Source organism: Ostrea edulis, chromosome 2 (genome assembly GCF_947568905.1).
Source record: "Ostrea edulis chromosome 2, xbOstEdul1.1, whole genome shotgun sequence".
Classification (NCBI taxonomy): Eukaryota; Metazoa; Mollusca; class Bivalvia; order Ostreida; family Ostreidae; genus Ostrea; species Ostrea edulis.
In genome coordinates this window covers 28,241,417-28,385,595 of record NC_079165.1, presented here as the reverse complement: position 1 = coordinate 28,385,595, position 144,179 = coordinate 28,241,417, and the positions used below count along the sequence as shown (strand labels likewise).

Sequence of the window (144,179 nt, the reverse complement as noted above, 5' to 3'; positions counted from 1 at the left end):
CATATCCTCAGTCTCATCTTCTCCCAACTGTATTCAGTTGTAGACCTGCTATCGAAGTCTGATTCTAAAATATTTTCACATTCTTTCACAAACAATGTGTGAAAACAATGTGTGCGTTCCATTGACATATTGAAGAATTCTATGTGCAAGGCAATGATCTTATTTCACAAAACATACACTGCCATTGAAACTATATTCAGTTGCGTATGAGCTAGGGTGGTAGTGAAGCGGTGAATCCGCTAGACGGACTTGATGCCAAGGAGTAGCTCGTTACGCGAGTCGACTCGAAAATCAAAGTGTTCTGTTTTTCAAGAATGGTCGAACAAACTTGAATGGAAATATTTTTCCCATTTATTTTAGTGGAAAAATTTAAACTCCATTTATGGTCTCGCCTTGACCCTAGAGGTCATCATTCGAACAAACTCAATCTACACTACATGAGGATACTTGCATACGAATCATACAAAATGTTGTTTTGTTCCTGACGGTTATTTTACTAATGTATTACTAAATTCAATGTTAAACCACAGTTGTGGGCCCACCCACGCCCCAGGGGCCATGTCCCAACAACGCCCCAAAGGTCATAGTGGGAAATTGTTTTTATCAGATAAGGAAATTCTAGCTTTTCTGGTAGAGTATTCTTGTAAAGAGCTTTTCTTGAACACCCCCAGGCCACTTTAATTTCACTACTTCCAAATTATTATCCCTTGGTATGAAGCACTGTCCTGTCATTTCAACAAACTTGAATTTCCTTCATGCAAGAATACTGTGTGCCAAGTTTGGTTGAAATTGGCTACGTGTTTCTAAAGAATCAACTAATGTGAAATGTTTAAACGACAATGACGACAAGAATTACGAAGTGAGAGGGCTAAAATAGGATGTGCCTGCTGTCCAATCCCATTCATTTTGTGAATAAAATATTGTTAAAATAAGAATTACGAAGCACAACTTAAACTTCTGATCAAAATATCCCACGACGGCAACAGGTGTTTGTTATAAATATATATAATAAAAGTATTGTCTTTCTGTAAACAAACTATTCATAGTTTGTTTGCAGAAAGACAATTTTTTATCATATACATGTATATTTAAAACGTCAAGCACCTGTTACTACAGCTCAGGGGAGCTAATGACACGAAATTCCACTCTGGGAAATCATATGGCAAATATGAATTATAGGAGTTTCCTACATATACTTTTGAGAATAACTCTCTCTCTCTCTCTCTCTCTCTCTCTCTCTCTCTCTCTCTCTCTCTCTCTCTCTCTCTCCTTGAAGCTCCATTCACCATTTTCTGTCTGAGTATTGCTTGTTTAAGCCCTTCAGTGCTGAAGGATTTCTAAACCTGGAAAGTATTTTTTTTTTAAAGAATGTCCCACATCTGCTCAAATCTGGAGATTGAACTGGCCAATCCATGCGAACGCCACTTTCTTGTTGGAGATAGTCAGTGACAACTCTTGGCCTGAAGAGCCTTGCTCTGTCGTCCATCAGTATGAACTGGTCGCCTAAGTCACCTGCAGATTGTCTTACAGTTTGATCTCAAATCTCGCCTTGGTATCTGAATACAGGAAGCGTTCCATTCCTGAAGACATGCGGTTCCGTAGCCCAATAACAGACTCTTTCTGACACACAGGGTTGTAAATCATTAGTTTTTTCTTTAACAGTCGTCATGGAAATGAAGACAAATTATGGGACCTGAGAAAATAACGGAGAAGACAAAAGCCCACACCCCTCCCACGCTCAATGTAGGGTCCCTTGGAAGTCATATATTCCAATATGTTATGGTTAAATTAGTTGAATTGAACAAATATTATTGTATATAATACAAATGGATTGGATACAAGTTCTTTCAACATAAAAATCATCTCCATTATACAATGCGATCTATATATCAAAAGATTGTCATCCAAACACACATTGTTCAAACTCAGTCATAAAAAAATATCCTAATATAATACACTAAACTGTTGATTCAAAACCTCAATGAGTACCTGATGAAGTTTTTGTACAGCAGTCAAAATTGTTAGTTGCACTGGCGTTTACTGGCGTTACCGTCTGCAGCCGGAAGACGGCTTCTAAACATGTATGCACCGGTATGTCAGTCTTGAAAAGTCCCCCGTGTTAATTTTGCTGCCGGCGTTGTATAGTAAAGCCTTTCCCCCATAGCCATTGGGGGGGGGGGGGGGGGGGGGGGGGGGGGGGGGCTACTATATAACAATTTCTCTGAGGAGAAAGATGACTAGGGGGAAAGGCTACTGCCTTATTGTTTTATTATAAAATAGACACTACTGTACAACACCGGTTCCGTGTGTTTTCTTTTGACCAAGAGCAGTATTTGCCTGTTGTGTTGTGCAGGTGCGCCGTGTGGTTGGCTAGATTGTTGTCTTCTTAGCACGCTGTTGGTGATTTTACAAGACGAAGGTTAGCAAAACCCACTTCCTATCGGATAAGTGGTATTCTAGCGAAATAAAATTTGTGTGATATTCTCCAAAAATTATAAGTATATATATTTAGCGAGACTAAGTTTAGCGACTTTGTAATTCCAAGAAAGATGGGTATTACCTCCGATATGGAATGAATTGTTAGCGATATTCAATTCTAGCGATCTCAACACTGTCGCTAATAATGTCAACGTTTAATCCTCGCTAAAAATTCTTCTTATATGGTATTTCTGTAGATTGGCGAATAAATATTAAGCATAACATGTAATAACCAGATTTGTGAAAAATCATGTTTCTCAAAATAAAACTGTTGATATAATGAATCAGTTAAGTATTTTCTATGAAAATTTATATTCATTACAAATAATATCAACAAATAAAATGCCTTCTATCAGTTTGATAAGGAGCTAATGCGGCACTTTAAACAAAAATCAATCAATCTGGTAGTGACTAATTTTTAATTTGGAAGCAAAATTAATGAATACTTTTTTCCTGCTTTGAACAGTTCGCATGCAGATAAAAAGCTACCTTTAACAAAATTATACAATTTAGAAAGCTATCGTCTCATTAATGAAAGGTGAAGATAAGGAACAGTGATCAATCTCATAACTCCTATAAGCAATACAAAATAGAGAGTTAGGCATACCCGGACTCCTGGATATACATGTACCAGAGGTTGGGTCAGGTGCCTAGCAGGAGTAACCATCCCCTGTCGACCGGTCACACCCGCCATGAGCCCTATATCTTGATCTGGTAAACGGAGTTATCCGTAGTCAAAATTAGTGTGCCAAGAACGGCCTAACAATCGGTATGAAAGAAGTCAGACAGCATTTGACCCAATGACAGGTTGTATTGCAAACTAGATTGTTATAACGACCATAAAATCTGCGAAATGCTGACTTTAAACGAGACTGTTGAAATCCCTGTGCCTTCAACTTGTTTGTCAGTAGCCTGCCTCGATTTAAAAACTGATCATACGCAGAACGACCTCTTGCGTATCGAATCAGTTGAGATATATAAACATCATATTCAGGCGATTATAGAATATTGCTACAAAAATATGGGAAGTTGAATTGACGATGGAGAAGCTGAAATCGTCCCGTTTATCATAAGGTTGAGTTGTTAGTTTGCAGCTAATATCTATTTTTTTGATAAAATATCTAAGTATGAAGCAGAAGTGGACGACTCTGTGGTGTCTTTTATTTCAAGCTCCAAGGATATATCGAATCGACATATGAATGAAAGTTATTATTGTTAATAGACAAAACGTCGTCGATATATCTAAATGTCGCATTGAATGCCACAGCAAGATATTTTTTTTAGTGGAAGTTTTTGAATAAATTCTGCTTCATATGAAAATAAAAACACATCAGCTAACAAGGAGCACAATGCATGCACATGATCAAACAAAACGATACATTGGTAAAAGCACTTACACGACGAGTGTATTATGAAAATTTTCTAATGTTGTGAGTAAGGAATTGTACTTTTTGTTGATTTTTAGAATCCTTTAGTACTGTTGAATAGAAGTGGTTTTTAAGACATAAATAGAATTAAATTTTACATTAAAGTTTGTCATTTGGATTATGATTTTATATATCAATTTATTCTACCGTATTACATGTAATATATATATAAGAATATCATAAGAATAACCCTTGGTTTTCTAGAAGAGGAAAAATGGAAATAGAAATAGACATTAGACAATGTTGACCTGTATCTGCCGTATTATTTCTGTTTGTTAGATATGGACATTGTAAATCACAAGATAAACAGTGTTCCTCCTGCGTACAGTTAGAAAATGTGGAAAAAGAAATAAACTGCTTTCAGCATGCTGATATTATAGTACATTTCCTTTAAAAGATTTCCTTCTAAATATCATAGTAAAAAAAATCAAAAACTTTGGAAAAACGTCTTTGAATTAATTTGGCATCTATGTGATACGCATGTTCACCTAAGATGTTGTTATCAAAGGCTGCAAACCGTTTGAGTTGTCTTTCATTGCTCTCCAATTACTTCCCTTGGGCATATATAAATTAAATCAACCCTTTCCATTTATAACTGCTACACACAGGTTGGTGTTCCCCCATTTCATAAGAATTTGTATTTAATTTCTGGGCGGAGACCCAACTGAAAGGGCTTTGGTGCAAAGCTCTTGCAGTGGAGTCTTTTGGCCCAACGAGCGGCTTATTATGTACATGTGAAAAATATGACATTTGATTTGAAAATTCGGCCTTGATTTCTGCTCCTCCCAGGCTTAAGGCCATGTTTGTTTGATGTGTTGGAATCTCGACCTTGACCTCTGCATCTCCCAGGATCAAAGTCATATGTTGAATTTGGGCTTTTTAAAAATTTGACCTTGACCTCTGCATCTCCCAGGATCAAGGTCATCCCTAATTGATGTTGACTTTGATATGATGCTTTTGGGGCTTGCCATTTGTGTGAGGCAGCCCACAATTTGAACTTGATTTGTTTGCTTTTGATACTTTAAGCAGCCGTGCCCTTTATCGCCAAATAAAATACATAAACACGTATTGCTTGTGTCTGTTTGCACTTTCTGAGATAATTTGATTTATTTTAAACTTTTTGATGTATGGTATTAGGAAAAAAATATAGAAAAGATATAACACACATTCTTGAAGTTAAAATAAATGTAAACTATGAATTACATAGGCTTATTCATAGGCACAAAAACTACCCTGCCACAAAAAAAAAAAACCCACACAACCAAAAAACAACAGATTCTTATAGAAAGAGAGAATTCACTAGATTTAGCAAGTGTTGTTCAAACATTTTATGGTAGTATATTTGATTGTCTTTATCTTGATAAAATGATATCCTCTTCTCTGAGGTAAAAGAGAACGGGTGTAGCTTAATAAAAGACTCACGGCGGGTGTGACCGGTCAACAGGCGATGCTTACTCCTCCTAGGCACTCAATCGCACCTCTGGTATGTCGAGGGATTAATTTTGTGTTTACCCCTCTCTTAATTTTGTATCTTTTATAGGATTTATGAGATTGATCACTGTTCATTATCTTCACTTGTTCATTAGTAGTATAAATAATGAAGGCATATGAATTACTGATTAAGAAACGGAGATTAAGGCTATTAAAGTCATTAAATTTTTTAAAAAGTTTAAGCTGTGTGTTACATGCTTTTGTTAACAAATATGATAGGGACATTCCTTCCTTGTGACATTTTAGTACGCTTAACACTGAGAGCTTTTTTTCATCGCCATATATCGTCAAATTCCTCCCCAAAGTACATTTGTAGGGATCACGTGGTGTTTAAAACATCACGTGGTACATGTATAGATTTTTTAATATATATTTTGTAGGGACACTATGGGGTAATATTCTGAACATCTTTTTCATTCTAAAAGACCGCAAAAGCGCCTTTTCTGCTTAATTATGGTCCATTATCACATCTGTCAAAATTGTGATCAGTCAAAGGTGTACAAATTCGATTTCACGGTTTCATGGTTACAAAAAATCTACAGTGAAAAACAATGTTATATAAAACTCTAAACCGCTAAATTAATATTTGCTGAAGCTGTGGTGTCTGGCTTTGTTTTGTTTGTTGTTGGGTTGGGTTTTTGCGTTGTTTTGTTTTGTTTTATTATTTTTTAGGGGGATGGTTTTTGTTGTGTGTTTTTGTGTGTGTGTGTGTGTGTGTGTGTGTGTGTGTGTGTGTGTGTTTTTCTAACAATATTTGGGGTTTGGTTTTGACTTAACTTGTATGATAATACATGATATCATCAATATTTTTCTTTTTCAGTTTCCTATTTTATTATGCCAATCTTTCATACATAAATGTATTCAATGTTTTGCTTTTTACTCTTGTATAACCATTGAAGTTCTCAACGAAATCTGCCTGTAATATATGCATGTGGGGAAAAAACACCTCTCTTCTTTTCCGACAAATTGATTCTTTATATCATATCCACTCTACAATACGTTATGCTCAGGGGGGCATCGGGTTATTCTTACATGCATAAATTACCCGACATTCTTAACTTTGAGTGGATCTAGTATTTCCCATGATAAGAAGGCCTCGTGTAACATATTTACTAAAAACTCTGTACAACAATCGGAGAACATGATGCAATTTATAGCGCCATAAAAAGATCAAAATTTCTAAAAATCGCACGATGCGGAGGAGCAACAGTCCGGCGCGTGGTGGCATGAATGAGGGGGGTTTGGCCTGCGCTGGCCTCTGGTCTCTTATCGGGGGGACTGAAGAGATCATAAAGTTGGGGGATTCCGAATTCAAGCACCCTCATCACATCATAAAACCATAAATTTCTTCCTCCTGACCCAGCAGACTTATCGGGACATGAATATTACACAAATATTATCACAGTTACCGGGTTGAATCTGAAAACAGAATTGTAAAATTGAAATTGAACATACATAAATTGCTATGGTGCTGTGTTTTAAAATAACAATGTTGAATATTTTGTTTAACATTTGCTACTAACAAACTTTTTTTTTTTAATTATGAAAATGAACACTGAATTTATATTTATAAAAGTACATCTAAAATGAATACATTTCACTGATTGGAATCTTTTTTTCCCTTCCATTTCTCAATCATGTTTAAAAAGATTTCGTAGTTACATGTATATAGGGAAGGGATACATATCACAACAGGAAATTTATAAGTTACTTAAATTTTAGGAATTTGATAATTGTATTATTTACAGCCAGAAGATACAAAGAAATATGCCGAGTATTAACCCATGCATCGATTTATCGTTATTTGTATCATTCAATTTATCTATTGACATCACCATGTTGGCATACAGTCAAAATAACAAAACAAATGACAGATAACAAAAAGAAAAGAAGAGAAGAGAAAAACAATTATGACACAATGACTATAGCATATAAGACATATTCATATAGTTCTTTGAATTCCATGAATTTGTTTTCTCTGCATAAAGCGTCTATTTAAATATTTACACAAACGTTTTGAAATATTATAATCACATGGGTTAGCAATTTCACAATTTCTTTAAATATTATTTCTATTTATTTATTTATTTAGTAACAAGTGTTCTTGGTGAAGGAGAGAGAATGATTTATCTATTTATTTTGTTTGTTTTTTATCATTATTATTATATAATTATTATCATTATTTGGTCACTGTTCACTCCAGCCGTTATTTCCCCCTCTGTCTCAATGGGCTGTCATCAAATCAATAGCTGAGAAATCTACATTGTGTTTAATTCAAATTAGCCATGAAAGTATGGTATATACATTTATATCTAAACATTGTAAACTATATATATTTTTCTGATTTCCGACGAAATAAATTGTTCATTGAAGAATAACGAAAGAGCTTAGAAAACATAAAATCAGTGTTTTTTGGTGAAAATGCACTTTATTAAAAGAAAAATCAAGTATTTTTCAATTATACCAATTCCCAAATTAAACAAACCGATATATAAATTTTCTTGATTTCCTCCTTTTTATACAATAAATTGCAATTCATATATTTGTATTTCTCTGTGAGAGAGCGTGCACTCCTATAGAACTTTGAATTAAAACTCGAGTAAGTTATCAGTTTTAAACAGCATTATTAAAACTCTCATGCACGCTTGCTCTCTCCGTTACAACAAATTGGCTCAATGCAATTGAATGTATTTTATTATGTACATTCTTGCAATTTATTCAACGGTTTCAATAAATATATCCCTTAGTATGTAAATCACAAAAAATACCTTACAGAAATAAAAAGAGTTTTACATGCGTATTAGTACATAGTACATCAAATGTCAATAAATTTATAATACATACAAATGTATCAACATGTTCTGAGTATTCAGTCACTCAAAATGGCCACTGGTTTGTTCAACGTTCACAAATTTCAAATCGCACGCACAAACTTTACACGTTGACCGTATTCCCAACCAGTGGGCCACGTGACGCATGTACATTCTGTGGAGGGGTATCGGTGCATGACGTCACATATATTGTAGCACGTTAGGTGGTCAGATGAATTAGGATTGAGATACCAACTCCTGTGGGTCCATTTTGATCACAGAGACTGGAGCAGACGATTGCATGATGGGATTGATGTTGGAGGTCACAGGTGAAGGCGTTTGATGGAATTCTGGGGAATGATGGGGGTGAATTATGCCTTCCTTGTGCTCTTGCATTTGTGGCGACATCTGGTGGCCATAGTCATCCATGGGGTCTTGTTTGATGATTGGTTGAGCGGTGTTGTGTACCGGAAGCGAAAGTTGCTGCACGACGCCGGAGTTGTCCGCATGGATGGGCATTTCTGGGTTGGGGGTATTGATGTCGTCACGCTTCTTATTCTGTTTTCTCTCCTTGGCGCGGCGGTTCTGGAACCAGATTTTCACCTGTCTCTCGGAGAGCGCGAGAGTTTGAGCTAACTCGGCCTTCCGGCGGATGGTGATGTATCGACTGTAGTGGAACTCTTTCTCTAGTTCCAGACGCTGGTGGTCGCTATAAACTACTCTGTATTTGTCCTTAGTGCGAGTTTTACCTGTAAATATAAACAAGTAAAAGAATGCTAGGAAAAAGGTAGTTTACCTGTAAAATTAAAAGAATGAATGGATAAAAAAAAATTAACCTGCGAAAATAAACAGGTAAAAAAATGATTGGATAATAAATGTAAAACCTGTGAAAATAAATGAGAAAAAAATGAATAGATAAGCATAGTTTTACTTGTAAAAATAAACAAATGAAATAATGCATAAAAAGAGTTTCACTTGTAACAATAAACAAATATTTTTTAAAAAATGAATTGATAAAAAGAGTTTTACTTGTGAAAATAAAAAAGTACGAGAATATATGGATAAAAATTGAATGTATAAATAAGCATGATTCAGGTGAAAATCTAAAAGAAGTAACCCAACGATAGACAAAAATATTGTTTTTCTCTCTCAGTTTATTGATTATTGTCAGATGAAGGAACGCATTAATTATATAGCTGCAGTCTGCTCCTGGGTGAGATGTTCTTGTTTCAGAAGTTATAAAATATTAAACACGGTACTCCCGGAGCGGGCCAGAGACTGCAATTATCACCCGTATTCCCAGCGCCCAATTTAGGCCTTATATTCATTAGTTATCTCCAGTTCCCTTTTTTCTTCGTATGCGCAAATTATCCCTCTATAGCATGCTAATGTTCATTACTTACGAGTGTATGATTTCCTTCGCTGACTTTCACGGGGAATGGGGGTGGGGGTAATTTACAACGAAAATATATTTATAAGAATTAAAGATTCAGTTGTGTCTGAAATTTTATGTACATCAAAGATAATATCCCGAACAAAATATTTTAATCGAATTGTGAATAAAACGTTAAATGATGATAATTTAGATTTTGCTTTGGTGCTAGTCGCGTCCAGTTTATGAGAGGATGTCAATGATGTGCTAACTGACTTCATTTGAACACGTGTCAATAACTGTTGATTTTATTAGTGCAATAACGATAATAAGTTTATGTTTCTGCTCATGAATTTACGACTCCTAACTGTAATTCCTGACAGGTGAAAAGAGTTGGCATATATAAGGCAAATTGTGGGACGTTTTCTAAGGGAGAGAACCCTTCATAGCCGGAACAATCCCGAAAAGCGCCGAAACGTTACGTCACTCTTTTTTCAAACCTTGCAAAATTTCATTTTCTACGATCAATTATCACAGACCTGACAGATAGCGGGGACGTTTTATCTTAGGTGTGAAATAGTCTGTCCCACATCGATACAGCTGAATCAAGCTCGGGTGTTAATCTTTGCTCAATTACATAGATAGAAAGATCATTGAACGAGACCAATTTGTAACACAAAGAATAGTCTTGCTTCCACAGCGAGGTTTCTAAACACACGAAGGGTGGTCCTCCAGAATCTTTTGATCTTAAGTCTTCCAATTGTCCAGTTCTGTGTTTTCTAAATTTAAAATTGGCTAAAAGCGAGCTTTTTTTGATTGTTTTCAGGGTTCATCTTCCCGTAACTGGGTTTGTTTGTACTTCATGTTTGTCGAATCATAAAATTATGTTATTTAATGGTGAAAAGGGTTTTAAGAGACACCAATATCATGGCTCAATGTGGTGCGCGCAGGACCCAATCCCAGCTTCCTGTTTGCTTTTACTACATGGCGTCACGAACTGAAGTTTGATGTGAATTTCATGAGGTTGAAAAGTTTTCACATCATTAACAAAATCACAAAAATTTCCTTAACATGTGGGTTAGCAAGTATTTAACACTGTCATTAATGCCCTCTTCTGTAGAAACACAAATCGCCCCCAACCCACTGGTTAATACTAGAGTATCGCTCAGGAAATTGATTTTTACCCTAGTTCAACATATGTCTGTATTTGTTCTATATTAAAACTTTGGGCGTAAATATTACCAAAGTGCTACAACATTTCGATGATTTACATGAAAGTGTTTTGGCATACAATGACAAACCATGAAAAGGATGTAGGTAAATTATTGTTTCTGAATTAAACAATATTGAAAAATATTGGATTTATGTCCGTCCCCTGCTGGCAGTTTGGTCTACAAGGACCATTTTCTGATCTGGGATTTTTTCTTTTTGATCCTGAGAGGCAGCTCGTTAGATACACTCTTATCAAAGATGACCAGAGACTCCCTCCATACCGTAAAAAAACATCAAATAATATTTCTGTCTTTACTTTGACGTGGGGTTTAGTGTGGTGATAAGCGGCTTGAAATTAAAATGAAAAATTCACACTCTTAAAACCCTTTTCGCAATTTTCTATGATGTATTCAACAGGCTTGATCTTTCTGAAAATATTGCAAAGCTGGGATAGTTCGGCACGGAATATTCCGAACAACTATTTAGTCAAGTCTTTCTCCAAAATTACATAAATCTTCTTTATTATTTATTTAGGTTTATCTGTGTGCAAGACGAACGAGTCTCGTTAGTTTCCCAATTTGAATAGAATCCACCCGTTAAAAGCCAATTCCCAATCTCTGTCCAAAGCCTTGCTTTGATGGATTTCAAATTAATTTAAGCATCTATGTCATTCTTATCAATATAAAACCGATCTTTTGAAAACATGGATGTTATTTGAAAACACGTTCACTGATTAGAGACCCGTGAAACGGGGTGTGATTCGGAAGCGCTAGTCGGGGGGATTCGATTTTCCCTAGGAACCTATTAGAGCGCCATCAGGCCAATTGATCCTTAGCTACAGCCGTTTGACAAATTTCAGTTCGATATTGGAATCGGGTCGATTTATGAGACAGGAATTAAGTCGAGACATAAAATGACTTTTTACTGATTTATTTTCTGTCGCGGAAGTCCATAAAAATGTTTAGGAAAAATTGAAATTTCGTTTGTATGGTTATAATAATGAAGGACATAATTCAACCCCATTTTTATCCTTTAATCCTGCAACTTTAATCTGTATTAAATTATTCAATAAATATTTCCAAGAAATTACTTTTTTGGGGGTAAAGTTTTTCGTAAAGCAATTTACATTTAAAAAGAAGAAGAAGTTTTCGGACATGGCTTTGATGTATTCAAATTAAAGGTAACGAAACTTCCAAACAAATAGAAAAATACATAATCCTGTTGTTAAACATTGAAATAGTTTGTTATATTCGGTGTTAAATTTTCACTTTGACAAGATACCTATAGAGGTTGGATAAAGGGATTAGATGGACAGTTTGACGTGTAGCTTACTCACTAGTCGGTTTAATTAAGCGGACAATCGAAGGTGTAAGGGGCCCTATGACCTATTAACACCTCTGAGATTGGATTTCACGTGTCCCCGGGCTAGTTACGGTACACCGTCAAGGTTTGGGTGGTAAACAAATTGCTCGTGTGTTCAACAAATCAAAAGTCTTAAAAATACACTGCTACATGTAATAGTATTTGTGATGATATATTTGATACTGAAATTAAAATCGTTCACAAAATATGAAAAATAATTTTTATTTATTTAACTATATGTAGTTATTTGTGCATATATATTTTTGTAAATTAGAAATTATATGTCATAATAAACGTTAATTGTATATGAGCAGTAATTATTTTTTTTATATACATGTATATAATCATATCATAAATTATTTAAATCGTACACGGAGTCTGTTTATAAATTTTAATTTTATTGCTTTACAACAATTGTAATATTCTTTAATTTTTGTCACATGCAGCAACCTCGCGAGTTAAAACTTGCCCTATATAATGCAACAAATTCTGTCCAATCTTGAAATGGAAAACAAATCCATTGTTACATGTGTATCTATTAATTTCATATGTTGAAAATAAATTAATTGTTGTTCATCTATATACGGATTTGCACATTTTGAAAAATAATTCTTGATATTTTGACCATTCAATAAAAATTAAAGACATGCATATATTCACAGTAAGAACTCTTAACATTTTGTGAATTAATTCCACGTACCAGGAAGGGGGCCACTGGGAGCATATGAGGTCTTCTTCATCCAATCGTAGGGGGGTCGGAGCTGTTTGTTGGAGGGGGACCCCGGGCTACCGCTGGAACTAGTAGAGGCGGTTGGGGAACACACGGGTTGAGGGGAACTCCCTAGCACCGAGAGATTTTGGCTTACCCCGGAAGTCTGGGGGAGCTGTTGCTGTGTGTAATCGACCCCCATAGGAGGGCCAGGCCGGTAGGAGTAACCGTGGGGGCTCACCGTTCCCGCCGTGTTCTGCATCCCGTAGCCGTTGACCCATTCCTCCACGGGGCGGGATCCGTAAGTCATGTAGCAGGGGGTCTGCTGGAAAGTCGCCGGATCCATCTGGTACTGACCATAGTCATGGTTCTGTCCCGTGGGGTTGGGGTACTGAGTACTCTGAGGAATATATCCGGAGAAATGGCTGAAGTTGTAGCCGCTTGCCGGTGGAGAATGACGGGCTTGAAACATGTTGGTGTTTTCCTGACACAAAACCATTCTTATAGAATATCACACACACAAAATCATAGAATATCCACTTAAAGTTGTCCTCTGTTTTGAAAAAGTAAATCAGTTGTGCAATATTTCACAATTTTACAGTACTGCAATAATAATCCAGCAGGGGTCAATCCGAGATATAACCTTGCAGAGACGATTTTTACAACTCTATAAATCGCCGTGTTGCTAACAATTTATAGTCTCAAAGGTATCTTCCAATTTCCGTATACTTTCAATCATTGATAGGTATCGATGCCAAATGGTTTGGAATCAATGTGTTTTATGAGTACCTAATCTTCCATATAAGGCAATGGCTCCGCCCATATATCCCTCTCGTCAAAATTCCTGCGTTCTGATTGGATAATCTGGCGCCGAGACGAGGCAATTTCTTTCTCACCTCTATGTATTGCGGTCGGGTTGTCTTTGATGGTTTCGATAACCTTTTCTATCTCGTGCTTCAGGTGTTAGATTTACAGTTGCACCGACTGTTTTCTTATTGCGCGGTAATTAAAGTATTATAGTCGACATTATGGGATTAATGGGTGAATATGGTTCGCTCTGCAGCATACTGTCCCGTAATTTACGGGGATTTATTTCTGTCATTTTTGGTCTTTTACTGTAATTATTAATTCTAATTTTAGGATTAGGTATAGGATATTCAAACACACCGACAAATTCAGTTGTGATTTGTAGATATATCTTTTTTAAATAAATAACGTGAAAAATAAATTTGAAATTTCAATTTGGATGATTTTCAAAAATATGCTTGTCTCTAATATTATTTAGTCTATTCCCGATTAAAATTAACCGGTATTTGATTAATTTTTAGAACTGAAGATTGTTTTATTCAACGATAAATAAAGAAATAGATAGGATTAGAATATTTTTTTTTTTTAAAAATTGGAATATAGCCTTTCAACGAATATTTCGACTCCGCCCGGAAATTAAAATCTATCTGTGTATGGAGCGACGGCGAGCGTTCTGTGTAGATTCTGTGACTAAATATTTGACAATCCTCGGACCCTCACTTTGAACTCTCTTCTTCATGCAATAAAGATACGCGAATGGTCAAGAGCACGGAGTTTTATCAGACTCAGAGTTACGTATGAAGAACTTTATTGGAGAGCCATTCAGATAGAGAAACAACGTTTGTTCAAGATCAAATTTCCCCAACAACTAGATACCTTACGTATGTGTTACGAATGCACTGGGGATGTAAACACTGCTTGACCAAAATCGAAAAATAAACTAATTTTATTCCGTATCTTGATTAGGAATTATCTTTGATCATGGTTCAAATTTTCAAAAACAATTCTTTTAATAAATAGACTATAGCATATTGTTACATCATAGAATTTGATTGGTGAAATTTTTGAGGAATTCTAGTGAAACATTATAAATTTTTGTATTTCAACACTTTAATCTAAACGATAGAATTTAAAAACCTAATACCGTACGTAGTTATTTTTCACAAAATTTAGTATTTTTCTGCTGGAACTTTGATAAATTCTGTCTTTTCTGCTACCTAGCAATCTATGGTTCCTGGTTGCCAACGAGGCACGAGCGGTTTGCCGCAGTGGTCAGGGCTAGATAAAAATCCTCCATAAATTTGATAAGGTTCTAATTAAACTGATATTTTCTTTGTTTTTACTCCTATCTTTCGCTTATTACAAACCCGACCGGTCGTTTGATCCTAAATGTACGCTGGTTCGACATTTCATTCACAAAGTAGAAATCAAAGAAAACGCACACAGTGTCAATACAATACTGGATTTTCTCGCTTTTGATTTTTTTTAATCTCAGAAATCCTTCATTCCAGAGACGTTACGTCGGTAGGAGTATTGGGTGAAACGGAAGTTGTTATACATTAATATAAACAACATTTTATTTACAAATAAGTCCATGGGATCGGGCAGCAGGCATAGTCTATTTTAGCCCTCCTCCTACATCAAATTGTGTTATACATGCAGACCGTATGATACGCCTGCTTTCATTAATTCGGATTCTGATAATTTGTGACAATAAATTAAGAGCCAAACATTCGCCAAGACACGCGAGGTGTTAACCAGATGCTATGGGTATTTATTTATTTAAAAACAAAGGATTGACCTTTTTGTAGCTCAATTTATTATATACGCCACATTTTATTCGCCTTTCGATTGATAATGTAGTCGAACACAGCAAGGCGTTAACACGATCATTAGCACAGGTATATTTTTATAATCTTTCCCTCAAATTCATTAAACATGAAAAATTATGCATTTCTTTTACGGATGCATAAAATAAAAAAGTATTAAGTAATTACATGTAAGTAAAATTGATAATTGTAAATAATTGTTTATTTGTTTTTATTTATTCTTAAAAAGCAAAGAAAAGTTGTTCCCTTTCTATTGTCATTTGTTTAATACTTTCAAATGTCGAATTTGGCTGCCGTTTTTTGGTTGTATATTTCAGGTGAGTTGTATATCACCTGACTTGGACGCCGAACACATAAACCTGCCAGGTGTTATCAGGTGACAGGCTGACAGCCACAGAGGGGGGACTTCTCGCTTACCTGTGTTAATTAATCAGGAAAAGTATGTCTTACCTGTGTTAATTAATTAGGACATGTATTGTCATGATAAGGTATTGTCAAGCAATACCCTGACAGGTATCATAATCGTACTTGATTATAAATATAGATAGGCCTATACTGGGTATATATATTTCATTTTTTCTTTAAATGTCCCGAGTTCGGTCATCATAGATTTAATCTAGTTTCATCTATCAATGAAATGCAACTTGCAGTTCCTATATCACTGGATTTACTTTAATATGTTGAAAATATCTAAGTTTTAAAGACAATGATTTTTTTTTTATTGTTCAAAAGTATATTTTAGATACTAAAAGGCTCTTATAAGTGTCTTATTCTATCCAGTTATATGCACTTGCCAATTATGCAATTAAAAAAAAATTACAAGGCTACCTAATTCTATTTATCTATACTGTAAGAAATTACAAAGTTACTTAATTTTATTTATCTATATTGTAAAATCTTTCAAGGTTACTATTTGTTCTGCAGCCATATTTTCTTCTTCAAATTCATGTTTGCTACATGTAAATTTCTTTTGTCAAATCCGGAATTAAAGACTATGAACTACAGGATTAACAGAAAATGTATGTGATCAAACTTAACAAAATATACAATCTCATCACACCCGTTAGAAATTGAAACTGGCAGATATTCGAAAAAATTTATGCCGATAGATTCTCAAATATTGTCATTTTTTTTGCAAAACTGTGGTAGAGGAGGAATTCCGTTTTATCTGTGACTGCTACATGTGTAATAAAGATATCATCTGTACAATTCTAGTCTGTGAAAACAGGTAACATTTGTACCTGTAGCTCAATATTTCAGTGCAAGAATACAGCACCTTAGTAATTAGCGCTTGTAATTCTTACATTTTCTTGTAAACTTATCAGTCTGATTCTGCATATCTTTCATGTAATTTTGTGCCTGGTGTGATTGCATGCCAATATGTTTGGTGAAATCAACTCATTGTAAAAATTACTAGCATACTACAGCTTGCTAACTTATATAACAAAAATTCAGGTTGCTGAATTTCATTCATCATGTACCTATATTTAGAATAAAATTTACATAAATTTATATAGTTGGTGTTGTTTTTTCTTCATGAGAGGGGAAGGAGGCTTTAAAATATGGATGTAGTTTTATGCTCTCTTTATTGTAATGCCGTGAGTGTGAATTTAACAATAAGGATTAATCATAAATTGAATTCTCTCTAGCCCTCAAGTCCGTGTTTATCTATTCTCTCAAAACCATTTATAATACATGGTATATGAGGACAACAAGTCATTTTAAAATATACATACAAGTTCAAAGGTTGAAAATAAGGGGGGAAAAAGATTTCAGCACAAAATCACTTAGGACAGGCTAAATCACACCTATTTCTTAATGACAAACATGCACATAATTTTCAGCTGAAGATTTTCCACGTTAGGCTGAAGCTTTCTACCGTGCCGCGATGAGGATGGAATTGTTCTCTGTCAGAGGTGTCCAGTGCGCGGTTCCTGGAGCGTGATAAATTCCCGTTATAAACTCTTTCTTCTACCGACAATGAATCCCTCGTTAGTCCGACCTGTGAGGAAATGTTAATCTTCCCAACACTGATCACATTTTGATGATTTTATTGTGGATTAAAGAGGTAGACAAGAATGTTACATCACAATCGAATTTACTCTCAGAATCTGAGAACGTTTCCGTAAATCAAATTGTCGCGGTCCGTTATCCAAGGTTTGGTTCCCCTTGTCTACTTTCTAATGAGCTGATAAAGCTCATTTTGGTGAATATTTTTCTCACCCCAAACCATCTTATTCCTTTCTAGTATATATATATATATATATATATATATATATATATATATATATATAAAGATAAATTAATGTTATTCATCAACTTACAAATGATTGTGTTCGTCATCTAAAACATCTAAAACAACTCCCTGCTTTTTTCACGTGTACCTTGCATATAATATATTCTATTTGTAAATATTGTATATATTGTACCTCATGTACCATAATATGGTGTGAGTGAATAAAGTAAACTGAAACTGTCAAAAGTTACACTAGGAGCCCACTTATATAGCAGATTGAATTTTTGTCCAGGAAACAAAAATTCAGGGGACGTATTTTTTGAAGATTTATAATCGTTTTAAACTTAGAGATATAGAACAGAAAATGACTTCAATAGGAGTCATTTAGACTCATCTTAATTCTTAAAAAAAAAAAAACATTTCTTTAGCAAAACGAACTTCACTCTCCCTTTAATGATCTATATCTAAATTTGATATGTACACACAAATGTTCGGTAAATTAAAACATATATATTCAAAATCTAGGTTCTCACATTCACCCGAAAAAAATCTCTTATTTTTTTTCATTTTGAATACTGTAAATGAAAGTAGAGTAGATTCAACTGTGTTTTGTTTGATTCAGACAAAGAGAGGACACTTCGCGATTGCTTTCGGATAATTGGGATGGGGGTGAAAATGACAAGGAATATCGAACCACTTTTGTCTTCATTAGCCCAAAAGGTTCATTTTGCACTCTTTAATCTGTCCAAAAGGACCTGAGAAATTATATAATTAAGATCAATACGTAAATAAAACATTAGCATATATTGATAATATGTTTTCTTATCAGATTTAACGGTAGATAATTCTGCTGGAGACAATTTCAGCGTCTAGGGACGGCGACTTGAAGGTGAACGTCGATACGGATCTGTGGGCTTTTAGATTATCAGAACTATTAGAAAAATTAATTATCATGAAATAAAAAAAAAATTGAGATCCTTTTGCTTAAATATAATGGAACTTGAATCAGAACCAATATGTATATTAATAGATTTTTCAAAAAAGTATAATGTGATTCAAATATTATTCAAATTTTAGATTTACTTCGTGTCTTACAAAACTGTTATAGTATATCACATTAGATCAGAATGAAAATTTTCAAGTTTGACTTCGACAGATAAAAATATCTTAAAAGTTTTAATACAAGGGCCAAAAATTTAAAGATTTCACATTAAACAAATTTTAACGGGATATTCAAAATTAGATTTAATGTTCTTAGGTAAAACAAAGTAAGTAAGTTTTATTTAGAGTTGGCACTATAATACATTCAACAAATCAACATAAACTCCACAGAACATTTTAACCGAATATCACATATATCAGAGAAAAACGACACATATACCATGTATGAATACAAATAAACATTGTATTGTCTTTCTGTCATATTTTTATTTGTAATAAAAATCTACAGTATGCAGAATTTTATTATAAAATAAATATATAACAGAAAAACAATATCACTGATTAACCAAAAAAATAAATAGATAATAACAACAAATAGTTCACATAAAAAGGCATAAAATCAAAAGGGGAAAAACAAAAGATAATTTAAAAAAACCGAAAGTGATGTATTATATCATATCAGGTTCAGGAACTAGTAGGCCTGTATAGACCTTTCTCCTGATCGAGGCACTGTTAACTTAAGCTAATTTCTTCGACTACACTTATCAAAGTGACTTTGCAACGAGGTGGGCGGAGTAGTAATTTACAGATAACAGCAGCAAATTTATAACAATCGCTCAAACAGGATTATAATCGCAAAAAGCGAAGCACTATTTCAAACAAAATTTCATTTAGATTCAAAACGTAATTTTTAAAATGAGTCCAATGTATTGCACGCCATTCATAGATGATACGACCACTTGCATGGTCCATTTCAGTGTCTGGCCCTGCTAATATCAAAACATCATTACATATTATCACAATGTGAATTTTATCTGATTTAACTAGAGATAACTGGGTATGCTACAAATTACATCGTCTGGGGCGGGATCTTGAAGGTGGTCATCGATACAGATCGATAGCTAATATCGATTAGTAGTATTAATTAGGGGGGACCGTTTGATATACGTTTTACAGGATTTCCATACTGATCATTGTAAAGCATATTCAATTTATTCACCTGAGGACACTTGATAACAAAAAACAAAAGAAAAGGATGCATGGTTTGAAATATATTTTTGGCTTAGTTTGGATGTGATAATTGCCTATGGTACAAATATGAAAGTCCAAAACAAAAACAAACATTAAAAAAAAAAAAAAGAAGACAGGACTTGCTAATTTTATATGATGTTCAAAAGTTGAAATATATCACACCTCCCTATATGACTCTATACAAAAAAAAAAAAAAAAAAAAAAAAAAAAAAAAAAATTACCTCCCCCACTGTTTCGGACATAATTGAGAAATTACGAGAATGAATTGCATGCCATACGGTCACACTGAATTCATTTTAATTATGAAAATTCATTTTCATAATTTTTGAAAAAAAATATTTGTTTTTAGCAAGTGTCGTAAAACCCCCCAAAATAGCCGGCACGTTCATAGATTACAAGACTTAGAACAAATTTACACTTATACAATGTAATACACTCACATAGAATACAAGACTTAGAACAGATTTACACTTATACAATTTAATACTATCGTTCCATTACCAGCTTGTCTCTTCGCTTGATCCAACAAGCAAATTCTAGGGTGATGCTTCTCGTAGATTTCAATGAACCAGGTTTTACTTTTGTTCTAAGTGACCAATCACGTAAAAAGAATGGCGTTGGGAGGTCATCCAAACTCACTTTATTAAAACCAAGTGGGCGAAATTTTCAAAAGTCAATTCGTGGAACAATAAAAAAGGGCCAAAAGATAATTTGAATAGAATGATTCACAAAACTGAATGGTGTTTAGTTTTCAAATAATCTTTGGATGAATTACATAAGGGAAGTATACAGTGTATAACATATTCATAAACAGCCTCTGATAACTTTGTGAATTTTGTTTTAAAAAAATAGCTATTTTGGTTTTTAAACTTCATAATTTCGTTTTCTATACCCATTCATTTCGTTTGTCCTATTGTTAAAATATTTTTTTTGCACTTACGGTTTTCCGTACTTATACGAGTTATGAGATTGTTCGCTGTTCGTTACCTTCACCTTTCATACCACAGGGGCTAAGACCGTTTGGGAACTCTGTGATACTATGTTTATGGTACCACAGAGTTCGGGCCAAAACGGGCTTAGCCCCTGTGTTTCATACATGTACATTGTACCAATGTGACTAAAAGAATAGAATATGATAGAATCTTTTCCCTCAACACTGAACTAAAGTATGACGCATTTAGACGCTGAAATTTTACGACTAATCGTCTCCGCACTTTACAATGAAGATATTTCTGTACTGTATGAACAAAGGAAATATGAAGTAATAAATCATGTATATTTACTTTTTAAAAAGTAATGCTTAAAGTGTAAGGGGGTCGCTAAACTAAAAAAAATCATCTTGGGGAAAAAATTACGTCTTCTTGTTGAGTGTATGTTTTTCTATAGAAATAGATGCTAAAAGGGGAAGCGACTCTGTAAAGCTATGCTAAATTGTACAAAAGCAGATCTCTTCCACATATCTCAATTAAATTCTTTAGGAAATGTTGAAAATAGTTTCTGACTTTTTAGAATATTCTAGAATTTTATTAAACGCAACTGGGAGAATGATTGCTTTCAATACATTCACTCCGATTTCATTCAGATGCAAAAACTCAGCATAATCGGCAAGAGTTGCGCCCCTTATTACTGCCGTCGATTTATACGAGACATTTGGCAACTTCTGTCAAAATACAACCTGTTAAACTTCTTACAGAGCGGAAGAAAATTGTGCGTGAATAAATTCGTTACTATCAGAACTTATCATGGACAATCAAAAATAAATAAATAAATAAATAAAACGAACAGAGGCTTTACATTGTACAATATTTTCACAAAAATCTTAAGACTTAAATAATTTTTTTACTCTCTGCTTGATACTCAACTGAATGTAACTACGCCCTGAGTAAGAATGCCAGTTTTATCACTTGTGTATATGCTTAGTTTTACTCATTCAGAAATGTATGAGTGAAGAATTGTAAAAGAATTACGGTGTTCATCTTAATCGTAACATTGTTTGTGAAAAGGGCCACCTTCAACTTTCCAACAAACACGCAATCTCCGCATGTTGTAAAGCATGTGACGACGCTGCATCATGGTGCTCTGCGACAGAGACCATCAGAAAACCCAGTGAACATTTGATGTTACATGTAATATGTAGAATTAACTCAACTGAGTGACTATGATCAGTATCAAACTTTGCTTCGTGACCTCCAAACCAAAACAACAAATAAAAAGAAAAAAGAAATAGACGCTGTCTATGTACGAATTTTCTTTGTGAAGCCTTTACCCCCTCCCCCTTTATTCAGCTGAGCTACATCTTAACTTTCCCATTATAACTGCATGTATATGTATTAAAGTGTACGTACATAATGAATGAATAAAAATTAATTATGAAAATGAGAGCAATGTGTTCATTATAACATTTTTTTTTCAACAGAAAATTTAAAGCTATTAAAAAAAAAATCACATCAAATTTGATATACAAAAAAAGTCTTTGTGTGTTACATATTTATGTACCATTATGTAAAATAAGATAAAATCATATTGTCTTTAACATTGGGTAAAAATTGTTTAAAGCAACTGTGGTAAAAAAGACAGCTAAGGGGCGTTACTCTTGCTGATTATGCTAAACTTCTGCAAAATATGTTTTGCATTTGAATGAAATCGGAGGGAATGCGTTGAAAACATTCATTCTGCCAGTTGCATTTAATAAATTTCTAAACTAATCTAAAAAAAAAAAAAAATTAATTAGAAACTGCTTTCAACATTTTCCTAAATAATTCAATTGAAATCTGTTTCTAAATTTTCAAATATAGAAAAACATACATGTATATACATTCAATAGGAAGACGTGACTATTTTTCATGATGGTTAATATCATTTTGTCCTACAATCTTATTATAAAATTACATAGGAATATTAATGTTTTCCATTAAATCTGTGGTCATTGCAAGAATCAAATGTTTTCTTTTCGTTAGCTAGACTATATTGGGTGGTAGATACTGAAATTAATATATTACGACTAGAAAAAGTCCCCCGCCCCCTTACAACCCAGGCATCACTTTACTTTAAGTAAATATACATGATTCATTACTTCCTCTTTCCTTTGTTCATACAGTACAGAAAGTATCTTCATCGTGAAGTGCGGAGACGATTAGTCGTAAGATTCAGCGTCTAAATGCGTCATACTTTAGTTCAGTGTTTAGGGGAAAGATGTCTATTCTATTTTATTTTATTCTGTTCTATTTTATTCTTTTAGTCACATTGGTACATGTAGGTAAGTGTTGCAAAAACCGAGGTCCCGTGTCACAGCAAATGTGGCAAGATAAAGATCCCTCCCTGCTCAAAGGCCGTAAGCGCCGAGCATAGGCCTACATTTTTACAGTCCTTCACCGCCAATGGTGACGTCTTCATATGAGTGAAAAATTCTCGAGTTGGGCGTTAAATAATATACAATCAATCAATCAATCAAGGTGTTTAGAAAAAGAAAGTTCGAAAAACAGGCCGTAAAAGCAATTTTTCTATGTTAAAAGGGCAATACTCCATCAAACATCCACATACCGGAACAAAACTGGAACTGGAACTTATCAATAATATACACCTGCATACAAAAATCAATCCAATATCTCAAGGCATTTAGATAAAAGTCCGGAAAACTGGGTGTCGCGGAAGGACGGGTGTATGGAAGGACGGTCAAGGGTAAAACTAAGTCCCGACCACTTTGCGGCGGGGGCATAAAAACGTTGAAAACACCGAATTTGGAAAGTGGGAAACGTTACTATTCTCTTTTGATAATCTGTTGGCTCATTATCTCCCTTCCTCATGTAAATAGAACGTTGTCACAAGAGCAAAAAATGTGGGCCAGTTGGGCTGTTCAGCATTCGCTGAATTTCTTATATATACCTGATACCCCGTCACAATCCCTCCTCATATTCAACATACCAAGGTGAATTTAAACCACAAGCCCTTCTACCTCCAGTTATAGTATTGGCCCATAGATCGAACAAGAAAGATATTGTGACGTAACGTACCCGGAACCAAAGAAGGGCACTTTTATCGACGCAACATTACAATACCACAAGAGTAAAAATCCGGACCAGCTGAGATGGTCAGCAAACATTTCTGATACCCTGTCTCACTCCTCCTTCCCCAGAATCAACCTTCCCAGGTGAATCTTAACCCAAGTCCAATATTGGTTCACGAAATTCTTTTATTACTAGTTTTATCAGAAAACATTATACATGAATTAAAATCTGAACTGCTAAATATAAGCCGAAATTATTGAATAAATGAAAGAATTGATGGATTTTAAATTGCTAAATAAAAATCGAAATTATTGAATAAATTTGAAAATTGATGAATAAAAAAAAGCCACGAAATTATTAAATAAAATGCAAAATTGATGAATTCAGAACATAATGGTTGAATAAAATACGGATTGATGAATAAACGAAATTTAGATATTTTAGTCGAGAATAGTGTGGCACAATGTATCGAACCCAGGTCATCAGACCCGACGTCAGGAATGCTACGAAATCATTAAAAAAAAATTAGGTTAATAATTTTGTTTTTATTCAAAATTTTGAGTTGTTTTTTTTAAATTTCATTTTTTCCCTTTAATAATTTGGTTTTTTATCTGATATAGTAACATTTCTTTTTTATTTAGCAATTTCGTTTTTCATTTAATGATTTTGCCTTCTTCCTTTTTCTTTTCATGATTGGTTTGTCCTCATGATATGGTCTCCATAAAGATGGTTTGATGATTTCGTCTTCTTCCGGTTCCTTTTTAATGTTTAGTTTGCCCTCATGGTTTCCGTGAAAATAAATATTCACATAATGCATAATAAAGTGTAAGTTAACACAGGAAGAACAAACGACTGTGAAGTCGGTATTCACGGCACTGCAATCAATGTCATGGAATTAACTGTAGCGTGTAAACCAGCCCTAGGAATTAAATGTATCTCGATAACTATGGATATTGCTGTCGGTAATTTATGTATGTTGAAGGGTGAATGAGCTCACCGAGTATCTTTTTTAAAAATTGAAGGGGGAGGGGGGCAGTTGGAAAAGTTGGTAATATACTTGTCTATGTTTTCTTCACAGGCCGAATTCTAAAAAAAAAAAAGGGGGGGGGGGTTCCGATCTTCAAAATTCCAACTCGTGGGGGTGGGGTATGTTGATGTCTCTGTTTAATTTCATCGCCCAGGTTTAGTTGATGTGAAAGGTGATTTTTAGTCCTGAATCTGACGTAAGCTATTCAGTTTAAAATTCCTTCTCATTAATACACATACTAATAAAGTAAAAAATTAAAAAGAATCATACCTTTATCAAATATAGAAACTGACCGATTACTCGGAATATCTAATTTATTCCAAACAACTTCAAACAAATTGTTTACAGGGTTTGCTCTGATAAATGCGTCTTTTCTCTATTAATGTTTATCTTCGGATATTTAACACCTACAGGTAAAAATGTATCCATACGCGAATTTTCTCTTTCTGACATAGGGTAGCTCATACAAGACAATATTTGTTTTATTTTTTAAAATACGAAGTCTCCAATTACAAAATAACATGTACAGTACCTGGTCATAAGTGAGTCGCCATTTCACTTTTTCACTATATATTTCATTGAAAAAAAAATTAAAAAATTTTAAAGAAAATTTATTGTGAGGTCAATTTAGTCGAAATTTGTATGATTTTTTTCAATTATTATGTAAAATCGTTCAAATTTTCTTTTCCTATGACGCTAAGCAAATTGTGATACCATGATCATTGAGAATAGTTTATGAAATCATCAAGGCAAAATTTTTAACCTCAAAATACTGCGCCGTAAAATTTCCATTTTGCATTTGACGTGTGATTTCACCGCAACACCTACAGATAAAATTGTTTTTGAAACTATGTGAAGAAACTACAAACAATTATGTATTTTATGATATCATATCCATAAAAATGATCTACAAGTAATGCTACAATATGACATTTTCCAATGAAATATATGGTGAAAAAATAAAATGATGACTCACTTATGGCCAGGTACTGTACACTAATGATTATTACTTGATTCTGGCAATTAACACTGTGCATATGGAGTCGAGAGCTCGTCACGTACAGTGGGACAATTGGTGATGTCTCCCCGGTGTGCGGGCCACTGTGTTTCAAAAGATTAAGAGGCACAAGCGAAATAACTCCGACATATTCAATATTCAACCCGAGTTGTTGAATAGTTATTTCCCTTTGTTGAACTCTTACGAGCATGCGTAAAAGCCTGAATAGGTCGGGAGTGGGAGTAGTGACATGAATTAAAATCGCGCTAATATTTGATATATTTTCATTCGGTAAAGCTTCCGCACATCTGTGGTGCCAGTACTATTAGAATATATAAAAAATATTTGAAATAAGGTATATTCATAAATCTTGTCGGAATGGACCGAGCTCGAAAAAATACTAATCTAAACTGAGGGAATAGACTCGTTTGATTGGCAATATCTCCTAAATTACTTAAGTATTTTCATTCCGTAAAGTTTCCATCCATCTACAGATCCAGACCTTTTAGAAGATATAAAACGTTTGGGGACGCATTGTAGATGAATATGAGAAAATCCTACCGGAATGAGGAAAGTTGAGCAAATTTTAACAAGAATTCTGAGCAGTCCTTCTCGTGTAAACTACAATATCTGTGTGAAAAACGATGTCTACAGGGACTGACACTTGGAGATAATTTCCATAAACAAAAATAACCATACCATATAAAATCAACAAAGCACGGTTATACATCTCTTATTCACGATCATGCTCCGGTCAAATCCATTCTTTACAATCATCAGGCACCCTTGCACATTTACAATGTTTCCATAAATTGCATTGCTTTTTACCTACTTTAAAATCCCATTTATCATTTCATCAACCCAGTTCGGAAAGTTACAAGAACAATGTTACAACCAATTTTCATCGTTTCATATTTTAAACTTGAAGGAAGTATTCTTTATGATTTCTTTTTGAAATTTAATAATTTGACAATTTTCTATGCAATTGATTAGATGTTCCGCAGTTCGTTTAGAAGAAACTCGGTTTTAAATTCAAATATCGCATCGTCAAAACAAAACCCTTCTGAGTTGGCAATGGCGAATAAACCGCAATCATAACCATTGTTTTGTTGTTGGTTTTCTAAAACTTTAAACTGCACCGACGGTTTATTGTTTCCATGAATTAAAGACATTTGAATTTCGAAAGATTGTTAATGGCATGGATTTAGTGCTGCTTAATTTGAAATGACAAAACCCAGTGATCACGACCTGTGTGGTAAATATGTGCAGATGGCAAAGAAGGCTGGAATTCCTTTTTACATTTCCACGAGTTCAAATCTTTATCAAATACGGGACCACGATTTGTTAGTTGGAAACCGATTATATTTTTTACTTGTTTCGAAATCATTTCCAAAGACTTATTCATAATATCTAAACATAACCAACCACGGGAATCCAATATATTAGATTTATTACTTAAATTTAACCCCGATATCCTTTTATCATTTTCTTTTGGTGGGAAATTTTTTTCTTCAAGTTTTATCTTTTTTGGATGAAAACATATCGTCTTCCTCGTCTGAAACAATGGCAGAATCGGGTGCGGATATTACTCCCTTATTATAATCGTTCGGTCGCGGTTTTTTCAACCAGATTTTTTTTCGTTACGTTTCAAATTATTTTTGGATAATTGTTTCAAATTAAGAACATTTCTAGTGTCTGAAATATTACCCCCCATTTTTAACCGCGCTGCTAAAATATGATAACAAGTACCGGCAGCTGGGCATTGACAAGTTTCTTTAGGAAATAAAGTAACTGCGTATTTTTTTATTGTTACTACAGTTTATTATAAATGCTTTCTGGTCGTCAACAAATGTAACACCGTTATTTTCAACAGTTGATTTAGCTAAACACGCTTGTGGCAAATTCTGTTTTGTTTCATCTCGAACTGGTTCCGGAATTGGTTTTTATTATTTATAAGTACTCGGAAGAACAATTTGAATTTCTAGAATTACTAGGAATATCATTTCTGCAGCACAAACAGGGTTTAAGTTTTTTAAAGTGCCTTTAACATATTCTACAATCTTACTTGGTTCTATCAATTTGTTGGGAATTTTAATTTCTAAAACCTAAACACTGACATAAGATGATTAAAAATAATATGACATATTCTCATACAGTACTATATCATGTATGCCTTAGATTTTGACGTAACGGAGTTTTATAAATATTTCTTATCACAACATGATGGTATTATTTGGTAGATGTAAATTAATGTTTCTTCTGTTTACATGATGGTATTCTTTGGTAGATGTGGGGTAATGTTTCATCTGTTTACATGATGGTATTCTTTGGTAGATGTAGAGTAATGTTTCTTCTGTTTACATGGTGGTATTCTTTGGTAGATGTAAGATAATGTTTCTTCTGTTTACATGATGGTATTCTTTGGTAAATGTAATGTTTCTTCTGTGTACATGATGGTATTCTTTGGTAGATGTAGGGTAATGTTTCTTCTGTTTATATGATGGTATTCTTTGGTAGATGTAGGATAATGTTTCTTCTGTTTACATGATGGTATTCTTTGGTAGATGTAGGGTAATGTTTCTTTTGTTTACATCAAGGTATTCTTTGGTTGATGTAGGATAATGTTTCGTTTGTTTACATGATGGTATTCTTTGGTAGATGTAATGTTTCTTCTGTTTAGATGATGGTATTCTTTGGTAGATGTAGGGTAATGTTTCTTTTGTTTACATCATTGTATTCTTTGGTAGATGTAAATTAATGTTTCTTTTGTTTACATCATGGTATTCTTTGGCAGATGTAAATTAATGTTTCTTTTGTTTACATCATGGTATTCTTTGGTACATGTAAATTAATGTCTCTTTCGTTTACATCATGGTATTCTTTGGTAGATGTAAATTAATGTTTCTTCTGTTTACATGATGGTATTCTTTGGTATATGTAGGATAATGTTTCTTCTGTTTACATGATGGTATTCTTTGGTAGATGTAGGATAATGTTTCTTTTGTTTACATGATGGTATTCTTTGGTAAATGTAGGGTAATGTTTTTCCAGTTTACCTGATCGTATATTCTTTGGTAGATGTAATGTTTCTTCTGTTTACATAATGGTATTCTTTGGTAGATGTAGGGTAATGTTTCTTTTGTTTACATCATGATATTCTTTGGTAGATGTAAATTAATGTTTCTTTTGTTTACATCATGGTATTATTTGGTAGATGTAGGGTAATGTTTCTCCTGTTTACATGATGTTTATATATCTCAACTGATTTGATATGCAAGAGCTTGTTCTGTGTATAGTCAGTTTTTAAATCGAGGTAAGCTACTGACAAACAAGTTGATGGTACAGGGATATCAACAGTCTCGATTGAAGTCAGCATTTCGCACATTCTATGGTCGTTATAACGATCTACTTCGTCAGTACAACCTCGCATTGGGTCAGATACTGTCTGACGTGTTTCATACCGATTGTTAAGCCGTTATTGGCACACTGAGTTTGACTGCGGATAACTCCGTTTACCTGATCAGAATATAGGGCTCACGCCGGGTGTCACCGGTCAACAGGGGATGCTTACTCCTCCTAGGCACCTGATCCCACCTCTGGTGTGTTCAGGGGTCCGTGTTTGCCCAACTATCTATTTTGTATTGCTTATAGGAGTTATGAGATTGATCACTGTTCGTTATCTTTACCTTGCATGATGGTATTCTTTGGTAGATGTAGGATAATGATTCTTCTGTTTACACGATGGTATTCTTTGGTAGATGTAGAGTAATGTTTCTTCTGTTTACACGATGGTATTCTTTGGTAGATGTAGAGTAATGTTTCTTCTGTTTACATGATGGTATTATTTGGTAGATGTAGAGTAATGTTTCTTCTGTTTACATGATGGTATTCTTTGGTAGATGTAGGATAATGTTTCTTTTGTTTACATCATGGTGTTCTTTGGTTGATGTAAGATAATGTTTCTTTTGTTTACATGATGGTATTCTTTGGTAGATGTAGGATAATGTTTCTTTTGTTTACATGATGGTATTCTTTGGTAGATGTAATGTTTCTTCTGTTTACATGATGGTATTCTTTGGTAAATGTAGGCTAATATTTCTTCTGTTTAAATGATGGTATTCTTTGCATCTTCGTCGGCAATGACTTAATTGTTTACAAAATTCTTTTATTAGTTATAGCATAAATGTTTATTAGTTATAACTAAAATATACGTTCACCAAATATTATTTTAGCACTATTAATTCAACTAATGTTTACCACCATAACTAAAGGGTCCTTTCATCGTTCAAATGTTTATAAATCCGTCAATTACAGTTTAACATTATAAATTTATACACAATCTTTTTAGCACTGTAACGTTAACAAATATTTACTACCATAAACAAAAAGGTTCTTATCGTATATGCTTTCATCGTTCAAATGTTTATACTAAATCCGTCAATTACAGTTTAACATTATATTTTATACGCAATCTTTAGCACTGTAACGTTAACAAATATTTACTACCATAGCTAAAAGTTTCTTAACGTATATGCTTACAAACCCTTACAACATCTAAATTTACAAACATCAATAATTATTATATTAAACTTAATTTTACAGCATTATAATAAACTTTTGGCCTTATGGTCTCCGTGGCCGAGTGGTTAGAGCGTCGGGCTCATAATCACACGGTGTAACGGCGCGAGTAACAACAATGTCTTGATTGCGCAAATAAAAAAATTTAACAAAATTTTTTCTCCCTCTCTTTCTTTCTTTCCCTCCTTTTTCTCTCTATATGAATATGGATATGGATTACAATTATTATTATATTATATGTATATATCTGTGCATATGTAAATGTATGTTTATGTGTTTATATGTAAAATAGTATGCTGTAATATCACGGGTATATATCATTTTAAAATCAATTATTATAGCCATTAATATAGTCATTAATTTAATCTATGTCATACTAATTTGTTATATGAACTAACTCACTAACCTTTTTACTTTATTATTTTATTACGATATACATCTTTAGTTTACATACATAATACATACTATCGAATAAGAGTTGGGGAGCCATGTCGTGCTATAAGCTGGATCTAGCTACAGAAACATGGTACAGGGTATGAGGTGTAGCACCTGATGACGACCTCAAAATTCTTGCCTAATGACGATCTCAAAATTGTTGTATGGCAAAATTTATAATTAATAACTAATAACTAGTAGCACTCTATTATCAAAATTTTCTTTGGCGACCCTACCCTAATTCTTTTCTGTATATATTTTAGTTATTTCACATGTATATGCATACCTACATGTACATCCCTATTACTATTACCTGTTACTAATATTACTAATTATTACTAATTATTACCTTCTATTAAAATCCAAATCCAAATAAATATTAAATATTCTGTTCTTTATAAAAAATTATAATATATTGAACATAAATTATTATTAAAATTATTAAATAAATAAATTATTATTAAAATTATTAAATAAATCAAATCAAATAAAAATTATTATATTAAATTTTCTTTATCAATTTTATTAATCATTTATAAGTTACTTCTTTATTTCATTATGATCTATGACATATGACCACATGTATGTGTCCGGCCATCAAAAGACAGTACCACAGTCATTAGACGCGTTGGTACACGATGGTCCTTATTTATTTATATTTATTTATTTTTAAACCATGGGACAACCCATACGTCCCATACGGAGCATATGTATGTTACTACAACACACTTCAACTTCACTATGTTGGTGCATTTGGGAGGTGTTGGAGGGTGAGGCTGGATCGCAATGAGATGGATAGTATTATGGCAGATAATACAGTCACCATTCGGTTAACGATATATAGTTAACCAATCCTACGAATATCAAACAAACAAATAATGATATTCTTTGGTAGATGTAATGTTTCTTCTGTTTACATGATGGCATTCTTTGGTAGATGTAGGATAATGTTTCTTCTGTTTAAATGATGGTATTCTTTGGTAGATGTAGAGTAATGTTTCTTCTGTTTACACGATGGTATTCTTTGGTAGATGTAGGCTAATATTTCTTCTGTTTAAATGATGTTATTCTTTGGTAGATGTAGGATAATGTTTCTTCTGTTTACATGATGGTATTCTTTGGTACATGTGGGGTAATGTTTCTTCTGTTTACATGATGGTATTCTTTGGTAAATGTAATGTTTCTTCTGTTTACATCATGGTATTCTTTGGTAGATGTAGAGTAATGTTTCTTCTGTTTACATGATGGTATTCTTTGGTAGATGTAGGGGAATGTTTCTTCTGTTTACATGATGGTATTCTTTGGTAGATGTAAAGTAATGTTTCTTCTGTTTACATGATGGTATTCTTTGGTAAATGTAATGTTTCTTCTGTTTACAGGATAGTATTCTTTGGTAGATGTAGGATAATGTTTCTTTTGTTTACATGATGGTATTCTTTGGTACATGTGGGGTAATGTTTCTTCTGTTTACATGATGGTATTCTTTGGTAGATGTAGGATAATGTTTCTTTTGTTTACATGATGGTATTCTTTGGTAGATGTAGAGTAATGTTTCTTTTGTTTACATGATGGTATTCTTTGGTACATGTGGGGTAATGTTTCTTCTGTTTACATGATGGTATTCTTTGGTAGATGTAGGGTAATGTTTCTCCTGTTTAGATGATGGTATTCTTTGGTAGATGTAGGATAATGTTTTTGTTTACATGATGGTATTCTTTGGTAGATGTAGAGTAATGTTTCTTCTGTTTACATAATGGTATTCTCTGGTAGATGTAGGTTATTGTTTCTTCTGTTTACATGATGGTATTCTTTGGTACATGTAAAGTAATTGTTCTTCTGTTTACATGATGGTATTCTTTGGTAGATGTAATGTAATGTTTCTTCTGTTTACATGATGGTATTCTTTGGTACATGTAAAGTAATTGTTCTTCTGTTTACATCATGGTATTCTTTGGTAGATGTAATGTAATGGTTCTTCTGTTTACATGATGGTATTTTTTGGTAGATGTAGAGTAATGTTTCTTCTTTTACATAACGGTATTCTCTGGTAGATGTAGGTTAATGTTTCTTCTGTTTACGAGATGATGTCCTTTGGTAGATTTAGTGTAATGTTTCTTCTGTTTACATGATGGTGTCCTTTAGTAGATATGGAGTATTGGGTCTTCTGTTTACATGACGGTATTATTTGATAGATGTATGGTAATGTTTCTTCTGTTTATATCATTGTATTCTTTTGTAGATGTAGAGTAAAGTTTCTTCTGTTTACATGATGGTATTCTTTGGTAGATGTAGACTAATTTTTTCCCCGTTTACTTTATGTTATTCTTTGGTAGATGTAGGGTAATGTTTCTTCTGTTTACATGATGGTATTCTTTGGTAGATTTAAGGTAATGTTTCTTCTGTTTACATGATGGTATTCTTTGGTAGATGTAAATTAATATTTCTTTTGTTTATATGATGGTATTCTTTGGTAGATGTAGAGTAATGTTTCTTCTGTTTACATGATGGTATCCTTTGGTAGATGTGGGGTAATGTTTCATCTGTTTACATGATTGTATTCTTTGGTAGATGTGGGGTAATGTTTCTTCTGTTTACATCATGGTATTCTTTGGTAGATGTAGGGTAATGTTTCTTCTGTTAACATGATGGTATTCTTTGGTAGATGTGGGGTAATGTTTCTTCTGTTTACATCATGGTATTCTTTGGTAGATGTAGGGTAATGTTTCTTCTGTTTACATGATGGTATACTTTGGTAGATTTAGAGTAATGTTTCTTCTGTTTACATGATGGTATACTTTGGTAAATGTTGGGTAAGGTGTCATTCAGACCGATTCCCAATGAAAGTTCTGTCTTTTAGACCTAAGTTGGAACTTGGAACTTAAATAATTTTCTGATGCGTTTTAGGAAAAGAAAAGTTTCCTTTCAATATGAAAAACTGTGCCATTCAGTCAGGCCATGGTTCCTTTCCGTGTCCCCTTCTGCAAATGGTATTAGTCTAGTTTATACGGGGATGGCGTGCAGCCCAACCAATATTTTTCCAATTCTCTTATTGCAATAATATAATAACATCTTTGGCATTTTGAATTTAAATGTCTTTTGATTTCAATATTTTATAGATGGTTGCTAAATCTACTAATGAATAATCCATGGAAATTATGAACTTTTTACTTTACAACAATTATTAGAATTATGATATGACAGAACACTTTCACATAGCAATAGGCACACGTGTTTCTGCTTCACAAATCAGTTTTACAGCAAAGCAATTTTCTTCAAATCTAAAAGGAATCATGTATAATGGTTGTTATGGTAACAAAATAATCATTGGTATTGCTAATTTGAGCAATTATTTTTACATAAATTCATATGTTCAAGATGATATGACAATTAGATACAGTTTTCGCAGTAATATGCAGACCTGTATGCTTTCCGATAACAAAATCTGTTGAAATTATGTAATAAATTTTATGTTATAAATACTGAAAATGGTTGCTATGGTAACTAAAATATTTCTTAAACATGAGAGTACATTATATTTATCATTTATCATTGTTTATGGCGAAATTGATAGATTATGGATATCATATCAATGAATTGTAGAAATTCAGATTGCAAAATGATTTTTACATTGTCATAACAACCAAATTATATACATTTGTATATTGTACATAAAGGGATGGGATTAAATCACACATAACTTTCATTGATATCTTTTCGTGTATTTTTCTGTGTATGCCAAAACATCGATTTTTCAACTTCAGAACCATGATAATTCAATTTTGATTTATTGATTGTTTTATTGTCTATGTGTTATACTAAACTTATGTCTTTAAGCGAGCAATAAAGGCATTTGTACACCAAACAAAATTTGATTTGTTTTCTTAATCAAAAACATGCCAAAATAGAGCATTTCAAAGCATTTTGGGAGCTATTTTCAAGGTATCCTTGCTACCAAGGCAACAGTAACTTAATTATGAATTTTGGTGCCAAATTCTATCAGAGATATAGGGACTCAAGGCGCGTTTGACCGGTCAACAGGGAGTGCTTACTCCTCCTAGGTACCTAATCCCACCTCTGATGTGCCCAGGGGTCCGTTAATTCTTTAACAATTACAACAAAGTAACTATTTCTACTTACAACAATAATGTTTGATGTCCAAAACACACCCACATGCAGACATTTATTATGTATTTTATCATTATATTTTGGCCTAAAAATCTATTTTGCCACACACATGGCCACAACGATGAACTCGTTCCAGACGAGGTTCACAGGGGAGGTACGCGTAGATTATTCAAAGAATTTATGCTTTTTGAAATAATGCTCGATGCTCTTAATTTCAACTCCCTTTGATTAGGGGTAGAAAAATATTTTCCTTGAAACCGGTGCTTTAAAACTACATAATTTTAAATGCTTATGAATATGAATAAATAACAATTTAATTTGTTAATTACTTTATATATTTTAACCTCATTTACAATTTATCAAGAGTGAACATTTTCGCCGTGTTTTGGTCTTAAACATACCCACCCCCCCCCCCCCCCCCCCCCCCCCCCCCCCCCCCCCCCCCCCCGTGAAATTTATAAAAGTTTTGGTTTAAATTTGAATTTGCAGAATGACAATTTATACTACCTGTAAAAAGGAAATTGTGTTTCACGCGAAGGAGGGGGGGGGTGTTTTAAAAATATTTTCCGTTTTTTCTTGATTTCTATAGTGAAATACGTTATTTTAACCCAAATTATAGAGTTATCCCTCTTTGTTTTGTCAAATAAAATTAGTTTTACGAAAATTCATATAAATATCTATATTGACATAAAAAATTATTGAAAAATTATATCTTTTAAAAGTTGACCAGAAGGTAGTCGGTGAAACAATTCTGGTATATGAACTCTTAAAACCTGGAGGTGTAGCCTAGTATTACTAGAATTCGGCCTTCGATCCTAACTTTATTTCCCCAGTCACAGTCTATGACTTTATCATATTAGGAGTATATTAAATTTCCTGTTCTCTAAGACTTGTGACAGCTGTCTTACTAAACTCCATCTTCTTGCATATAATTTCTAAATTGTTAACCTTTTATATCTTTACCAATGTGAAGCAGTAAATATTTTTGAAATATACATGAAAGTATGAAATGCGACGCTTTACGCCTGCATACTTCATCACACAGGATGTATTTTTATTTTTACGAGGCCAGAATTACATTAGTTTGTAATTAGAAAACAAATGGTTTATGGTTTATATTTCATAATTTATTTTTTTTTTTTTAATTTTTTTTTTACATGTATACGTCAATATAGCACAGCGTAGGGTGGTTCTGTAATCATTGTGTTTATCATCTTCGGAAACCAACTGTCCCGCTTACTCTCATCTCCCGTGAACAGAGACGAGAGTAAGCTAATCGGACACCTAGCTTGTGAAGAGATGTGTTTATATGAAGTCACAATACTGCATTTTCAAAAAAAAGAGGGGGGGGGGGGGAGATTGCACAGAAGATTAAAATAAGTAAACCATACGCCTACAATGACATTTGTAATCTTGGAATATTTTAAAGAGTCATTACACAGGGATTTAATATGCTAGATATCTAAGGTGATGATATCTATTTATAACAGGACACTCTTTGCACAATTCGTCGCGTCTTCGCCTCGGATTTCCTGTCCACTCCTCCCCACTTGGTTTGGGTTCATCCACGAGAGTTATCTTTCTTGTATTAGACTGGGTCAATAAAGTTTTTGGCTGTTTTCTTTTAATTGCACTAAATCATACATCTTGTAGGCTTAAAAAGACATGAATTTTGCTTTTCAGTTGTGTTTATTTATCAACTCGCAACATAGTTGCGGAGGGATATAGTAATGTTCAACATTGTGTACACAAGTTAAACCACATCCTCTTTATTACCGGTAAATCTGCAGAAAAGATACTTTACATCAAGAGTCAAGACCTCGATTCCTGTTGACTGTCAAGGTTATATGGGTGAAAGAACAAAGTTCAAGGGCAGGGAGATCACTAGAGATACTTTGCACACAAATTTGAGCTAGCGTGTTTTTTATCCAAATTTTATCAGACCTCCATGTACTGGAATGGGCCGTTGCGTAAAAACCTCGCTTTTCAGAATATCAAGTAAAAGGTCAAGATCACTAAATAAAAACAGAAATTCTGTTGTTAAGTTTTGTAGTGTTCATCCAAATGATGGCAGACTTTCTGGAATGGTCTCTTTAAAAGAGCCCTCGGTTACTATTGGTTACAAATGAAAAGTCCAGTCACCGGAATAGGAATTTCTTCTGGACAAAATCTGAGCTGCATTCATCAAACAGGAATGGTACTTTTTATGCAGGACTTTGTATCTGTTTCTTTAAAAAGTGAAATGTAAAATGTCAAGGTTACTGAAAGGGAAATTCTGAACATTCCTGATATATGATAGATTTTTTTTTTTTTAAATCAGGTTCTCTTTTGTAATTCACTATTGTCTTGTCTTGTTTCAACATTAGTTGTTAGTTCTACAGTACAATGATACTTGTGTAAGCCAATTCATTTTAAAATGACTAGATTTAAATCATCTGTTCATTTTCCACGAATAGAAAAAGGGAGATATACGAAGGCGGCAAAGAATAATGGGATATGTATGGTATACCTATTAGGCGATAGAGAAGACTACTTTCATTTTGTGGTAAATGTCCTGCGTATATACATCTTTTTAAGACAGATTCATTAAGTAATCTTATTGTGATTGATCTAGTGTGATTGAATTGGTTCACTTATTTAGCGCAGAAAATGTTAAAAGTGTTGTATAATCTAGAAAAATAATTGTTTAGCTTTCAGGTCAAGAGCAGATTTGTTTAAAGCTCCTTAACCAGATTTTATTGTCAATACTTTCTGTACACTATTTTTTTTTTTTTTTTGTAATCTATGAAGTGTTTGTCTCTTGGATCAATAAAATCTAAATATTTTTAAGAAGAAGCCAGTTAAATTTCAATTCACAGGTGTTAGGTATGAATGTCTAGGTTGCAATTTGTCGGTATTATGGGGGATACGAAAATAATGGCTGCATGGTGCAGTTTCTGTATACAAGTGATCAGCTTCATTATACAAATTGTCACGTGCTTTCTTTGTTTTTTCCTTGTAGTTCCCTTAATTCATTTAGTCCTTGATTAAAGAAAATTATAATTTCTTTTTTAGATAGAGCAATCTATTGTTTTCATACAATATTAAAAATTATAAATGCGAATTTGATAGATCAATCTGTTGAAATTCAATATTTTTTTTACTATGCAATTGGAATATAAATAGTCTTACAGGATATTAAAGGGCCTGTGGTGGTATTTGGGAGAGAGCGAAAGAAAGAGCGTTAGAGAGAGAGAGAGAGAGAGAGAGAGAGAGAGAAAGAGAGAGAGAGAGAGAGATTCACTATATATCGATACCCACTTCCTCCCTTACTGGGGTTGAACTCACGACCTGCAGAACCAAATCTTCTCAAATGTGAAAAACTTCCATGTCCAACTATGCAGAAGTTTGATTTTTTTTTTTCTCGTTTTTCCAATCAACATTTTCCAGCCATGATTCAAGAGAATAACTCTGGTGTTATTTATTACAAATGTGGAATTGACACCCTTGAAAATGCCGCTCTATTCAATGGATACGCAACCGAATAATGCCAAGTTTCAATAAATTTTCTTTGTGAAGTCTATATGCATACACGATAATATTACTTTCAAGATTTAGATCTCTATAACTTGAGTGTACCTGTGGGGACTTAAGGCGATGAATGAGGATACAGCGGAACGAGAGAAATTCCGTACATATTTCTACATTTAGAGAAAAGAGAATCCTGGGTAAAATACCTTACTAATACCTGGACATCAAAGTGAAGAAACTCCCTTGTAAATTCTTGTTGTGTATATACATGTATAATGAGAAGGGGTGTGAGTTACAGAGTCGAAATTCTGGATGCAGAGGGTGTCTTATGTACTTATAGGGTTTTTATTTCAGTGGTGTCTCCCCTCCCTTTAATCAAAAATTTGTTTTCAGGGGGTGTTTTGGGACGACCATGCCCCATCAGTTGTCCGTCTGTTGAGCACTTGTCCGCGGAGATTTTTGGACAAGACTAACTTCTACACAGGAGGGGGAACTTGAGTAATAATCATGTACAATTATGAAATCTTAAAGCATTTTAAAAAAAATCAGTAACCGTGCAAAACGGATGCTCCCCGAAAACATCAAAATTTATACATTAGATAAGAATCTATGAGCTAATGTTGTTATTTTAAGCAATCAAAATCCATTACAGAAAAACGAAGACGAGTTCGAAGAAACAGTACGACGGACGAACAAGGCGATAAACTAAAAATTCCCTCGCAGTATTTCGGAGAGCATACCATCCGACAGTCAGAAATTCGATAATAGATATTTAAGAAATAAATTTCATCTTTGAAAATACTCATCATCATAAGCTTTTATATTTACATTCTGTCGTATTTCCCGGCCGTTAAAATAGACATACTACATTTATCTGTATTTAGTCGTATGGACGCATTCATGAGGAAATGGATATCATTATATACATTTTGTAGAGATATCAAAGACGAAATCATTCGAAATGTAGATATTGTGAAACATCTCTAACTTTCTTGTTTCTTGTGTTTTCTGTACAAGATCTTTAGAGATTCGTGTTTGGTAAGTTAGTAACCAAGACCATTCCACCTTAATATCATCACTACCTGAGGTTGAAATTCATTAAACAAAAAGTCGTAATTAAGAGTACAATCAAAAGAGATGCACCTCACGATTATAATAAAACAGACCAGTAGATTTTGAATTATTTATTACAGTTTTCATAATAAAATGAATTAAAGCACTAAATCAACAATCGTCAACAAGCGAAACTTTAAGAGAACACAGACATCACTTAACATACAACTGATCAGGTGGAATTCTGAAGAATGAATCGCGCATGACTAGAAAACACACCGAAATTAAAGCATCACATGACATAGCACGAAATAGCGATATTATAGCGAGAAATACGCTGTAGCCGCTTGTAACAAAACATTTTGGCATAGCTACGACATAATGTAATTAAAAAAAGTTTTTTTCCAGTATGATACAAAGGCAATACTTGGATTAGTTGTCTGAGGAATTACACTTCATCTAAAACGTAGCATAGGGAGCTTTTAACGATCATTTCTTCATGGGAAGTTCTGCAATGCTATATTCCTATAGATATTGCACAATATATCAGCTTGAATAATTTGCATAGCATCAATTGCAAATGAATATGAATTTTTTGTACATTCACATCTCACGACGACTATAGAAGAATTTCTAATTAAACATGACCTCCTTCCTCTACATGTACGAGCTGGTTAATGTTATATGAAGTGTCCTGAATACAGATATATTCCTCACTTGATGGTCAACCATTTGTCCTGAATACAGATATATTCCTCACTTGAATGATGGTCAACCAGTTACGCATAAATTTGAATGATGTATGCATGGACTGTTCAGCTTCCATACCAATATCCATGGAAACCAATTCAGCGAGAACCAATTCAACGAGAACTAGTTCAACGAAAGAGTATTCCAAATGTCAATATCACAGATTACCGTCTGCTTCGCTTCATCCGGGTTATTTTGGGTCTTGTTACGTAGTTTCTGCAATGATTCAACAAACACAATATTGTATTGAAAATCTTCAATCAAACTGTTTCAAGAAGGAAAAACTTTTATTTTAATTACATGTACTTCAAACCAAGAAACTTGCTTACCCGCTACAAAGGCGTTTCCTTCTTTAGGGGAAGGCCGTTAGGTCGAGGCGGGCCTTGGTGTGTCTGCAGGACCCCATTGGAGACCGGCCCATTCACGAGCCCAGTCGACACCGAGCCATTCACTCCGTTAAGTTTACACTGACTGTGATCAATACTGGACAGTTTACCGATATTAGGACTATTGATTCCAAGACTTTTCGTTACGTTTGGGTTCGTAACTATCCCATTTCTTTTCCGCCTCATTTCCGGCGAACGAAGCGCACTTTGTCCCATAATGAGCTTGGACGGCTGATCCTTCACCGGGCTTTGTTTCAAACGAAACTTCTCAAGATCGCTTTTGATATTTTTGAAATGTAGAGGGTTAATTTGCCAAACCGGGTCGTCTGCAAACTCGGCGTTTGGATTGGTGATGATGTTTATTGTGGCTGTTATTTCTTGCTGTTTGTTGTTGGAGTATTTTACGGGCGCAAACTGGTTCAAATTTCTTTCGGTAGATGGCGAGATCTGACTGTGGATGCTGTTTAGTTCGTTATGCACTTCCACCATCGGCGAAAGAGGGGGAGACTGCACGGGAGTCTGCGGTTCACTGACGGGTGACAGGACACGACTAGCTGGGCGTGGTCGGTTCCGGCTCATTGAACACTGCTGGAGCTGTTGTGTGAACGTTAAGCAATCGCTACCTCCGTGGGCATGGGAGCTGTGGGCGCTTTGATTTGTGGAAGAAGTAAAATTACTAGATGACTTTGACGAATTGTTTGAGGCGTACGACTTTCGTCGGTCAAACGTTGAGTCCGGGGAATCTGACGGCGAACTATTAAGTTGACTGCCATTCACAATGACGCCTGACGTTACGCCTCCCGTCGTATTTGTAGGTTTTGTGTCGTTACTAGATGCGGACGAATTACTGCGGCTGCTTTTGCAGCTCGGCGCCACTGCGCCATATTCTTCCAACAAACGACAAACATTGGAATGTCCACTTTTTATTGCAACTTTTGCCGGTGTCCGACCGAATTGATCCGCATGATTTGGGTTAGCTTTGAATTGTAAAAGAGTTCTGACCACTTCTTCGTGTCCTTCCTGTGCTGCGATACACAGCGCTGTGGCACCCTGATTACAGGCGTGGTCCACAATGGCTCCTTTCTGCAGCAGGAAACGGACGATTTTATCGTGTCCCTGCCACGCGGCAGACTGTAGAGCGGACCGGCGGTCGTTATCCACTGCGTTCACCTGCGCTCCATAGTTCAAAAGATGTTGCACAACTTCGAGATGACCTTGCCAGCTGGTGATATGCAGCCCCGTTCGGCCCTCTAAATCGGTGCACTCTGCGTCAGCGCCATTTTCCAGTAAAAAAAGCGCCATGTCGGCCTTGTTTTCAAGACACAACAGATACAGAGTGGACCTACCATCTAAGTCTTTATAGTTAATGTTTGCGTTACGGGACATGAGATACTCCACAACCTCTAAGTGACCACCCAATGCAGCCACTCGTAGAGCCGTCTTTCCGTCATGTGCCTTGTGATCAACCATGGCGCCATGCTCCACGAGGCACTGCACCACATCCAAATGACCTTCTTGCGCTGCTAAAACCAGTGGGTGGCGACCATCGTTGTCACACTCGTTTACTTTGGCGCAAAACTCACGAAGACATTCCACCACCTGCAAAACACATTTGAAGAATCCATTACATAAAGTTTTCCACAATGAATGGAATTTTAAACAACAAAAGGTGTTAATGTCGACCAAAATAAAGTGATTTTTAACAAATTAAGTTATATTAAAATATTTATACTATTCTTAAAGAAAATTTAATTAGTGCCCGGAGGTTGTGTTTAAATTCAATCTTCTTTTCAAATATCATACAATGGAGATGTTTACCACGAATTACGCATTTTTTGACGGGTGGATTTAATATATTCAAAATATAATGACTGCTTTGACTTGAATTAAGGTAAAGTCAAAAGAAATAGAACCCTTAAGAAGTCTAACACCTTTGTGTAAATCTAAAGATTGCTTGGAGTAAATACTAAGCTTTGGAGAAACACAAATACCGTGTTTCCCTTTTACGTTTTTGCTTTTTTTTCTCTCTTCCTACACAAAAGCCATTCCACAAAACGAACCGTAATAAAGCCTACAAAAAAAAAGGTTCTCTCCAAAGTAACAAAAAATCGATATTTTTAACAGTAGGACGAGGATCTAATTATTCCCGCGGAATTGGAACAATTCGGCGCCCTGAACAAGCTTTACGTAGAGTTCAGAAAGTCATGCATATTGTGTCAGACGGGCATCTGTGAAATTTTCCCCAAATTCCCTAGTGTAATGTGGCATGGCCAAAGCAATGCAAAATGCGTTCGGTTCGGTGAGATACACCCCCACCTGAAACCCGCTACATGTATATCATCTGACCGTCACCTTTATTCATAAATCTTTATCAAACCAAACAGTTGTATCTGTACTACGATAACCACTGTTTACATGGGACTGTGTTTACCCATACCCCGGGTCCCGCTGTCTCAACATGATAACCACTATATGAATGAAAGAAGGATAATGAAGGTCATTTATCAAAACCTATTATCTGTCCACAAAGGATAATTGCCACGAAATGTCAATTTCTACCACAAGTCAATATAAATATCACACAGGATCTGATAATTCAGTATGCTGACCTCGTGTTGTCAAGGGACTCCAGAAAATGCAACTCTTTATAGTAATTGTTTCAGAAGATCGGTAAGTTTCCGTGACACTATTGCCAGACTGATAGTCAAATTTAAGTACATACGATACCAAAAATAGATGATATAGAATTTTGTAAAACTATTTGTAAATGTTCCAATATCGCTCTATACTATCTCTACCATATATTTTTCCTATGAAACTACCTTTATTTTTGCATTATGCACAAATCTTTATTTGAAAATTGATATCCTTCAAAAACGTATTTTTATTGGTGTGCATTTAATGTATTAATGACCGGTTTACATAGTTGTTTGATCCAATAACAGAAAATCCCACGTAAATACAGCAAAATCCTACTTCGTTTGATGCGCCCAAAATTTTGGGTATTCTATGACCTTAAAACACAGAAGACAGTGAGTACATGTAAATAGTATCACGCACGTAAATGTAAATAGTATCACGCACGTCGTGTTCATCAATCTAAAGTATATGTAGATAGGACATAACGTACGAATACCAGTCTAGTACAAAGAGTGTAAAGGTACTGTTGTCTGTAAGGGACAAAGCGTTCATTAAATGGAGAAGTCTGGGGAAGGTGTCGTATATAGCAATATTTCACGAGTACATTGCATTTACTGTTAGTTTTTACAGGGTGTTGACAACGAACATAAGACAGATAAAACACTCTTTTCATAAAAAAAAACCTGCAGTTACTGTTACGCGATACCCCGTGAATATTGAGAGATCAAGGTAGTGTACCGACAGCTGATACCACCGACCTAGTTTTGCAGTATGAGGTCGACTTTATTGTCAGTTTTAGTATTATCCACAGGAAGTCGAGGGGAAACCGTTTTCCGGGTGTCGTAATCATTTTGTTTACATAGGCATTGGATTAAACTGTCATTTATTTCAAGAAAAACGAGAAAGCGATTGAAAAGCCACGAGATTTCTTATTAGAAACAGTCAACCCCAATAATTTTAGCATTTAAATTCAATTTCAATAGAATGCACTGGTTTACAGGTCTTTCACGAAATATTGCAAATAGATTTTATTAAAAGGGTTGGTGCTGGCAGGTACAACAGCCTTTTTTGTTGAAATGTAAATCGGTTTAATCTCCTTAATCTCATAAAGCTATAATTCTCATTAAGTGTGGAAGAAAAGACTCGAGAAGTGTTAAGTATGACCGATCAATTTTATCCGATCAAATAGTTTTATCCATCTCGCAAAATGTGCCAGTTGGAGAGGGCATCCGACATTTTTTGTAATGGTCTGCTGCATGAGAATAGACAGAAATTGGTATCATGACTGAAAATCTAGTTTCCATAATATTTTTCCAATCTCTGTAAATAACAATCTCAAATTGACGGGCGTAAATCAAGAAATTTTCGTGAGTTTGTATAAAAGTTTGGTAAGATACTGTCTTTGTAATTCAAATGTGCCCTCAGCATTTTCTTCTGACATCCATGATCAATCCACCTTCGCAAATTGTAGCCTCCGAGTTCAGAAGAAAGCTAGAGCACTAAACAAATGCTTTGTACCGTGCCAAATCAGCACAGAAATGGGAGCGAAATCTAACGGGATGTAACCAATGTTGATCAACCTGCAACGCTAACTGCCAAAACGAATCTCTTTTTCATGTCAGTGTCCATCATCACAAAGAAATCTACTAATTTACAAATTGAGAAGCATGTTACTTGACAGACATTCTTGTAAGACCTGCTGCAGACATGGTTTATAAAGTAAATGGACACTTTTTTCAACAAGGCAAGCTTCAACTTGGCATCTGTGCATGCATACATAATTGAAGTTGGTCCAACACATTCTTCAGCTAATAAATCATAACAGAATTAAAATATCTACTTTTTTTTAACCCCATCCCCAATAAAACTGATTTGCAACAGGACTCGTGCTTTAATTGTGAATGAACTTTTTCCCCCAATAAATACCATGAAAGCATTCTTCAATTATCGAGTGGTTCATTAATTTTTATTGAGAAATTAAAAAATTAATCGGTACGCTGATACGCCAGCTAATGAGAGTATTGTGAACGTGGACTTGACCTGGTCACCGACAAGGAGCGATCCTCCTTTACCTGGAGAAATCAATCACAGGTAACAAGCGGTGTCCGCTACCCCTGACTCATCGCGAGTCTCGCTCCCACACCGACTGCTCGGCATTAACTTCTAAAAAGTTGTTATTGGTGATTAGTTTATCAATTCGAGTTTCTCCGGTAGCGCTGACAATGAATCGAGATCTGACAGGTGAATTTCGAGATAGAAAAATCTACCAACCAACAGGTGCGTGAATTTTTGTCTCTGTGTGAGGGCCGCAGAAAGAATTTATATGCATAAATTACTGCAAATCTGGGTAAAATAAGACCATAAGGTGTCCGAGATATCATTTTATAGTGCACAGAGACCCATTTTTCAGTTAGCAAGACGCTATACTCTTGGCAGGGAACCTGCTGTCCATATGATTTAGTGTATCAGTGCAAAATGGTGTATAGAAAGAGAAATGAAACATGCAAAACACGTGTAAACAAAACAGAACACGTTCGTTTGGATCAAAGTCAGCAGATTTTTAACATGACAGGCAATCAAGAATCTCAGCTGTCCGATCAAGGGAGGCGGAATTAGAGACCGAGTTTTCCCCCATTAAACCCAGACCACAGCTGGCCCTAATCAACCGGAATATATACTAAATTTTCAACCGGAAAATGATTTCAAGAATATACTGAGGTACTTGACCAATCAGATTGGTCCTTGCTTATTTATATGGATTTCACTACGACCGTTTTTACCTGGGATTTCAGGCGTGTAGGGACGTAATTAATTTACCTCCGAGAAGATTGATCGCTACATCAAACCTTGGTTCGACCTCACAGGTTCTCTGTGCGAGGCCAATATGTTTTGATGGAGCATCAATAACATGATTTTAGGCTACCGATGTGGATATTGAGACAGAACATGACAGCCATTAATCGGTTATTTTAAATTCAGGTGCTCCTTCATTTCCTAAACAGCAAACCCAACTAAATCAACTAATATACCATCTGTTGCCCCCGTCATTTGCTGTACTAAGCATTTCTTACACTTGCTCATCGTTCCCCATTGCACATGTGCAGACATTACGCAAATGAAACCTTAACTTGAGTAAATATAGTCAGTTTATATAGACATGCAAATCAATAATGTTCCCATTAATAAATTAGTTTGTCCATCAATAAAATTGGGTGTCCAACTTTCCCCTGCTTCTTAGTCCATTACAAGGGCAAACCAAGCGCATTCACAAGATTGACAACTCCTTAACTAAATACCGCAGCGTTCAGAAATTAACAGAATATAAACCAAAGGCAATCAAGCGCCAAATCTCTAAAACGATGTCGTCTTCATCCGAGCCAATTTAACATAATAACGATTCTGCAAACTTACTTTCCCCCTCCAAAAAAAAATATTCATCAAAAGTTAGACTTGGTATTATTCATAAATCATACTGTGATAATTAAGACCACTTGCGCAGAAACACTGTTACGTAACTTTATTATAGCCATATTATCTTAATTCCCAGAATTCCAACACCGGAAGACATCTTGTGTTACTATCCACCTGCTTTCATCAGGAAGGTTCGCTAATCTTTCAGACGATTTCAAACTGTTGTCAAGGTTTAGTCATATATCTTAATCAGTTATCCAATTAGAGACGGAATAAAAAAATCGAAATGCAATGAATACATTTTCCCCGTTTGAGTAGCATACGAATGTACAAGGAGCCGTTTTATATTTAGACCAATACCTGCCACAGAAACCGTTCGATTTAGTGTAGGATGTACTCAGCAGTTAACAATAACAGAAAAGGGAAATCAACTGCCATATCTCAGCTCATCCTTGGCTTCACAGATAAACCAAAACGTTAAGTGAACTACCTGATGTAACCCTGTAAATCGTATGAAAACGGAATTTTAAGGCAGACTGGAATCTCTAAAACACAATCTTAGATAGCGTGGAATCTCCAATATCTGAGCCCGTTTATTATTCAAATTGGCAAGGCCTTATCTTCAAAGTTTTACTTAATATTTCACTTGCTAAATCTTTCTCAAAAAATTAAAACCCGATATTGGTGTCCTTCATATAATCTTCGCAAAATCCTTAAAAATAGACATTATCTATGAAGCCATATTTTGAACAAATCCTGGAATGTGACCTCTGAATTCTAGCCACATATTTTAAAAGCATGTTAACCGTTCATTCAGAAACAATTGTATTCTATTTGAAAACTTGTCTAATTAAAAACTCTGCCTGATTAACCTCTGACCTTGGGAATTCCCGTATGACAGTTGCCTTATGTGATCCACTAAGAGGGGACCGTAAGGGTCACGAGCAAAGAATTTACACAATAGTTATCAGATATTGCAGCCACTGCACATACCAGGCAGATCAAAGACACGATTTGCGCAGGTTTGATTCAAAACAATTTATGCGAACATGCTGGTTAAACAGCTGACAATAAACGTTTTAACACGGAGAGGTCAAACACCAAAGACGGATTTAAAATTTGTGTTTAAACATTTTGTGTTGAAGATCATCTCTTCAAATAACACACGACCGATATTTTACTAAACACATCCTGCTAAATAAATAGTTACATAATCTTTTGTTCAGAAATGTAACGTCTAAATCTGATTACTCGGAACCAATTTGAAAACCACTGCATTCTCAATGTTATCGATACATCAATAATGTACAATTTCAGTTAATTCAATATCATATCAATATTTAGGTGTATTGGTTGAATTGTGTATTCAATAAAAATGTCAGAACATTATGAAAGTTCGCGAACAGGAACACGTGGGTTCCTGTTACTAATTACACTGCTGACTAGAGAGTACTGCAACCTGAAACTAGGACAATCAGACCTTTATCTCGCTACGTATCGAAAAGTACACAATACTGTATATAATACTAAAATACTATTATCTCAATGTACAGACAGCATCGTGTTCCCTGGAAGTACATCAAAAGATTTCAAATGCAAGTTTAAAAAAAAAAATGACCCGTCATTGGTCGCTCCCACTAAAACACCTATCCCAGATAAAAAACAAAAAGGTGTTACATTAGATCTATAATTAAACAAATAATTCCATTCATTATGCAATCATGGTGTGGTAACTTTTACACAACATCGTATATGTACATAGAGGGTGGGGAGCCGTTACCACAAGCTCATCACAGGTGTGCACATTTCAGTAAAAAACACGACAGGTAAACCGCAGACAGGTAAATAAAAATGAAATTCAGAAAATGAAATTAAATCTAATCCTCAGTTTGTCTTATGATTTATGAACACGTCTACGTAGTTGAGAGTATCTGATGACTGGGATGAAATTGATCTACCTCTCAAGAGGTAAAAAGTTGTGGCCTGTATAATGGGATACTTAGCAGAGGTCGACAGGTAGCCTCACCTGTGGATCCCTCGCATTCATAAATCATAAGTATCTCTGAATGACGAGCAACTTGATTCTACACTTTTGTGTTGCAAGGATCGTCTATATGTTGAAGTAACCATACAAAAAATTCCATAGTTAAGTACCGTATTATGCGACCATTCTTAAGAAAATTGCAAATTATGTGTGGCATACCATTTTCAACAATCCCCAAACATCACATTTGAATAAATTACCAAGCATTACTCAATCACTGTTTGTTTAACCTGTCCCCGAAGTGTTAAAATATTTATATATTGTTGATAAATTTGCTCTAGAGTATGATAAACAAATTATATATTCACCTTAAGATTCCCCTCATAGGTCGCCATATGAAGGGGGGACCACCCGGCGTTATCCTTGTGCATTTCGTCTAACCCTCGCTCTAGCAGCTGACGCACAGTGTCCTCACTTCCCTGGGCGGAGGCGATGCTGAGGACATTCCTTCCTTCCGAGTCTATGGTGTCCACCGCACAACCCCAGAACAACAGTTGATGCACGATTTTTGCGTGTCCCATAGACGCGGCGGCCAGTAAAGCCGTTCGCCCACTTTTGTCTGCATGGTCGATGTCCGCATCCCATTCCAACAGTAGCTCGCAGACGTCACGATGGCCCTCGCACGCGGCGACCAGTAATGGCGTCATTCCGTCCTTGTCCTGATGATTCACCTCGGCTCCTTGCTCTAGTAGAATGCTAACGACACTCTCGTGTCCTTCGCTGGCCGGAATACACAATGCCGCGACCGACAGCGCTGTTCGGCCATCACAGTCTTCGTGATTTATATCCGCTTTGTACTCTAGTAAATGCTGGACGATTTCCGAGTGACCCATGTACGCAGCAGCAATCAACGCCGTACGACCTTCGATATCGGCCTTGTTCACATTTGCTCCGTGCTCTAGCAGACGAAGAACTATGTCTTCGTGTCCACCCCAAGCGGCGGCACGAAGCGCTGTCCGTTGGTCTTTATCAGCATAGTTCACATCTGCACCACAGTCTAACAGCAGACACACGACGGCCGTGTGCCCACCCCAGGCCGCTGACCGCAGAGCAGTCCACCCTTCACAATCCGTAGAATTCACTGACGCGGAAGCACTGAGAAGCGTCGCTACGACTGTCCCGTGACCTTGACGTGACGCTAAATTTAACGGTGTCTGTCCGCTGCGATCTACCGCCTCAATGTTTGCCCCTTTCGTCAAAAGAAGATTCACTAAATCAAGATTTCCTTCGTAGGCTGCTGTATGCAACAATGTCCTGCCGGTTCCGTCCACCTCATTAATTTGGACGTCCACATCCTCCAAAATCTGGTCACCGGATTCCACCTCTTCAATCATGCTGGCTTGGAGACTAGCACACTCTGCCTCTTCGGCATCTATCGGCATTTTAGCCCCGGCATCTAATAAAAGTTTCACTACCTTTTGTTCTTTCGGAACACCGGCTGATAAACTGTTTTCTACATCTGCGCCACTGACTAATAACCACTGTGTAAGATGGTATGTTTGAATCGGTTCCACAAAGTTGGTTCTCACCAGATGCCAAGTGAAATCCTGAACCTCAGCAGCGATGAGATTTTCAGCGTTTGCAGTGTAATGCATCGCTAACATCCCATGGCCTTCTGAAGCGGTACACAGGTACTTTTGGGTGCAATGCTTCACATCCAGAAGCCATTCGGCAAAGCTGTGGTGAAATAAAATTTTAGTAGCTTCGTTTCCCTCAATTAATATTTTTGAAAGCAAGTCCATTCTCTTGTCAAAATCTTCCTTTGTTAGTGCAAGATTTGACGTTTGTACACACGAAAATAACTGTTCCTCGGTTAAAGGTTTTCTGGAGGCGAGAATCACGTTCAAAATTGGCTGAATTTTAGAAAATTGTTTCCGCACAAATAATCGCTGACAGAGCCACAAATAAAGGCCATTAAGCGTCCCCGGGATTTCACGGATCTCCCGTAACATGATGAATTTCTCAGCTACCCCGTCTAAAACTTTCTCCAGGTAAAGAAAACACCCATTACTTTTGATGTGTAGCTGATTTAGCATTTCCGCCGTGTCACGACTCAAATGCTGGCGGAGGTCTTCCTCAAGGTCAAGTCTACACAAAATATATTGCTGGACATCTCGGACTACATGCGACTTCCGGAGGTCATCCAAACTTATCTTCCGGAAACCAGTGAACATCCGGGTCACTGATTTGCTTTGTTTCCGTGACGAGCACACTAAAAGAAGCCAGCTTGGAAAACTGTTGTGATTGTTGGCGAGGAGTTCAGCTATCGTTTTACTTCCGGTCGTCCGGTCGTTCAGTGACTGTAAATACGACTCGTCTACAGAGTCCACTAAAGTAAACAGTGTTTGATTTGGGGGCTTAATGGAAGACAGGGGTTTTATCACGAGTTCTTGAAAGGCTTCATCGGGGTTGCGTTCGATTTCTGAGGGGCGACGTAATCGTTTGGCTTCAGCAGTCGCTATCTTCTCGCAGTACCCTGTTATTAATTCCGACTTGGACAATTGTTCGACTAACCCACTTACAAAACTGGTCAGTGACAAACTATCGATGTCATGTGCCTGACAGAAGTGGTAGCCCAGCAGCCGCTTATTCAGCAGAGTCTGTTTACCTTGGGGCACGGTGGGCCAAACCAGTTCGCAGCCGACTGCGGTCTTCCCACATCCTGGACCCCCCATGATGAGAGCCCCGCATGTCTTGGAGGTTGGGCGACTTTCCAAACAGTGGTTGATTTTGCTAAAAGCCCATTCCCGGCAGAAGAAACTCTTCTCTTTCAGTAGACACTCCGTCATCGTTGCGAATATTTCATTCCTCTAACCGTCTGCAGCGCTCTCCTCCCTCACTCTGTAAATGACAAATATTAAGTGCAATTATTGCGTGACACAAGCGCAATTGTACGTAATGTGTTTTTAAACCTCTAGTCCGGGAGTTGAGTAAGGTTTGACATAATTAAATTTAGTGTGACGAATAAGAACTATTTATTGCTGTGAGTGGTGGTGTAAACCGTGTACTTCCTATGCCTGTCCCTGTGCTCCTGCTCTGATCGATGCCTCATCACAGCTGCTGCAGAAAACGAGCCATAGCGAATTAACCCAGTAAATGACAGACATATAACACACTTATCTTCTGCTCACAATCAGGAGAAGATTAGTATTAATCGTTAGCGGCCTATTAAGATAACACCTTTCAGATAGCGGACAAGACATCCCTTACCCCAAACAGACGTATATTTTGGCTAGTCAGAAAAATTTTCATCCTTGACCCCTGACAAAATATTCTCCGCCATATCTGTCGCTATTTTACGGCAATTCAATTCTGTACAGCTTCACGAAGACCATTTTCTGCTGTAGAATTTAGCTGCTGAATTGCAGTCATGGGAAAGCGATAATGATATAGCGTTGATAGAGCGATAAAAAAAAAACTTCTTCAGTACATGCAGCTGAAGTCGCGACTGTTCTCACAGACTGCTGTTTTCAAAACTCGCTGCGTCGACTGGTAGGTTTTGATAATTGTTTTCATTAACGATATGATTGCCGAGGATTTGTGCTGGTATTATTATAATGATCGTCATTTCTCGATAAAAAGGTCGTCCTACAAACAATTTCACACACATGCAAGGATGGGGTAATTGTGAAAATCTTCGGTAGAGTATTTACAGATTTAATCGTCAGATTTGACAGAAATCACCCCAAGACGAAATATATTGATCGTGATCAGTGCCAACACGTGCGTTACATTAGAAATCAGATTCAACCTCCAGAATAAAAAAATCAATACGAACTCTGCAAGGGCTTTTTGTCGCAATGCCGAGATCCAGATATCAATATGCAAACAGGGTACTTAATAATTTTAAAAATGCGAACGATTAAACATGTATAACCTGATTTTTATATCACTAGTCTGAAAATATAGTACAATTGTGAGAACAGAGAAATACCTACCATAATAAAGATAAATTCAGTCATCCACACTCAGCACAGAACATTCACAAGATTCAGAACCAGTGACATGTCCGATAGATTTATAGCGATTAACGAACACTATTTACTAACGTCCGCTGCCTGGTCAATCTCAATACACTATGTTTCATTCAATAGATATTTCCCATGCTCTCGTAAGTTTATTTTTATCACAGGCCCGCACAAAGAATGTTGATCAGACGGTGGGGGCGGAGCTACATTTAAAACCAGTGACGCGATTGGTCGTAATCACCTTACTTTGCATGACAGACACCTAGGGATTTTCTTTTTATCTAAATCCTGAACATCGTAACCTTTGGTAATATATATGTAATTACTGTCATCATGCAACATTTGTTTTTCTCACTTTCCCTCCCACCCTCGGGATATGGATGCCATTGTCATCAAGCCTGATCAGTTAATCGACACATTTAGGTCGCACCTTGACAACGGATTCGGCTGATAAGCAAGCGTTAACAATTCTTCACTGACATTAGGTGTACCCGGGAGCCATGCGGCCACGCTGATGAACTACCGATATGTTTTATACATATGTTAATGTGCTTTTATTACTTTAATAAAAGTCTGTCTACATCGTCAAACTCTTTACTAGTCTCTCGAAAGATGACAAAAATCTGTTAAATGGACATATAATTATTCATGATCGTAATATCATCAGCTGACATGTATTGTACATTATTGCATATACTAGTAATATTATCGTTATTAAAAACAATAACAATCATTTTTATCTGCGTCTATATTGATTATGATATTTAATCCGTGTACGATTTGTCAAACACCTCGAGCCGGAAGTCTTTATTCAAACTGCATCTCGGTTGTCTTCCTGCTGCAATATGGCTTCATTATAACCTGGTTGTCGTGCTATGCTCTGTATTTAACGACAGCCTAATGGATGACATGTCTCGGTATATTTGTTCGTTTCTTTGTTGAGGTGTGTATAAAAGTGCATAGTTAATGGAGTTTGTCCTCAACATTTTTTGTCTTAAATTGGTTGTGAATTATAATAAAATATGATAGATTTTAAAACAATGTATTTATATGAATATCTTTTATCATCTTTAATATTATAATGCTTCTTTTCATAATATTTTATTTCTTTTGAATTTCGTTTTGATTTCAGTTTCTTAAAAACTTAACTAATATTTCTGATAACTATGAACTGCGATGCTTTACGCCAGCATACATGAAAAGATTGCTGGCGTGAAGCGTTGGTTTTCATACCCTCATATATTTTCAAAGATGAAATCTTTTAGATTTATATTTTACTTTAATTTTTGTCGGAACATTGCCAGTCGTTAGAATAGCCGTGCTATATTTATAAAGATTTATAAGCACATGCATGCATGAGGAAGTGGCTGTCATTTCAATTGGTTAAGATTTGAAGGGTAAAAACACTGGAAATGTAAATATATTGGTATATTTGGAAGAAGTGTATAAGATGTGATCTTGGTTGCTGATCTGCAGCAGACATTGCAGGAACTCTGGTTATCCAATAGTTACAGAAGCGGCCCATTAGAGGGGTACCACGGGGACTGTCGGAAATTGGCTTGGTACGAATCACAAAACATCGATTGCGGCTGTAGATAGAGATTATTTACCATATTATATGTGCCAATATTATTCCTTAACTCGGCGCGTCGTTCAAAACAAACATCGATTTACGAAGGCAAACAAAAGAGTCTGTCGCCATTATTTTCATGTCCGAATGAATAAATGAACAGAAAGTTTGGTAGAGCAATGTTCGTGTCTTAACTGATTCTGTCTTTGAGAGACTGATGGATTATTGACAAAACTGCTGCGTTCCGAATAGATAAACATAAAAATGTGACGTAATTGGCGATTTATGTGACGTAATTAGTGGTATTGACCACAAACTCTTGGACATGGATACCGTCTAGATTGGCACGCGACCGACTAACACCGATATACAGGTCTGAGTACAGGTGTTGAATGTATGGTATGTAAAATGTGACCTGTACACTCCTTGTAATACAATCCACGACGGGCGAGAGTTTGATTTAAATGTACATTCACAAAATGTATAAGGAAACTATTTTAAAATAGTCAGGGTGCATTGTTTGAACGAACGCCAAACGGCGCACAGAAAACATGCAACCATTCCCATCCCTAAAGCGGTCAAATGCTAATAGTATTAATTAAATATTGGATCGGATTTAGCAGTGTTTTTTTTATAAAGAGATAAGAATACTTTCTCCAATTCAAACACACCCACTGCTGACGATGAATTAGTAGGGTCAGATAGGTTGTTTTACATTGATTTTTCACTAACACTATGAATGGATTTTGTGGGAAGGACTTGGGCAGACTATGAGAAATACCGCAGAAAGCAGTGACGACGGATGGTTTCAAGTGTTTTATGATATTGCATGTTTCCTCACAGGTAGAAAACCACAACACATGCTCGCTCACGGATCACCACAATACCCGTAGTGTGATTTTTTTGTTTTCTTTTCATGATTGAGATAATTCCCACTATGCCTAAATGTCTTCAATGACATAATCAAAGTACTAATTATCTAACTAAAAAGGAACCACATACCCCCGTCAGGTTTTTAGCATATTTTTGTTGTCTATACCAATCGTTAGTTCACCGAATTTAGACAATCACGAAGCAATACGACACCGGAGCTATCTCTTCTTTTACAAACTTCCTGTCTGCTTTCTTTGTTTCCCATCTCTGGACTCTCTGGTCGATATCATGATCTTATTCATGTTTATATTACATCTGTACGTTTTTGACTCGGTCGATATCAAAATTATCATCTTGTTTACTATATTCCATTTTTAATAAGTTTTGACCCCAAGCGGAAGTGGCAATTCCTTGTAAGCACTTTAAACTCTGATGACCGAATTTGATGTTATTGTACAGATACAACATTATTCATATATATTAGTATTTTGAAGGTAAAATTCGGTCATCATTTGAAGAACAGATGAATAGTTGGACCTTTTTTGTGTCTGTAGAGCCCACAAATTTATGAAAAAGTGAAGATATCGAACAGTGATCAATCACCTATAAAGAATACACAATTAATGGTAGGGTTAACACGGACCCCTGGACATGCCAGAAGTAGGATCAGATACCTAGGAGGAGTAAGCATCCCTTGTTTACCGGTCACACCTGCTTTGGGCCCTATAATTGATCAAGAAAACGGAGAAAGTGAAGTAAATAGATATAAATATATATAAATGCAAAAACAAAATAAACATTTGTTGTATTGCCTACACAGTTTTGTCTATTACAGATTAAATATGAATCGTACTTATGGTTTTTGACCAAAATCACATTTCTTAAGAAACTACGATGTTGAAGACCACGCTGCCACAAAAGTATGGTCAACTTTAGGATTTACACATACCAAGACGTACACTAGAACATGGCAATAAAAACAAACTTTAGGATTTACACATACCAAGACGTACACCAGAACATGGCAATAAAACGGTTTACGAGAGCAATTAAATTTCACTCCATTTGGAGGAGAGTTTTGTGTTAGTGCGTACATAAAAATAAACCTAATGGAAGATTGGTGTACTTAAACAACGGTGGATACAAACACAGAAAGTTCGTGACACGCGGGCCAATTTCCGTACCTCATTTAGAACTTTTCACAATACCCAAATCCTTAAAACGCCTGTATTTTTTGCATAAACATAGTTGTACGTAAAACGATATACTGATGCCAGAATTCTGGAAACTAGTTCTTCTTGGTATGACTTGCACAATGTCTCTCTCTGACAACCAAACAACTATATCAAGGATATCAATCGCTTATAAACATTGTATTTATAAAACTAAGAACATATTTAGCACCTAAAGGCACAGTAATTGTCAAGAATGAGGACATCCAAAACATAACCTTACAATCATGGTGCACCATTTACACTACCGAAGGCCAATTTGTTGATATGTGTGTATTGTTTTGGTGTATTTTTACGCACTTTTAGATACCCAATACTCCGTTTTGTCGCCATTTTGTAAAGAGGTTTGACATGTTCTTTCTTCGTCTGTCAGGTCCCCTACTTCTGACATGTGTTGTTCCCCGGGTTCTGTCGTAAACATGCTTACTCATGTGGAAAATCATATTCACAATGCCGTCAGCCCTTAGTATAATTAGCCTTCGCAAGTGCATTTTGCAGAACTCACAACTGTTAAAATGTTGGTGTTACAGGCTGCAATAAACAGAGTTGTATCACTTCTGGTGCTGTGTGGTTGATTAGTGAGTCCATTTTTAAACCATTTTAAAAAAAACAACCCATTTTTTAACCATGTAAATATGAGACTCTCCCTCGCGGGAAGGACGATTTAACCAAAGTGCGAAGGTGCTGCTACGATGGCACTACACTAACAAATTTTCAGGTGGTTGAAATTTCATAATCTAAATGCAGCAAGTCGTTCTTGATAAAAAATCAATAGGTCATTCTTTTAAAAAATCAGTTTATCAACCCCGACTTCTTAATATTTTATGACTAGATCGGTAGTTTATGTGGTTCAGTGTGACAACCTAAAAGAAAAAAAGCCCGGAGTGCAACGGTCTTTAAGCTCCATCAACTTCATACCCCTAATACGCCAAGTGTGAATGATCTTGACTGGAGCAAAGTCCTGACGGGGTCATCATCTGGCTTCATTCTGGCAATGGACCTATATTAGCACAAATGTTTGGTCTTTTTTTAAAATAAACCTCTCATTCAGGCGAATAGAGTATATGAGCAACACATTACCATGAGGTTTACGGGAATATGTCGGTTTGTATCTAATGAAGTGTTTTGTTTTGTCGAGGACCAAAACTTATAGAGTGTAAATATATAAGTAAAAAATACAATCAATTCAAAAATAAAATGATGTTTCGGACGCCATGGTGCCGTCCAAATTTTGTTACTCGCCATCTATAGACACACAAAAAACACGTGACTCGATTTATCCAACGATAAAGCGTCATTATAGTCGGAGGAAAAACAATAGACTTTGTTTATCCTTCAATTCGAAAAAATGCTTACACTGATATAACATAAAGGTGGAAGCAGAGCAAGGTCGTTGTCATGGCAACCTGCGGGAAGACAATAGCGCGATGGCTACAACATCAGGTGTCTCTTTTAAGTTTGAAGGAAACAAGTTGTTATGGTTTTGGTAACATCGTTTTCAACATGACTGCGGTTTCATCTGGGTTGTAGACACAATCTGAATGTGTTTCGATAGAAAGCACTTCTAGTTGTAGAACAATTCCAACACAAGACAAAAATGCGAAAGCTGACAGGGGGGCAAGCGACGGTAGAGAGAGCAAAAGAATATGCTTTATTTCCAAACAGGGAGTCATGGTTACATTCAGCTACAACTAATTAAAGGGGTATAATTAAGAAATAAACTTCATTTTTGTATAAATACACGAGGATATGAACTGCAACGCTTTAGCGCTTCATGAACAGCATGCCGGTGTTGTAGCATAGAATTTTTCCCCGCATAGACTTTACCCCCCGGAAAAACGGGCCCGGGATAGACATCCCCCCCCCCCCCGGAAAGATGGGCCTAACATAGAATTTCCCCCTAGGAAGAATTAACCCATGCCCACTTTTCCCTCTAGGAAAAACCGTACCAGTATAGATTTTCCCCTTCTTATATTGTAGCTACAGTGTATCCGTTTCCAGTTCTATTACTAGAATCCTTTTGCTTATCTAGACCCAGGAATTCTTCTTATTATTTTTTAATTTTGAGCAGTGTCTTGTGTATCACAATCATCATCTTATGTTGTTGGTTTTTTTAAAGAAATTATTCCAATTGTGTAATGGTATATCAAAATTCATTCAGACATCTCAAGTATTTGCCGTTATTTACTAGTATCTAACATTTGAAATAGTGAAGTTGGGAAGAAGTTAATGTTTTTTAAAATTAAAATTTCGAATTTAAATAAACGGGAAAATTAAATTACTTTTATCTATTCAGTGTATCTATTTTACCTTTTCAGATATTTCAATATATTTTAGTCGACATTTTACGAAAAATACTAATGATATTGACCATTGTTAAAGTCTTTTGAGAAGCATTGTATTTACTATATGCAATTCAAAGTTTTTAGTGTGTAAACCCAACTTCAACATCTCCAAAAAAAAAAAATATTCGTTTATTTTATGAATATCGTCGAAGATTCCGGTCGATAAAATCCGGAAACAGGAGGGGGAAATTCTATACCAGGGCGGTTTTTCCGCCCAGGGGGAAACTCTACACTGACTTTGTACATGGGGGGGGGATTATATGCTGGGGGTGCTCCCCCCCCCATGGGGGGAAATCTATACTGGGCCCTTTTTTCCGGGGGGAAAGTCTATACTACAACACCGGCATGAAGCATTGCAGTTCATATCTTCATGTATTTATGATTCTACTATCATTTCTGTTGGAATTCCCAGCCATTAAAATAGAGGTATTATATTTAGATTCATAAGAATATTGTTCACAACTGTAGCGCATTGACAAGGAAATGTCTATCAGATATCAAAGGCAAAAACATTGGAAATGTGAATACAGTGAATCTTACCAACGAAAAAAAGTCTTCCTTCTCAGACACAACGTTTGTTTCTTTGTTTCATGTCCCTTTGACAGATTTTTTTTCTCATATTGAGACGTCATCAGTTTTTAGACCTATGCTTAGCGCTCAGTAGCAGTGAGGGTTCTTTAACGTGCCAACGCCTGCCGCGACACGGGTAGGTACAGAAACGAGAACTACTACGTCAGGCTCCTAAGCATTGAAGAGCCTTATGGATGAAAGTGCTGATCAAATTCTTGTGAAATTCTTATATTCTTTCTGAATATATGTGTAGACCATAGGCAGTATCAGCTCCTATTGATAGTATCAGTAGCTGGTGTTGGTTTTCGTCACAGACCCTCAGAACGTCTTGGTACCCTTGCTCTGCTGTACAGATCGAGCTTGTGACATGGTCTCGTCAAACCTAAGACAGTGATTGCTCTTTCGAGAAAACGCTCGGCATTTATAGGCCTACTTGTAAGCCAGTCTTTCGGATATGACGTTAAAAGCCGAAGTTCTATGTCTCGGCAGGCGTTGGCATGCTAAAGAACCCCCACTGCCACGGTCATGAGTGCTAAGCATAGGTATAAAATGTGGTACTTGATATAAAAGAGCAAGATCAAAATTTAATGTAAAATATAGATAATAATAAGTGTATTTGCCAATCAGAGTCTGTCCAAGAGAAAAAAACATGTATTCCACTGATTTATAAATTCATCATATTTACAATGTTGAGTTGCAGTATACTAATTGTAGTTATATGTGTTTTAAGATCAATCATCAGTTCCTGGGTTGATAGGCTTTGTTGCTGACATCTATGATTTGATAATTAACAGAATAATGCTTATTTCTTTAGAACTAGTGATTCCAAAGATAAACCTAGTTATGATTGATATTACCATACTTATATACTTGTATCAAAGACATTACATTACTTTCTCTCTTTCACCACCCCTCTGTCTATCTCCATCAGTCTCTCTCTCTCCCCACTCCTCTTTTTTTTCTATCTCTCTCTCTTGCATTAATGTATGTGTATGCACTTGTACACTTATTTGTGACATGGATCTCAATAAATTTGTCACAAAAAAAAATGTGGTACTTCACCTATCGCTGGTGATGTCTCACTATGAGTGAAAAATTCTCGACGGGACGTAAAGCAAACAACTTACACACGCAAGAAAATATACAATAGAAGGGCTCTAAAATATACAACAGAAGGGCTCTAAAATATACAATAGAAGGGCTCTAAAATATACAACAGAAGGGCTCTAAAATATACAATAGAAGGGCTCTAAAATATACAACAGAAGGGCTCTAAAATATACAACAGAAGGGCTCTAAAATATACAACAGAAGGGCTCTAAAATATACTATAGAAGGGCTCTAAAATATACAACAGAAAAGCTCTTTGACTATGAGAATTCAGCGTTTGTGTTTTCCTTAAGCTTGTAACTTGCATTCCAGGTAAACCGGGCAAGAAAATGGGTACTCAAAGCCACACGCAGATTCTGCTTTTGTTTAAAACACGTACGATGCCAGAACTGATATTCAGTTTTTTTCTTAAGGGTTCTCGTGTATTACAAGGCGGACATTTTCATCAGGATGTATCGATTTTCCTCCCCAGAGACCAACCACTTAATTAATGGTCATATTTAATTACGAGTTACCGTAAGGTAAATCGTATGTTCTGTCAGAATAACGAACAAAAGACGCATGCATAGACTCGCATTGTTCAGAAAGTCGTATATGTACACGGCCTTACTATAATTAGCAATCACTGAGTTAATGATATCTTCAACGTGTCATTGGTTTATTGAAATACAAGAGAATTAGAATAGGTTTTAAACCATGGAACTTTAAAACTTCATTATTTTCTCTCGGCTGTCTAATTACTGTTCCTACTAAACTCCTGCTCGCTTTTGCAATAACCGTAATCACGTAATATATATATACAACACACTTGTATCGCCAATTTACACGACCTTTAATCTTCCTCAAACTGACAATTTACCTATTTCTGACAATCCCTAAAAACATTGAAATGCCTTTGATATTATTCAAGATATTACATCATGTCTATAATTACATGGTTAACTACATGCAAATCACGGGGCGGCATTTTTCTCCAGGTCTGTCTCCAATCAAGGTTTTTCATGCTGGGTGACCATGTATGAAACTAATGGAAGTCGGTTCCTCCTTGATCAGGTGCGTTTTAATTAATCACACACCACTGTTCGTTCCCTACATCCTTCTAATTAAGCACGTGAGCTCAACTGTAATAAAACCATTAATAATATCGAGTATACTGGTCAGTCTGCTGGCGACAGACAGCACGGATCTTCATTATGTATTTCTTTTTCTCACGGAATAATGTTCACAACCTGTATCTAATAAAGAAATAGTAAAATTCTCAAGGTCATCGAAAATCTGCGCCCGACATCTGCTTGTGCAGCCTAAGTGTGACCTTGTCAGATTCACAGGATAGCGTTAATAAAAAGAATCTTTTTTTCTTTCAGTTTGAATGGCTGCATCACTGTGGTTTCTCTGCGTCTAGACTGTCAACATGTATACTAATGGATGGATCCAGGAAATATTATAAGGGAGGGGTTTGCTACCCACGTTTATACCTTTTCAGCCCAAAAGGAGGAGGGGTGAAGACCCCAAAATGGCAACAAAATGACCTTTTGGTTTCAAAGTGTTCAAGCAAAGGGGAGGGGCTGCAACCCCCGTACCACCATCCACCACCCTCTTGATCCGCCACTGTATATTAACTTTTGGAACAATTTTTAATGGAGTTAAATCTGTTCTCAATACTCTCCTTCACTGTTTCCCACAAGGTTCAGGACATGTCGCGTGCTATTTCGCTCAGTATGGAATCCCCTCTGACAGGAATTTGGTGTCATCGATCACGGAAGCGAGGCTTTAAAATGATGGACCTCTGTGTCTCCTAATGAGTGGAAATTAAATGTTAGCCGATTTTTCTGACAGATGGCGCGACTAAATAGGAAATAGTAGTTTTCTGCAGTTGCAGACGAGCTTTTGTACGATTTAATTCTCTGGCATTACAGTGTAATGAATTGCGTCTATGTGACTATGAACTACGTTATGTAATTTGTCAATGATCTACGAATCAATTGTTTGTTGGTTTTTATGTACACAACAGATAACACGACCCGGTATCTTATTTTCAGCTATGGAGCATTGTCTCATGGTTTCAACCCCCGTATTTTTAAGAAATTCAACGTTTTATGAATAAAGATTGTATCTACAACAATTTAAAGCATGGCGCGGCACATTTACGGTAAAGCGGATCGGACCAATAATTTTTACTCCGAAAAACTCGACGAAAAATGAGTGTTATCTGACGAACATCTTGACTTGTAACCCAGAAGTGAATCCAGAATATTTTATTTTCAAAGGGGGTTGCGATCCAAGTTTGTACCTTTCCGCCCAAGAAATGGGTGGGGGTTGAAGTTTAGAATATCCAAAATGGCCAAACATTTACCTTTTTCAAATAGATATTCAACCAGGGGGGGGGGGGGGGGGGGGAGGTTGCAACCACACTCTAGAATCGCCACTGTAATGTAGATGTAGAAGGTAAAGGTGAAGATAACGAACAGTGATTAATCTCATAACTCCTATATAGAGAATACAAAATTAAGAGTTGGTCAAACAAGTACCAGGGGATCAGGTGCCTGGGAGCAGAAAGTATCTCCTGTCGACCTGTCACACCCGCCGTAAGCCCCATATTTGATCAGATAAATGGAGTAATACGTAGTCAAATTTGGTGTGTAAAGAACGGCTTAACAATTGGTATAAAACACGTCAGACAGTATTGGACCCAGTGATAGGCATCGTCGGAAACCCACGGTTGATTACGCTTCGTTCCTCTCTCCATCACCCGTGGGTCCATTCATACCTATTCGCTCGTTCTCATGAATAATTCATGAGGCAATTTCATTGGGCGCTTTACGTATACCCTGAGCGAATTCGTCCAATCAAAAAGACGCTTTTACTTTTGATTTTGGAGTTGGGGTGAGTTTTAATGAACTTAACACTCGTTTTGTCCCTTTAGGCGTTGACAGTTTGTCTTTAAGACTTCGAACACCTGTCATATCTTTCAACGTGGATAACAGCTTATCTCGTTCGTCTTTTATGCTAATTAATTTAGTTTTCAGATCGTTGTTGAGCTTTTGAACGCGGTTGAGCTTGTTGGCACAGGAATTACATGCAAATCCTTTTATGCTTGGAACGCACATAAGTTTGTACACATCCTTGTACTGTTCCTGACTCGTGGCTGACGATAGAGACCTGTATGATCGGTCAGTGATGGTCTTTTGGCAAAGCACGCAATATTTTACAGGCGCGGCCATATTTGCTGTGGTAGCAGTTAAGTAATGCTACCTTTAAAAACAGAAGAGTTCCGTTATTATAACGATTACTTTGATTGGACAATATTTTTAGATATTATTCATGAGAACGAGCGAATAGGTATGAATGGACCCACGGGTGATGGAGAGAGGAACGAAGCGTAATCAACCGTGGGTTTCCGACGATGAGTGATAGGTTGTTCTATGATGTTAAGACGCAATCTTTTGTTCTGTGTTAGATATGGTGCTCCGCTAGCTGTCTCCCACATAATGAAATTAACATGCTCTGCTCGATATACATATTCCATCTATTTGTATGATATTACGTAATATTCGTCTTTTGTTCTGCGGAAAAGGCCTTGAAAATCAATGCACTGTCCCAGTAGAGGCCTATTTTACATATCTGCGTACTAATTGCTGAAAAGGGTTGCTATGTTGGTTTTTTTCTTCTGGCAGAGAATCCGTCGCCTCTTATTACAACCATCCATCACTCATTCCTTATAGCTAAAAGACGCAGCGATTCAAAATCAATCGAGTAGACTGTATCCCTTGTCAGTTTCATTCTACAACCGTTGTATTGGAGGGTAAATAAGGGAAGATTTCCTCCGTCAGAAGCATCTCGATGTCTTCATTGATTCCCAGGGATCCCTTGCAGTTGTTAATTCCTAATCAATACGTCTCTTATCTTTAGAGAATCAAAAAAGAGAATGTGTATACAGCACTCTGCATCACTAGGAATTTTAACCCTAAAGCATTCCGTTTTAACACTAAGGGATCCAGTTTTTCTCCTCTCCAGATAGTGAACAATCTCCGTGAAGACATGCGAATTGACTGAAGCCGTGTATAAGATAATTGAATCTTGATAAAGTCTTCAGGGAATGTGAACATGTTGTGCCTTTTTTAAAACTTAGTTTTGGCATCAATGCTACCAACAGTTTAGATTTTACTAGCGCCATACAGTACAACACGAATACAGCGATCACGTTTATAATGAATTCACGATTACAGCGAAGTGATTTTTATTTCCCTGTAGTTTTAAAACGTATCATGAACTTATTAGAGATAACGAATTACGTTTATAACGAATCAAAATTGTTTATCATCAGCACTTCATTATAAGCGTATTTTACTGTAATTGTTCGTCCCCAGCACTTCACAATAAGCATGTTTCACTGTAATTGTTTGTCCCCAGCACTTCATTATAAACCTGTTTCACTGTAATTGTTTGTCCCCAGCACTTCGCTATAAACCTGTTTCATTGTAATTGTTCGTCCCCTGCACTTCGCTATAAGCGTATTTTACTGTAATTATTTGTCTCCAGCACTTCACTATATAAGCGTGTTTTACTGTAATTGTTTGTCCCCAGCACTTCACTATAAGCGTGTTTTACTGTAATTGTTCGTCCCCAGCACTTCACTATAAGCGTGTTTTACTGTAATTGTTTGTCCCAAGCACTTTACTGTAAGCGTGTTTTACTGTAATTGTTCGACCCCAGCACTTCACTATAAGCGTGTTTTACTGTAATTGTTCGTCCCCAGCACTTCACTATATATAAGCGTGTTTTACTGTAATTGTTCGTCCCCAACACTTCACTATAAGTGTGTTTTACTGTAATTGTTTGTCCCAAGCACTTCACTGTAAGCGTGTTTTACTGTAATTGTTTGTCCCCAGCACTTCACTATAAGCATGTTTTACTGTAATTGTTTGTCCCCAGCACTTCACTATGAGTGTGTTTTACTGTAATTGTTTGTCCCCCAACATTTCACTATAAGTGTGTTTTACTGTAATTGTTTGTCCCCAGCACTTCACTATAAGCATGTTTTACTGTAATTGTTTGTCCCCAGCACTTCACTATAAGTGTGTTTTACTGTAATTGTTTGACCCCAGCACTTCACTATAAACCTGTTTTACTGTAATTGTTCGTCCCCAGCACTTCACTATAAGTGTGTTTTACTGTAATTGTTTGTCCCCAGCACTTCACTATAAGCGTGTTTTACTGTAATTGTTTGTCCCCAGCACTTCACTATAAGCGTGTTTTACTGTAATTGTTTGTCCCCAGCACTTCACTATAAGCGTATGTTACTGTATTCACTCACATGTTGTTTGTTGTTGAGTTGATATATATTTGTTTACAGAGGAAAGATAACTAACGTTTGTTGTGTTCGCTATCTTGTTTCGTTTAGTATTAGTTTTTACTTCAGTGGACTTGTTCATCCCAATTCACATGCAAGACCACTAGAAAAATACTACATAAAATAAAGACAGGATCGAATTTGCCAAAAGCTACAACTTCGACGTTAGAATTGGAAAACAAAGATCAATTTTCCTCTCACCTCATCGAAATTGTTACAGTCTCATTCGTGTGTAGAAAGTCATCGGCTACAGAACATCACACATAACCTTGGCTTTAAGGTCATATCCGTAAGACCCGAGACTTTAATTTGATTAATATCAGCTCCTCGATCCGCTCCTTTTTATATTGTCTCTACACGAGGAGTGGATCGAGGAGCTGATTATTTAATCAGATTGCATCGACTTTCGCTTCTAATGTCGGTCACTTGGCACGGCAACAAGCCTACCTAGCATGTCTAACGTCGGTTTGATGTAGTGCTGGGATGAGCGTCGAACCCGGGCCTCTTACTTGTAAACCGAACGTCCTGACCACCAGGATACCGCAACAAAGGCTTGTACTAATTTGAAGACTATTCTTCATTTCTATTATATACGTGATATTATCAAGAAACAGGTTTCTGTATGCTATAATGTTTTCGCTGCATGTAGTGACGTTAACCTTGAATATCAAAAATGAATTTTTTTTTCATCAAAGAACTTGTATGAAAATAAAAGGAATACCTAGGCCTAGTGTTCTTCACTTCAATCAACCAAGTTGTGGAGGTGACCTTGACTTTTGTCTTTGTTGATTGAAAAATATCACCCCAGGTATCGTATGTAATCAAAAGTTTATACCTTATTTCTGATAGAAGTTGTCATCCCATGTGGAATTACATAGGCCTTAGCGTGACACAATTCGAACTGAATTTTATTTGATTCAGATAACCATGAACAAGGTATCTTGTACCTGTAATTCCATGAACAATGTAATTGTCATTAAAGAAGACATGTCTATGGAGAGGCCTTTAACTTCTCTTCTACAAATATCAGTTCAGTATTCAGATCATAAAGCAATCAAAATATGAACGCTGTGAGTGGAAAAGTGCACTTGAGGAGACACTTATTCCATTCTCAACGGGAGAACACTGATACATGTACATCAAGCACCTCGGAGATCGGAACATAGCGTACCTATTTCCGATTAAGGGTCAGGGTGGTCAAGAGGTATGAACAATGATAAGGAAAGATGTGTTCTTTAAGCGTTTATATGATTGTGATTATTTCCAAATGTTTGGTCGACGTTCAAGTTTTCTACTTATACTATCAAAGAGAGATACTGGCATGCTTTGAACGTTGTCATGATTGCACGAAAGTGGATACTTTGAGCCTTGCAATGGTTGTAGCACATTCGGGGTGTTAATTGGGTTTTTAGCGTTTTGATGAAAATTGTTTCTTTGACAGGATCTTAATAATAAAAAAAAAGCTTTTAGTTACAACAGAATGTAAACACGACGAGCACTTTACAAAACAGTTAAGGGAGAAAGTTCAAATACGCATGGATAAGAATTCAACGGAACGGAAGTAAAGGCAACAAATGCAGATCAATAAATGGTGCTCTGCTTTTCTTTGTGGCGATCCGATTAAATCCTATCTTAATGAATGTACCGGGTACCCTGATCTCTTTACACGTGTCAAGCTATCTTTCGTCCTGATCACAGGCCATTCTTACAATGTTTAGTTAAAACGAGTATGTGAAAACCCTCCAGATTTCGTTATGTCGTGTCATCGAGCAGCGGCTTAAGAAATTGCTAAATGATTAATCGGTAGAAATAAAAAGCGCACAATGGCCTGTCCAGAAATAGAAGCCGTATACTGTGTGTAGAATACAGAATTAATATTAAATGTGTCATAATTCAACACTAGAGAAATGAACGCCATTAATATACCCAAATTCCACCATGGAAGAGATGTACGCAGTGGCTTGTATTTACGATGGCCGACGACAAGAAATAGATATGTTTGTACATATAAAATAAATGATAATGATAAATTTTTTTTAAAAAAAAGTGGCCACATCATATAAAACGTTCATGTATAATTTCTTTTAAGTTTATGATTTAATTAAAATTATTTCAAATTTTCAACTTTTGCACATTTGTACTTGCACATGTTTACAAAGTAACCAAAATTTATCCAAAGCATGAAATAGATTTGTTTGTACATATGAAAAAAACAAAAACAAACGAACTTGATCACATCATCTAAAACGTTCATGTACAATTTTGTAAAGTTAATTTCAATTTTTCCACATTTGTACTTCAACATGTTAACAAAGTTACTAAAATTTATCCACAGCATTAGATTTCATTTTGTACGTGTACAATTCTTAAATGTTGTACAATTAGGTTATTTTCCTTCCTTCTTTGTAATTATGTTCATGTACATGACATTATTAATTTTTGGCGGCTGATCCAAGCCATCGCAAATATTCCATATAGACCAATAGGTGGTAGCCTACACATTATCCGAGTTCTAAAATATTACTAAAATTATTATTACGCATGGAAAATGATTAACGAAGTTGTATTTAATTTCGTGTTCCACTAATCAAACTCAATTTTTCTCACTTTAAATTGGGTTGAATTTCAGATTTATTATGCGAAAGAATTTCATGTATTTCACGCAAAAACAAAAATAATATTCGCGGGGAATGTCCCTTGGCACTTAGCGGCGCGAGGGGGTCGAGAGACCCTTCCGTGTCTACCCCTATTTCGGAGGTCTGCATCTCAGCTGAAGTCTCTGGCCTCAGAATAGCCTGTGCTTAATAAATCCACTGGTACGGGTTGATGATTATACAATAGAATTTATTCCATTCTCAGTGTACACTACTGCAAGCGACGGTTACATTTTCAAATGTCAAATGGTCAATATGCCTTTCAATTGGTCAATATGCCTTTCAATTGGCCAATATGTCTCTCTGCACTCTTGCAGGTCAATTTAAATATATAATGGCTGAGTGTTCACATTTTTGCTATTTCCACGTGTAACTGATCTACATTTTGGAAAGATAAGCCCTCCATAAATCAAAATAGAAGTCTTAAACTGAAACTAATACTAAAATTCCTTAACGCACGGTCTATTTTTACGTACCCGTAAATCCGCGTGTCTACAATACAAGAAATGTTAACACAGGGGTCGGCGACAAATGAAGAATAAATCTGTACAACTACTGTAGTCCATCCTCGCAAGCCAAGTGTCCGATTCGCTTACTCTCGTGGTAGAAGAGAGTTAGGTAGCAGGGGACAGTTTCGCACTATAGGCCCGGTCAACTTTTTCAAAAAATGGAATTACCCTGTATTTGAAGTGATATTACATGTGTAAAAATGTATACAATAATTTTAGGATGCATGTCAAATGTAGCTGAGTGCTTAGTAAAAATGTTGATATACAACATGTAGGTGTCACCATGATTCCTAGCATATAGATGGGTGCAAATACGAAACTAAGACACGTGGTCAGTTGCTGAAGAAATTCCGGTGAAAACATGCAGGGTCTAGCAAAAGGTCTGTAGCTGTGAGGGAAGGTGGATGGCCCCATATGAGAGGTAGATTTTTGAGAAGGGCAGATAGGGTTCTTGATTGTGCACAGTGTCTAAATCCCCATGTTTGGTACTGTGATGGTGTGGGGGTGGTGCGGATTAGCCCAAATGAGGGAAAATCAAAGCAAAAAAGGGGAACCTGCTCAGAGCATGTTTTGTGCACCAGCACCAGTATTTATAGATTACATGTAATTTAGGGTCATAATTTATTAACTACACTAATATGAAATACAAGTATTGACATAAAAGGGAAATATGATTTTTCATTAGTCTGTCATAATCTGACTTTGGTGTATACCCCCTATCCACATGTTTCAAAACCAAAGAAACTGTCCCCTGCCACCTTAGCGAATCGAACACTTGGCTTGCGAAGATGATTGTAGTCCTACGCGTGATAATCAAACAAGAACATGGTGTTTATTCTATATCGTAAGATGAAAAGATGACATTCTATATGACATATCATTTAGACAAAGGTAACATACTTCAACTTCAGTAACTGGGCAGTACATGCGCATGCGTGCTTATTTGAGTATGGGCATACACGTGCAAGTTTCAAAACGTGATTAATTTTGAAATAATTTGATTCCGCCAAAAATTCGTTATTAATTCTGTATTGAATAAAGCTGACATTAAAGTGGCGAAATTACTTATACAGGATTCGGTTTCACCACGGGCACCTGTCTGATATAGATGTCTATCTCGATTTGACGCTTGACTCTGTAACAGTTTTTGAAACTACTGGATTCTGTAAGGTCAGCGATCTGAACAGTCGGTAAGGTCGCGATTAATTCCAACTCCGCAGGTGCCAGATGATATCAATTGTTAAATTATGTAATTCTGCCATTATTTATGTGTCTAGTATGTCTCACGGGTTATTTATGGGTATTGATAAAAGGATTTTTGATATGTTTTTTTTTTTTTTTTTTTTTTGGCGTACAGAATAAGAACCTTGTATATATAAAATTATGCAAAATCACTGGAGCTGCCTCTTGTATTGAACCGTTTTCTGCCAGTAATGAGGACCCCAGTTCTTAAAGTGCAAACGAAATTGTTTAATATTACGGTTTTTTAAAAACTTTGTTTTAATCGGAACAGCTTGGAGATGAACGTACCCTTCACAACGGACCAGATGTTGTCCCAAAAATTCATGGATTTCCTCGTATTTTCTAGTGACATGAAAAATCTATTTGTCCCTCGGAGCGGACGCTGAGCCAGGGATATAAAGTGATTATCGGGATTATATTGTCGCTGCACAACTGCAGAAGATAATGACAACGGTGCTTTTGTTTTCACAGACAATAGTCAGAGACGCGAAGTCTGCCAATCCCGCACTCATTGAGGACCGAGATGTCAGATTTGCAATTTCTGTGTATTATCTTCTCTGGTGACATGCTTTATATACTGCAGTTTATCATAATAAAAACTGTAGGTCAGGACGACGGTTAGTCAACAATGCGTACGCATTATTATATAGATGTGATTTAACTGATTTCCTGATATTGGGAAAATGTTTCCCTATGAACCAAGTATTGTTTTCAGCACCTCTGTACAGTAAATATTGTATTTTACAGCATTTCTGTACAGTAAATAGTTTTACAGCATCTCTGTACAGTAAATAGTTTTACAGCATCTCTGTACAGTAAATACTTTTAAAGCATATCTGTACAGCAAATAGTTTTACAACATCCCTGTACAGTAAATAGTTTTACAGCATCTCTGCACAGTAAATACTTTTAAAGCATATCTGTACAGTAAATAGTTTTACAACATCCCTGTACAGTAAATAGTTTTACAGCATCTCTGTACAGTAAATAGTTTTACAACATCCCTGTATACAGTTGACATTGTGTTTATACTATCTATGCATAACGTATATTAGTCCCGTGAAGATCTGGGCTATAAAATAGGTCCTCAGTACCACTTGCTTGTCGTAAAAAGGCTATTAAATGGGGTGGTCATTCGGATGCGACCGTGAAAACTGAACACCCCGTGTCACTGCAGGTGTGGCACGATAAAGATCTCTCCCTGTTCAAAGGCCGTAAGAGCCGAGCATAGGACTATATTTTGCAGCCCTTCACCTACAATGGTGATGTCTCCATATGAATGAAAAATTCTCGAGCGGGACATTTAAATAAAATGTAAGATGAATTATTCAAATGTTTTACTTATGTGACCTTGACCCAACCTTTGCCCACTTGATCTAAAACAAATTACAGGGGATCATCCTTTTCTGATAGAGAGACTCTTTATCTGAAGATTCATTGTTAAATCTCAAATTACAGATATCTCCCTAAACACTTGATCCCACTTAAGGTTCGATTTATGATATTGATCACCGTTAGTTATCTTCACTTTTTCGTCTTCTGAAAATAATTTTTTACCATAAGGGAGGTGGTGACTTTTACCTATGACCTCCCTAAAACGAGATGATCTTATTGTATTATTTATCATCCAGATTTTACTACACCTACCAGTATGTGACTTTCACCTTTACGTGTCATCCTTCACACATGTACAGAAAATCTATTTTTTAAAAAGTTCCTTTAGTTATGTGACCTTGACCTTTTCGGGTCATCCTTAACTCATGGAGGTTCCTCGTGTATTCAGTAAATCCATTAAAAATGTGACTATTAGAAAGCAGACTGTGAATGGATAATGAGTACAACGATAGTTTTTAATCATACTATTCAGAGATGCATTTTGGGTAATTTGATACAAAATCAATGTACATTAATCTTCTGAACTGCTAACGTCATTACTAAATTCCTACACAATCAAGAGTCAGACCTACATCGAGACCGGCAAAATGTCAGTACAGTCACTGAACCACCGTGTTAGATTTCACTGTCTCTGTAAGCAGGATGTGCGGGGGATATTTACCTTTAAAATAATTCATATGTCAAATTAACAATTTATAGGTAATTTACATGGAAAACTAATCAGCATCACCTACATTTAAAGGGTTAGTCTATATACCTGTACAGTAGTGGTCGTCGACCTTACAAAAACTATAGCTCGATAAACCGAAACAACCTTTAATCGTTTTTTACAATCAGAATGTACTATTATTCTATCTGGTTAAACAAGTACACTTTAGATGAGATGTTTGATAGACATGGTACATTCATCAAAGTGCCTACTTTGTATTGTATGAATAAATGACAACCACACAAGGATGCTTTGATTGTGGGACTTTGAGTAGAAACATACATGTAGCCGACAACTCACCAAACGAAACAGTCTCCGTACGATCTGGCTATTGCTACCTCTTCACATCCTATGGTAGCAGGGGACAGTTTCGCACTACAGGCCGGTCAACTTTTTCAAAAAATGGAAATACCCCATATTTGAAGTGATATTACATGTGTAAAAATGTATACAATAATTTTAGGATGCATGTCAAATGTAGCTGAGTGCTTAATAAAAATGTTGATATACAACATGTAGGTGTCACCATGATTCCTAGCATATAGATGGGTGCAAATACGAAACTAAGACACGTGGTCAGTTGCTGAAGAAATTCCGGTGAAAACATGCAGGGTTCAGCAAAAGGGCTGTAGCTGTGAGGGAAGGTGGATGGCCCCATATGAGAGGTAGATTTTTGAGAAGGGCAGATAGAGTTCTTGATTGTACACAGTGTCTAAATCCCCATGTTTGTTACTGTGATGGTGTGGGGGTGGTGCGGATTAGCCCAAATGAGAGAAAATCAAAGCAAGAAAGGGGAACCTGCTCAGAGCATGTTTTGTGCACCAGCACCAGTATTTATAGATTACATGTAATTTAGGGTCATAATTTATTAACTACACTAACATGAAATACAAGTATTGACATAAAAGGGAAATATGATTTTTTTCATTAGTCTGTCATAATCTGACTTTGGTGTATATACCCCCTATCCACATGTTTCAAAATCAAAGAAACTGTCCCCTGCCACCTATGGTGGCGGGAGACAGTTTCTTTGGTTCTGAAACATGTGGGTAAGGAGTATACATCAAAGTCAGATTATGACAAACTAATGAAAAATTATATTTATGCCCCCTTCAAAGAAGAGGGGCATATTGGTTTGCACCTGTCGGTCGGTAGACCACATGTTGTCCGCTCAATATCTTGAGAACCATTCTTTTGATCGTAATGATATTTCATATGTGGGTTGGCTATGAAAAGAAGAAGACTCCTATTGTTTTTCAGGTCAAAAGGTCAAGGGTCAATCTACTCGGGACATAGGAATATACTGTCCGCTCAATATCTTGAGAACCATTTGCTTGACAGACATTAGACTTGGTACATCTTAAGAAGTAGATGACCCCTAATGATTTTGATGTCACATGGTCAAAGGTCAAGGGTCAAACTGGACATAGGAATATACTGTCCGTTCAATATCTTGAGAACCCTTTGCTTGACAGACATCAAACTTGGTACACTGGTACATTATCAGGAGAAAATGACATCTATTGATTTTGAGGTCACATAGTCAAAGGTCAAGGGTCGAACTGGACATAGGAATATACTGTCCACTCAATATCTTGAGAACCCTTTGCTTGATAGACATCAAACTTGTTACACTGGTACATCTTCAGGAGAAGATGACCCCTATTGATTTTCAGATCACATGGTCAAGGGTCAAACTGGACATTGGAATATACTGTCTGCTCAATATATTGAGAACCCTTTGCTTGACAGACATTCAACTTGGTACATTGGTACATCATCAGGAGAAGATGACACTCGCGTGGTCAAAGGTCAAGGGTGAAACTGGACATAGGAATATATTGTCCGCTCAATATCTTGAGAACCCTTTGCTTGACAGACATTAAACTTAGTACACTGGCACACCTTCAGGAGAAGATGACTACTAATGATTTTGAGGACACGTGGTCAAAGGTCAAGGGTCAAACTGGACATAGGAATATACTGTCCGTTCAATATCTTGAGAACTCTTTGCTTGACATACATCAAACTTGGTACACTGGTACATCTTCAGGAATTGATGACCCCTACTGATTTTTAGGTCACATGGTCAATCCACTCTTGACATAGAAGATATTGTCTGCTCAGTATTTTGAATTGGTGATACTACTCTCAATTAAATGATGTGTGTGTATAACCTTTTTCAATTTTGCACCATGGGGGCATATGTGTTTTACAAACATCTTTTGTTCCCTTTTATGTCAATACTTGTATTTCATATTTGTGTAGTTAATAAATTGTGACCCTAAATTACATGTAATCTATAAATACTGGTGCTGGTGCACAAAACATGCTCTGAGCAGATGCCCCTTTTTTGCTTTGATTTTCTCTCATTTGGGCTAATCCGCACCACCCCCACACCATCACAGTACCAAGCGTGGGGATTTAGACACTGTGCACTATCAAGAACCCTATCTGCCCTTCTTAAAAATCTACCTTTCATATGGGGCCATCCACCTTCCCTCTCAGCTACAGACCTTTTGCTGGAGCATGCACGTTTTCACCGGGTTTTCTTCAGCAACTGACCACATGTCTTAGTTTCGTATTTGCACCCATCTATATGCTAGGAATCATGGTGACACCTACATGTTGTATATCAACCTTTTTATCAAGCACTCAGCTACATTTGACATACATCTTAAAATTATTGTATACATTTTTACACATGTAATATCACTTCAAATATGGGGTAGGCTTATAGTGCGGAACTGTCCCCTGCTACCTATTGGTGGCAGAGGGCAGTTGTTGGGGGGGTTTTGGGTTGTTTTTTTTTGTTGTTGTTGTCTGTTCGTTTGTTCTGAAACATATGGGTAGAGGGTATACATCAAAGTCAGATTAATTCAGACTAGTGAAAACTCATATTTCCCTTTTATGTTAATGTTTGTATTCATATTGGTGTAGATAATAAATGATGACCCTAAATTACATGCAATTTATACAAACTGGTGTTGGTGCACAAAACATGCTCTAAGCAGGTGCACCTTTATCGTTTTGATTTTTTCTCATTTGGGCTAATCCGCACCACCCACACACCATCATAGTACCGTGCTCGGGGATTTAGACACTGCACTATCAAGAACCTTGTCTGTCCTTCTTAAAAATCTACCTTTTATATGGGTCATCCATCTTCCCTCTCATTTTCACATGTCAAGGGTTATTGATTCTTTACCTCGCACTAACCCTCGACATCAATCACCATTCGAAACATGGGCTCGAGACGTTTAGCACATCTCCTTTTGTTTTAAACATGCTATTTTTTATTAAGCAATCTATATGTAAACAAAAACATGGCACGAGCCTTGTTTACACAACAAAGAATTGTGAGTGCTGTATCTCACTTGTAACTCAAAAACTGATATTCAAAATTTGGTTGACCATTCGAAATACTTTAGTTAATCATTGTAAACAATAAAAATAGCATAATAAAATCTTCAGCTCAATCGTGTCCATGTCCATAACAAGATAAACATATAGTGTACGTTCATGAAAATGCAAGCAATATTCACAGTAAAGTACTAAAAGTAATCAACGAATCATACTAATGATATGTCAGAGTTAACAATCGACAGAGGTTTCCGACTACATGAAGCCATTCCGTGGTATTACCTACTCTACTACATAAATTGATATTACATATTTTTTATTACCTAATCTACTATATAAATTGATCTTACATATTTTGTTTCTGTTTTCCAACTTTAATCAGAAGAGAAAGATACACAAAATGAGCAGGGGGTGAAACAGTTCATCACGTGACCTACTATTACCCAATCGCGTGATAAACTGTTTCCAGGTCACGTAACGAACTATTTTCCGGTAACGTGAGAAACTCAGTATTGCCCGATTAGTAGATTAGGTAATAAAACAATTATTCCATACCTACTCGGGAAACAGTCAAATTTATTGCCCCTCGACAGTGGCGAAGACCCGGGAAACTGTTGTCGTCGGCCTACGGCCTCTGACAACAGTTTCCCGGGTCCTCGAAACTACCTCGGGACATGCAATAGTTTTGACTGTTTCCCGAGTAGTCATGAAATTCCTATGGAATAAACAGGTCGCGAAGTCATGTGGTACAATTAAATGTTAACGTTTTGTGAAAAGATATTTTTCATTTTTGATGTTAAAAATTAAAATATAACTCATTAATGTTGACAACCAAAAAATTGGACTTTCTGAATGCAAGGATAAGAGCAATATTTTAGACTTAACTTTGTGTTATGTAAACAAAGGCTCGAGTATTTTTATGTTTACAAACACACCAGTGAAACGTTAATTTTGTTATTCAAAGCAGCTTAATTTTGTGCAGTCACAAAGTTAACTTTTAAATGAGATATTTTTACCTAAAGAATACTTGAAATGTGATACATATGATAAACTTGGATCGATATCCATTTTATTTTGAAAATTTCGTAAACAATAACACACCTCAATCTTTGTTTTTAAAACCAATAATAAACTCTTTATAATGAGCTCTGTCCTGATATATGACCTAAATTTTTTGTGAAACCTTTTAAACATATTGGACTGTAGATTTTGATCATTTAAAGTGAAAAACAAAATTTGAAGAAAAATTGTGAATCGGTCAGAAGGAATGTTGCACCATAGAAATGATGTGGATGAAAAGTGGAAGATATGTACAATAATATCTTAAAATTGAAAACTTTCGAATTTACTTTAGTGTGTCAAAAAATACAGTTTTAGTAGAAAGTGATCTGAAAACAATTTTAAAAAAAACTCCTTTTGAACTTGAACCTGCGGCCTACCAAAACAACAACCGCCGTGCTAACCTACTGAGCTACTCAGCTAGGCAGTTATAAGTAAAAAAGGAATATACAAATGATAATAACATTTCATTCAAGTTTTAAAAGGAAGTTAGCCATCATGACACTACCAAATAAGTACGCACAATCAATGAACTTGAACATTCGCGTAACTGTTTTATAATCTTGATACCCCCCCCCCCCCCACCCCCATTTGGTTACACCAAAATTATATTCATTGTATTATCCCCTTTACACCCCCTACCCGTTGCATGTCGGTGTGATTACGTGTAATAGGATTGATTTGATAAACAACAAAAAACCACAATATTATACTGTTAAATCATCAACATGGCGCAGGCGGCAGGTGTTCACGCGGCTACAAAAGTCCACGCATGTATACTAGTATTTGTGTGTGGACAATGACAGACCTTTTCAGGAATTTTACCCGTTTATCCACAGACTTAGAAGACAATAGGAACCAAGTAAAAACATATTGATAACGAATATAAAGTTGTTTTAAACTTGCTCATGCGGTTGGTGTCGCATAAGTATTAACGCACAGGGTGTGAAAGAAAACACTATTATTTAAAAAAAAAAAGAAGCTTCTGGGGGCAATTCGTTAGTCATCGTTTTTACTCTGCAGAAAGGAAACGTTCATGTAGGTCAATGAGTGCGACAAATATATGTATTGATGCGATATGTGGTAGAACCTCCAAAAATAGAGTTAAAGGGTGTTAAAAAAAATGAAGATAAGTTGTGTTTTTAATTTAGTCAACGGGAAGAAAACATCCAGGTCAGGTAAATGCACTTCTCCTCAGGTAAAAGGGCGGACTAATATGTACGCTGAGTCTATGTTTGGTATGCGCCTAATTTGACCCCTAAAGATAACTTCATATGTTGATGATTGAATAGTCAGCTTTCCGATGCATGTTTTAGAGGGGGGGGGGGGGGGGGGGGGATATGGTGACCATTTGACATTATATATGTACTATTTCCTCGTATTCTTTAACTTTCCATGAACACGTGTAATACTTTACCACTGTTTTTCTGTACTGTATGTTGCGTCTCTCAAAAACTTAGAGCCCCCGTGCACTAGATGTGACGTTTTCAATGAAAAATGACGACAGACGATAAATTGTTTAAACTGTGACGTCAATCTACAAAAATTGACGGGAGAATGGTGGTACCTATTGAATACCACTACTGTTCTCACACAATGACTTTTCCCACACATGTTTACTATATTATAGGGACCAAATTAGGTTATCATAATTTAATAATAATAATATTTATACATAGCGCCATATAGGATAAAATACCACTCTAGACACTGTATGAACATGGAGAAACACTGATAGAAATTTACATAGATCTAATATGCATTGTTTAAAAACAAAATTAGCAAATAAAAATCTTTAAAGAAAGGTGAATATAAATGCCCTTGAAATTTAAATTAATTTTTTTTTTTATAATATCTGTAATGTATGATATATATCTGGGGTGGATTTAGAGAGGGACTTACCCTTTTAACTGGTATACTGCACTCTTTTTTTTACACAATATACTATAACAGGATTGCACACTTTTGCGGATATAACTCATTTCAAGTTTTCCATCAAACAAATCTTGTCTGTGATTACGTTAGATTCCAAAAGCTGTGTTTTGACGTTAAGCTAAATACTGATGTCACAGGGATATTTTTATTTTATTTTTTGCTCAAATTTTTGTTCAGTGTTTGACATAAAATATTATTTATCAAAATAGGTCGAGCTTTGTGCACTTTTGAATTATTAAACATTTTCTTTTCTTTTCAGGACAAAATTGAGATTATTGGTGAAGTTGAATATCTTCACAGAATACAGAATTTCTTTTAGCCTTAAAAGATTTGTTTAAGTTGAACAAATGCTCGTATATCTTATCAGCTCCCAGTATATATTTACAATGCTGAAACTTCAGTCGGAAATCGACTACTTATATATTATTTATTTGATGGATTCCTTGTTCATATCAACAAAAATATTAATGAAAATTTTTACAAGCGTTTTTCTTAATTTCAAAATCTGAGTTCATAATTCGGGGTGCAGATTTAAACTTTGCCGAGTCAGCGTTACCCACTCCCCTTCCTCCATATTAAATCCGCGGTGTCTTCTTAACTTGAATAATTACAAAATACTATAAGAATATTATGAAAGTTTTAAAGGTTATCTATTTAGTATCAGATAACATTTAATTTCTCTGTTTGGGGGCGATATAGTGCTGTTTGTTGTACACAGTGGGTTGCTGGGTAGAATTTAATACCTGATGACGTGTTATACACATGTGCAATTATTTTTTTTTTCCCTTTTATTTGGAAAAGTTGTTCGTCCAGCTGCATAATATGATCAATTTATTTAACAAACTTTCCTGCATTTCTCGTATTATTCAAATATTCATGCGTGGAAAAGATACAGACGCGACTTCGCATATAATCTGTCATCATATTGCTAAAATTTTCACCAAGTCATATGATTTTTTCCTAATGCAGATGCATGTTTTGTCTGCAAATTGTCCCTAACCGACAAAAAAAAATATATCAACGTGTATACGCAGATGTAGCCGGTGTATCTATATCTACCTATTCAAATAGGCAGGTGTCAATCAAACAGGGTATTTGAGCAAATTCTGCAAAGAGAAATGCAAGAAGACCGTCCAAATCGCTACAGTACCATTTTTATGACAATATGGAAATTTTTGATAACATGTAGACTTCTCAAACTCAGTCGGCCCAAGAAAAGCGGCAAGAGACTGAATTGTTCTCTCTTTGAAATCGCGGAGTTGAACTTTGGGCACAGCCATTGTTGCATCGACAATTTACAATAAATGTTACTCAAAATTGCCAAAACATAGGTAGTAGTCGCTCGGCATTCAGAAGTGAGAATCACAGTTCTTTCGGATATGACCTTAATAACGGAGGTCCCGCGTCGTGTAAGGCGTTTGCACGTTAAAGAAGGAACTGAGCTCTAAGCATGTAGGTCTAAATTTGTGGTACTTCGCCAAAAACTGGTGACGTCTCAGTATGAGTAAAAAATTCTCGAAGGGACATGCAACAAACAAAACGTATTCTCTTTTCATCTAACCACCGTCAGATTGGGAGAGGATGATACATTTTGGCTGTAATTTGGGACAATGTCAGCATTTTGGCCCGACTACTGTAACCTTTTGGGTGCATTGCCCACAATAGTCGATTGTAAACGAATCCCAGAATACTAGAAAAGTTTATAATTATCATAAGTTGTAAAATCGGTCCTCAGAGGCTTTTCTCTGTACCCAATAGGGCCTAACTCTAGCCCCACTCCCGGCTCCCCTACCGCCAATGTTCACATGGTTACAGACTACTAATTTTACCCCTATTTCATTGACGCAAGTAGTGCCTGTTTATAAATAGAGGTTTTTTCTTAAAAATTCTTGGGGATGTATGTGGGGTGGATTTGTGTTATTATAGGGCATAGATGGAAAGAAGAGGGTCTGAAAAAAATTAAAAACTTATAATAATGGGAAATTCTGCTCTTAAGTGTGTAGTAGGAAGGGTGTAAATAGGCCATTGTTTACCTGCTTCTCAAAGGGAAATGGAAATATGCAGGGTAGGGGTTACTTGCGATGTCATAACAGGACTTGTGTGCGGTGGATTTTCCTGAGATTCACAAATATTTTTGGACTTGAATTGTTCTAAGTCTGTACCAAGTTTCAGGTAAGTTGAGGCGGTGGAATTTTTTATATTAATTTCTATGTTATAAAGGAATGTATAGCAAAATAATTGGTAGTCTGTCCACATGCAACTGCAATGCAAAGAACGATAACTGCGATATCGTTGTGTTTCTATTAAGATTTTTATAATAGCAGGGAATTTGAAAGAAATTATTCTGGGGGATTGGCCAATATACTTTATTCTTCTAGACTGAAAAGTCATAGTTAAAACGTGTTTTTCCTCTTCATTTCGATGACAACTAACCCACAACAGTTACCGTTAGTGGCGTTACACGTTTTTGAAAAAAACGAAAATCACGACACGGTTATACTTTCGTTTTGTTTTCAACGAAAACACGGAAGCAGGTCGTTTTGCAGACGTGAAAGCCTAAGGTACAGAACATGTTGTATTTCCTATTGTGTCACAAAGTTGTCGTGTTCAACTATAGATTAGGATTCCACCTTTCTTTGAAGTCCACTTTTTAGTATGTAACATCATCATAACGCGTTTGTCATTAGATCTCTCTTCAATTAGAAATAGGACACTTTCTCTTGTTGCTACCTTTTCACTAGACACCAAAAGAGGGATATGATTTTACGAAGAAGTGAAAAAGTAAATTGAAAGTAGCTACATTTACTTTCACTTCGGTCATATAAATTTCTTGCAGGAAATGAAATCTAGCATTCCCTCCATTGGTGTTTAATAAGATTTTAAAGGTATTTGTGTGTTAAGGTATCTTGAAAATTGCTTCATTTCTTGGAAAGTCGGGTGTTGTTCGATGTCATATTCATTAATTAGAATGTAACAGGAAACCTGTGCATGCTGGGACTGAAATAAATATAGATTCTCCCAAAGTACAAGTTATATCGTCTTTATCACGACACCAAATCTAATAGGAAGGGAGAATATGCAACTAGACCGGGATTCGAACCCGGGCCCCCTGAACCTCTAGTCAGATGCTAGATACCAATTGAGCTCTCTGGTCACCGAAGATCGAAACCGGCTGACCGCTGCAATAAGCTATACAATTTTGAGGGCCATTTTGTATTCAGCAAATGAAGAAAACATAAGCTAATGACATGTTGCAAGAAAACAAGACAGTCTGACTTGTTGCAGTAAGTTGCAAGAGATGAAGTCATTCGGACTTCTGAGGTGAAACTTTAATTCTCGAATAGTGGTTAATCAGTAACGGAATAGTTGTTAATCAGTAACCAAATAGTGGATAATCAGTAACCAAATAGTGGTTAATCAGTAACTGAATAGTGATTAATTAGTAACCAAATAGTATATAATCAACCAAATAGTGGATAATCAGTAACCGAATAGTGGTTAATCAGTAACCGAATAGTGGATAATCAGTAACCAAATAGTGGATAATCAGTAACTGATAGTGGATAATCAGTAACCGAATAGTGGATAATCAGTAACCGAATAGTGGATAATCAGTAATCGAATAGTGGTTAATCAGTAACTAAGTAGTGGTTAATTGGTAACCAAATAGTGGATAATCAGAAACCGAATAGTGGATAATCAGTAACTGATAGTGGATAATCAGTAACTGAATAGTGGTTAATCAGTAACCGAATAGTGGATAATCAGTAACTAAACTGGAGTTGATATTATTTCACTTTAATGCAACAAGTTCGGAAAGGCGCAACATTTCAACACCAGCACTAAAGAGGTTTGAACCTGAGGCGCAACATTTCAGCATCACCATTAAAGAGGTTCAAACCTGAAGCGCAACATTTCAGCACCACTATTGAAGTATTTCAAACCTGAGGCACGACATTTCAGCAACGCCATTAAACTTGTTAAAATTATCGCATTTGAATTAGTTCCAAGTCTCTCCTATTTACAAACATGAAACACATGTTCCCACACAACCTCAGTTTCTTACATTGATAACTTAACCTACGTATTCTGTGTGGAATCACTCCGTATCTTAAAGTGTTTTAAATCAAAGTCTTTTTCAATTAACGGGAATATTGCGGAAAATAATTGGATTATGTAATAAAGAATTTCTGAAAATGGTAGTCTTTGTGCTATCCTCCTATATATTTGTAGCAATTGAAATGGATGAGGGAAATGAATGCAGTTTTTGTGGCCTGCGATCCCCGGATTTACAAAGGTGTAGTCGTTGTAAAGGAGAATGGTACTGTTCTAGGGACTGTCAGAGAAAACATTGGAAAGGGGGTCACAAGACGACATGTCTGACAGGGACCGGTGAGGGTACGGTGTACACGTGACACGAACAGCTCTAATCTATTAATACACTGTTGTAGCTACACATGTATAGAATTCTTACATTGTATACGTTATTATAATCTTCTACAAAATTTTTCTGCATGACAAAGATTCCTTTTAGATTTATTGCTATTCCAAAAGTCCAATTACAGATAAACATCATGAAAAGGCTCGGTTAGAAAAATATTTTTTATTTTATTTTTTGAAAATGATTATACTGCATTTTGAGGTTTAAACCTTATTTTTGTGATATTGCAAATCCTTATGGAAATATAGTTTTAATTTCTACATTAAAAGGTATTTATGAAAATAAAAACTGGTCATTAATTTCTTGTTTTTGAGCCACAGTAAGCAAGACTTGACCTTTTTGTACTTGTAAATCTTCTTTTGATTCATTCACATAAATTTTTGTCTGTTGGAGTCAACTCAACTAACAAATCAATCATTACATCAAATAAATACATACCCTTGTCTTCCAACAAGATTTTTTTCAAAAGTTTGATACCAGTAGATCTGGAATAAATAATGATCGCAGAATGCAAACATATCCCGTATATAGAAATTTAAAGTTAAAATTGAAAGTCTGAGCGTATTGTCAGTTTTAAAAGTTGCACCCAAGTTGCAATATCTTGTGGATAAATGGATGATGGAACGTACAAAAATGTGAGGGGGGGTGTATAGATAAAATGTTTGGATTATTGGCCAAGCAAAATATCATACAAAATAGTATAAACGGTTTTTTTGTTGGTTTTTTTTTTTTTTTTTTTTTTATCATTTACTTATTTATTTATTTTTTTAAGATTCCGTGATCTGTTTTGTGAGAAATACATTTCTATAAAACTCAGTTTCTTATTACATTGATTACTTGTTCTTGACTTGCGTGTTCTATATGAAATCATTCTATGTCTAAAAGTGTTTTAAATCAAGGTCTGTTGTAGCTAGCGGGATTGTTACAGAAAATAATTGAAAAATTTAATAAAGAAATTCGTAATTCATTCTGAATGGTAGACAGTGTGCTATCCTCCTATATATTTGTAGCAAATAAAATGGATGAAGGAAATGAATGCAGTTTTTGTGGCCTGCGATCCCTGGATTTACAAAGGTGTAGTCGTTGTAAGGGAGAATGGTACTGTTCTAGGGACTGTCAGAGAAAACATTGGAAAGGGGGTCACAAGACGACATGTCTGACAGGGGCGGGTGAGGTGTACACGTGACACAAACAGCTCTAATCTATTAATAAACTGTTGTAGCTACACATGTCTATAGAATATTCTTATATACGATATCGTTATTTTTTTTTTTTTTCAAAATTGTTCTATATGTGTCAAATGTATTCTCTTTTTTTAAAAATACAGATAAACATGAAAAGATACGTTTAGAAAGATGTACATTTTATTTTATTTTTTGAAAATGATTACATTGCATTTTGCTATTCTCTGTATACTAATAATAATAATAATAATAGAGAAAATTTATATAGCGCCTTATATAAGACAAATTACTCTAGGGCCTTTTACAAGGCTGTATATTGTTTTGTTGTGGGATATAAAATCTATTTCATGACGTTCAAACCAATGTTGCGCAGATATAAACCAATACATTTGAGCAATAAGACAACTTAACGTCAGTTTTATTTTCATTATTCAAACATGAAACATTTTAGATTATATATAAAAATAAATGTGATTATGTACATGTTTATCGCGGATGAATATCCCGGCAATTTGCTTGTTCTGGTTCATATTTTCATACTGTGATTATCTTCATGCTGAGAAAATAACAACCGTGAAAATATCTATTTTTATTCATTGGATAAATTGCAGTATTTCACTGTTGAAAAATAATAAATAATTCTTTTTTAATTCTTAAGCATATCCCATTGGGCGGAAATACACAGAGGAGTGCCGAGTATGTGGAAATTTGGAAAATAGCCGACTGTGCACTGGCTGTTGGAAGACTTGGTATTGCTCCTCGGCGTGTCAGGGTCGGGACTGGCCCACACACAGACAGGAATGCGGAGTGACAGAGGAAGGCAGGGATGTTGAGGCTGACTGGGAGGATAGTCTGCAGACGGAATTCTGTAAGATGGTGCTATCATATTACATAGATTAAGTATTTCAGAAATGATTGTGTCTTCATTATTGGTTTTTTCAGTACTGGGTAAAGATATTACCAGTTTTAGAAGAAAATAAAGATATATACATGTATATAAACACCTATCAGTGTAGGATTCACAACGTGGATACAAGGTCAAATACAAGATTTATACAAAGCAGTAAAATAACCAATGACACAAACAATTAGGTTATCAAATTTTCGGGACGACCTGTCCGTTCTTCAGGACAAGCGAAAAGGTTTGCATAAAATGGCTAACATATACGAGAGAGAACATTGCACTAAAACTATATTAAATCCAAAAACATATTTACACTGCAAATTACATGTTTTATTGCAAGTCTTTTTTTCGTATATCTTTTATCTTTAGCCATCTTTTTTAGAGCTTGTATATATAAAGCACTGGATTCTGAGTGTGGGATCCACAAGTGGATGCAAGGCCAGTCCACTGGACGAATAGGAGTAACCTCATTCGCAGTTAAAAACATGTAATAATTAGCAAGCCAAATACAATAAACATGTAATTGCTATATATATATATATATATATATATATATATATATAGTGCTAGCTTCTTTTTTTTGTACATGTTTTACATACGTAAAACTTTACCTTTTGTCCCAAGGAAGGGGCAGGTTAGTACTTTATATCATTCTTGTACAATAGACCTTGTATCCACTGTGTGGATCCGACATTTTTAGGTATCTGGTGTTGTTGGAATCTCTCTCTCTCTCTCTCTCTCTCTGTGTGTGTGTGTGTAGGGGGGAGGTGCGTACGTGTAATATAGACCCGGTTATGGTGTTCGGATAGGGTCATGTGCAAAAGCGGAATAGCGCGTTTCTTAAAACGCATACGTTAATACACAACACGCCGTCGCGCAGTCTCGCGTTTTAAGAAACTCGCTATTAGGCTTTTGCACATGCCCTATTCGGACAGCATACCCGGTCCTGTAAATACACTCTACTTTTATCTTTGTACAGGTCCAGATAGGTGTAAAGACACGTGTCATTTCTGTGGTAAACCATCAGATCAGCTAAAGAAATGTTCAGGATGCAGTGCGGTATTATACTGCTCTAGAAAATGTCAACGTAGTGATTGGACTCGGAGACACAAAACCGAATGTTCAAAGACCATAGATGTAGATAGTGGTATTGACAATGAACTTGAGGAGAGGGAGGCTATCTATGACCGAGCTGCAGATTTTGAGAAAGATGCTGATAAAATCACACGAGAAACGTGCTCTTTGTGTGGAGTAGAAGGTCAAATGAAGACATGCAACAGATGTAGAAAACAGAAGTACTGCTCGGAGAAATGTCAGAAAAAGGACTGGAAAAGGCATAAATCCGAATGTTCAAAAGCAGATATTGCAGAGGAACTATCACCCATATGTGCACACTGTAAATGTAAAAACAATTCTCTTGTGTGTTCGCAATGTAGAGCAGTTTATTATTGCTCCCAATCTTGCCAGTCGTCGGATTGGAAGAAGCACAAAATGTCCTGTAGAGGCGGTAGATTGCAGACGACAGTCAGAGAGACTCTGAGCGACATGGATTGCTATATTATGGGTCTTGTTAAACCCGAAGAACAAGGAGGGAGAAACCGAAATGATATAATTTTTTCACCAGAAGAAATAAAAAAGTATACCGAGTTTTCATGTAATCGATGTAAATCGGCAGCCGGAAATGTCTTGTGTCCAAACTGTAGGTCGGTTGTGTACTGTTCAGAAATTTGTAGAGAGTTGGATAAATCAAAGCACAGTACAATGTGTACAAATTTGCAAATGCTGATCCCAATTTCGGAACAAAAAATTTTTTTTACGATCGGAGGAGACATCGGAAGTAAGGGCTCTAAAGGAACAATGGTGTCTTCACCTTCTCATGCCCAATTGTCCTTGCAAGGTAATCCAGCATTTTTTGCAGATGGTGCAGATATGAATTTGATTATTGAAAGAACTGCCAACGCATGCGCAAAAGCGATAGAAAAAACCAAGAGGGAGTTTGCTCGTTATACTCTGATAACCCGAGTTAAAGAAATCCCTGTTGAACAGAAAGGTCCTTTTGCCTCCAACATTTGTGCTATTCCAAATGTGTTCTTAGCATACATCAGGAGGTTTCATTCCTACAGGGGCCGCCATAATGTGTTCTTACAGGCAAGTTTCTTTTGCACAGATGTGTTTTTAACTGTTGAATTTTTACGTAGTGACTTCATCTACAACTGGTGAGGTCTCTACATGGAGTGGGAAAACTCTCAAATGGGACTTTTAACAAACGAAAACGAAACGGTTGTTTCAAATTCTTTGAATTCTAAAACTGATACCGTCTGATGATGAAGTGTAATTCTTTCTCCAAACAACATAAATCAAAATGATAAGATTCATATTCCAAATAAAGAATAACGGGAGTTATTACTGGTGTTTTACCACGACTCCATTGTCATATATTGTCACAATTTGTTAAAATTTTCAAGACTTAGAAGAAGTTGATATTTTTTCTTCATTTTCGTATCACATCGTTGATTTCTATACGGTTTGCTGCATTTAAGGTATCCGACCCACATTAGCGGATTTTTATAAAATGTAAATCAAGGTGTGTATTATGACCGTAATTGATGCTAAAAGATATATCTATGTTTTTTATTGAAAATTTACCGCAAAATTACCTTATATTATCAATTATTTATATTTCCCAACATTTTTCAATTATGCTGCAACTTTTTTTTCAAATAATGAAATAAAATAAGAAATAAATAGACATTTAAAGTTTTCTTTTATTATTATAGCATAATTTTTATTTTAAAACACTTCTAACATCAAAAAGACAGATTGACTATGAGAAAACATGAAAAATAGAAAAATAAAAATTCAAGTGCAAAAAGGTGAAATGTACAAAATTGCTATTTTAAAAAAAAATGATGCAGAAATTTCACAAATATTTTGCTGCAAATGAAGTTCAATCCCTATATTTTTGTTTAGCACAATTATAAAGATATTTACCGTAGAAAACTTTAAATATGCTATGTTGAACACCCCCACCCCCAATACAAAAATTCAAGTGCAAAACGGCGAAATGTACAAAATCGCTGTTTTTTAAAAAAAGATAATGTAAACTTTTCACAAATAATGTACTGCAAATGAAGTTCAATCCCTATATTTTTGTTTACCACAATTATAAAGACATTTACCATAGGAAACTTACATTATACTATGTTGAACCACATCCCCCCCCCCCCCCCCTTACAAAAATCTTAACATTGAAACATTTTGATGCAACATTCCAATTTGGAAAAAAAAATTAACAGACATATGAAAAATGTATCATTCAAACAATGAAAGCATAGGAACTCTTAATAAAACAATGATAAATGTCACTAACATCGACCTGACCTTGAATCATTAGGAAATGCTCATTATCATATAAAGTTTACTTTTCACATCTAAAGACCAAATAGCTAATGTATCAACTTTACATGTGTCAAACACAAAACATGCTTATAAAACATGACAAATTTACTGTTCAAAAAATGAACAAAGCTTTGGAATAATATTTCCCAACAACTTTTTATCTTTGGTAACACGTGGTTTCTCGATACAATTTTTTGCAGTAAAAATATTTCTCAGACCATCTTCACCATCTCTCTGCCAAACAAGTTTCAAATGTTGTAGATTTAGGCCAGAACCTGCTATATTTTCTGCAGTAGCTAATTTGAGAACACCACTGGCAACAAGACAATGTAGGGTGCCAATATTTTTGGCCTTGACAAGATTGAACTCTTCTTGTAAAAAATGACAATTTGATGCATAAGAATGTTTTACATAATCTGCTTTTGTCATGCCACTTGCACACAAAATCTTAGCTAGCATTTTAACATCATCAACTGCATCATGAGCATTGTAAGATTCTTGACAGAAATATTCTGCTAGAAATTCTTGCTTATAAGAACCAAGTTTTGGAACTTTTGAACGCAATGATGACAAAGAATCCACAAATGCTAAAACATGATTTGAAAATTCATTCATCATTCCTACTCTACATATAGCATAGGATAGAACACGGAAGTCAAAAACTCTTCCATTGTGTGCAATCAAAACAACATTGCTAATGTTCTTCAAAAAAATTAAAAATTTTGAAAGTGCTTCTGTTATCGATACAGTTGCCACTTGCTTTCCGTGCACAGTCATGTGTTCACCATCCCAGGATATCCCAGTTATCTGTTCAGTATTTTCATTGATGGGTACTTTAGGTGAAACATAATATGAAAACTCGGCATCAGAATCCATAACTTGTGCAGCAATCTGTGTGATATGAGGCATTAGTCCACGCTGAACTGAAAAAGATCCATAAAATTGAATTGAAAACTTATGAAAACACATATTGATATAAACTATCTATATACATGTAATTTACTCTAAATACAGAATTGGTAATGGTATTCAAAACTCCAACAATGAGCCCATGGACCACATCGCTCACCTGAGTCACCCTGGCCCATATTTATAGATTTTCCTTATATATTCGCAAGTAAAAAGTTTACAGACAGACGACAGACAATAAGCGATCAGAAAAGCTCACTTGAGCTTTCAGCTAAGGTCAGCTAAAATGTGGAAGTCAATAATATTTCTTACTCAATCCTGTAGTTTCTAGGTCGATAATGACCCTATTCTCTTGAACTTCGTTCAGGTGGTCGACTTTGGTGAATCCTGGTTTGGGAACTGCATCAGGAATAGTCTGGATGTCGACTTGGTCAGAAAGTCCAACTTCTGATGAAATATGAATATACATGTATCTCTAATATACAAACAATCAATTTCAAGATTTATTCATAAACTAACACTTTGTAAGTTATTGTTTACCTGATTGATATGTATCTCCTTCAGCTGCTTCATTGGCTCCTTTTTGGGTAATTCTCTCCTGCTTCAATTCCAATCGACGGCGCTTCTTTCCAGGCAACTTTGATCTTTCCTGTCTCTTCTGTCTTTCCATGTCCATCTTCTCCGAATATTTCAGTGTATGATGACCAGGGGATAATCCGTGTTCTTTAAATACCTGAAAGTAATAGTAAATACACTGAATAAGAACGAGCAAGAAAGATTTCATCAATTTTTTAAATACCTAAAAGTAATAGTATATACACTGTCAGAATAAGAATGAGCAAGAAAGAATTCATCATTCTTTTCGAGTAATTCAAAAATTATGAATTATGAGATTCATCACTGTTCGTTATCTTCACCTTTCATTTATAACAATAAATATTAGCCTAAAGTTAATGTAAATAAGGTTTTCTTACTTTGAAAATATACACATTCATCGAAGAGTTTTTGTTAGTAATATATATTAATTTTCAAAAATAAGCTGCAAAAAATGGTCAAAACTGACAACAGGAAATTGAACAAAACTCAACAAACACCTCAATATAACATCAAACTTGTCTACCTCCGGTAAGTATTTGCGACCTTCATTCATACATGCTGCAGTAGCTTTTACACGGAAGTCAAGGCTTTGACTTTCCCCATAATGCAAGTGTTTTGGTGCTCGTAAACTGACTGCTCGATTAGCATGTTCGCAAGCTTGGCTGGACCCTAAATCACTATACAAGGTAGCTTTGGCAATCACAGGTTCAAAGATTTTATCAAGTTTTTCTTTCAAAACTGGGTCACTCAGTGATGTCTTGTACGGTAAACTTCGATGCAAGTATGTCTCAGCTGGTCTTCTCTTGTATCCACAAAACCTTGGAACACACTTGGTATGGTCTCCGAACTGGTGAGGCACTAATGCTTCCAAGTTTTCCCGCATGCCATCTGGATCACCTTGATTTTTAGCGAAGATGTACTTGATACATTTTGTGAAGTGCTGAATCACCTGATTGCTTATCTTTGCGGCTTTACTATTCTTCAAGTCATATAAATGTTTAGTGACATTTTTAACACAATGGTTACGGTCAAGTTTTTTCTTTATTCTTACACCCAGTTCATTCTCAATCCTTGATATCACAGTATTGTCTCCATCACCCTCAATAACTTCAACTGGTGTCTTTTGTGACATCATCTCCTTTATCGCCTGAATCCCAGCCATAGCCTCCATCTGTCTTGATGAACCTTTGTGATTCCAGACACATTTGTGATTGCGAACCTTTTGTCCAGGTCTATTTCGTTTCCACCATTTGCAAACCGAACAAGTTCGATGTTTAATAACAGTTTTAAGAACTTTATTGCCATACTTACTTTTGCTGACCAAAAATGTATGGCCTGTTGAATGTTTAAATGTTTTATGGCGTAAAATGAAAATTTATACAGTTTTCAGCAGAATTCCACATTACACTTTTATAATTTATTCTCTTACCTGTTAGACTATCAAATCCCCTTTTTTGCCAGCCATGGTCAGCACAAACTGTCATTCCTGTTCTTGTTCATGGGTTAAATTTCAGCTTCTTTGAAACAGCCACTCCCTGTCTTTTCATCTTGACTTTTCCAAATGACCTTCCTGACACTTTGTCTATATGTGCAGTTTCACTATAAATAATGTCCACATAGAATGAGAATGCACTAAAGTTCACAATATGATAATATATATGAACGAAATTAAATGTATCACATGAAAGCATTAAAGTATATGAGAATTACTTGACTATTCCTTGTGGAGTGTGAAGAGCAAGGTCCATTTCCTGTAAATCTACATGTGATGGACAAACTAGTTTTGGAGTCTGAGGAGAATGGTCAACATTTTGTGAATCTCGATCTGGCAGACAAACTTGCGCTGGGTTAGAATTCCTGAAATAAATAACACAAGATAATGTATATTTCCAATTAATCAAGGCTTTTCTCTGGTGCATGAATTGTAAAAGTGCAAGCACTGTGTCTGTTTAACTGGTACATTGATACAAGTCAGATCACTCCCAAGATTTAAAAAAAATATGCTGTTGTTAGTGTTATAGTATATAATGAAAATGTTAGAACTGTTGCACTTACTCATCATCATCATCATTTCCAGAATCGCCACTTTCCTCCTGGTCTTGAAGCACACTTGTAGATTTCAAAAGTGATGCAGGATTACTGAAATTATTTTAGTTGTATCATATTTATACTCGCATAGGTATACATGTTATCTATATATGCACATGAAGTGTAACAACTTTGTCATTTCCAACATAGGTTTCAACATTCTAATATTACATACCCTAGGAATTCACCATCTATAGCTGCAGTACCCAACTCCTCATCAAAAGTAGCATGATGGACAAATGGTACATTTTTTTCTTCCATAGTTGAAATGTCACTACAATGAATGATAATTTCTGAAGGTACATGGCATATTTTGATTGTTTCACTTATTCATTTATAATTTTTCCTGAAGCACACAATTGATAGAGTCTGAATAAAATAGGAGGGCACTCACTTCTAATGAGTCAATACCTATCCACTCATATCAAATTACAAAATGAAAGTATCAAATAGCATAATACCTAGTGTTTTGTGTCGAGTCGCACACAGTATGTGCCTACAAAGGCTACATGATTCCCTGTATTTTAAATTGAAAAATTTCTGACAAACTACAAATAACAATTATGTCAATCTTTCAAACATATTAGGCCTAAATAAAATATATGTGTGTTTTTGGTTTCCCGACCCTACATCTACATTTTTGCTGCAGACTCTATTGATGATACAGGAATGTTTTATATCATTTGCATTCGAGTTTCTCTGTCCTTCAGATGAGACTGCAAAAACCGAGGTCCTGTGTCACAGCTGTTGTGCACGATAAAGACCCATCCCTGCTCAAAGGCTGTAAGCGCCAAACATAGGCCTGAATTTTACAGCCCTTCATCTCCATATGATTGAAGGATGCTCGAGAGGGACGTTAACAATATCTAATCAATCAATCATATTGTTTGAAAAGTATTCTAATGTAGATAGGTCTGTATTTACAGCATATCAAAAACTAAGATTTTGATCAAATGTTTAACTTTTTATAAAATAATAGAGGGCGAAGCCCTCTCACGGCCCGAAGGGCCGTGAGAGCGGAGCTCTCCCTATAGGTAACACGTATATACATGTTTAAAAGGAAAATATAGGAAAACAATGAAAAATTAAACCATACCTATGGAACTTGAAAATTTTGGTACTAATGGCGTCGATTCGAATACTATCGCGTGGACATGTATTTCTCCATTTTGAATCTCGTCTACCCTAGTTCACGTCGTTCTGAGATGTTACAAAAATTTCTTAAAAGCATGTAAATCTTATTTTTTTAATCATATATAATCACTCCACCATTAACGCCATGTTTGTTGTTGTGGTTCAGACGCTATGTTTGTAAATTTGCTAAAATACGACGCTGAATATGACGTCACAATGTACTGTTTACATCAGTTGCGTTATATTTCCCGCGTTCAATATATAGGCGGATCAAATCCTGCTAACTTCGGGTTGTTTTTGTTCTGTTCTGGATATAGATACTAATGCCAAATTTTTTTTTGCTTCGCCCTCAAACACGGTCACGCCGTAAAACATATGTTTTACTTACCTAAGTTAGGGGGAATTAAAATAGGAAACACACATATATTTTATTGTAGCCTTGTGTACTTTGAAAAACTTACCTCATTTCAGTGTCAAATGATACTTTAGTTGCAATGGCCATACTTTTCTCTGCATAATCTTCAATTATTTGCCCAGCTCGTCGTTCCATGGCTTTGAGATTTTTGTTTGATATTGATGGGAGATCAAGCGTTGTAAGGAAATTATTGACTCGTTGTGGGCCTCCAATTGAGTCAATCATTGCTACAAAACATATTCAGCAAATTTCAAACCTTCTGTGGGTGTGACATATAATTGAATATGCAAACAATAACATTGTACAATTTCTCAATTATAAACACACAGTACATACCTGCACCTAACTTTGTGTTCACTGAAAACATTCTCTGTCCTCTTGTCGATGGCTCGGAGTATGTACTGCCATATGGGATGGTATTCAGCTGCCCGCAGTTAATACACTGTATATACAAATACCCCCCCCCCCCCAGTCCCATCTTCATTTCACCTTTGATAGTTTCATGCGCAAGATATAACGGTCCCATCCTACAGAACAGACAGTGGCTTAAGGAATCGACCAAACATCTCAATTCTACAACACGCCTACCCTTTCCCCAATCTTCCGTTTCTATCTTTTTTGAATTCACTAACCGTGATATTCCCGGACAACATTCTTCACATCTGTTGTTATCGTCGTGAAAATGTCCAATGGGGTAATTATGTTCGACAACGATGTTTCTAATACCCTTCTGTCGTTTTGTGCTGTCATCCTTCTCCCCTTTTTTGACTATATCCGACGTAAAACGACCGCGTTTGTCCCGCACGACTTTTTTCAGGGGCGCAGCCATTACAGATTTTCCCACCATCTCGTGTGTGCGAGACTTTACGGAAACATCAAACTTGAACGTATTTTATTTTTTAATGATTGACGAACAAAATGAAATTTAAAAAAATAGTTATTTATTTCATTTTTATTTATTTATTAAAATACTTTTATTAATTTCCGACGCCTTCCGACTTACACCGATATGTCCCGACATCGTCTTTTTAGTCACGTGGTCTAATGAGGTTCGGATACCTTAAAAGTTATTTACATTCTATAATAAAATTACAATTAACAACAAACCTAGGACATTCATTATATAATACATTTACAATCAACAACACACCTTAAACAACTGGGTGTCTACGAGAAAACTGCAATTAAAGATTATTTTTGACTATGTCAAAACTTTTTTCCCAGGATTCTGAGAGACGAGAGATTTACGTCAGTTTCTACCTCCCAAACGACGATCCAACGCCATACTTCAAGTGGGAAGACATAGTTCCTGGGAAATTCATCGCCATTTTGTTTCCCTGCATTCATTTTTTCGCCGATTCCACGGTCGGTCTTCGGGTCGACAAAGCTAAACACGTCTACTGTTTTGATGTACAAGACTAAAAAGAACTGTTTTGATTTAAAGAACATGATTGAAATTTAATAAACTCTGAAAGAGTGCTTATATTAATAGTATTTCAACCTATCAGTACTCTCAATACTTTGATTATGATATGAATAATTCGTGCTAATGTGGAAGTCCTCTTTAGATAGGAGATGCATGTGATGTAGATCATATTGTATTAAATCATATACTGTATGTGGACTTATTTTAGCGTATTTAAAATTTGGCACAGTCAGAGTTAATGCACAAATTGGTGTAATCATGATTTTGCGCTTTTTCTCTGCGAGATAAATAAAAGCCTACATTGACAATCTTCTGAAGACTTGTGTTTGCTTTCAGTTTCTACGATGAGGCGGAAGTGGATATCCATTTATAGCGGAATTTTTCCCATCTAGTCAGATATCTAGTTAATGTACTTTTTTTCTTCTAAAATTCATATCTGCATATATATCAATATTTTGGGCTATATAGATATGACCTTTCTGCGGTTTAATGAAAGTAATTTGAGATCACATATATATGATAATATTTTTAAAACATTTTATTTTTGTCAGGCATTTAATCTATTTTCAACGCAAACGACGTGCATGCTATGTATTTAATTTGGCAAAACAATTGAGCGGAGTAGGTTCCTAGATGAGAGGTGTTGGCAAAGAAGATTCGGAGGATGATGAACAAGTGAAAATACCAAACTCATAAATCCTGTAAAGAATAGAAAATTAAGAGAAGAGCAAACATTGATCTCTGGCCTTATGATCATAAAACAATCCTCAGACAAGAATTCTAAACTCATGTTTGTACTATTATATTTTTTCTCAACCGAGAAGGAAACACGGGCTGTGACGGAAACACGGACTGTGACTTCATTGATGTTTTTCGCCGTGTCATCATTTTTCCTGTTGGAAATGTAGCATATAAAGTGATGGAAAGATTCAGAAGAATTTCTTGTATTTTCCTTTCTGTTAGTGCCAATATCATGCAAGTGTTGATAAACACTTCAACCATAAACTTTAAATAGGGAGGGGTGGGGGTATTAAAAATTCCTTCATATTATATTCACTAGGCCTTATCATGGTGGTGAATCACCTGACTTTGACGTAATCAATTACACGGAAAGTCAATACAAGGAAAATTCAAACGAGTACAAGTAGTTGCAGAACTGTAACTCTCTGAAAAATATTAGGACATATCAGAGAACTACATATATACACCCCTTATAAAAACCTTCGATTTACGACGCAGAAAAAAAAATGCGCACGGTTGAGGTTTTATGTCGTTGCATTCTTGCATCGTCGTCTCATAAATTTAATATAAAAAATTCTCAACATATTTTCCTAAAGAACTTAAATGTGTCCAAACATACCTTCAAATATTCATTAAAGCCCCATGCAACCCGAAAACTCACAGCATCAAATGATTTCATATGCTGACGTAGCCTGCTCCGTGTTAGGTAACCAGTCAATTCATAAGGGGTGGATCTGTAGCCAGTGGCGGATTTAAGGGGGACGCCGCCCAAAATTTTTCAAATTTAAGGTAAATCGTGGTTTCTTGTTTAGAAAAATGTAAATGATAGAAGAAGCAATAATTTTGTCCACTCTCGGAGAAAAAAATGACAAAATCTTTTTATCTATTGAATTACTTTTATTGGGAGAACTTACATTTTTTCCAAAATTAATTTCATCTTATCAAAAATGACAGAAAATATAGTAAAAATGACTGCATAGGAGACGTATTTCTAGCCCTATAAAATCTGTGAAATCCGGGGGTTTCGCCCCCTGGGGGCACCCAGACCCTCTGCCTCAAAAAGTTGCACCCTCCCTAATCGCAATTCCTGGATTCGCCCCTGGTAGCTCTCTGATCTGTCCCAATATTTTTTCGAGAGCTAGAGTTCTGCAGCTAACGAGTAAGTAACACCTTTATCAACAAGGAATTGTCACATAACTTATATCAACATTTGAAGAATTTTCTTAGTAACAAATACAATGTGGTACAATAATATAGCTCCATGCGTTATTTTACACATTGAAATTGAGAAATCGGACATATTCATCATTAGTTCAAATATAGCACGAATGCCCCCCCCCCCCCCCCCCCCCCCCCCCGAAATCTTATGACATAATACAAACACACAGATTATACAGTGGACTATGATTTTTAATATTCTTTCATGTTAAATATGTCACGTGATTGTATGGTAAATTGATATCTACATACATATGTTCCGAGTATAATATACATTACTGTATTTATCACATAAAAGGGTTTATTAGCTTCAATTTCAAAGAACACCTCAATTTTCCAACAAGCAAATCTTGGCAGACAATGAAACATTGTTGATAGCGATTGGACTTGCTTACATATGTACAAATAAAGAATATTTTCCTTGTCCAATAACATTTAGAACATTATTTATCAGTCATGTCAAAGACGTGTCACTCTAACTGCAAAGCGGTTGGTACTTTTTCAGTATTATAGTGTACAGAGACCTCAAGGACATTACATGTAAGGACATACGCGATATTTCCTATTTTTTGTAGAAACGAATTAAAACTCAAGTGAATTATATGTGAAATGTCACGATAAAATAAATTATACAAGTATATTACTAGTACCGTATTGAGTCTAAACGCCGTGCATGGCCTTATAGTCTGGTCCCCGTCCCGTTATAGTACATAACGAATGATCTATGAGTGACGGGGCCGGGACCAGACTGGTGTCCTTAAGGCATTGTGTTTTAAACTTCTGGGAGTATTTCAGTTGGAACCCGAAGCCCCTCTTGTGTCTTCACAAACCTAGGATTCTTAGCTCGGATCTTGCACTCCAATATTTTATGTTTTAATAATAAAATATCTTGCTTCATCTTACAAAGCTCTCTTTCATATTGCAGTTTCTCAATTTCCAAGCGGAGGTGCTGTTTATGGCAACTTAGATTTGTTTGCTTCAGTTCTGCCAACTGGTGCCCATTGTGTGAAGCGCCAACTATAAAATTCAAGACACCAAGTTAAAAGAATATATTTGCATTATTATTTTTTTCCCAATTGGAATACATGTTCACAAGCATTTAACAACATTTTAGATCATACATGCGCGCGCGCCATAATAATAATTTTGTACTTTACTGTCCTGTGTATGACAAACTTCGATTTCAATATTATATTTTTAGTGATAAATTATACTGTGGTACTGATCCCATTAAAGAAATTGTTAACCCATGTGATTATAATACAAAACGTTTGTGTAACTATTTAGATTGATGGTTTATGCAGAGAAAACAAATTCATGGACATTAAAGAACCGTATGAATATGTCTTATATATGCTATAGTCATTGTGTCATAATTTTTTTTCTCTTCTTTTCTTTTTGTTTTATGTCATTGTTTTGTTATTTTGACTGTATGCCAACATGGTGATGTCAATAAATAAATTGAATAATATAGAGACATAAAATCCTACCAGTAGGTTGTTCATTGTCGCTTTCGTTGTTCATCGATGAGGCTGAATATTGATATATGACAAATTGGTTAGTGTTATGTAACCTAACGGAAACATTTTGTTTGACATTATAATTTGTATTATCTGATTTTTGTTACTCACGTGTATTTGTGTCCTCTTGCGCTGCACGTGCAGATGACGTACATGGTTGATCTGAATTGTAATATTTTATAAATGTGTGGATGATGTAAACCAAAACAATAAAATGCAATTTAATAGATTCTTAAAAGGTGTATTATCTGTAATTTTGTTAACAAAAATTGAATTCAATGAAAATTGCTCTATATTACATATTTCAGTAATAACACCAGTATTTTTATATTCCAAATACTTTTTAACCTTGAAACAGGCACACGAATGATTAAATATTCATTGTCTTGCAAGACAATAAATTCTTCCCTTTATATAACTTTACACTAAAAGCGATTATCTAACGCAGTTTTATTACCTTTCTCTTGTTTTGCACAAAATAAATGCTTTTATTAGTCATTGATACATGTATATATATATTCATATGCCATTTAAAGATTTTGAGAAAAAATGATTGTCATCACTTTCAGAGCTAATATGTCCCTTTAACATGTTATTTTTAAAATGTCTTTATTGTTTTCTTATTTATCTTACCCTCTGTGTTGATTCCACAGGCAATCCCCTCCATCCGGGGTCTCCCCTCCATGTTGTCGAGGAGTGTCTCTTTCGAAGCCGACATCACTGAGCGACGTCCACCATCAGTTTTTGGTTTTTTAATCTGGTTCAACTTTTCTTCTCCTTTCAAATGTAAATTATTAATTTTAATGTGTTATACATACATTGTACGAACACAATAGCGAATGTGAGTGTGTATCTCATTTGCATATTAAATCAAATCTTCTGATGTTTAAAAATTGAAAATTTCTAGATCCGCCCTTAGAACATGTAAATGATAGTTTATATATATCATATTGCCAAATGGATATCTTGTAAGATACAAGTAATATCTCACTTTGCTGTTTTATGTTGTAATGCTTCTCTTCTGCGTCCTGTGCTTCCCTCTTTCGTAAACTGGATCTGCTGCAAACACAGAAAGAGAGATACATGTATATACAGTATGTATGTGGCCATAAGTGAGTCATCACTTCAGTTTTTCACAATACATATCATTGGGAAATCCACTTTTATAAACACTTATTGTGAGGTCAATTGATAGCAGTCTGATTTCCATATTTTTTTCACTTAATTATGCAAAATTGTTCAATTTTTCTTTCTTATGATGTTAAGCAAGTTGTGATACATTGATCATTGAGAATAATATATGAAATCATCAAGGCAAAATTTCTAACCTCAAAATACTACAATTTTTTTAACCAAATTTAAGCCGCAAAATTTCAATTTTTCGCATAAAATTAGATGAGTGATTATCATCAATACGCCTACAGATAAACTTATTTTGATTGATTGATGTTTTCCGCCACACTCAACAATTTTTCATTTATCTGGTGGCGCCCAGTTTTTATTGGTGGAAGAGAGAACCCAGATACAATGTACCTGGGAAGAGACCACCGACCTTCCGAAAGTAAACTGGGAAACTTTCTCACTTACCGACTAACTTATTTTGAAATTATGTAAAGAAACTAGGCCTATAAACAATCCTGCATTTTATGATATTACATTTTCTTTTACTGATTTGTAAAAATGCAATAAAAGATTTCACTGAAATTTATTTAAACGTACGTTTTCCATAAAAAGGTTTACTTTATCCTCTAGGCCTAATACTGTAAATATATATATATATATATATATATTTTTAAAAAAGTGCAATTCCCCTTTCATTTGGTAGATCTAGTCGGGGTTAGATTGTCTGCTTTTGTGTTTGCGAGTGTGTAAAAATGTGACAAACTTTAGGCTTGTTCGTCTGGAATTGTACAATAAATCTCACAGTAAGAAAAAAAACAACCAAAAACCTGTGTGCTATAGGCCTAAATGTTCTTTCATTTAACACCCCTTCCCCCCTGACAGGGGCCTGTGATACAAAATGATGCTTTCAAGACCGAGCTTTTCGATTCTGTTGAAAATAAACTCGTGCGAAGACCTACATTTTCAGACGTCTATTTCTTCCATCAATATAATTTTCCTATCCTACAACGATTAATTTCAATTAGATAGGATAATTTGCAGAGCCATGATAACAGGTTTCTCATTGGATTTATGCCTATCTATTGTCTACAGAAAATACAAAAATAAACGGACAACAACTCTTGTAGTTTATATACAAATTGAAATATAGAACTATATAGGTTCTAATTGCTTCCCGTGAAATACATATATATAGATCTATATTCTATTTTTCTTACGCATTTAAAACATCAGCCACCTCTCTCCGCCCCCTGTTACGAACTTCTCCGATTTTTACCGTCCCATCCCCTTTCATTTTGCCAAAAAGTATTTCTTTCCGCTTCCAAACCTCCCTAATTAATACTTCTTCCTCTTCTCTTGTCCAATCTGCACACTTTTTAGGTTCTTCGAACTCTGCCATGTTTGATTATGATTTTGATAAGCAGACGATAATCTGTTTACGTAATTGCTATGTTTTATTTACCATTATTCACTGGAGAGTTCCGATTTCGCGTGCCAAAAAATTAAAGTACTGAAAGTACTAAAAAGCACTAAGCTGACTTGATGTTTCTGTCTGTAATGTTAATGAGCAGGAACAACAAGAGAAAAAGTTCATACATTATTCTTTATTTTCGCACAACTAAATGATACATTTTTTGTAAGGAAATAACAAATATGGATGAGAAACAATGTCCTGAAACTTTTCACCATGTTGAAATATAAACTTCATACAACGTTGTTATACACAATGGTCACTATAATAATTTTGGAACCACAACCCTGTCCTTGGATCATGAAATTTACAATTTTTGTAAAGGACATCTGCTCCTTTTAAATATTTATTTAATAAGAATTAAGGATCAAGAGCATTAAAGACGATGTTATTGAAATGTTTTACATATACACATGTAAGCACTATATACCCAATTTGGCCCCACCCTGGAGTTAGAACCTCTATCCCCAAATATCACGAAATTTACAATTTTGGTAAAGGCCTCCCTGCTCTACATGACTATATAATGATTTTTAAAATTTCTTACAGGTGTGATGTTGAGAATAATATTTTTGGACATTGGTCAAGTTTTGGTAGTGCTTGAAAATTTGAAAGCAATTGTAATGGTAGATATGGGTTGAAAGTGTTTAATTGTTATCATACAACGGACGCATGATCAATTACAATAGATATAAATGGAAAAATTTCAAGCCTGTCATCATTTACAACAACTACATATCAAATATATAACTTACTGTGTTCTAGTTTTTAATAGTGTATGAAACATTTTTAGAATACAACTAAAATGAAACTAGTCAATTGTTTGATACATACATGCATGTCAAACAAGAAAAAGAACAAACTGGATAAAAAAGAAAAAATACACATTACTACATATATTAAGTAACAAGTGCCACATATATTCATGTCAAAACACATCAACATAACAATGCAGGTCTATGAAATACTTTACATCCATTTCATCACCTTACCAGAAATCATTTAAATGCATACATAAACATGCATCTGTACACAGATAATAGACATTAGAATAAGAGAGCTACTGAAGCGTGATATCACTACATTATATTACATTTAGTTAATCCCCTGTATAATTTATATATTAAACATTAGATGACAATATAATTCTAGAATAATTGGCTGGGAAAATTCATATAGATATCAAATAATGAATTAAATATCGTATATAGTTTAGTTTTCTGATTTTAGCTGTGATGGCGTAAAAAATTCAAATAAAATTTATATTTTTTAAAAGTACGACTGTGTATTAAGAAATTATACGTTTTAGGTGTAAAATGAATATTGAAATCCTCCAGTATTATTAACAACATAATGTAAATATGATGTCGGTATCAAAATTTCGTTCTGTCTAAATTACTTCTAAATTTACAACATTTCTATCAGGTTTTCCATTTATCGTGAAGATCGTTTATCGTGTTTTGCGTTTATCAGGTCTATCGTGAAGATCGTTTATCAGGTTTTGCGTTTATCAGGTTTATCGTGTATCCTATCCTATCGTGCGTGTATCCTATCCTATCGTGCGTGTATCCTATCCTATCGTGCGTGTATCGTGTTCTACCGTTTATCATGTCAAGAATAACGTTGCGGGTACTGTGTCTGTGACTTGTACTACAGAGTCCAGTGCATAATTACTTGTATATAGCAATCAAAACATAAAAGTGGATTAATTTTTGTAATCAATAATGATTATGATTGTATCTTGTTTAACGTCCCTCTCGAGAATTTTTCACTCATATTATATACTCATACTCACCTCATACTAATACCAGTGAAGGGCTTCATTTAAGCCTTTGCTCGGTACTTATGGCCATTGAGTAGTGAGGGTTCTTTAGCGTGCCACATCTCCTGTGACACAGGACATTCGTTTTTAATGTCGTCTCCGAGGACCCGTGACATTCCAATGCACATGATACCGAGCGTTTGGCGATGGAACTGTCACCTATTTTAACGACTTAGGTTTGTCGCAGCCCAACATGTGTGTATAACACTATAACAGAAGTGACTCGCAATAAACATAACATACATGTATTTACATGTAAATGTACAAGCCCAGTGAGAATCCCAAGCTAGGCACCTAAAAAGTTACAAAAGTAATTTTCAAATTTAACTGGTCCCTTAACAAAGAAATTGTGGAATAGGCAGAACCAGTTTGATATTGACAGGTTTAGCTTTTGAAGAAAAAAAGCTAAGGGAATCAGCAAATGAAATTTCCATAATCAAATCACCTACATATTAAAAGCTGTAAACTCATACATGGACTATATATAGCTGTTTGGTATCATCATATTTCAAACGGGGAGAGGATTTCGGTCTCCATAAACTTCAATAAAAAAAATCACTACTAATACTGCTCCTGTTCAAAATAATGAAGAGGCATCTCCCGAAAAACTATATATTTTTTATATGAAAAGATCGTTCACAGAAAAATAATGTGGGGACGGGGAACACAGACAATAAAACCATACCCCCAACTCCTTCATCCATTGTACGTTTGGAAATAGCATATACCTGTCATTGTCATTACTTTTCATTATGTAAATTCTTGTTCAGCTTTACTTTTGTCCAATCAAATTAATTGTAATAAAATAACATTGAAGTTAAGTTCCAATAAATTCGGTTTTCGTGCTTAATTGTGATTTCTGATTTTAGTTAAAAAGCCGTAAGATTTCTAACATCACTCACACCACAGATCTGACCGATTGATTGATGATCTATTCTCATAAACCAATGTACAAAAGGTATAGAGAAATACAAATACAATGTACTACAGTACACAATACACAAAGTCAGTATCCAGAGTAGAAAAAATAAGAAAAGGAAAAAATAAGAAATAAAAAACAAAACACATACATGTACATACATACATACATACATACACACATATACACGTACACCTATGCATATACAGTACATAAAGAACATGTACATGATGCAATGTACATATTCTGGAGGACTAGCGCATGAAAGTTAAGTAATCAAAGTGTTGATATAAGTGATAAATTTACATAATTTTTTCAACGTGATAGTATTTTTAGATTGGAACAGATTTTTGTATTTAATAATACTAACATTTGTTCTGTTTTCCAAATTAATAAAACGATTTCTGTACAAACGTAAGTGTGGACAAACTAAAATATAATGTAACTCATCTCCTTAGTCATTTTTGTCACACAAAATGCATTTTCTTTCAACATTTTGCCATCTACCAGTTTCTATCACTAATCTATGGTTACAAGTTCTAAATCGACAAAAAGTTATTCTTTCTTTGGTGTCTAAATAATATTAAAAGCCAAAGTTTTCTTTAAATATACTATAGTTTAATCCCTTCGGAGGATTTGAGACATCGAATTTCCAGGTTTACTGAAATTGGTCAAACAATCTAAGTTTCACTTTCATTTAACCATTTTTTATTAATCGGGTTCTGGGACTTGAAAATATTGCTGTATCCTGATGAATCTAAAGTAATAACCATTTTGAATTAAATGGCCAGAGTTTTGCTTTAAGGATGTACTCTACATCGTCATAATGGCTGACTTCCTTTTAAAACATGGATGAAAATATTAATATCAGCAATATTTGTCTATTCATTTACAAAATTCTCGCCTAGCTGAGTAGCTCAGCACGTCGACTACATGAATTATCTGTTTTAACAGTTATTGTACTGATTAAAATGTAATTGCCATATATGTATGATGAAAATCAATAAAAGATTTTTTTAAAAAGCACGTCGACTGCAGGGTTTTTTAATTTTTCTCAGATTTCTTTTAACCAAAACTGCATTTTTTGACTAAGCAAAGTAAATTTGAAAGTTTCCAATTTCAAAATATTGTTGTACATATCCTCCACTTTTTATCCATATCAAATGTCTTAGATGCGTATACGTCCTTAATATATTCGTTGATACAGCACCTATACTGGGATTATTCCCCGGTTTTCGTTAAACAAGTTTCACCCAAGTCAAATTAATCATACACATCAATTATCAAAATTTGCTTTTGGTTTCCTCTGACAAGTCTTTGAATTCTCCCATCATGAAAAACTGATTGTTTTGTCCAGTGGTAGGGGTGGAGTTTTCCACAACCATATCATCGATTGTAGAATTTATTGATTGATATATCGATACCTATCGATTCTATTTCCACCGAAGTCTGGTATTCTACTTACAGTCCCATCTGATCGTAGGAACGCTTTAAGTCGTCCACCAGAGGAATTTCGGGCGACATGCCACATATATGGCACTTATCAACACAGTAGAGATATCAATTAAATTACCTTTCACTTTGCCAAATTTTACAACCCACACCTTCCAAATGTTCGAATTTAAATAAACATTTTACATGCAATTTAACATGATAGCACACACTTCAAACATTATTTAAAGACTTTTTTCTATACAAAATCATGAAAAAATAAAGAAATTTAAAAAATGCATGCAGTTTCAATCGCTAATTGATTTTATTGATAATGAATAACTTATGAAATACATACGGTGTATATCGAACATGGCTAGAATTAATACAATAATAGGGCAAATATAAAAATACAACTATTACTAAAGGAATATATGCAATGTACAAAGTAGATCCGACTATTAACTACTGAGTATGCGGTCACGTGTTATTTGTACAAAGTAGATCCGACTATTAACTACTGAGTATGCGGTCACGTGTTATTTTCCACCCGTCTGGAGTATTTAAATATCCACACAGTTGATTTTGTGTCGCCTATCCATAGATGTCCTTCCTTATCTAACGCCACGGCATTCGGTCCCCGTATCCCATAATTCTCTGTGATGAGAAACCCAATGAACTGCCCGCTTAGATCCAGTAAATGAATCGCATGATTGCTCCAGTCCGCCACCAGCACGTGGCCTTGTTTGTCGGAAACGATTCCAAATGGATTAAACGGCTTCTTCATTCTGTAGTCTCTCTGTCCAATGTATTTATTCTTAACGAATCCGTCCAAAGTAATGGTTGTCGTGTGAACTTCCGCTTCTTCTCGATCGGACACCACGATATCTCCCAACATGTTTTCGTGCAGACGATAAGGCGCTGTAAAGATGGCGCTGAATCCATCGTCTTCGATCATGTCAATGATTCTTCCCGCCTCGCTGATCCTTATGATCATTCGTCTGGATCTGGAGTTCCTGGTGGTGACGTAACTGTCTACCGCACAGACCAGCAGCTCGTTCTTCTTGGTGTACGTCATTCCGCCCGGATACAGGTCCAGCTTCACAAAGTCGGTCTGGTTAAGATCGCCGTCCAGCCGTATAATTTTCTTGTCATCGTAACTAGACACCAAGATGTCGCCATTTGGCTTAGTAATGATGTCGTCAATCTGAATGTCCAGTTTGAGGGTCCTGAGTTTCTCTCCCTCTCTAGAGTAGAGGTGCATTTCTTGGTTCCCCCATCCGTTGCATATCCAGGCTTCTTTTTCAGAAAGTGGTGCGATAGCATGGACAGTGTCTATGTTGTTCGCAACCTTGAAACTATACATGAGCTGGACGTCGAAATTCAAAGCTATTTTTAGACCCCAGGGGATCGGCAACATCGGTAGCTGGATGTCAGAGGTGTCACAGGTCCCAAACATCTCCTCCAGGTTAGCGCCATGGGGTTCACCGACGTGGAAATTGCTGCTGACAGCTGGTTGTAAACCGATCTGCGGAATCTCTTTGTCGGCGTGCTTGAATCTGTTTTGTAGTCTCTGGCACATCAAAACGACCTCGCTGTCGCTCCCTAGATTAATTGCCTCCTCTGCTGACTTGGTAATGGTGGAAACAGAGCGAAGTGTTTTCTCAATGCTTTTTGTATGAGTTTCTATTCGGTTGAATTCATTCTTTAATTTACCTTCTACGCCTTCCACAAGAGTATTGCAGATTTTCTGAAGTTCTTCCTGGAGGAACTTGTACCGACTTTTGATCTCATTAACGGTTTGTTCAGTGTAGTCACCCAGAAGTTTTTTAGTCGAGTATAGTTCGTGGAGGTAGTCCTGTAGGCAAGGCAGGTACTCGTGCATACTCTGAATCATAGGTTTGACTTTATTCCTCTTCTCCTTCGCCCCCTCCACGATGTTCTTGTATCGATGGCCCTTGTGTTCGGACACTTTTGTGACGCAGTCCTTACAAATCGGGGTTTCGCAGAGGATGCAATAATAAACTGTCTCTTCGTTGTGTTTCTCACAGAAAGACCTGTGAGAGAGTTTTGTAAAGCTTTTTGAATCCGAGGATGGTAGCTCTATCACATGATGGTCACGTGACTCATTGGCCTTGATATGGCGGGAAATGCAAGGCTTGCAGAAATTGCTGCTACATTCCAAACACCGTGAATGTGCCGGTTGTTCGTTCTCTTTACACGCGTCACACTTACTGTTGGTAGAGAAAGCGGCGCTTGCTTGTATGGCCCTGACATAGTAATTCTGTTTGAGTCCCTTGAGTCCTGTTTTTGGAATAGTGATTTCCAGCTGACACAACGGACACGGAAAGGTGGCCTTAGAATGACCGCTGTGTACGTGTTTCTCCAAGCATTCGAAACAGTATGTATGAAAACAGTCCAATATCCGGGGATCGTTGTATCGCTTCTGGCACAGCCCACACATCAGAGGATCGGAGTCTCGGGGATCCTCCATCACGGCCCTACCCCACGGTTTCTGTTGGTTTTCTTCGGCGTGTTTCTCTCATTCATTAGTAACGTTCACAGTGTCGGATTGTATCGATCAATTAATCGCAGCTCAAATGATTTTGCATTTTAAACCATGGACGTGATAAAATCCGAGGGCCCGTTTAAGGTGAAGAGAACCCAGGTCTTTAAATCCTTTGTAAAAAATGTATGTTTTTGATCAAGTTAACATCTTGGGTGTAGTTTCTTCCACAGATATATCTCTTTAAATTATCAAAAACATCGTCTAGGGCAATTCATACTCAAAACACCCAAGTCACCCCGTGATGTGTCGCCTTTAAAACGGTTTTAAAGTCTGTAAAGGGTACAAGTCAAAACGTGTGATGACAGAAACCGGCACATCAAGAGTTTATGTTTCAAATCATTGATTATTTTATAAACTTGTACATAGAGCTCGTCAAGATAAAATAGACCTGACGTCACCAATATCCAGCTACCTGGTTTTCACTCCGCAGGACAATTTTATAAAAAGAAGAGGGGATTACCCATTCTGAACAGGCTAGACTCAAATCGTTCAATCGCGTGAACTTCGATTACATGAATTTTAATATGATTATAATCTCTCGGTATTGAAATCAATGTATCTTTAATTCTGTCGAACTCTAACAGGGTTCAAGTGCTAGTTGTGAACGCAAGCCATGCGTCTAACATTACATGAAGATCTGTCTCTATTCAGTGTTTTCTTTAAAGTACCTTTAATCAAGGTCAAGTTCATTTTAAATCTGGAAAATCTTTTTTCTGTCAAGGAGCATTCAATAATAAATGATCGAAATTCAACTTGCGAATGCAAGTCAGGTATAAGATATTACATGCTGATCCTCTTTGTATAAACTGAAATTCCCAAGATTCCTTGCTTTCCCGGTGAACTGCACGAGTTATTCTTTTGAATATATATATATATATATATATATATATATATATATATATATATATATATATATATATATATAATCATTCACATGCACATCATAAATTTATATTTAAGTTTAAGACAAGCAAGTGCTAGCCTTGAGGATAAAGCTAGGCTTATTATTCAGTTAAATCTAAAATACCTTTTTCAAAATGATTTTTCTGTCCAAGTATAGCTTAAAATGTATCAGGATCTCATATTACCTATTGTTACATATTCATCTGAAATCTGGATTACTGATTTTAAGATTGACATAAATAGCAATCAAAGTTGCCTTTTGAGAAAGTACAATATACTATTTTGAAAGACATACTAGGTGTTCATAAGAAAGCTTCTAATGTTGCAGTACTTTCCTTTACACATTAAGATATACGTGTACATGTATGAATCAATGTTTAAATATTACTGTAGGTTAAATAATATGGAATTTGCATCCCAAAAATAATAACCCATGCTTTTAAAGAGGATGAAAAATCATCTCATATAACAAACTAGTCCAAACATGACTAAATCACTGAGTATTATTACAAAGATGATTGGACTTTCCTCTTTAGAGATTTCCTATGAAACATTTAGCAATGAATTGAGAAACTATAATAAAAATAAAATATATAATCATTTTGATAACATAAAACAAATTGTGGAAAACTTGTATTTTATAGCCAAGTATACAATTATAATTTTAAATTGCAAGAATATTTGAAATTTACATTACAAAAAGCTTACAGATCTCTACTCACTAAACTAAGACTAAGTGCACATCCCCTCAATATTGAGGTTGGGAGATACTGTACACCTCCAACTCCACGGTCTAGTAGATTTTGCAAATTCTGCTTGAATGAAGTTGAGGGTGAGAAACACTTATTATTATTATTTTTCTTTTCTTTCTTTCTTTTTTTCGTCTTCTTCTTTTTTTTTTTTTTTTTTACACAAAATACGCTCACTAAAGGAATAAATATTCGGAACATTTGGGTGATTTGAATGCAAATTCCATAAAAAGCCCCATGAATCCTGAAAATTATACATTCACAAAACATTTTTGTCAATATTTGAATGAGTGTTTTAATCTAAGGTATACTGAATATTGAGAAATCAGGACAATTGTGGTTAACGTAGTTCCACACTCCTGTGACGTCATAGGATTTTGCAAAGTCAATGATTTAATGATAGGAACATAAATTTTGTTGGAATCTTTTTCAATAGTTATTGTAAAAAATCTTGTTAGCCATAAAATATTTCAAAATTCTTAGTTATATTTGAATAGTCAATGATATGTTTCAAAATATTGAATCCAAGGACAATAACTCTGTTTTCATTCAATTATTTATCAAGTACATAATGCGATAGATTTCCTTTATTTTTGACAAACATTTTACCAAGGTGATAAGGAATCATTATCTGTGTCTTTTCATGAAATTACATAAAATTTTAATCCCGAGTGATTTTAAATAGCTCAGCTGTATGGTACCAGACTTCAGTTTTTGATGGGGGTATACATAATCTGGAAGCTATAGATTTGAAATTATTAAGGAAAGGTATGGATTTTTTCCCATGAATAACTATAACACATGTAACTCTACTAATATAAACAGAAAAAATGATATGTAAACCATGCTATAAGGAAAATGCGTCCACATTTTTTTTTTTTTTTTAACATTTTGGGGAATAACGCTAATTCAATAATTTTGCACATATTATTCTAAAACTTGATGAACATATTGAAAATGACATGTGTTTTAGTTATTGACATGTTTCCCGATAAATAAATGCAATTCAAAAAATATTTTGTTGTTTTTATATTAAAATAACAACAAATAACTGTTTCCAATGAATTTCATAAAAATCTACATCGGGGTATATGACTTTAGTGGTGTATGTAATGAAAATTAATATGGAAACCCTTTACTGTTTTGCCTTTTTTCATTACTCTGAATGTTAATTTATTCATTCCAAACAAAAAAATGCTACCTAAACCCCAAAAATCCAGGACTAAGGACCCACCTGATGTACGCCTCATGTTTGGTAATCATCAATAAATCATAAAGCATTTGAATTTATATACTGCAAACTAAACATCATTTTAATTGATGATCAACAAATCATCGCTGCTACAAAACTGATTGTCAAAGGACAAAGTCAACTTCCGGCATGATTTAGCCACAATTTTTACCTCACATCCGCGCGATAAATGTAACTAATAATCTAACGATTCAAATTGAATTTAAATTTAATTGGTCACTATTTTCGCATAAGGATAAAATCTTATATATTAGCACTCTCCAACCTTGGCGGCCTCTTCCGGTAAAACAACCTTTTTTTCCCTTACAATAATTATGTGCAAGTACGACGCGACCACACACCAGAGAAACTTCAAAACGCCTCGACCTTGAACTGGATGTAGAGATTGGGTATACTGATATCTATATTGCTTATTGCGTGAACCCTGAGGTTCACGTAGAAAATATATTAGCGAGATCAAACCGGATGCTAGGGGGAATAGTCATCTTGCGCATGCACAAATTCACCTGAGCCAATCGGAAAATCGCTCGATTTTTCCGTCAGGTCGAGAAAATTTAGTTTTTTCTTCTCGACCTGACGGGAAAATCGATATTCTAGTCTGTGAGGATTAATATTATATCATTGGATTAAGGTATTTTGTTGTCAAATTTATATCATCAGATTAAGGCATTTTGTTGCCAGATTCATATCATTGGATTAAGGGTTTTTTTTCTTCAGATTTATATCATCGGATTAAGGTCATTCTCTCACCAGAGGGCGCGTTACACAAGCTTCACTTATAGTAGCGCACGGAACTCTGGGTAGAGAATGGATTAATTAAGGTATGAAACTCAAACTTTATTATTTAGACCCGATGATGCCCCCTTGTTGAATTTGAATATTAGTAAGGTCCAGATCAAGGATAACTCTTATTTCAAAGGTCAAAGCTACAAATATTCTATATCAATTAGTACAATTCTAGCAATAATTGACTTATTCTTTTTATAAAAAAATCTGTTTTCTGTTAGAAAGGCATGCCTATGGTCCACGTATTGTAGTCCCTTTTTAAAGGGCAGCAACTTGTTCAAACTATGTTTGAAAAAACAACTACCCCCATATGATGATAAGATCTTGCTTTTTATTAATCTCTTGAAGAAGCATCCGCCAGAGTTACCAAAATAAGAGCGTAGTTTTTTATTTTAGTTTTAATTTGAAAATCATTCTAAATAATTTCTGGGTTGTTTTTTTTCACTCATTCAAAATAATTGTTTGTATTATAGATTACGTTCAGTGTTATCTTATTGAAGCCACACTGGGAAGATCAGGGGCGGATCCAGGAATTGTGGTTACGGGGGGCGCCACTTTATGAGGCAGTGGGTGCAGGGCGAAGCCCTGGTGGGAGTCCAGGGGGGAAGCCCCCGAAAGCTCCTGGATATTACAGATTATATGGGGCTTGAAATAATTCTCCTATTAAGTCATTTGTACTATTTTCTATCATTTTAATAAAGTGAAATTAATAAAATGACCCAAATTTTAAGGGGGTTTTGGAAAATATTAAGTTCTCCCAATAAAGTAATTCAAGAAATCAAAGGATTTTGTCATTTATTTCTCCGGGAGTGGAAGAAATTATTGCTTCTTTTATCGTTTAGTATATTTTCCGAAACAAGATACCGTGCCCCCTCTAAATCCGCCACTGAAGATAGAATTGTTCTTTTGATGCTTCTAAAGATTTCGTCCTTTAGTTCGGTGGTCGCAATATATCATCTGGAAGGGGAGATCATTCATTATTTACCGGTAATGTTTTGTTTTAATTTTATTCTATTATGATAGTTTTGTATGTAACTTTAACCATAATCAAGAATAAAATCAAAAGTAAGTTTAATGTTTTATCAAAATAAAGATTTCGATTCTATTGAACATATAGCATTATACATAAATATTTTTGTTGTTGAATGCATAAGAAGACAATAATTATGTAATTTTGCTTAACAAAAGTATATATATTTTTCTGTCATTGAAATAGTAAATCAACATTTTACAAACAAAAATTTCCGACACCAAAATGACAGCTTAATTAATACTTGCATTTCCAATCTACAAATCGTAATGATAGCCATTTCCTCGTGAATGTGTTGCCAGTTGTAAACAATGTGCGTATGGATACTGATGAATGTAGTCCGTCTAATTTAACGGCTAGGGATTCCGACAGAAATGAAAGCATAATGTAAGTATATGTAAGAAATGAATGTCTCTTTTGACAATACATGAGGGTATGAACTGTGACGCTTCACGCTGGCATACATGTTCTTCATGAAGCGCGTTATAGCTTGTATTTTCAAAAGTGAAATGTATTATAATTATAGATGATTTTACGTGTTCGATTTGAAGGCGATATCATTCACTTGGATAGGTGCATGATATCACTCATTCGAATAATACGTGATATCACTAAACGGCAATAGATACCAAAACGGCGCCTATTACCACATGGGCTTGTTCTCGTTAAAAAAAAAAGTAAACTTAGTTGAAATTTTCACGTAGTACTTAGCACCGTCGGGTGTTTTAGCTTTTAAAAGGTGTTATGTTTAAAGTTACGAAACTGTAGATTAATTCAAATATATTATATGATTATTCGTCATGAAATTCAATGTCTGTAACGTTCACTATAATTAAGTCTTCTAGTCTAGTCAATCTAGCAAATCAACTCAAAGTAATTGCAACAGAAACAAACTCAACGGAATTGATTAAACATAAGCCCGACTAACAACATACAAAAAATCGGACAAAATCGGACAATGGGAAATATTTCAAATTTAGACTTAAATATTTTAGTAAACCATCGATATTTTGTGGTGTTTACGGCACGCCGTACACGCAGAGTGGAGTAAATGAACTATGAGGGTCATCGGAATAAACATCTACACAACGATCTACGGTAATGAAAATCGCAATTATACAGCTTAACATTAATAAGAATTGTATTAAAAATGTAATTTTTGAAAATTCTCATACAGACAATTGCTAAAATGATCAGCATCTCATTTTTTTCATCAACTTCCATTCTCGGGGAACTATCGGGAAAAGTTTCAAAATAGTTTGACTCTTTACTGAATTAATTTTAATTTGATATGTAAACGAACACAATATTTATTTAAGAAAGTATAAGTTATCATTTATTCATGAAATTATAAAGAAATAATGTTAAATCACAAGGGGAAATGACGTTCGCTAAAAAAAAAAGTATGGAAAGCCATTCGGGTTAAAAGTATCAGTTATTTTGCATCTTCATCATTTGAGCAAGCGTTTTCTATTTTAAAAAATTGTAAACCTATCAAGGAAGCAATTTTGTTTTTCCTTTTTAAAATTCGGGTTTTGGGGGTCATTTATGGGTAATTATAATAAGACAATAATAATATAAATAATGAAAATCAATGTAAAATAAGCACTGCAGCCTACCATGTATTGATGTAAAATGAACAATCGTAAAATCTAGTAATTACTATTTCTAATATATTTATTCTCAGACATCAATGGACATCTGCTGTATTTGCAATGAGCCAATATCTGATAGACAATCAGTTGTTATTAGGAAAAGGGTGCAAAGTATCAACGAATGCAGCAAATTGCGCAACGATGTCATAGCAGTGGCATCAGGAGATATATTACATCAGGATTGTCGTCGAGAATATACTAACCAAAAGGTCATCAAAATAAAATGCCGTGAACCCAGAGAACCGCTAACTCCCAATCGTATTTTAAGGTCTAAAGAACAGTTTAACTATAGAGATAACTGTCTCTTTTGTAACCAGCCTGCAAGTTTAGATGACAAGAGAAGAGGGACAGACTCATTTCTTGTTAGAACAAGTGACTTTCAGAAAAACATTATTAAATTATGCAAATAAAGAAATGATGACTGGGCTACACAGATCCTTGCAAGAATTCACTATGCACAAGATTTACACGCAGCAGACGCCATATATCACCAGCAGTGCAGTGTTAATTTCAGAACTGGTAAAAATGTACCGTCTTCTACCCCTAACCAAAAAAAAGAAGGGAACAGGTAGACCACAAAGAGAAGAGTCACAGGCGGCATTCTGTCAAACCGTGGAGCATTTGATTGAAAACGAAGATGAACAGCTTACAGTCAATGATATGGTCACTAAAATGTCTGAGTTATGTGGAGAAAACCTATCATATTCACAAGTTCATATGAAATCAAAAATTCAGAATCATTTTGGCGAGGATGTCATAATTACAGAAATCAACGGAAGACCAAATGTTATCACTCTTCGGAAAACAGCGAAAAATATTCTGCAGGATTTTCATCAATCTCAGTCTCAAAATAACCCAGAAGTCGAAAAGCTTAACATCTTGAAAGCTGCAGCAAATCTCATAAAGTCTGATATTAAGCATATATCAAGCAGTAAATCAGAGTATCCATGTGTGGCTGATATTGAATCCACAGAAAGTAATTTAAATTACATACCAGAAAGTCTGAAAACATTTTTGCGTACATTATTTAGTGAAAGCAATGTCGATGTCAAGGTATCCTCCATATGGCAGCCTGTCGTGCAAGCAGCTAGACCACGATCCCTTATTGCACCTCTCCAAATTGGATTGGCCGTCCAAATGCACCATGCATTCGGATCTAGGTTTCTGATCGATACATTGAATTCTCTTGGCTTTTCATCTTCATATTCTGAGGTCCAGCGGTATGAACTAAACTGAAAATACTGAAATCCCGGATGTTCATCAAGGGGCGCATCTACAATACATAGCTGATAATGTCGACCACAATATAAGAACAATTGATGGGCATGGGACATTCCATGGAATGGGAATTGTGGCAATTGCTACCCCTGGCGTGAAACAAAAGAGAGTGGTACCAAGATTAAAAGTCGAAGTCGAAGAAGTTAAACGGCTTGCTAGAATTGACATTAAGTTTTACAAGATGGATGTGAATGAACAATTACCCTTAAAGTTTGATAAGCTTACTCCTGTACCTAAAGAAACTTACACAGGCAACCTAAGCTGTTTGTTCTCAATTGTATGGCCAATCAAAAGATTAGGATGGACAGCATCATGTCAAATGGTGTTTAAAGGCACTTATCTGGGGAAATCAAGCATCACTTTTTTGCCTATTATAGACCTGGATCCAAGCAACCTAACTTGCATTTACTCGACACTTAAATTTGTGTCAGAACAGGCGAAGATACACAATTCCGACCCAGTAATAACATTTGATCAACCACTGTATTGGAAGGCAGTCAACATCATTCGTAACGAACCACTTTCCAGTCCTTTAAAGTCTATTGTTGTACGATTAGGCGGTTTTCACACAGAGATGAGTTTCCTAGGATCCATTGGGTATTTAATGAACAATAGTGGTTTGACTGAAGTTTTGGAAAGTGTTTATGCCCCTGCCGCTGTTGTGCACATGCTCAGTGGAAAAGCCGTTGCTCGGGCAATCCGAGGACACCTCTTGGTTTACACAGCACTGACCTTACTACTTGTGTCCGAAGCGTACGGAATTTCTACCAACATCTTAGAAAAGAACCATTGGTCTTCGCACATGAATACTTTGTCTGGCAATGAAAATGTAACACTTCAAGAAGATCATGACATTGACCTTACTACAAGTATTCCGACGGATTTAATCAACTTGGTAGAAATATTTGACAAGTTAGCTGATGGTACACTTACTCTTCAGGCATTCGCTGAGAACAACGCATTGAAAACTGTTACGTCTAAACTTGTAACTTTCAAGAAGTCTTTGGAAGGCAATCGAACATCCAAGCTGTGGATGCAGTACATGGATATGGTCGAACTTCTTCGTCAGTTTATTGCAGCTGAAAGATCTGGAGACTGGTTGCTTCACCTAAAGAGTGTGTATGATATGCTTCCATACCTTGCAGCATCAGGGCATAATCTTTATGTAAAGTCAGCTCACATATACCTCCAATATATGCAAGGACTGAAAGATACTCACCCAGGTTTAGATGAGAAGTTTAAATCGGGATTTCATGTCATCCGTCGAAGTGACCGTTATTGGGCAGGCTTGTCAACAGACTTAGTAATAGAGCAGTCACTGATGAGGAGCTTAAAAACGACAGGAGGTCTAACTAGAGGAAGAGGGCTTACTGAGACACAGAGAGCTCAATGGTTATTAAGTATGCCACATTGTGCTGAGATGACAGAGGCAATGGAAAAATTTAATGATATCAGATATGAATCGAGTGACCAGCACAAGGAATTTGGGAAAGCAAGGATCCAACAAGATAGCAAGGATATAGAGACTTTGTTCGAGTTCTTGAAAGAAAGAAATCCGTTTTCACTGGGCACTGTTTTACGTAACATCGAAACAGGAGTGACAGCAGATGAAAATGTCAATGTGGACAAAACTGTTGAAATTGGAGAAAACATATTGTCATCAATGGTTTCAAAATCAGTTGATAAATATGTATTTAAAAGAAACAAACAGGCAATCACTTTGGCTTCCAAATCTAATGTGAAGTGTGAAGGTGATGAAGTTTCAGTTGATCCACAGCTTCTATTCCAACGTCTCTTGGCTGCAGCAGGTAGAATATTGCCAGACACGGCAGATGTGTTCAAGTATGAACTATGTAGCAATCCAGCATCTTTATTTGAAGCAAATGGAATGATGAGACAAGCACAAAAAGCATCATTAGCAGATGCAATATGGAATGTTGGTGATTGCTCTATCGACGAACTAGATGTTACAGATGCAAATTATGTATTAGATGGAGGGTCATTGATCCATAGATTTCCATGGTCAAAAGGAATAACCTTTGGACAAATATGCGAAGGGTATGTTGACTTGATAAGCAAACGTTATGGAAATGCTGTTGTAGTTTTTGATGGGTATGAATCTGGACCGAGTACAAAAGATCACACACATACTCGAAGAACCAAAGGAATCAAAGGTGCCAAAATAGAATTTAAGCAGTCAACTCCCTTTTAAAGCAAAAAGGAAAACTTTCTGACAAACAAGGAAAATAAACAAGCTTTCATCAACCTTCTTTGCGAATTTCTCACATGCAGAGGAATTCTCACTATTCAAGCCCAGGCAGATGCAGACGTTTTGATAGCCAAAACTGGAATCAAATCAGCAGAAACAAGAAAAACTGTAGTTATTGGAGAAGACACTGACCTTCTAGTATTACTGCTTTTTCATTGCAATGCCCATGTTGACAATCTGTTCTTTAAATCTGACCAAATCAATCGGAGACCTTATAGTATCAAAGTATGGGATATCGTTAAAACCAGACGTCTTTTAGGAAATGAAGTTTGTCAATCCTTGCCATTTCTACACGCACTCACAGGATGCGACACAACGTCAAGAATGTTCGGCATCGGAAAGGGTCCCGTACTTAAGAAAGCAATAGGATGTCAAGAATTTCGACAAATTGCGAAAATATTCCTAAATGAGGATTCCACAGAGAAAGAGATCGTATCCCCTGGTGTCGATATCATAGCAACTTTGTACGGTGAAATGCCATTAGAGACACTTGACATCTTGAGATATAGAAAATTTGCTTGTAAAGTATTGTCCAACACAACATCATTTCTACAAGTTCAGTCATTACCACCAACTACAGCTGCAGCAGAGGAGCACTGCAAGAGAACTTTTTATCAAGTCATAGAGTGGACTAGAGAAGATATTAATTTGGATCCTTCGAACTGGGGCTGGTCACTGCTTTCTGGAATTCTTTCAACCGTTAAAACTAAATTACCAGTCGCTCCAGAGAAACTTCTGAACGTTATTCGCTGCAAATGCAAGGCAAATTGTAACACTAGCCGTTGTACTTGTAGAAAGCATGGACTGAGCTGTACAGTTGCTTGCACTGACTGTAAAGGCAATAGTTGTTCAAACTCAGAGTTTGGTGATGTGCCAAATTAGAAAGCAGTGTGTCGTATATGCGTAATCTCAAGTTACCATTACAATTAACAGACTGTTTTTGTGTTAACAGTTTATTTCAACATATAAATCTTCATTAGGTAACTCATATATGCATGGACAGAATGGATAGAAATTTGTTTTCTAAATCCAGTTTTTAGCGATTTTTGGTGGAAAATGAAGGTTTCATCCGAAATATGAGAGAGCAAAAATACATTTTGGTAAAAAAAAGTTTAGTTCTGCATTTAGACGTTTTAGCCTATGTTTGATCAATGTCATATCATTTATGAAGCAGTTATATCCTGTTATTTCCCTTTAGCTACTTTTCAGAAAAAGGAAGGTTTTCCTACCTAAAATGTTATATATATATATATATATATATATATATATATATATATATATATATATTCAATAAATTTTTTCTTGGTATCGGGGTAGAATAAAGTCAAAAATAAAATCCAGTACTCAAACGCTTTTGCGTTTGAGTACTGGATTTTATTTTTGACTCTCTCTCTCTCTCTCTCTCTCTCTCTCTCTCTCTATATATATATATATATATATTTACTTGTCGAACAGTTCTTAAAGTAAATCCTAACCTAATTTTTTTTTGTTGGGAGTCTCAAATATATGAAAAGATGTAGCTTTTCTCCTTAAAATTTCAAATTTTAACCATTTTTGTTTTAAAAAACCAAGATTTTACCCCAAAATTACAGTCAAGGAGGGATATATTCTGCTTTTAAAAGTTTTGCTCGAACATTTACAGGTTGAAAGACGGACTTCCATTGTATGGTACACGAAATATATATTTTCGTCAATCTCCTGTTTTTAGCGATTTTTATGAAATTAAGCATCATTTTACCCCAAAATTCCGATTTTCCCATCGAGATACAAAAGCAGATTTTTAATATGTTGTTTGCATGTGTTTTCTGGTATGAATAATCAATAAATCATTTCTGTTGCAATTAGTTTGAGGTTTTGCCCAAAATATGGCTAGATTGACTAGACTATTCGTATTTCCACTCCTCAACGATAGTGTATCGTAAAAGAACGTTTACAATCGATTTCATTATAGATTGTTAAGTCATGAATAAAATAAAATCACCATTACTATTTTCTTTCATTATTTTCATTTGCAAATAAAAAATATATTGGTGACACCCCCCCCCCCTTTTTTTTTTAACAGTAGAATCCAAGGTTGAAGTTATGGAAATCATTAATTTAATTGAAAATTACATTTATCTATTATTTATTTATTTATGGGTAGGGTTTGCTCTATTCGCTATTTCAAATATGTTATATTTCATTCCCCCCCCCCCCCCCCCCCCCCCCCCCCCCCCCCCCCCCCCTCTTACTAAAAAATCGAACTCTTTAGTTTTGGAGATTATATTGGTGTAACTTCCGCTTCGAGATCGAAGAACAACAAACATTTATTTTATATTGCCGTTCGATTCATGATTCCTGAGACATTTTGCACGAGGAGGAAAATGTTTAATTATTGGAGTGTTTAATAATTTGGAAATTCAGGTAAAGTTATTTATTGAGTAAATTACAATCAAAAAGATGATGTCGGATTAAATGTAATTTTTGCTGCAAGTTCAACGCTGCGTTGCAGCGAAATGTTCATTTTGATTTATGATTGATCAATAATAGATTCTAGGCCTTAGTTCACGAAAGCTTTGTTTAGAAGGTAAATTTTAATGATTAGATATACCGCTTACTGCGATGCAGGGTGTTTTTTTTTTTTAATTAACACTATGCATAAATATTTGACATCAGATACACACACTTAAAAAGTTAAAAACAGGAAACGAGTCATCAAGAAGTTCTCGGTTGCCTACCAATAGGCATACTGTGTTCTGGTATCATTATAGCTTACATCAATTGTCGTGGTTAGTATTTAAAAATTCTGAATATTTGAGTATTTTTTAATACATTCGAAGTATCTATATACACCATTATTATCATTATACTCATTTACCTGATGTGCTTTGGGAGAAATTACTACAGCAATGGTTTGTAGATTTACAGATTAAACTGTATGGGTGGTCATGTGAATGTGGTAGCTTTGGTGATGGAGAATGTTTCTTTCTACTGTTAGTCCAGTTGTTGCTGTTACACAGTAGATATTGGAAGTAAAGACTTCAAGTCAGATTTGTAGTAATGTCTGTATTTTACACTGGCCTATTTGATGTACATTTGATCAGGTTGTTCATACACCAATACACGATGACATCACGAAGTGTGCGTACTGTGACTGAATGTGTTGAGCAATCAGAGGGAGATGGGGCCATCATTAAGCGTTGCCTGGGAGAGGATGTGGTAAGTGGAATTTCAGAAATCTTTTTTGGTTCAGTTGAAATGTCACTGCCTAACAAAGTATTTATAGAAAATATTGATAAGAGTGGTGGATCTGGAGGGGGAGAGCAGTTACAGGGGTTGCAACTCCCTCCCCATTTTGGTTGAATTGATTTTAAAAGTAATTTTTTGCCATTTTGGGGTATTCAACCCTTACTGTCTTGGGCGGAAAAGGTACAAACTTGGGTCCCACCACTTTCACCCCTTGGAAAATTTTTGGGATCCACCACTGGATGATAAGTGGCTGCATCATACCATTTAATTTTTGCTGTAGTTTCCTGACAAAATAATAGATTATAAAGTATGTGACATTTTCCGATATCTTAGTGCATAGTCTTTCAAATGTTTTATTTTTTTTTTTGTGTGAATGTCCATTTGTTTTCTTAGATATGAATATTCCATTGGGCATTTTGATTTTTGTCCAAACAAGTTGCATTACTGTAGGAAAGCCCCTTAAGGGTATCATGTAAAATTGCATACTGTAATATGAATGATAGATAGATATAATTAAGTTGGTCAGTCTGTCAAAATATTTACTTGATGACTTATACCAGTATTGACACTAAAACAGGTTTTGACAGATGCCATTGAGGTTACACACTTATAGTACTCTAAGTCTCTTTTTTGCAGTTAAAACTGTAATTATTGATAATCAGTAGAATTAGTATGATGTATTTTTAAAATGAATCTCCAATCAATCATATTGCATCTTATTGTTTTTATTGTGAGTATACAAATCTGAGCACAAATATGGGATAATTTTGATTGAATTAGTTAAGCTTTTATCATGTTGTTGATTTAATCAATTTACATGTACAGTGTTCAAAATTGGTTTAAAACAAGATGGCATAGACCTCATTAAATTGGCATAGACTGCAACATTGAAAAAAAAATAGCACAAATTTAAAACATTGTTGTTTACTTCTAATGTACTTAGAAAGCATATTTACTTTCCATTTCCATAACAATATCCTCCTTTCCTCATAATGTTTATCAGATGTCGACTTTTGGGATAACTCTATTGCTTTAAACCTAGAAAATCGGCAAAGACAATTTGGTCTATCCCAATTACAATTGGCATAGACTGGTGTCATTTGACATTATTATATAGACTCGGTCCATTGGTCTATGGTTAATTTCGAACACTGCATGTAACATTGAAAGGATGGGATGAAAGAGAAATGTTAACATACTGAAAATGGTGGAATTTTAAAATTTGATAAATGCATACTGTATATTTACAAGACTCATGCCATCACTTAACTGTTTGCTCCAGTCCTCAAGCAATGTTTTGTTTTATGTTAGTTTGTAAATGATCTCTGTAATTGTTTACAATTTCAGTGTGCTCCTCTGTGGACCCAAATTGGTTGAATAAAATATTCTAATTTATCCTATTCTATTTAATGGATTATAAGGTTTAAGGTTCCAGGAAAATAAATAACACAGCACACAAGAAATGTGGGTAGTTGTAATGGCTGCATTAATGAGCAGGAAGCAGAAGTCTGGTGGATTTTTGTTAAACAGGATTTCATGTACCATCATCGTCACAAACCACAGCTGAAACACACTCCTCTCCCCTTTCACCCGTGGCTCTCTGTGTGACAATTTCTTTGTTTCTCATAAATGATTTCTATCTACCTGGTAATGCTATATATTCGGAATAGAACTGAAATCAAATCATAAACTTGGTTTTTAATTTGATCAATGATTATGGTTAAAGATACATATATTTTTTCCTACTACGAGTTTTAATTAATACACAATATCAGGGCTATTAAGTAAAATTATGATTTTCACGTCCGTGGGACTCGTCATATCAGATAAACTTGCGTCCCAAATGAATTTTCTGCGTCTAGGACGCAGATTCTTCCATTAGTGACAACCCTGCGTACAGTACTATCGTATGATAGCACATTTTTACAAAACCATAAAATCTTAAGATTTAGAACTAATATTGTTTTAACTTATATATTATATATTTGTGTGTCAACCAACCAGCTGAAGGTGGTGATGATTGTGCTATGTGTATTTCATCATGTGATGATTGTGCTGTGTGTATTTCATCATGTGATGATTGTGCTGTGTGTATTTCATTGTGTGATGATTGTGCTGTGTGTATTTCATCATGTGATGATTGTACTGTGTGTATTTCATCATGTGATGATAGTGCTGTGTGTATTTTGTGCTGTGTGTATTTCATCATGTGATGATTGTGCTGTGTGTATTTCATCATGTGACGATTGTGCTGTGTATATTTCATTGTGTGATGGTTTGTGTTTCAGTCTGACATAGTTGACCCGTTTTTAATGCTGGACGAGTTTGTCGTAAATCCCCCGACCGGTTTTCCTGATCATCCACACAGAGGATTTGAACTGGTGAGTACAGGATGTAAGGAATTGTTGTCAGAATATAACATAGGTTTACACTCCAGATATTTGTTTACATTTATAGGTGCTTGAGATCTTCTGTAAGTGGTACAATACAACAATTCTTTTATTGAGAGTCAACAGTGAAAATATATTTCTGAGTGTTGTAATGTTTATTCATAGCATTAGGACATATCCTTCTGTAAGATTTGTACATAATTATTGATGTTCCTTGCTGTACACAAATAATGGCAAATATACTTTTTTTAAAAAATTTTACAATCACTTGACGTGTCAAATTAATGAAATCCTTCATTAGCACGAGTGTGGGATAGAAAAATTCCAACAAGGGGACAAGATTCGCAGTCCTTAATGAAGCTTTGCTGAGTCCTAAACAGCGAATCTCCGAGGTGGAATTTCCCAATGCCACATGAGTAAATAATAAAGGGTTATTTTTCTCACATTTTATCCATGCTTTTTAATTTAGGGGTTTTAAAAAATTTTCAAAATCCTCATTTGAACCTGAATGTAAAATCAAGTAGACAGTCAGATAGAACATACCCAAAAATACTTTTAAAAAACCAAACTAACCAAGGCTGTCCCTCAGAAAGCTGTATCTAATTAAAATACTAAATATCACAAGGCTGTCCCTCAGAAAGCTGTATCTAATTAAAATACTAAATATCACAAGGCTGCCCCTCAGAGAGACATCTAATTAAAATACTACATATCACAAGGCTGTCCCTTAGAGAGACATATCAAATTAAAATACTAAATATCACAAGGCTGCCCCTCAGAGAGACATATCAAATTAAAATACTAAATATCACAAGGCTGCCCCTTAGAGAGACATCTAATTAAAATACTAAATATCACAAGGCTGCCCCTCAGAGAGGCATATCTAATTAAAATACTAAATATCACAAGGCTGCCCCTTAGAGAGACATCTAATTAAAATACTAAATATCACAAGGCTGCCCCTCAGAGAGGCATATCTAATTAAAATACTAAATATCACAAGGCTGCCCCTTAGAGAGACATCTAATTAAAATACTAAATATCACAAGGCTGCCCCTTAGAGAGACATCTAATTAAAATACTAAATATCACAAGGCTGCCCCTCAGAGAGGCATATCTAATTAAAATACTAAATATCACAAGGCTGTCCCTTAGAGAGACATCTAATTAAAATACTAAATATCACAAGGCTGCCCCTCAGAGAGGCATATCTAATTAAAATACTAAATATGACAAGGCTGCCCCTTAGAGAGACATCTAATTAAAATACTAAATATCACAAGGCTGCCCCTTAGAGAGACATCTAATTAAAATACTAAATATCACAAGGCTGTCCCTCAGAAAGCTGTATCTAATTAAAATACTAAATATCACAAGACTGCCCCTTAGAGAGACATCTAATTAAAATACTAAATATCACAAGGCTGCCCCTTAGAGAGACATCTAATTAAAATACTAAATATCACAAGGCTGCCCCTTAGAGAGACATCTAATTAAAATACTAAATATCACAAGGCTGCCCCTTAGAGAGACATCTAATTAAAATACTAAATATCACAAGGCTGCCCCTTAGAGAGACATCTAATTAAAATACTAAATATGACAAGGCTGCCCCTTAGAGAGACATCTAATTAAAATACTAAATATCACAAGGCTGCCCCTCAGAGAGACATATCAAATTAAAATACTAAATATCACAAGGCTGCTCCTTAGAGAGACATCTAATTAAAATACTAAATATCACAAGGCTGCCCCTTAGAGAGACATCTAATTAAAATACTAAATATCACAAGGCTGCTCCTTAGAGAGACATCTAATTAAAATACTAAATATCACAAGGCTGCCCCTCAGAGAGACATATCAAATTAAAATACTAAATATCACAAGGCTGCTCCTTAGAGAGGCATCTAATTAAAATACTAAATATGACAAGGCTGCCCCTTAGAGAGACATCTAATTAAAATACTAAATATCACAAGGCTGCCCCTTAGAGAGACATCTAATTAAAATACTAAATATCACAAGGCTGTCCCTCAGAAAGCTGTATCTAATTAAAATACTAAATATCACAAGACTGCCCCTCAGAGAGACATCTAATTAAAATACTAAATATCACAAGGCTGCCCCTTAGAGAAACATCTAATTAAAATACTAAATATCACAAGGCTGCCCCTTAGAGAGACATCTAATTTTAAAAATACTAAATATCACAAGACTGCCCCTTAGAGACATCTAATTAAAATGCTAAATATCACAAGACTGCCCCTTAGAGAGACATCTAATTAAAATACTAAATATCACAAGGCTGCCCCTTAGAGACATCTAATTAAAATACTAAATATCACAAGGCTGCCCCTCAGAAAGCTGTATCTAATTAAAATTCGAGAATCCAATACAAAATATATTGCTTCTACATGTAACGTAAATCATAGAAAATACATGACATCATATTCAATGACAGCAGTGCAAGACTAAATAACTTCATATGGGTAGTAATGGTCTCATACTGGTGATAATGTGAGGACATTCTATCTGAGTAGTTGGTCTCGTACTGGTGATAATGTGAGGACATTCTATTTGAATACAACAGAGTCCATACGGTATCCAAAATGGAAGTAAAATTGAAGAATTTATTAAAATTTCATAAACAGAAATATTAACTATAGTGTATTAACCACCTTACTGTACGAGTATTTATTCTACTGTATTTAGAATTTTATGCAGTCGGAGCTGATGCACTATTTAGCGTAATCATAATTTAATGCTTCTTCCATGTATATAAATGGATAAATAGAGAATTTCATTTTTTAGCATAATTGTAAATTAACACTCTTGCTTTGCTGCCAAAGTCACTAAAATTTGAATCCTGCTAAAATAATTATACGTACAATATTTTGCGCTCGACAGTTTCTTGTACAATATGTTGTTCTTTGGCAGGTGTCCTACATATTACAAGGCACCGGTCAACATGAGGACTTTATGGGACACAAGGGCAAACTGAAGATGGGAGATGTACAGGTAATGTTGTCAAATAATCACTTAAGGTAGGTCCCTAGTCCTGGACCTACTTGTGATTTCTCAAAAATTTGAGTTTAGATACTTAGATTGTTCATTTCAGGGTATGATAAAAACAAAAAAATGGGGGGTTGTCAGTATAATGAGTAAATTATGGTATTTTTATTACGTGTACCCCCATTTGTCAAACGGCAATATCAGAATTCATTGAAGAAGTCCTAGAATATGTCCATAAAATTTTGTTTGAGGTATGATGCTGCAATTTTTTTCCTCAAATATGAAATAAATATGTTTAACTAAATAATTAAAAGTGAAATTTTAACATAGTTTCATGTTTTTTAATAATGGTGGTACAAAATTGAACTCAATACAGGCCCTCGGCAGTCAAAAATACGGCACTGCAACACCACTAATATGAATATTTTAAAAATTTGACTTGTGATTTTTCATTCAAACTCACATATTATGTTCATATATGAATGCTTGTTAAAATACATTTAAAAAATCTGCCCTTTCTCAGCATAATATTTTCACAGCATCTCAATTTATATTTACATTTTTGGGCCAAAATAACCATTTTGAAGATGATTTTCACATAACAGAAGATAACAAATATATAACAAGATAACAAATATATAACAAATGCAGAATTGTTTTATTTAATTCCACAAGTGCATGATTGCATATCATGAATTTTTTTTAATTTACAGATAATTTTAACATGTAATACCCCGGCCTGTATATCAATTAAACAAATATGTACCTCTGGTTTTATGTGTGAATTAGATGACAAAAAATGGAAAGAAGATTGGATCCATAGTCTACTTAAATATAAGTGATGGAGTGTTATTGTATTCATTTTACTAAATTAAAAAACATCCAGGTAAATGTAAAAACAGTATAAATCCACCCAATAATAATAGTACGTGAACCAATACTGGAGTTCGATCCGGACATGACGTCACGCTACTAGACCCCTACTTTAATGGTATGTGATGAAGTATGGGGGTTAGTCGTGTATCACTGACATGTGATTAAGTATGGGGTTTGTTGTATTTTACATTAGGGAAAGTAGAGGATGTTGATTCAGGTTTGCCCTCTGCACCACCCCATGATATCAGATCTGCCCTCTGCACCACCCCATGATATCAGATCTGCCCTCTGCACCACCCCATGATATCAGATCTGCCCTCTGCACCACCCCATGATATCAGATCTGCCCTCTCCACCACCCCATGATATCAGATCTGCCCTCTGCACCACCCCATGATATCAGATCTGCCCTCTGCACCACCCCATGACATCAGATCTGCCCTCTGCACCACCCCATGACATCAGATCTGCCCTCTGCACCACCCCATGACATCAGATCAGCCCTCTGCACCACCCCATGATATCAGATCAGCCCTCTGCACCACCCCATGATATCAGATCTGCCCTCTGCACTACCCCATGATATCAGATCAGCCCTCTGTACCACCCCATGATATCAGATCTGCCCTCTGCACCACCCCATGATATCAGATCTGTCCTCTGCACCACCCCATGACATCAGATCTGCCCTCTGCACCACCCCATGACATCAGATCTGTCCTCTGCACCACCCCATGACATCAGATCAGCCCTCTGCACCACCCCATGATATCAGATCAGCCCTCTGCACCACCCCATGATATCAGATCAGCCCTCTGCACCACCCCATGATATCAGATCTGCCCTCTGCACCACCCCATGATATCATCTGCCCTCTGCACCACCCCATGATATCAGATCTGCCCTCTGCACTACCCCATGATATCAGATCAGCCCTCTGTACCACCCCATGATATCATCTGCCCTCTGCACCACACCATGACATCAGATCTGCCCTCTGCACCACCCCATGATATCAGATCAGCCCTCTGCACCACCCCATGATATCAGATCTGCCCTCTGCACCACCCCATGATATCATCTGCCCTCTACACCACCCCATGATATCAGATCTGCCCTCTGCACTACCCCATGATATCAGATCAGCCCTCTGTACCACCCCATGATATCATCTGCCCTCTGCACCACCCCATGATATCAGATCAGCCCTCTACACCACCCCATGATATCAGATCTGCCCTCTGCACCACCCCACGATATCATATCAGCCCTCTGCACCACCCCATGACATCAGATCTGCCCTCTGCACTACCCCATGATATCAAATCAGCCCTCTGTACCACCCCATGATATCATCTGCCCTCTGCACCACCCCATGATATCAGATCAGCCCTCTGCACCACCCCATGATATCAGATCAGCCCTCTGCACCACCCCATGATATCAGATCTGCCCTCTGCACCACCCCATGACATCAGATCAGCCCTCTACACCACCCCATGATATCAGATCTGCCCTCTGCACCACCCCATGATATCCGATTTGCCCTCTGCACCACCCCATGATATCAGATCAGCCCTCTGCACCACCCCATGATATCAGATCTGCCCTCTGCACCACCCCATGATATCAGATCTGCCCTCTTCATCTGTCTGTAACCACCACCCCATGATATCCGATTTGCTCTCTGCACCACCCCATGATATCAGATCTGCCTTCTTCATCTGTCTGTAACCACCACCCCATGATATCAGATCAGTCCTCTTCATCTGTCTGTAATACCCCGTGATATACAGTCAGGGGACCAGTTTTCATTAGTTATTTTTATACGCCCGTCATTAGATAATCAAGATTTCTAGCAAAGGGATCAATCCACCAATGTTATGCATCGAAATTTACTCAATAGAAAAAAATGAAGCGACGCTTTTAGCCTACTTGTATAAATCTTGTACCTGTGTGTTTATACTGCAGTGGCTGACAGCTGGCCGAGGCATTGTCCATTGTGAGTGGTCATTCGGTCAGGAGAAAGCTCATGGTCTACAGTTGTGGATTAATTTGGCAAAGGAGGATAAAATGCAGGAACCATCTTGTCAAGAAATACTGGCAGATAACATTCCAAGGACATCCAAAGAAGGTGTGGAGGTCAAGGTCATTGCTGGAGAAGCATTTGGTGTCAAGGTAAATTTTGTCTGTGTCAAGGTAAATTTTGTCTGTGTCAAGGTAAATTTTGTTTTTAACATAAATGTTATTTCAATAACAGATTAATTTGAAAGAAATAAGGTTTGAATATTCTGTTCAAACTGAAGCTGTAGATAATTCTGTTAATCATCATACCAATATCAGGCATACATGTGTATGTCACATTGAATTTGATACTATTTATATAATACTACCACATTCATCCTCTTGAGCACCCCAGTCACTTAGAAAATTGGAAGGGGGTATTTAGAATATTGTTACGATATATTTCCAGTGAAATTTTGACTTTGAGAAGTGTTTGAATAGTTATTCAATTCTAAATGAGCTGTTGTTATACTTTCCTTTACAATGATATAATCCACTCAAGTCTTATTAATTGATTTATAATTTCAAATCATTAAAACAACATTATAGTAAATACACAAAGATATAGTAGTTATTTTCCTATGACCGGTATAAGGTGAAAAATACTGTATATAAATGGGAGGGAGAAGGGGGATCTTAATTTTTGAAAGTTGAAAAAAGTCCCAGGGGGCACTTATAGGGGTTGGGGCGATCAATAGGGTGAATACAGTATGTTCGTGGTATTCATAATCACACACATGACCAATGTATGTAAATATAGCATTACATTCATAGATGTTATTTCATTAGGAAGAATCACACCCATTGTCTTTGGAATTACTGTCTATTTATAGGATAGAACTGATCCAGTGTCGAAATTTTTAACCTTTTTATGACCTTTGACCTTTATTCTATTACAGTCTACAATTCGGACTCGGACTCCGACCCTCTATTTACATTTTACGATGAAGGAAGGCACCTCCTTGAACCAGCCCATCCCCAAGGGCTGGAACACCTTTGTTCATGTTCTGTCAGGCCAGGCATTGTTTGGTAGGTAGTGTCAGTAGTACATGATGTATCAGTATTATGTAGTTTTAATTGTAAAAGCAAAATTATGTAGGAATAGTTCAGTTGATGAGATCATCTGTAGCTAGCTAACAACTTTGTTGGCTATTCATGGATGCTGTTGTGGTGAGATCCCGCAGTGGCTACTCGTGGCTGCTGTGGTGGTGAGATCCCGTGGTGGCTACTCATGGCTGAGCTGTTGTGGTGAGATCCTGCAGTGGCTACCCGTGGTTGCTGTTGTGGTGAGATCCTGCAGTGGCTACTTATGGCTGCTGTTGTGATGAAATCTCGCAGTGGCTACTCATGGCTGCTGTTGTGATGAGATCCCACGGTGGCTACTTATGGCGAGATCCCGTGGTAGCTACTCATGGCTGCTGTTGTGGTGAGATCCCACAGTGGCTACTTATGGCTGCTGTGGTGGTGAGATCCTGCGGTGGCTACTTATGTCTCCTGTTGTGGTGAGATTTCGTGGTGGCTACTCATGGCTCCTTGTAAGATCCACAGACTTTACTACATGTGTTTCCTGTGCTGCTTTAATTCTCATGACTCATTGACTGTCATTTAATGTATCAACTGCAGCTTCATGTGGTGGCTATTAGTGGCTTCTAGTGAGATCAACCTGTGGGGATCTGGGTTTGAATTGGTCCTCAGTGCGCTTTGCTCATCGTAGGAGGCGACTAAATGATGCGATCCTTCGTATGAGACCGCAAAAACCGAGGTCCCGTGTTACAGCAGGTGTGGCACGATAAAAATCACTCCTTGCTCAAAGGCTGTAAGCACCGAGCATAGGCCTAAATAAGCCCTTCACTGGCAATGGTGATGTCTCTATATGAGTAAAAAATTCTCGAGCAGAACATTAAACAATATGCAACCAACCTAGTGAGATCCATGAACTATAGCTTCCTGTGGTGGATCCTGATGAGATCCATAAACTTAACTATAGCTTCCTGTGGTGGATCCTGGTGAGATCCATAAACTATAGCTTCCTGTGGTGGATCCTGGTGGGATCGATGGACTTGAGCTTCCCGTAAATGATTTGTGATACATGTTTACATTTATAGCTGCATATGCTGAAATAATGGGGAGACAACTTCACCTGGTGTGTGGACACAACACTTTTATTATTAAATTGCAACCACATTCAGATTCAGACCACTGACCATTGAAATGGCTGTTTATCTGCTAGGCAATGGTTTTACCACAAACAGCAAAGAAAAATGAAGTTGATTGGATCCATTTTTTTGTTTATGTGTATAGCTGTTGTTATATTGATATGATATTCGTATTTCTACTTGTAGGTCCTGAAAGCAAAGAAAAACTAATAAAACCAACTCAGACGGCCATTTTTTATGCTGAAGGCGACTGTGTGATAGTGCAAAACCAGGTATACACAATAGATTAAAAGTAAACGTAAATCAGGTATACATAAAGCGCAGCTACGCCTAGCACTATCACAATTAGATTAAAAGTAAATCCTATGAATTGCTGTATCGCTATACAAGGATCTAACGACATCGTATTGAGGGTCACAATCTGAAGTTGCCAATCAGAGCATGGCAAACTTGATAAAATTTTTGAAAACAACAATTTTCTACCAAGAGTTGTCATTGGCTACTCTTGCATGCACCTCCATCTACGTCTTGGATTTTACATGATTCTTGTGAAACCCACTTTTGTGTGTATGTGAATATAACGAATGACAAATCAGGGCAGAGACTGGAGACAGTGTACTTATTTTCAGGGGTCCATTCCTTGCAGCTTTATACTTCTGGCAGGTCAGCCATTAAAAGAACCAGTGGCACAACAAGGTAAAGTATTAAACCAGGATCATTAGATAAGAGACTCGGCCTGAGAATAGACTTAGGTCTAAAATAAGAGACCCGGCCTGAGAAGAGACTTAGGTCTAAAATAAGAGACCCGGCCTGAGAAGAGACTTAGGTCTAAAATAAGAGACCCGGCCTGAGAAGAGACTTAGGTCTAAAATAAGAGACCTGGCCTGAGAATAGACTTAGGTCTGAAATAAGAGACCCGGCCTGAGAATAGACTTGGGTCTAAAATAAGAGACCCGGCCTGAGAATAGACTTGGGTCTAAAATAAGAGACCCGGCCTGAGAATAGACTTAGGTCTAAAATAAGAGACCCGGCCTGAGAATAGACTCAAGTCAAGATTTTGAATCTAGATAACTTTTGAAATAATTTTTATAAACAAATAAAATTTTCAGTCTATGTTTATATTTGAATTTCTTTTTTTTTTTATATAAACCAGCGGTTTTTTATTAAACATCTGTGCAAGATAAATCCTTAAGGTATAAGCAATCAAAATTTTGACTTAATTCTGTTCTCAGATTATGGTCTTGAGGCCAGGCCATCTTCCAAGAGGAGCTGAAAAGGAAATTGTGAAAATAGACTGAGATATCTAAAAAAAATCCTTTCAAGAGCCACTACGAGAGAAAATCTGTCTCTTCCTGTTATAATATACCATGATCTCCACAGTCTGGGTGCGAAACTTTTACATTGGGGAATACTGTAGACTGGGAAATTAACACGGTGGTTTTAATTTCTGTATGTTCACGATTTATCATTTGTCCACACAACAGAATCTATACTGAATAACATGTTAAAAATATTTCAACGGTTTTGAAATGGAAATTTTAGAAGCATATTTTCCTATAACTCGAAAGTAAAACTATCGCAATTGTGCCCTGGTAACAAATCGTGAAATTTTAGCATCGCAGAATTAAAACATCTTAAAGTATATAGGATTAAAATTCATGTTTTCAATTTTTGTCAAACCAATATGGAAAGCATTTTCATATTGAGGAGATTAGAGTTTGTCAAGATCATGCGGTAGAGCTACAGTAGGGGATTAAAGCTTTATAAAGGGATTTATAGGTTAATTCTCTAAAACTCCCAACAAGGAACGCTCGCAGCTATGTTAAGGCTTCCCGGAGTTTGAAATGTGTTCAAAACATACCATTTGATTGCAAGGTCAGTTTTTGGTTTTCACTTGTAATTTATATACTTAAGTACAGACAATTTATATAGAAGGTTCTCTCGGCTATATATTAACATATCTGTTATGATATCACATGACTTCGTTGATCACGTGACTGTCGTTTATAATTGTTTGAAGTGTTTCACATAAATTGCTTCAGCGCAGCTAATTTAACAATTTTTTTTAACTTTTTGTTTGATAAATGACCTCACCGTATCCTTGTGTACCCGAAATGTGCTTGGGAAAAATGGTAGTATTACTTGCGTACAAAATACATGCATTTCATGAAGAGTTCAACTTACCGACACACTTACCTACACATTTGAGGGTAATCTGTATTCAAACAAAGCCATCACACATTTTACCAAGCTGGATTCGGGTAGAGAACAAACTCCTCTTACGATTTCAGTAAAAGATCTCAAATGAATCCTTATAAATTGCCTGCGCTAGACTCTTTTATAAACACATCATAAATTCTACCTCTTTCCACTGGTATAAAACAGAGTACATTTCAAAAGTATATTTTTCGAAAGCAGTTTAAACACGCTGAATTTCAATCAAGGGTAATTAAACAAACTATTTCAAAATATTCGGACATATAAGATATTAAAATACAATTCAGACCCGTGAATTTTGCAATAGCGTTCTGACATCTTATAGGCAGTTTGAAATAAGGTCTAAAGTTTTTGACACTCTCTCCCCGTCATAACAGCTCAAGTTTGCAGTGACTTGACGTCATTTTCCATTATGACGTTATATATTGGTAGTTCGGAGAAGTAAAGGCATAAAGCGCACTGTGATATTCTATAAGGGAATCCTTAACCTACCCATGCTGGTACTTCGGTAGAACTATAATAGGGGATTAAAGTTTTATCTAGGGATATATAGGTTAATTCTTTAAAACTTCTGACAAAGAAATTATTTGTCGAATTAATATCGCACACATCCTCATGTAGTGTAGGTTCCAGTTATGTAATGTAGATTTATGTAATTATCTAAAGTTCGAACCTTGATGTTAGGGGTAGGATATGAAAGCATGCACCATGAACCCTAAGACCTGGAGCCATAATACGGATTTAAAATTTGAAATATTTTGAAAATACAACTGATCTGGTGAGCAATATAGACCATGAGCATCTTGTTTGTATGTAGTTTTCTCTGATCAGTTGTATTGTACGACTTATTCACAGATCCCAGATTTATGTACTTCCTGTTTGTCAATATCACACACACCCTGCAGACAGCGATTACACTGTACACTCATCACAGTTTCGATGATTGATATGATGTTTCCTGTTGGTCAGGCATTGTGGGACAGTTTTGTGTTCCGCATTTGTCTACTTCCTGTTTGTTGGAGACTCATCTTCTCTGTACAGTGTTAAATTTTGACACACTACAAATTTTATACATCCCTCTTTAGACTGGTACATATGATGTATGTCTGTACATCCAGGTTTTCAACACTGTTCTCTTCACATAATGAACTGAATCTATCTGTACATCCAGGTTTTCAACACTGTTCTCTTCACATAATGAACTGAAACTTCCTGTGTTCCCCCTTTGCTGAAAACTTAAGATAATATATTTTTTAAAAATTTGCATTTCTCTCGCTTTTAGAAGAGTTATGCCTATTAATGTGAAATAGAGTTAAAGAATTTCTCCATTTAACTACTTTCTCTGTTTTCAAGCACAGGCCTTGTCATTCCACACACTGTAAGGGTATTAAAGAAGTGAATGCACATTACATTGGATTTTTCATAAAGTTTTCATGAAAATTGCAAGTTATTGAACTCTGTGACAATTTTTAGGGAGCATTACAGTGATAGAAAGTGGGAATGAGTTGTCTATCTTCTCTCAAAATTTTCAAACTCATATCTTTCCTTCTTACACTGAGTGGGCATTGAAGATGTGCATATTGTATTTAAATTTGCTGTATTTCTATGAAAATTACAGTTGAATTTAGTTGATGTTTAAAAAAAATTTGAAAATCTGGTCAATGTTGTGTCAAGGTTTGAAATCATCGAGTAATTCACGGATAATGATGTGATTCATGCTGGAAACGAATCCTTTGATTTTCTAAAACTTTTATACTTTATATATATTTAAGAAATAATTTTCATTTTTGAAGATACACAAGGTATTTTAAAATTGCCACACTCCATGCCAGCATGCATTCTTCATGAAAAGTATGGCAGCGGGAAGCGGTACAATGAAGTCATGTATTTTCAAAATTGAAATTTATTTCTTATACAATGTATTAACATTCTACGTTTCATTTCTGTTGGAATTCCCAGCTGTTAAAATAGACATACTATATTCATCAAGTAGTTCTGAACTCGTATGTGCATTGTGTACAATTGCATCGCATTCATGAGGAAATGCCTAGTATCATTAAATATTACAATTTGTAAAGATATCAAAGGCAAAAACATTGAAAATATCTTTGTATGCAGGTGACTCCTGATGGCTGTGTGTGTGTGTGTGTGTGTAGCTTCATCACAACAAACTGCCATCTAATTCTAAGTTTTAAGGGTTTTTTGGTTGCTGTTCTTTGATGTTTATGGTCGATTTTGATAATTAATTTCTCCTTAGTAAAGGAGATAAAACTACATGTACTGATACCTTGTAAAGTACCGATAGGTCGAGCTATTAAGCAAACACAGAAAGCCGTACTGTCATACATGTACCATTAGTTTAGACGAGTATTAAAAGTCGTGGAAGTTATGTTAAAGAATCTATTTTTTAATAGCTTCTTGATGTAGTGTTCAATTTTATGCCTTCTGGTTTTCAGGTCCATTTGTTATGAACACTGAAGAAGAACTTCATCAGGCCATGGAAGATTATAAGTCATGCACCAACGGGTTTGAGCGCGCCCGGTCCTGGCAGTCCAGTTTCCTGCAGAGTAGCAGCTGATGACTCCGTATCTAGTCCCGGAAATTTTATTTTTGTCACAAATCCAAGCTGATTACTTTAGTACAGTGTATGTACATTATATATATGTATATTTTTTTCTTTTTATGCAACTGTTGATTTTATACATTCCACTGTATGCAAGAGACATGATACAGAAGTGTAGTGACTACTGTGAAATCATTTTGATTCGTGGGGGCCAATGTTCGTGGGAATGCAAAATTTTGCAGGTTCGTGGGGATGTAATTTCGTGGGTAATTGATTCGCTGTCACTAGGAGAGATAACTCTACTTGGTTATAAACAATGTTCAGAGTGACCCTCGAAATCCACGAACATCAATCCCCCACGAACAATGATGATTCCACAGTATTTGAGACGTGGCTATATACCCACAGTTCTTAAAGACGGGTGCCAATCTAACCTGTATATCAACTCATTTCTGTTGTCATGGATACAATCATGGTACTCGCTGCAATGATCGATGTTGATTATTTTATATAAATAATAACAGATTAAATGACAAACTAATGCACGAGGTAGTTATGAATAGAAGCAGACTGAAAAAACTTGGAGGACAAAGAAATGCTTGCTTTTGAATGTTGAAAGCATTCTTGTTGATTTGCGAAGTGATTATGAAAATAATCACAATTGTATTTTCCTAGAACAGTATTGAACAAATGGATGAGCTACATTTGCCTTTATGATATGTGTAATATTATCTGTGCCAATTAAATGTATATTGTAGTGATGACGATAGTTCTGTAAGAATACGGAATATTGGAACTACAAAATTTTGGAACTCTTCAGAAAAAGAAGTTACGAAGAATATGTGTCACTTTGGCAACTCCTGTATACAAATTAGTGATGGCTAAAGACGACTCATTTCTACAAGAATACCTGCCTGATTTAAAGATTATTTTTCAGAATATTGTAAGTGAATATCAGAGTACCAAAGCACGAGTTGTAAGATTAAATTTCTGATGTTTGGTATTTCATAGGAACGAGTATTTTGTCTACTACATGTGAATATTTACTCTTCTTCTTTCTTTTTTTTATAGATTTTCTCAAATTATTATTACAACCGACTGTTCTGCAATGATATCACAAAAATTCAAATTATATGCATCATTCTCACTATCTGATAGTTGCATGTGCTTGTGTATTGAAAAGTTGCCCAAGTTAATTCGGAGAATGAGATTTCATTGGACATACTAAATTTTAAACTGTGACAGAATCGGAGAAGAAATAATAGTTCCAATATTCCATATTAAATGAGATAATTCAGGTTTTTACACCAATACTCCACTGCACAACAGAGAGTTTATTTTAATTTATTTTACTCTGTATATTGTCAGAAATCTTGTCCTTTTCAGTCTGGGCAGGTGTCATTTGTACATTGTTGTGTTGGATTAATATTGCGGGGATTTCAAATTTGGGTTGGAAGTCTGGATTTGTTGTCGTAAATCGGGGAACATTTTTACAAAATCAGGATTTTTGGGTATTTTTATGCTTTCCCAATTGGGAAAGTGGGAATCAGGCTTAAAATCGGGGAAATCCTGTCTTAATCGGGAAAATCCTGTCTTAATGGGGAAATCCTTTCTTAATGGGGGAAATCCTGTCTTAATCGGGGAAATCCTGTCTTAATGGGGAAAATCCTTTCTTAATGGGGGAAATCCTGTCTTAATCGGGGAAATCCTGTCTTAATGGGGGAAATCCTGTCTTAATGGGGAAAATCCTGTCTTAATGGGGAAAGTTGGCCTGGTTTACAACTGTAACTGACACTGCTGGTTATTATGACAACTTTGTTCATTGGCAAAAAGCCAACACTGCTAAATGCAGAACATACTTTTAATTATTACATTTATCGTTAATTCTTAATGATGATTCTAATAGCCTTGTATGATTTTTACTATTTGATAATGCCTTAGAAATATCACAGGAAATTTTTAAGTTATGATTATTTCTTTTCTTAAAATAGAGGTCCATTTTTTCCAGCAAGATTTACTAATTATGAAATTAACAGTCCTGATTTGTTTATTGTTTATATTAGTTATGCATAATTTTCATTACGTTAACTTGTGCGGTTCATTGGAGATCTTCCGATATGTGTATCTTGTGCTGTGTTACCCCACCGTGCTGTAATTGTTTACAATGTAATCAACCATACTGTAATTTTTGGCATTATGATCAGTCATGTAAACACTGATCGATTGTGGTACACTCCTAAATATTTACATTTCCAATGTTTTCACCTTTGATATCTTTACAAATTGTAATGATAGTTATTTCCTCATGAATGCGCTGCAGTTGTGAACAATGTGCATATGAATCTGGATACGTCTATTTGAACAGCTAGGATTTCCAACAGAATTGAAAATAGAATGTAAATATAAGAAAGGAATTTTACGAAGTACTAGTATGCCAGCGTGAAGAAATATAAGAAAGGAATTTTACGAAGTACTAGTATGCCAGTGTGAAGAAATATAAGAAAGGAATTTTACGAAGTACTAGTATGCCAGCGTGAAGCATCATAGTTCATACCCTCATGTATTTTCAAAATTTTTTATTTCTTACTTGTACACTCTTCTTGCAAACTAAGTTTGTTGTTTTTTGGGGGGAGGGGGGGGGGGACAAATCATTTTGTCTTATATGTATGTTTGTCCCACTTCATTAGAAACGTTTGGAAGACTCGACTTTTTGTAGTGGATTAGCATTAGAAACTCGCACTGTGTCATGACTCTAATGTCATTAGTAAATTAAAAGTTGGAAATTTTTGTTAGAGAAATAAATTTATATTGGGGACATTACTAGCTCCCTTAAGCCGCTGATGACCAGGCATTGCCATGTCTCCTTGCCTATGTCATAAGACTAAGGTGAAGGTCACTTGTAAATAAAAGTTCAAAATGTTTATCTTTGTAATGAAGAAACGTTGCAATTTCATACATGACTGAAAGATTACTAGAGGGCCAACAGAAGCTCGCCCTTGGCACAGAGGTGTGTCATATTCTATTTTCAAGGTCATTTGGGGAAGTGTTTTAGTAAGCCTCCAGGGAGTGGAGGTATTAGTCTCATTAGAACAGCTCTAGTTTCAGATTATTTTAATCAAATTACAGCACACAATTAGTAGAGGAGTGTATATCCATACACAATATTTACATTGCACTGAGTATTTCAGATTGCAGTTATGTTTGTTTTGGCAGTTTTTGTGGGGTTAAGACGATGGGATTATTGACCCGATTACTCGGGATTTCGTTGGAGGATAGTGTGTCAGTATGTGTTCCTTTGTGGTGCTGTGAGGATGCACAATAGTGCACAAACAGGTTCTTTTTAGTTTTAAATATTCTGTGTTCATGCACGTTCAATTTTTTTTTTTATAAATTTCAATTTATGGAGTTGTTTTTTTTCATGTAACAATTTTTGTGATGTATCTACAATTTTTTTAAATACAAAGATTAGATTTTTTTCTTTTATATTTCTGAGCAGAATGCCAAATTATTCTGTTATGTCAGGGTATGAGGAAAACTGTAATCATAGTATGTCTGCTGTTACATGTAGGATAATGTTTGTACATTTTATCAAATACAGTAAGGCCTGTTTATAATGAACACTATACAGTATATCAAATACAGTAAAGCCTGTTTATAATGAACAATATATAATATATCAAATACAGTAAGGCCTGTTTATAATGAACACTATACAGTATATCAAATACAGTAAGGCCTGTTTTAATGAACACTATATATACAGTATATCAAATACAGTAAGGCCTCTTTACAATGAACACAATCAGAGCAAGTACCTGGCTTGTAGTGATGTTGAATTCATTTTGCAAGGAAAAGAAAATAATGGAATTGGTAATTAAGTAAGTGATAAAATTTTACATTTCTGATTAAACCATTTTGAGTGCCCCTATACTATATCAAGTTTTACTGTAGTAGAAATCCATGTACACTTAGTTTTATTGGATTTTGAACATTTTTGTTGTGTTTGTAATTGGCTTCATTTTTTTTTTTTTTTTTTTTTTTTTTTTTTTAGATTTTACCAAGGATACAAATTAATACATGATTTTGCATGTAGAATATTATGATACATTGTACATTTAAGGCAATGGAAGTCATGGAGAATAGATTTAAGAAAACGAAAATATGGATAATACATTTAAGCAAAGGTAAAAAATATTGATAATAGAATTACTGTAATATTTTTATACCTCCATAATTTTTGGTCTGTTTGTCTGCAAAAACTTTAACCTTTTAATGGATGGAAGGAGTTTTCATACTTCACATTTGTATTCCTTGTATCAAAATACCGACATTGTAATCTTGACCTTGAGGTTTGACCTACTTTTGAAAAACTTTTAATCTTGACCATAACTTTTATCTTGACCATAACTTTTGAATGGTTGGTGATAAGGCTTTCATATTTTACATGTGTAGTCCTTTTGACAAAACCTTTCTATAGGTAGCTAAATTTTTGACCTCATGACCTTGACTTTGGGGTTCAACCTACTTTTGAAAAAACTTTAACCTATGCCATTACTTTTGAATGGTTAGCAATAGGGCTTTCATATTTCACTTGTATTGTTCTTGCAACACGGCCTTTCTTTGGGTATACCAGCATTATTTTGCCACCATACGGGGGCATCAGTGTTTCACAAACACATCGTATTTTTAGAAGTGTTGAAAGCTCATTATGAATATTTTATGAATCGGTACATTCAGTGCACAATGTACTAGTGTTAGCTACTTAGAAGTATGATGGAGAAATAATTGATCAGTTTATAGATTCATGTTGCAGTTTTTTTTACAAATTATTTTGCAATAATTGATTTGTTTGTCTCGATTAGTTTTCACAAAGCACTCTTTTATTCAAAAATGAAAGTAGATAAATAAAAGTTTATACTACAGAGTGAATGGTGTTTTACTTTTTACCGAATGCTGCAATAGGTCTGACCTTATACACTTCATTGAATTAGTACGAAGATGAAATCCAAGCACAGGGATCTATACATGATAGCTTCCCTCATTTTAAAAGGAAATGATTTAAACAAATTTTTAACTCACCTGAGCCTTCTTAGTTTTCTAAGTTTTAAAAATGGCATGTCTCTATATCTGTCAGTTATACATTTTTTTCACATTTTCATCTTCTGACGACAAGACAAAATCAAACAAAAGTTCAGACAAAATATTCTATGTTAAATAATGGGATTCAAATTTGCTTATACACGATTTGGTCATGCCTCCTTCCAAGGGGAGATGGGTAATATTGAATAAAGGGTCATTAAACAAATTCTTTAACCACTCGAGTGAAAATGCAAACACTTACATGACATCTTTCTCTACATACTTTGAAATTACATAGTTCTAACCAAGACCTCTGGAGCCACAATATATGAGTTCAAAGTTTTACCTAAAAACCTTAAAATAAGTAGAAAATCACGAGGGTACAGTTCATCAGATTAATATACAGTATCCTCTAGTTGTCAAGATTCCAAATTTGTTCATGCCATGACCACTGGGGCTACAAGGGGTTTAGATTAGGTTTTAAAATTTCACATGTAAGTATAGTGGAAAATATTTTTATTATTACAGACAAACTTAATTATCTTGACTTGATGGGGGCGAGGAAAAAAACTTCTCTGAGTGTTCGAGATGTTGAGGTTAAAATATGTAAAGTATACATAATTGGGACTTCCAACTCTGACACTTTGACTTATCTGTGGTATTTGAGATATTGATATTCAAGATACCCAAGTTCAACTGTATTTCAAGACCTACTCTAGTAATAAAAGTCTTCACTATATATCATGAGTTCAAACAATACATCGTGAATTAAAACAAAGCATGACACTCCAGTCCAGGATGGGGCCTGAGAGGGGTCTACAGTTTTACACTGGAATACATTTGTACTAAGAAAATTCATTAACGAGAGTTGTCAGAAGACAACATAGCTTTTTGGGAAGTGTGTCTCTACTTAACCTCTTTGGTTCAAAAGTAATGTTAAAGGTATTGAAAAGTAGGTCAAAGTTCAAGGTCACTCGGTCACATGTTTTGGTACCATATGAAAGATCTTATCATGAGGCATCAATATGACAAATATCATCCCTATATACATGTAATATGTTTGTCAACAGCCCGACTGAACCTCGGCAAGTAGTCTCAGCTACCAACATCAAATAGTTCCTTTGTAAACAATTGCTTTTTTTCCCTACAAATTAAACCAAATTTCCTAGACAGGGGTACAAAAATTAAGAGAGAGATTAGGTACAAAAATTAAGAGAAAGAGATTAGGAGAAATGACAGGGGGTGGGGGTCGGTCGCGTAAGGGAACATTTTTTTTTTAAATATGGAACTACAATTGAGTCCAGAATAATATGATCAAAGATGAAATCAATGCAATGAAAATATACATATCAATATATCAATTCATTGATGCTGTAAGGAATCGAATTAACACTCGTAAATTGCCCCTAAACTAGCATACATGTACACGTGCTTACATGATAATTCACTGTACAAAATTATAAGTGTCAGTGATATCGCAACTAACGGTGTATTGACGGTCAGTCCAAGTCGAGAAATCATGGCACCTGACAAAGCAATTGGAGACGGATGATAACCTGTTTATTCAGGCGACCCGTGTGTCATTGTGAAATTATGAAACGAGTTTCTCAATTGATAGTGCCACTGTGCGCTATATAAAGGAGGTCGCGCAACAGACAAGGACATTACAAATCTGAACTACACGAATACTGCTGCTGCTGCTAAATTACACGTACCAAGATGAGTGCTACCACAGGAGTTTGAAATTTTATCAATAAAGTCAATAAAATTCACTTGATTGACCAAGCCAAATAATAAAATGATAAAATTTCAAACTCTAGCTGTGGTAGCACTCATCTTGGTACGTGTAATTTAGCAAGTTACCAGTCCCGACAGCAAGACCTCGGACAGGCAATTATACTATCTGATGGACAGCGAGTGACGCATTTTAAAAAAGCCTGCGAGCAGATTGTTCACCTCAACGAAAGGATGGGTGACTTGCAGTTCAGATACAACAAGGCCTGGGTGGAAAATCATCGTTCCTTCAGGTACAGCATAAGGCTGCGACTTGCCGTTTTAGAGGGTCTCATCAACATGTACTACGACTATGCTCACATCAAAGCCTACACTATTGCAGACCTGTGGCGTAAACTGTTTGGAGAAAATGTACAAATCATCACCAGCGACACATCAGACTCTGAAGGGAACGACTGAACAGTCGTACAAGAGAATATACTTTCTTATCACAAACGGCTCTTTTCAGATCGAGCCATACAATTTTTTTTTTCGAAAAGACACCCCTATCAGACGTTAATCAACATCCAACTTGCGATCGGCAATTATTATATCACAGTATACAATAAAACACAATTAAAAATTATAGGCCTAAAAATTTAAAAAGAAACGGTGACATTATTTACAAATCATATAGGTAAGGGAAAAAATGACAACATTACGCCTCTCACAGTCCGCCTCCCCTACTTTTGATGTTCCACGCGGAAGCGTGTCGACTCGCAACGACATACATGCAGTTTGCAGTCTATGATGTTGTAAATTTTCTTTCTTTTGAAGGGCTTCCTGACATAGTGCAAATTCAAGTTTGTTAAAATCGTT

General features: G+C 35.6%; 7 protein-coding genes across 15 annotated transcripts; 2 read left to right on the top strand and 5 right to left on the bottom strand.

The window, feature by feature from the left end:
• Positions 1 to 7,615: 7,615 nt before the first annotated feature.
• On the bottom strand, positions 7,616 to 13,606 carry LOC125682080 (homeobox protein CDX-1). The gene is made up of 2 exons (XM_048922469.2): positions 12,853 to 13,606; positions 7,616 to 8,955 (listed from the first exon to the last, which is right to left on the bottom strand). The coding sequence occupies exons 1-2, from the start codon at positions 13,358 to 13,360 to the stop codon at positions 8,444 to 8,446; spliced, it is 1,020 nt and encodes a 339-aa protein (XP_048778426.1). The 5' UTR covers positions 13,361 to 13,606; the 3' UTR covers positions 7,616 to 8,443.
• A 26,165-nt stretch (positions 13,607 to 39,771) lies between these two features.
• LOC125680549 (ankyrin repeat domain-containing protein 50-like) lies at positions 39,772 to 53,028 on the bottom strand. The gene is made up of 4 exons (XM_048920232.2): positions 52,825 to 53,028; positions 49,195 to 51,727; positions 40,735 to 42,390; positions 39,772 to 40,621 (listed from the first exon to the last, which is right to left on the bottom strand). Exons 2-3 carry the CDS (start codon positions 51,673 to 51,675, stop codon positions 40,738 to 40,740), a joined length of 4,134 nt encoding a protein of 1,377 aa, XP_048776189.1. The 5' UTR covers positions 51,676 to 51,727; positions 52,825 to 53,028; the 3' UTR covers positions 39,772 to 40,621; positions 40,735 to 40,737.
• A 28,083-nt stretch (positions 53,029 to 81,111) lies between these two features.
• On the top strand, positions 81,112 to 95,579 carry LOC125680749 (uncharacterized). Of its 4 annotated transcripts, none has more exons than XM_056153584.1 (6): positions 81,112 to 81,331; positions 83,004 to 83,168; positions 84,222 to 84,380; positions 85,054 to 85,263; positions 86,279 to 87,447; positions 95,066 to 95,579. In XM_056153584.1, the coding sequence occupies exons 2-6, from the start codon at positions 83,012 to 83,014 to the stop codon at positions 95,261 to 95,263; spliced, it is 1,893 nt and encodes a 630-aa protein (XP_056009559.1). In that variant the 5' UTR covers positions 81,112 to 81,331; positions 83,004 to 83,011; the 3' UTR covers positions 95,264 to 95,579. The 4 variants fall into 4 exon arrangements, with proteins under 4 accessions (XP_056009559.1, XP_056009560.1, XP_056009562.1 ...); XM_056153585.1 differs by having other exon boundaries at positions 81,112 to 81,423; XM_056153587.1 differs by lacking the exon at positions 84,222 to 84,380 and having other exon boundaries at positions 81,115 to 81,423.
• On the bottom strand, positions 88,699 to 94,766 carry LOC130051565 (uncharacterized). Of its 2 annotated transcripts, XM_056153588.1 has the most exons (6): positions 92,260 to 92,286; positions 91,915 to 92,061; positions 91,634 to 91,803; positions 90,148 to 90,340; positions 89,920 to 90,054; positions 88,699 to 89,621 (listed from the first exon to the last, which is right to left on the bottom strand). In XM_056153588.1, the coding sequence occupies exons 4-6, from the start codon at positions 90,281 to 90,283 to the stop codon at positions 88,804 to 88,806; spliced, it is 1,089 nt and encodes a 362-aa protein (XP_056009563.1). In that variant the 5' UTR covers positions 90,284 to 90,340; positions 91,634 to 91,803; positions 91,915 to 92,061; positions 92,260 to 92,286; the 3' UTR covers positions 88,699 to 88,803. The 2 variants fall into 2 exon arrangements, with proteins under 2 accessions (XP_056009563.1, XP_056009564.1); XM_056153589.1 differs by lacking the exons at positions 91,634 to 91,803; positions 91,915 to 92,061; positions 92,260 to 92,286 and adding an exon at positions 93,888 to 94,766.
• Positions 95,580 to 97,404: 1,825 nt separating the features above from the next.
• On the bottom strand, positions 97,405 to 104,640 carry LOC130052063 (uncharacterized). 2 transcript variants are annotated; one of them, XM_056156024.1, is made up of 6 exons: positions 101,086 to 104,640; positions 99,738 to 99,805; positions 99,380 to 99,523; positions 98,858 to 98,908; positions 98,717 to 98,758; positions 97,405 to 98,243 (listed from the first exon to the last, which is right to left on the bottom strand). In XM_056156024.1, exons 1-6 carry the CDS (start codon positions 101,265 to 101,267, stop codon positions 97,999 to 98,001), a joined length of 732 nt encoding a protein of 243 aa, XP_056011999.1. In that variant the 5' UTR covers positions 101,268 to 104,640; the 3' UTR covers positions 97,405 to 97,998. The 2 variants fall into 2 exon arrangements, with proteins under 2 accessions (XP_056011999.1, XP_056012000.1); XM_056156025.1 differs by lacking the exon at positions 98,717 to 98,758 and having other exon boundaries at positions 101,086 to 104,629.
• A 1,172-nt stretch (positions 104,641 to 105,812) lies between these two features.
• On the bottom strand, positions 105,813 to 108,471 carry LOC125678971 (E3 ubiquitin-protein ligase TRIM71-like). The gene has a single exon (XM_048917798.2). It carries the CDS (start codon positions 108,003 to 108,005, stop codon positions 106,044 to 106,046), a length of 1,962 nt encoding a protein of 653 aa, XP_048773755.1. The 5' UTR covers positions 108,006 to 108,471; the 3' UTR covers positions 105,813 to 106,043.
• Positions 108,472 to 120,264: 11,793 nt separating this feature from the next.
• LOC125678972 (pirin-like) lies at positions 120,265 to 141,433 on the top strand. Of its 4 annotated transcripts, XR_008800600.1 has the most exons (10): positions 120,283 to 120,405; positions 121,086 to 121,200; positions 123,519 to 123,611; positions 126,558 to 126,638; positions 129,480 to 129,686; positions 130,472 to 130,601; positions 131,915 to 132,000; positions 132,358 to 132,424; positions 136,402 to 136,590; positions 137,267 to 141,433. XR_008800600.1 is itself a non-coding variant. In XM_056156619.1 (9 exons), exons 2-9 carry the CDS (start codon positions 121,108 to 121,110, stop codon positions 136,521 to 136,523), a joined length of 879 nt encoding a protein of 292 aa, XP_056012594.1. In that variant the 5' UTR covers positions 120,265 to 120,405; positions 121,086 to 121,107; the 3' UTR covers positions 136,524 to 141,433. The 4 variants fall into 4 exon arrangements, 3 of the variants coding, with proteins under 3 accessions (XP_056012594.1, XP_056012593.1, XP_056012596.1); XM_056156619.1 differs by having other exon boundaries at positions 120,265 to 120,405; positions 136,402 to 141,433; XM_056156618.1 differs by lacking the exon at positions 120,283 to 120,405 and adding an exon at positions 120,653 to 120,770 and having other exon boundaries at positions 136,402 to 141,433.
• Positions 141,434 to 144,179: the final 2,746 nt, after the last annotated feature.

What these genes read in the sequence shown, in the direction of transcription:
- LOC125682080 (XM_048922469.2), bottom strand. Translation starts at nt 13,360, where the DNA reads ATGGTTTTGTGTCAGGAAAACACCAACATGTTTCAAGCCCGTCATTCT. An exon ending in TCCCAGTGGCCCCCTTCCTG is followed by an intron (nt 8,956 to 12,852) that starts GTACGTGGAATT and finishes TTATATTTACAG; the next exon opens with GTAAAACTCGCACTAAGGAC.
- LOC125680549 (XM_048920232.2), bottom strand. Translation starts at nt 51,675, where the DNA reads ATGACGGAGTGTCTACTGAAAGAGAAGAGTTTCTTCTGCCGGGAATGG. An exon ending in CCTATGAGGGGAATCTTAAG is followed by an intron (nt 42,391 to 49,194) that starts GTGAATATATAA and finishes TGTGTTTTGCAG; the next exon opens with GTGGTGGAATGTCTTCGTGA.
- LOC125680749 (XM_056153584.1), top strand. Translation starts at nt 83,012, where the DNA reads ATGGATGAGGGAAATGAATGCAGTTTTTGTGGCCTGCGATCCCCGGAT. An exon ending in GACATGTCTGACAGGGGCGG is followed by an intron (nt 84,381 to 85,053) that starts GTGAGGTGTACA and finishes TTAATTCTTAAG; the next exon opens with CATATCCCATTGGGCGGAAA. An exon ending in GCCATAATGTGTTCTTACAG is followed by an intron (nt 87,448 to 95,065) that starts GCAAGTTTCTTT and finishes CTTTTTTCCCAG; the next exon opens with GATTCTGAGAGACGAGAGAT.
- LOC130051565 (XM_056153589.1), bottom strand. Translation starts at nt 90,283, where the DNA reads ATGGACATGGAAAGACAGAAGAGACAGGAAAGATCAAAGTTGCCTGGA. An exon ending in AGGAGATACATATCAATCAG is followed by an intron (nt 90,055 to 90,147) that starts GTAAACAATAAC and finishes ATATTTCATCAG; the next exon opens with AAGTTGGACTTTCTGACCAA. An exon ending in CCTAGAAACTACAGGATTGA is followed by an intron (nt 89,622 to 89,919) that starts GTAAGAAATATT and finishes GATCTTTTTCAG; the next exon opens with TTCAGCGTGGACTAATGCCT.
- LOC130052063 (XM_056156024.1), bottom strand. Translation starts at nt 101,267, where the DNA reads ATGGCAGAGTTCGAAGAACCTAAAAAGTGTGCAGATTGGACAAGAGAA. An exon ending in TTACAACATAAAACAGCAAA is followed by an intron (nt 99,524 to 99,737) that starts GTGAGATATTAC and finishes TACATTTGAAAG; the next exon opens with GAGAAGAAAAGTTGAACCAG. An exon ending in GCAAGAGGACACAAATACAC is followed by an intron (nt 98,759 to 98,857) that starts GTGAGTAACAAA and finishes ATCAATATTCAG; the next exon opens with CCTCATCGATGAACAACGAA.
- LOC125678971 (XM_048917798.2), bottom strand. Translation starts at nt 108,005, where the DNA reads ATGGAGGATCCCCGAGACTCCGATCCTCTGATGTGTGGGCTGTGCCAG.
- LOC125678972 (XM_056156619.1), top strand. Translation starts at nt 121,108, where the DNA reads ATGACATCACGAAGTGTGCGTACTGTGACTGAATGTGTTGAGCAATCA. An exon ending in GTTGCCTGGGAGAGGATGTG is followed by an intron (nt 121,201 to 123,518) that starts GTAAGTGGAATT and finishes TTTGTGTTTCAG; the next exon opens with TCTGACATAGTTGACCCGTT. An exon ending in GAGAAGCATTTGGTGTCAAG is followed by an intron (nt 129,687 to 130,471) that starts GTAAATTTTGTC and finishes ATTCTATTACAG; the next exon opens with TCTACAATTCGGACTCGGAC.